The following is a 141,483-nucleotide window of genomic DNA, read 5'->3' as shown; positions in this document are numbered from 1 at the left end:
GTACCGTGAGAAGAAAATAAGATAACTTAAGTTTTCCTCTCCTTAAATAAAAGAAACCTTTGCCTTTCAAAAATATTTTAAAGATTACTTCCCTTCAATTTTAACGAGAAAGGAACAGTCGTGCTGACAAAAATATCCCCAAATTTTTCAAGACATATTGTATAGTTTAGCTTATTTCCCATTTTCAAACTTCTTTCTAATTTGTAATGAGGAGAGAAAACCTGCAATTTATCTTTATCAGACATCCCTTTAAAACATGAAATAAAAACCGACGTTAAATTCGCATACCAGTCTAATGAGTTTTAAGCAAAAAAAATTCATACTTTGTAAAGCTTCACATTCTTTGTTCCTGTGAACAAAAGAGACTTGAGCATTTTTAAATATTCTTGACAGATTTCAACAGCGAAAAAAATACGGGTTGATTTGCAATTCAAAGGAAGTACGTTCCACTGATATCTGAAATCAGAGGGATTTGAATATTCGCAAAAAGTACTTGACAAAATTGCAGAGCATTGTTTTAAACAAAGTATTGAGTCCTTTTAAGAATGTGAGATTTGAATGATCAAAAATTGCGATAAAACTATTGGACTGTCGGACAACACAATAATCGTGTTTTGACAACATAATAAGGGTATGGGGGTGTTCTAAAAGGAGTTGGTCCAATCTTGAATTAGTTTTATTGCTCAGAAGCTAAATCAGTGATATATCTTAGTGAAAATATCATTCAGGATCATTGAGTTTGTAGGATTCGATCAGAGCATTTCAGAAGAGATTTGAAGTTTTATATCATTCTTGTCTCGCATTCGTATGCTGCCGTCTATACTAATGTAAGTCACAATAAACCTATATAAGGAATCCCATAAGGAATCTAATCTTCATGTAACATTAAAGGAACTTGGTGATGAGTTAACTCTAGACATTATGGCTACACCTCTATGTTAGGAGTTCTTCAACAGTAACATCAAGAGTCAGTCAATGCATGATCATTTTCCTCCCATTACTAAACTAATAATATAAATCCCCCATTATAAGTTTATGTTGTACTTTATCGGCTTATACAGTCGACACAGAAGTCCTGGTAAGTTCTTGCACACATTGTGCATTCCTATCTTGTATGGAATGTACCACGTACATTATAACAGATGGTCTTATGTTTGGTGTCTCCATTTGATTGTTATGTGCGAAAGCTGTAAGCTTTTGCTTCTTTTCAACAGATTCCTTAAACATAAAGTATGTTTTAGTTTCCAAATAATTAATTCTTAAGAATTATAATATCAACAAGCATTATGCCCCCATTCCTAAAAAATTTACCCATTCTGTTTCAACAAACCCAAGCATAGTAAAAAACAAAAAGGTACTGATTTTTGAGCGTATGGTACGATAGTGATATATAACTCCTTTTGATTGCACTTTGTGGGGGAGATCTCACAGGCTACTGAGAATCAAAGGGATGCTTATTTAACTAATTATATTTATCACTTAAAAAACTCTACACTCCTCCTTCACAATTATTTTAATGCATCGTTTAATTAGTTCAAGCGCATTTAAATTAGTTCAAAACGTATTTAGCTGGATGCATAGCCAAAAATCATGTTCCGAAAATATTAAGTCAAACCCTCTTTTCACGCCCTATTGACATTAGATAAGTTGAAACGTGTTCAATAGTTCATTAACAGAACATGAGGAAAGCGTTTTTAGCTTAATTTCTAAAATATAAACAGCTTTCATATTGACAATGGCTGGTTTTAAATTCCACAACATTGAATCACTATAATTAGGGTAAACCTAGTTTTGGAGAAGAAGTTTATTTTAAATTTAATTTACAGACTATAATTTTAGGTCGATGGTTACTAAGTAGTAATCCAATCATAATATATCGTGTTGGTGTACATAGATAAAAGCTTAGAAAGATCGAAAATTTTATACAATTAATTATTATATAGAATTAATTTTATTTTCTCGCTAAATTATCATCAGGTATTTTTGTCGCTAAATTATCATGTTTCTGAGTGCTTTGTAAATTGTTCTGTTGGTGATTTCTTTATTTTTCATGAATTTTTGTGTGTGTATATGGCTCTTGGACTTTTGAAATAAACGATCTGTCAATCTAATTGAACGGAGAAATCTATAAATTAATTATGTACTAACTATTTAATTATTAAAGTAACTTACTTCGAAAAATTGTTCGTCACCATTCTGGTTGTTCATATTATTAATTATGTTGTCCGATCACTGTAGAATTAGAACTGATACAGATCTGACAGTTGTAACCTATATTTAAATTCTCGAATTGAAAGAAAATATATTAAGAATAGAATTTCTGTCTCATTGTACTTACCAGTGTAGTACAGATTATTTTTAGTGATTCCATATTTAGAGAGTCATCAGTAACATTGAGTAGATTTAGCGTCACAGGCTATTTTTAGTCTGTCATATTTCGGTGTGTAAGGTGGAACTGGACTCCCTCCACTACTGTCATACCTGGCAACTTGTCGAATTAAAACAGGAAATGAGAGAGCAAATGATGTTGCAGTTACTGCGGGGTGTCACAGGGCTCTATACTGGGACGGGTAGTTTCTTGTTCATATTAATGATCCTCAGCAAGTATTGACCGTTACAAATCATAGCCCGTATTGCTGCAAATTATGTAACCCACAAACAGCGCTGGAGTCTATAGGAGAAGCTGAGGACGAACTAACGGTATTTGCCGATGAATCCAGGGTGTCACAAACTTGTTCATTTTCTTCTATATCTTATCCAATAACTCTATCCCGGTTTAGTGGATTCTAAAAATGTTCTGCCCACCTCTCTTACATGTTTTCCTTATCACTAATTGTGGCCCGTTCCTATTTTTAAGTGAGACAAGTCCAGATTGACTTTTGCCTATCATTTCAGTGTAGATTATACCACCTAGCTGCATATTCCATATCCTCTCCAAATTCATCCATGGCCTCTACTTCACACCTCCTTAGTTCATAGTTTAATGCTTTCTCCAATTTCTTTACATTCCTCTTATTATGATCTATCACTCAGTTAATTCTTGTATAAGCCCCCTTTTCCTCTCTATTAAATATAAAGTATTTTCACTAGTATTCCTAGCTGCGTTCCTAAATTTCTTCCTTAAGACACCATCAGTAACTTCGCAAGTTATTTTAAATTATTCCACCCATCTTCTACATTGTCAAAATTTTAACTTTTCAGTTTATTATTCAACTGTTCCTGAAAATTTTCACTCAAATTTACATCCTGGAGTCTACCAACGTCATAGGAAACGAGGAAACCAACAACTAGGAAATTAAAAAGGGACTAATACCATTACTGAGTACCTTTTTAAAAAGAAATCCTATTTAAATACAAATCAGACACGGGTACAATTCAAAGGAAATTCTCTACACTTATGTAATCTTAGCGAGAATTCGTATATACACATATATATATATATATATATATATATATATATATATATATATATATATATATATATATATATATATATATATATATATATATATATATATATATACATATATATATATATATATATATATATATATATATATATATATATATATATATATATATATATATATATATATATATATATATATATATATATATATATATATATATATATATATATATATATATATATATATATATATATATATATATATATATATATATATATATATATATAATATCAAAAACATGTAATTTTTTTAATGATAAAATCATTCCTGAACCAAAGAGAAAGGTCAAGAAAAAATCATAATGTCTATTGAATTGTCTCCGAGTGGTAAGGCGTTTAATCTTCTTTTAAAAAAAAAACGACAACTTTAAAACCAGCGTAATGATATTATTTAGGGCACAAATTGCATTGTAGAGCCTTCCTAGGCAATACTTATCAAACCGCCCTCTTATTTTGGCAAGCATACCATAAATCTTTCAAAATGCTTGCTTAACAGCCTCAGTGAATGTGGCTCCTACTTATAAAACCACAGAACCAATACTTATCAAACCGCCCTCTAATTTTGACAAGCATACCAGACGTCTAAGGGGAATGACCCCCACCATTATCAAGATAAGTGGCGTATGAAAACAAAAGAAGAAAGGAAATTAATAAAAGAAAAATAAAATCAAAACGGTGAGAAAACGGGGATTTTATCAGCCAGTGGCAAAATATGAAGACGAAGAACAAACAGATATTTAACATTTCTGAATATGTTTCCCCTGGACGGAATGCTAAAAATGTCTGTATTTCCCCCCTGAACGGATATATTTTTTGTGATTTATTATATTTTTTTTTTTGTTTCTAGGAGTGATTGTGTTTATCTATTTTTCACTTTGAAAAAGATTTAATCTTTTACAGTTATGAAGTATAAAGGTGTCAAATATAATTGGCTTTTGGCATTCAAAATTAAAAATATTGAATTAAAAATTTTTGTTTGATTTTCTTAATCTTAGTTTTGATGTTTTACTTTGTTTTACTCAAAGTAGTTTTAACAAACTACTTTGATAATCCGTTACTTTTTATAAACACTGAGCCTAAAGACATTAAATATTTTGGTGTCTGATAACCAAGTTCAAAACTGTCGATATTGTTCAAAAATATCCGTCCAACGCTTCGGCATTGCTTAACAGAACTTAATGCTGGGAGTTTTTATCTTAGCTTTTGAAAGTAGGCTATTGCTTTCTGTATTTTTGTAACTACTTAATTTTTTTTCTGTTGAATAATTTTACTTTAATTGACTTCTTCCATTGCCTTTAGAAATTTTTTTGTCTCTAATCTTCATTAAATAAAGAAAGTAAAACAAGTTTTTTAAACTGAAAGTAAGGAGCAACATTAAAACTTCAAACGAAAAGAAATTATTACACATATGAGGGTAGTTTTCCTCCTGCTCAACACCTCGCTCTTCAAGGTTTTAAGTTTTAATGTTGCTCCTTACTTTCAGTTGAAAAACTTGTTTGTTTTTTTTTCTGATGGTTTTTTAAATAACTCCAGGATACCTGGCTCCACCTCCACGGAAAAATCACCCTCCCCATAGAAACATCTTCTGGACGATTCAATCCTAGCGTAGATTTCCCCCCGAAAATTACTCTTAACATCTCCACGCACAAAATTAAATCGGCAAAGAGAAAGCAACCCACATTAAGAAATTTAGTATATGAATTCTTTCAAATTCAACCAGCGTAAAATTTCTTCTTAAAATTTCAATCCCTGGAAACTATTGAAAATTCTACCAGCAGAATTTTCGTCCTCCCCTCCCCACCCAAAAAATGTATACAGACTTCCCAATAACAAATAAAACAAAGGGCGATTCTTATAACCTAAAACCCTTTCCTTAGGGGCTGTGGTGGGTCATTTTATCTCCAAAGACATAGATATCGGGACATTTAACTATGCCGAAGAAAAGAGCTATCTCAAAATTTTTGATCCGACGATTTTGGGAAAAACATCAAGTGGGAGGGGGCCAAGTTCTCCTCCAACTTTCTTGTTCACTTAAAAAGGGCACAAGAACTTTTCATTTCCATTAAAAAGAGCCCTATCCCGACGTTCTAGGCTTACTGGTCGATACGATCACCCCTGAAAAAAAAACAAATAAATACACATCCCTGATTTATCTTCTGGTAAAAATTACATAATTGTAAATTTTGCAGATATGAGCTTGAAACATCTACTTGGTATAAATTCCGTTTTTTTAGACCGTTAGTTACTATTGAGCCAGGTCACATAGTTTCATGAAATGTAATTTAAGAAATAGAAAAGGTTTTTCAACTAAAGTTAGGAGCAAGTTTAAAATAAAACTTAAAACAAATATAAATCACTCTGTATATAAGGGGGACTGCCCCCTTTTCGACACCTTGCTCGTTAAAAAAAAGTTTTTTTTAGTGCTTTGAAATATATTTTTTTTCCAGTTGCAAATTTTCTTTAAAAAATTGGAAAAAAGCCAAACTTCACAGTAAAGAGTAAGGAGCCAAAGAGGAGACAGCCCCTTTCATACAAAGAATAATCTGTTCAAATAGATGTCAAATCCTTACCTTGCTTTCAGTTGAAAAGCTCTTTTTTAAATTAATTTCTGATTGTTTTCTAAATCATACCCAGGCCTAACCAAGATATAATTTGAGGTACCGATCCCTTAAATCCCCGGTCAATTGCTTTTAATATGTGTAAATTAATAATTGTACGTTGATTAACACCGCTCTATATTTAAATTTGCAATTTCAATTTTGGATAAAATTTGAATACACTTAAAAAATTGGCGATCAATAGTAACTTCGGTGAAAAGTCCTTGTTAATATTGTTACTAAAGAATTTTGGTTGGATGAAAAGGAGGATTATTGTTTGGATGGATGGAAATTCTTTGAGACTTTTGACCTTTTACATAACTGAAGCCATCATATCCTCTACAACCTCTACAGTAGTAATTTTCTTATTGATAAATATATTGCATATATATTTTTTGTAAATACATTGAAGTACCTCATATAAATTAAAAAGAAAAACATTGCCATTGAAAATTTCTGAAAACTAAGTTCCTAGCAGTATTTGCCACCCCACAGAAAATTCACGGCGGGGCTGAGGATAACCTACCTTGCCTTTTTCACCTCTGTGCTGGTATATATGGGAATATAAAATAATAGCTGTATAGAGAAACATTTTAATTAACTTCTACTCCCCCTTCCTCTCTCAAAATTTATCTGAACCTTCATGAAGTGTAATCAGTTTGTCCATTAAAATGTACTTTTGTAAGAATCTACCCTACCCCCATCTAAACAATGACTCACACCCCTCATTATAGCTGATACGCAATTGCAGATCACCAACATAGCATAATTTAATTACAAATAAAGCGAATTGGCTTGGTTGAATTAAGTACTAACAGCGTGCGGCATTACTTCTTTTGCGACTGAAAAGCTTAAAATACAGTTATTGTCACTAGCTTCTCAGGATTTTAAATTGATCGCAAATTCGTCCTATTCGGGGTAAATTCGTATTTTGTTGCCATAAACCATCTAAACCGTCACCCAACCATCACTGCTGTTTCGGCGTCTGCCCCCCCCCCGGAAAATTTTCTGTCGGTGCTCTTGGATATGATGTATCCAATTTGGATACAAATATATCGTATCCAAATTTTAATGAAGGCATTTTCAATAATGTCGCTCACTTTTCTTGGGGTATTCCCAACTTTTTAAGAAATTAGGCGAATTTTCTCAAATTTTTAGTTTTGGGTTAGTAACAATAAACTGAAATAGTTTTATATATTTAGAATCAGCATAAAAAGCCAATACTGTCGGCCTAGCGATTGTCAAGAGAATTCCATTTTTAGTTTTGGCAAATATTGACCCAAGTCACTTTTTATTTTCAATTTTTATCACAAGCTATTTCATAAGATTCTCCTGTGAAGAAATATTTTATTAACCGGTTTATTTTGTTAAGTTGAATAGGCTAATAAAAAGAAAGAGGGTCAATTTAACAGCTGGATAGTAAGCTTAATATTTTGTTCTTCTTTCGCTGTTGTGTAATTTTTTTAATGTCTGAAGATATAAGGGATTTAAGTCTGAGGCGCAGAATTGTTCTGTTATGAAAGAGGTACATTTTATATGGCCGGTATATAATCAAGACGTGGTATCTATGCAGGCAGGATGATTGTTGAGTATCTCTACTCTTTCTGTAAACTATTCTAAGGAGTACGAAATTGCATAAAGACAAGTCTACATCTGTTATATCCTACGTAAGCAATAAATCATTCTGTAATTTTGGTTTGAACCTGATTTTCTTTTAAGATTAAAGGCATAAGAATAAAAATATATTATTGATAAAATAAAGTGATCCCTTTGCCAGGAATCTTTGTTGTTTAACATTTACTTTATTTTGTTTCACATTTTTAACATTTACTATGCAAATTAATTGTTCTTTTTATTTTAGAGCTTTTTTCCTAAAAGTATTTAAAATAAACTTGTTCCTAAAAAAAATCCTGAAATGTATTCCCTGACACCCAAACACCACTGCTATTTTGGCGTCTGCGCCCCCCCCCCCTCTATAAAATTATCTGCCGGTGCCCTTGTAATGAATTATAAAACTTTATCGTAAGAAGAGAGTGTTTGAAGAGGGCACAGCTCCCTCACGTAAGAAATGATGTCACTTTGATTTAAATTTTAATTTGGCTCTTTATTTTCATTTGGAAATTTTTTGGTTTGCATAGTCAAACTAAAGTTTAATACAATCACTAGCTTTCTTGGGCATCAATTAAAATAATCGTCATTACATTCATATATGTGTCACTTCTTAAATACATTCTAAGATCACGCTGGCTATACATGACGTATAAAAACAAGAGAGGGAAAGAAATAATAAAAGGAAAATGAAATAAAAAAGATGATAAAACGAGGATTTTGTCAACCAGTGGCGAAAAATGAAGACGAAGAATAATCAAATATTTCGACAAGGACCTCCACCAAGTCGTCTTCAGTGCTAAAAAAATTAAACAAAATCTAAGCTTCCGAAGTAAATCTAACGAGAGCAGAATATACACTGAATAAGAATAAACATCCAGAAATAAATTATAGAAACAATCACCATTGGATTGAATAGGTATTTGGTCTAAATCATTCACTGCTTTTGGCATCCGTCAATAAGTTTGAAGGCAAAAGAGGAATTTAGAACAGTTTTTGGAGGCTCCCACCTGCCCAGAGTCTCAGGCGAATGACCCAAAATTGAAGATTTTTTGAAAAGTTGAAATTTGCTCAGAATGCTGGACTGAGCTGGGGCATTGAATAGATACTATTTGCAAAGTGATTGGTGATGGTGGGCATCCGTTAACAAGTGTTAAATTTGAGACAAGAATTTGAAACAATATTTTCAAAAACACACAATATGAAACAATGTGTGTGGAAACACACAATATGGATATCAAACAAGTTTGCAAGGGGGTGCCTATATACTATGTTAAAAATAATTTCGGCATGAGTGCTTATAGAACCTGTGTGGAAAGTAGTTTGGTTCCAAGGGCGAACGTCATGGCGATTCGCTCTTTACAGTTTAAAAACTACATAGTTAGAGTAGACAAGAACGCCACGACAGCCATCGAACAAAGTCTATTTACGTGAGGGTGGTGTGAAGGTACTACCCCATGGACACTACCGTATTTCCGATCGTGTTGTATGTATGGATTAAAGAAAACAACTCGGTCTGGATAAATTCACCTAAAGTCAATAATAATACTACTACTAAGTGAGTGGTGGTTGGAAAATTATGTCTTTTCTTTTCTTCTTCATCAATATATTCCATCAATGTTGAACAGCAGCAGCAAAGTTCATGTGCACGTGTTTGCAAGACAGAGTTATTATTATTATTATTATTATATTTTCAACGTATTTTTTTCATAATTAAAAATTGCACCTTGGCACCCCTGCCCTCCACAGTGCTCCACGACTTCCGGCCTGACTTTCGGCCACCACAGCGGCCACCCCAGGGGGGATTTCATTTCTAAATTTATTTATATTTACAAAAATGTAGTCTTTATGTGTGTATATATTTATTATTGTGGTTGTTGTAAATAAAATAAAATGAAAAAATGTTGATTTTTTAAACCAGTCTGTGATATTACTATTATGTGTATTAAACTGTAATTTTTTTTATTCTGTTGACTAAAAATATTTATTTGTAAAGTCCTACTTTTAATACTACTAATTTTGAAATGCTAAGTAAAAATATTTATCATATATAAATAAAAGAATATATGATTCTAAATTGTTGTTGTTGTTGTTACTCTGGAACATCATGCTAGGACGGATAGAACTGCGATAAGAAAGTTATTTATTCATTAGACAACTATAGTTTACAGTTAGTTGTAGTGCAGTGGTTGAAGCCAAAACAATATTTACCAATTTAAAACACCATTGAGATCATTTCTTTATGGTCCCTCAATGTCGAGAAAGACAACACTTTTAACTAAAATAATTAAAAATTGTGATAAAACGTTTATGGAAAAGATGAAAAAAATACTATTGCTATAGTCTTTGACAAGAGTTATATAATAAAATAAAGGTTATTGCAGCAGCAACACCAGATACTGTGCAGGTTAAATTCATACGGGTAGTTGATGTTTCCAATATTATTGAACCAAACTCTTGGCGAACTATTGATAATTTAGCTGAATCCATTGAACAATGGTCTCAGGAAATGCTACAATTGTTTACTGTTTGCTCACATCATAAACAAATTCCATAACCCCAGTTTTACACAATATCTTTCATCAGAGCAAATGTATGAGAATACTTGCATTGAACTGTACCAGCTATATCATTTACAGAGTTGTTCGGGATTCAAGTTTTCTAATAGCTTTCAATAAATAAATATATCCCGGTGCTCCAAAACTTCTTCTTTCAGCGTAACGTAAGGCAACAAATAAACCCTATGATTACACTCTATTAGATCTTAACTAAAACACGCCTGAGGAGCTGCGTGTAGTCAGAGACATTCTTGACAATGAAATTACAGTATATCTTCTGGCGAACAGTAAAAAAGGTCATTAGTTGCCATCATAACACCGAAGAAACTACATGAAAATAGACATTTATTTTCCGTTCTAAGCAGTTCAAAACCACCACTTAGGAAAGCCATACTCAAACATGGTATTGATAAAGAATTCATTAATCTAATATCTGAACTTTGTTTATATTTAACCGAGGGTAAGGTTCACTTACCAGAAGGTGTTAGAGAACAGACGAAGCAACATCGTTCCATTGTACGTGCCTTGGCTTGCAAAACGAAAAGAAAAGATTTTAAAAGAAAACGTCTTCTCCAAGCGGGTGGTAGGTTTTTTACACTTTTACTGCCAATAATTGCAGGACTTGCAAACAGTTTTTTCTAGATGGCTAAACCCTACAAATCGACGCCAATAGAACTCACCCTTTTACCAATGGAACACTTCGAGGACATGCTAAGTAAATTCAATAATGATGAGAATATTACCGATGACGAAAAACTAGTTTTACTTCAAGATACATTTCGACGAGTGCACAAACATAAAACCTTTCGCGAGAGACCTGTCAATGTAAGTGTGTTTGATCCCAAAAAACATCTATTCAACATTCTCCTGGAACAATCGTACAATCAAAGAAGGAGGAACTGAATTCTATCCTTCTGTGAAGTGTTGGAGACCTACTACCCCACTCATATCGTGAACAAAGTAAAAGAATCTTAATATAACTCATGTTGGAAAGTTGCCAAGATCACATTAAATTTGCTACTTATGGGAACCGATTCATAACTCAAGGAAATAGTCATAATCTACTTTATTTAGTTTTTGATATGGTTAAAAACAGTAAATTACTAACATAATTTGAAAATAATCTATACAATTTTTAGATACATTAAACGTCCATATAAGTATTATTTACAATAAGTAAATCATAAATAGATTAAATGATCAGATTACTACTAGTCCTCTAACAACAAATCCACCATTTTAAAAAAAGAAGAGGAAGATTTTGAATCTATAAAAGAAAATAGTAGCACATCTAGTAGACTCAATGTTGGTTTGATGACATCAATGGCGATTGTGTCTGGGAGACAAAAGACAAGAATTATTGATATCTACTCATGGCCTCCATCAGCATCAGTCGCTAGTATGCAAAAGGGTAGTGGATATTGCACTACGTGATTGAGTTCAAAATGGTTGAAGTTTTGAAACACGTTCTTGAAATATCGGTGAAATGGGAACTCTATGTTCCCCCACAAAACTTTCCAAAGTCTTCACTGGTATTGACACCAAAAGTGCGAAAGAGTATTTACAAAATGAACCAAGTTACACTCTACATCGAAATGTTAGGGTTCATGGTAATCATTATCTAAAAACTAAAGCCTTTTTGTCACTGCATATAAAGCAAGCAGATCTTTTAACTGCAGATGAGATTCAAAGACGTCACAATATACCCTAGAAATATGTTCTACTTGCAATCAGTGTCTTTAGTCGTTATACATATGCTATTCCATTGCGGACAAGGAGAGATGTTGAAGTTGCTCAGGCTTTAGATAGTATTCTTGAACAAGATTGCTATAAAATAAATTCAAACGGATCGTGGTAGTGAATTTGTTAATCTACATGTGGAAAAGGTAGTATTGAAATACAATACAATGCTCCATCATAGTCATTGTCCAATAAATGCTGGATTGACCGAGCAATTGATAAAAACTATTCGACTTTTATTTTCGAGATATTGTAGATTGAAAAATACTGCTGCTTTTATTCAAGATATAGATAAAACCATGCAAATTTATAATCAATGACCCCATCAGTCTCTGTCCAACGTTAGCTCTCAGAAAGTTCATAAAGGTGATCATTATAGACTTGACACTCTTCTTAAACAATATTTCAGTTCCAGTTCCATTGAAAAGGTTGTGAATAAAAAAATTCAATACCTGTGATGCTGTTGAAACTAATAGAACAACTAACATTTTTTGAAAAGGGGAATTACTTATGGTCCACTGAACTTTTTAAAGTGTCAAAAATCCTAGACACTAAACCCATGATATATCCTCTACGAGACACCAAAGATGAAGAGATTCTCGGCAATTTTAATAATTATGAATTACAAAAAGTTAAAAATGATAACGAAATCTATCAAATTGAAAAGATATTAAAGAGTCGTGCACACATGGGCAAGAGACAGTTGCTTGTTCGTTGGCTAGGATACAACTCTTATCTTGATTTTTTGGTAGCAGTTGAAGACATTAACAACGCCCAATGATTTCTATGTGGCATTCTTGTCCTATGTATATGATCCACTCTACAATGATTTAAATAAAACAAGGGATTTTTGGTCAAGAGTCTCTCCCACCATTAAATTCGATGGCGAGTATGAAGTTGCTCTTGTCGATTGTATTCTCAAAAATACATATGTTATCCTCCGAAAAGATCATATATATGATATAAAAATTAGACAACATCATTGGCCACTCGTTAACGATCATCCGATAGAAGATATGAATTCAATTTGAATAACCCTTCGTCACATTATCATACGAGGAATTTGGTAGTATGAATGATTTGTGTCGTGCTATCATATAGAAGAATTTCCGCTCGTAAAAATGGAGCCATTCAATTCAGCTATTCAATGGAAGAGGGCATGTTCAGGACATTAGTTCACTCATTGACAATCAAAAGGTTAATCTCAATGATAATCTAAGAGATGTTATTGGTTTTAAACACAATATAATCAATGATAAAAGTACACGAAGCACTAATGGCATAGATCGTGTCATTTTCAATGACTATCCGCCTGCGTTCTCTTCGAAGAGTTGTATATTTATTTACGCTTCATCTGTTGAAACATCCAGATTTGGTAATATCTTTGCCCCCTCCTACGAGTTTTTAAACAAAAAACCAGTCAAGATCACATTCTTCAATAAAGTATAAAGCATCTTCATTATATACCTGTAAATACTTCCTATTTGGAACTCTGTCAATTAATATAAGAACTCAATTAGGTGATTATTTAGCAAGGTTAGAAAGGTTTGGCAGTGATTACATGTCATTTTTTACCCGTTGTCCTTCAATAACAAGATGTCTAATAGAAAAATAGCATTTGTTTGTTCTGATACTGATTTGCTGTGTTGCTATTCTTGGTCAACGATAAATGGTTCTTGGAATAAACTATTACAAAGGTCTTTCAATAATGTTGGGCTATGGTCTTGGCAGTTGGTTTTCTAAGCTGTTTCGCTCTGTACTACCCTTGGCTAAAAATATATTGTGCCGGCTGTGGCAGATATTATATCCTATACACTACACGATTGGGCTCTGGCAAGGATTAAAAAAAACGTATTTAGGAAAATCTCAGGTCCGGTGATCTAACTCTTGGCGAGCAACTGAAATCTCGTCAAAATGGAAAAGGTTTAAAAACGTCAAGAAACAGTGCATCATTCATCAGTCTCTACTCGCGTCGGAAACGAAAGGCATTCCTCTTGTCAAAGAAGAAGATGAAAAAGAAACCAAGGAAGAGAACTGTTAGATCAAAACAGGATTTCTTTTTCTAGACTGAACAATGGCATTTCTACCACATAATGATTCCCATCCGCCAATCACTTCACCTTTAAATCTATTCAAAGCAGAAAATGTTGATATGAGTGACTCCTCCCTATCATTTGCAACACATCTTTCCTACATCAGCGCCATAATCTTGCGATAGGTAGGTATGATTAATCGTGTAAATTATTTTCTTCCTCCCGATATCCTTGTCACGCTTTCTTACTCTTGTATCTACCCATATATCTCATGCTGCGGATCTGTTTGGGCCACACTTATCCTTCAGTTACCAGTAAATTATAATCTGCCCAAAACCGTGCCGTCAAAGCAGTTTTTCAGCTGCCCTGAATATATCCCACCCAGGACTTGTACTCCGATTTTGGCATTATCTCTTTCGAACAAATCCTCATAAAATTAAATCTATCCCATGCATACTCCTCTTACCATAAAAATCTTCCTCCCCAATTGTTATCTTATTTTAATAGTAATAATTCCACATACCTCTGTTTCCGTTCATCCAAACGTTCCATCATTGGCCCCAAGTGTGTCTCTAGTTCCGCCCATTGATCCCCCATTTATAAATATATACTTCAATGGAATATGATACCCTCCAGTGTCGAGCTATCCAAAAGCTTTCGCACGCTGTATAACAATGTTACTAAACTTTGATATTATAATTATCTAAATTTTTGATCAATTTACGTTAATGACCCGTGTTTTCTTTTTTTCTTTTTTCTCTCTTCTTCATTTTCAATTTTTTTGTTGTTATGGTCGTCAAAAAGTTCGCTTCCAGGATCTATATTATTATTGGCGTTATGTTTAATTTTTATTTGAATAAATTGACTTGAATTGAGTGCAAAACATGTTTACTATGAACAATTCTATCCACAACAACCGCTCTCTGATAATATCCACTTTCAAATTTATTCCAAGGAAGACTGCTTCATGGATATGTCTTCAACATTTATAGGTTTACATGTGATATTCAAGAAATCTGACAATACAATGCCAATTCTTACAGATGGAATATCCTATTGAAATAGTATATTACACAATTTATTTCTATAAATCAGTGTCTACATAAATGGAATGTTGGTGAGTACTAGCAAACAATCTCTCAAATTATACGAGCTATATACAGTTCATGTTGATGACACCAAAGTCATACAAGGAACTGAGGGGTTCATCCAATTAGTATGAATATGTTACAAATACTGATAGTACAAATGCGCTTAAAAATGCGACAACTGGTGAACTAAATTTAGTTGGGCAAATAAATCATGAGATATTTAATATACCAAACTGACTACCACCAAATATTAAAGATGATATACAATTTACGCTTGCTTCATCCACTTTCATTTTACAAAAAGAACTTCCTATCAATCCCGATGTAACACTCTCTCTCACCTCGTCAATACTTCATGTACGAAAGCAACAGGTTACGAGTTCTGTTGCTTTGGCAGTAAAGAAACTAAGAACAAGTGGAAATATTATTAAACTACATGTTCCCCACACAATCACCAATAAGCGTCATATTGCCATGGGCTCACGCGCTTTCATCGACTCTTCATTCATGAATGGTGAAATTCCATCAAAATTGGCATTGGGATTTGTAAAAAGTGCTAATGCAATAGGAGGATGGACAAGTTTCTCATATAAACTTGAAATGTTTGGACTTTCATCTCTTGTGTGTAAAGTAAATAGTATTCCACTCTACAATTTATACTTTGATCAACCCTATAGGACACTGTATGAGTAAACCATTGCAATCCCTAGATCGAAATTAACAACTATTTGAAAATGGAATAACTGATACAATGTTTGCTAAAACTCATAGTATCACTGTATTGGACTTGCCCGGGAGGCAAGATATGACTATTTTATGAACGGGGTGTGTTCGTTTAAAGTGCTAATTTGTCGACCCATTATCTGAGAGTATTGCATTAATTTCATTACATCAAAATTCAACTTATTGGAAAACTACTCCTGAAGGCAGTGTTTTACTAGACCTCGCACTATGATCCCAATTCAAATAATTAGCGTATTTATTATGGATCCATGTATGTCAAACTGCAAATCCTATTGTATACCATTGGACTTCCTTGAAAAAGTTCAAAGTGTTAACAATTCCATTATCGTTTTTAATCGCAGGTCATCGAGTGTAAAGATAGGTCATTGGTTATGCCTCTTTCAAACAGTGAAGAATATAGAATGTTTTTATCCTCTTGGCCTACCACATACATTCTACACTCCGCATATCAACAATTTTATTAAAAGCAGTGGGAAAACTATTATTCAAAACCAAAAGAGAGTGCAGGACATACCGACTTAAAGCTGTGGTTTTCATGCATTACTATTTTTCGCTTTCAGATGTCGCAGCTATACTTACAGCGATTTTCTCAACATTTAAGTAGGCAATCCTCTTCTGACTGACTTGATAGAGGAAAATATACTTTCATACCTGTATAATATTGATTTTAGTAACCTATGAATAAAATGTTCTAAAAATATATGTAAATATGTTTATTAATAAAAAAAATGTATGTATACATAAAAATGACTTTTTTCCCATCTTTAGATTTTTTTCTTCTTCTTCATATAGGCAACTGTCAAGAACAATTGATGGTGGTAGATCATTTGAATTCACTGTATATTGATCTTGAAGCGCTGCAAAGTCAGGGTCACATTTTCTACTGTACAATGTATTTTCACTCTTATTGTATCACTTTGTGTAGTCAATGATACTATTTTCATTCATGTTGTAAAATTCACGTGTTTCAATTTGCCTATTTGAATTAATATCACATACAGAGTTTTTAAATGGTGAATCACATTCTATAACACCCAAATAAAAATTAGTAGGTTTATAATCATAGTCCGGTCTTCACAATGATGACGTAGAAACCAAATTGTCTTGTTACTCTAACAGTTGAATCATAGACCTGATTCTTCCTTCCAAAACAATTTAAAACTAGGACGATACCAATCTCTTATAAATAAACTAAAATCTCGTTTAGGGTTCTTTCCAATCCTGCCAGGAAAGGTGTTATCTCACAGATCATATTTATCATATTGACAATTGGAGCACAGGTGTCCTCTAGGGTGAGACTCACAAATCTCTTCAAGAAAGGAATTACAATATTTAATTTGTAATGGATATCCTCTATGCAATTTACATGGATTACATAATTTTTACTTTTCATCATACGCGTCAATAACTGTACAGTTCTCACATGATGACTAGCTGTCCAGTATATACATGCATAGTGGACATGTATAGAACGTTTTTTTTCCAGTGTTAACTCTCTCACAGCCAAAATAACTGATCTATGATCGATAAATAGAACATTCAAGAGAAAGAGAGAGAGAGAGAGAGAGAGAGTGAGAGAGAGAGAGAGAGGGAGAGAGAGAGAGAGAGGGAGGGGGAGTAATCGCGTGATATCACAAGCCTCTTTGAACAGGATTTTCTAAATTCTCGATTTATTTATTGTTCTCATTTGGATAGAGTCTTAAATTTCTAAGGGAGTGTGTTCAAAAGCAAATCCACAATGTTTTTTTTCAATTAATATATCAATAAATTGAGTAAATGCGTTTGAATCACATCGTAAAAGTTGCATAAAATGGTCTAATGGTGGATCATCATTTCTTATTATATCGTCAAGTATTTTTTGAGAAAATATTTTCCTCTGAAGAGATAACTCTAGAAAATCCTCATCTTGAATCAAACATTTTTCCATAATCACAAGATTCAGCATAGTTTTCTCTTTCTCAAATCCATCAATTTTTCATTCGTAACACTCTCACAGCTAACTTCGGACTGACCAGGATTCTTTCTATTTCAAGAATGTTCGGTAACCTACTAAAAAATTTAACAAGAAAAAAAAATACATTTTCAATTTAGAAACATTTTTATTATGTATATAATTACAACATTCAATTACTGATGCAATTTACTCTCCTCATTATATTTTACTATTGCATTTAAAGCTGCTTGAAGTCTATGTATATGCATAACATCAACTTTCGCTGCAAAGTATACCTGCTCCTCAATTTAAATTTACTCAATGATATCACATATCTTGCATGCACATCATCCCATTCAAGGACTAGTCGTGATCCTCCTTTTCATTTCTACTGCTTTGTTTGGTACTTTCGTCTTTGTATTATTGCTTTTATTACCAACTACACTATCAACTTCTAATAGCGTAAAGATACCACTCATTGTTGATAATATACATCTTATCAAATAAACGAGTATAATCAAATTATTTTCTCTCTGAATTGTATTCTCTTACTAAAAAGAATTACACTAAAAATCCGTTCTTATATTGGTTCTGTTGCTATGAGTGGTTGTTAGGGCCTTATGGCTATGGTATATGCAGGTCATGACTCTAGTATGCAGGTTATGTCTCAGGCTATTTTTAGTGACTCCATATTTGTAGTGTCATCAGTAGCATTGAGTAGATTTAGCGTCACAGGCTATTTTTAGTCTGCCATATTTGGGTGTGTAAGGTGGAACCAGACTTCCTCCACTGCTTAATACTTAAACTAATCCAACATTTGGACACAAACCTCCATATACTCCCGCTTTCCTAGAAGTATTTTGTGGTACACGCTGTCAAATGCTGTCTTAATATCTAGAAACACAGCTGCAGGCAAAGCACCGAATCTAGGATTCTGTTTACGAATAAACTTAGTAAAGTAAGGGGGTCACGGTTGAATGGCCAACTCTAAACCCGAATTGACGGCTACTAAAAAAGCCTTTTGCCTTTAAATATTGTTAAAGCTGGTTTTTCATTTGCGTTTCAACAACTTTTGAGAAAACTGATAAGATTGATATTGGTCCATAATTTGCTGTGACTGTATGACACCCCCCTTTGTGAAGAGGTATTATCCTTCCTTTCTTTAACATTTCAGAAAAAAAACCTTTATTTATTGAAAGATTTGCAAGGTGAGTTAGGAGCTCAACAATGATCATCACTATTGCTTTTAGTGCCTATGTGTGGACCAGGTCAAAACCAGAAGCAGAAGAGCCCTTCAAAAGTTTTGAGATTAATTTGAGCTCACCCGATGTTACAGGATTCACCGCCATTGATTTCGGCACTTGGAGACAAGGTATTCTTTGGGTGATTTAACTGGTGTCCTGGCTAAATTTGCAGTGGTTTGGTCGATATTTGAAAAAAAAGAAGTACTAAACGATGTGACAACCTGTGTAGGTTCGGTTATTTCTCCATCATTCACGACCAGTTTTTCTGTTAATGTTAAAGACTTAGTTATTGACCGCAATACCGAATTAATAATTTGATAAACTTTTCGACCATCCTTTCCGTTTTCCATCAGTTTTAGTGTAGGTAGCCTCTTTCTGCTCTATGTAATACAGTCCGAAGGACATTCCTATATTTCTCGTAATTCTATAGCCTCACTAGGCTTGGGCGATGCCTAGAATTTCCCCAAAAGTGGTTTTTCTTGTTCACACAGGACAGATGACCATCCGTCATCCAGGGATCAATTGATTGTCTTTTTATCGTTCATTACCGTTCATCCGAGAATCAGAAGACGTCCCTTCTATTACATTAGAAATTACATATTTATTTCTAGGAAAATTATTATCATCAAACAAATGGAAATCATTTTCTAACATAATTTCGTGATCAAAAATAAGCCTATAATTTAACTAAGACTCTTCTAAATTGTTTAATCTATATATATCCAAATACCACTCGGGGACAAAGCTGAAGGAAAAGGAATTACTAAATTATTGCAATCGGCGGTGCGTCATGAAAATTCCAGAAGAGCAAGGAGCTAAAGCCTGTGGAAAAATCCGATTGAACTTCTAAATGGAACACTAAAAGGAAACAAAAACAAACTGAATTCATTGAAATTTGAAAATATGCAAAAAAGAAAAGAATATTGAAAAAAGATGAGACAAAAGACGAAGAAAACAAACATTCTTTTATATCGTTTTCTGCTTATATAAAAATTATTAATATAGACATTATTTTAAAGATCCATTTAACTACGCCGATTCACTTGATATTTGATAAAATTATACACATTGATGTATATCACACATCAACTATCATTGAGGAGGTCTGCTGAGTTATTGCATAGGCAGAGAACGGGAGCTGAACCTGATGCCTCAAAAGGCGCATTTGTATGCTCGACTTGAGAGCAGAATTACTTTGCAGCTTCAACAATAATTTAAAAAAATGGAAAAAACATCGCGCGATATCACATACAAAAAAAAAACAAATATGATTCAAAAAGTGACAAGACTACTGGTTGGAATCAACCTCCTCTGAGTCATTTTTCGCAACAATTTTAGCGGATCGTAACAGTCATCCTCGTATTTAAGCCATTGTTGCGAGCTTTTTGAATCTTTTGTCTCCCGCCAAGTTTCAAGTTAATCTGGACCACATGAGTATCGCTGACCTTTTCTGCTCTCTTTGCATTTTTTAGCTTGTAACCCCAGAGCCAATAATTTCTTTCTTTGTTTTCCTAGTTCGGCCGGTAATTCCGTTGACACGCTGTAGCCAGTTTTCTTTAATTTACCACATCCTTTAAGGAGCAATAAGCGACGATAATTTTTGAGTTGCACGGAAATAGGCTCAGCTATTTTTTTCCTGCCGCTCCGCAGACTAGGGCCATCACCATCATCAGACACAGTGGATTTTTGGACTCTATACTCGACATTAATACCTATCTGAACAGGATCCGCAATTCCAAATTTCATTCCGAAGAAACTTTTTACTGTGTCGCGAAGATTTTCTGATCCATTTGGCGTATCAATCTCGTGAGAGCAGAATATTATTTTTCCGTATATGTAAGAAAAAGATGATATATAAAAAAATTGTATCTTAGCTCGATGGGTATTATTCATGGGTATCAAACACATTGCCACCATATCTCCAGTTTGAACTTCCGGGTGGTAGGAAACTGAATTTTACATGTGATGAATGGATTGAGGAGCTGGCGAATGAGCCTCCTCTTTCCATAGCTTCTGGAGGTGCCAAAGAATGAAGGATTTGTTGAATATGAAGGGGATTTGTTTATTTATCATTTTAGAAAATGATGTAGGCAATTAGAAAATTGCCGGCATCAGGCAATTTTCTTCTTTTTTTGCTTGATTTAACCAAATACGAATTCTGAAGTTGATGAACTAACCAGAGAGTTAGCAAGCTGTCAAAATGATATTAGATTTACCCTCTCTCAAATGAAACTCTTCAAAAATTTGCAAAACAACACACAAAAGCAGTTTTTCTTCTAATATTTGACAATTCTCAGCTAAAATATAAAGACCTGCATAAGGCAAAATTTGTAAACCAAGAGACACAAAAATAAATCTTCCTTTTTTTAAAGATGTCAAAATAATGAAAGTTTAGTAATCTTTCATGATCTGAAATATTTCTAGAATAAAAAAAAATATTCATATTCACTTACACAGGCATTCAGATTTCAGTTTGGAATACCTCTAGCCGAAAAACCCTCTTATGAAAATATAGATGCTATTATCAAATGATAACTAAATAATAATTATTTAGTTTGGAACTATTTTTTCCAACAATAATGATAGTAATAAAAGATTTTAGAGTTCAAGAGTTAACTCAAACTTAGTTGTTGCCGAAATATTTGTCTCTCGGTCATCAAACTCGGGTTGTGTTCGACGGGACTGGAACACTAAACGGGTCCGCCTTATTTCAGCATTAAACTGGATCTTGGCTGCTCCTAACTCACGGTTTGTTATCACGAACAGCTTGATTTCGGCCCTTGGCAGACAACTTTTTCGACGAAATTTTTTCACTCTCGGCATGACAACTACTCTTCCATGCGTCCCTTGTTTATGCCATGAATTAGTCATCTGTTCCAAAATTGTCCTGTTCCAAAAGTATTGGGATTTTCGATTTAAATGTTTAATCAGCTGTACCGCCATCTGGCGCCATCTACTTTCTTTGAAAATATTAAATTACACAATCGTCAATCAAGTTATTATTATAAATTCTTGTGATACAGGTAAATTCAATCAGTCTTTGTTTACAACTTGACGAGAAAAGAAACTAACAAGGTTCTTTTTAAGTTGAACAAAAGACTATACGTCTGTTTCTATTGAATCGGTAAGTTTGCTCACTACTTGTTGATTAGGCCTTTGTTTTTTACTGTATTAGTATATTTACAAGCCTAGAATTAGGGATTTGAGAAGGAAACATGTTAAGAATACATTTTTAACTTTTAATATGTAAACAAATTGTAGTGGTCTCATTTTGAATGAGCTTCTACAATATTTTATTCGCAACCTCCTCCCCTAATGTGCAAATATATAGCCCAAATTATACATTAAAGAAAAACCTCAGTTTCGTGCCTCCTCAGAGGCAGCACTGGGGGACAGCCACCCCCTTGCCTCCTCCTCCCTGGCTACGCTACTGCCCCCTTGGACCCATCTTAGGTTTGTTCATACCGGAAAACCAAGATCTTTCAAGATTTTTCTTTTAGGTGTTCCAAATTCTGAAGTTTTTTTTAGCGGCGAAACGTTTTCGTCAGTGTTGCCTCTTTTAACTGTGAAAAAAAAAAATAAGAATAACTAACTACTAGAATTTGACGATGCTTTTTTGTCCGTAAAAATTCTACCATTGATAACCTGTGGGTTTCTAAAGACAACTATACTTTCAAAGGAAACCTTCACTGTCCTAAACTGTTTGTTTTCTCGTGTTTTTAGTTTTTTTTTGCTGACTTTTCAGCACCATTTCCTTTTCTTTGTCTTTTTTTATTTTGCACCCCCTTCCTGCCAAAACTGCATAACTGCATATGGAGATCTTCTTAATCAAAAACTGATTTCTAAATTTTTTGAAACATTGATGGTTGTGTGAGTTTCCACTTAAACCAATTCAAACAATTGAATATAATTTTTTTGATACTTTGAAAGCTGTGATCTCATAACCAAAATTTTGGTCTTACATCTTTGTCCAATTTTTATTTTATTTTTTTTAGGGGGGGGGGGGCAGAATGTATTAGTCTTTATCTTTTTCGTGTGCTCTTTAATTTGCCTCTTTTTTAAAGGTTTCACGTCCATTTTCCCCTTATTCAGAGGAATTGTTTGAAGAAGCACGATGAGCATCTCCAAAAATACTTTCCTTTATTTTGCCTATGGAAGTAATCTTCTAAAGGAAAGAATTCACATTAACAACCCCAGTGCAAAGATGAAAGCAGTAGCCAGACTATCAGTAAGTAGTTCTCAAATAGTCACTTTGGGCCTCTAAATAATGGGAAAAACTATAAGTACTGATTTCTTTTCCTTCACATAGTTGAGGTCTTTTGTCAATAATACGTTAGCCGCTAGATTATATTGCAGGGTCACATGTGGCTCTTCAGTGTGTACTAATGTCAGGGACGTACCCGGGGATGGGGGGATTGCCCCCCGAACTCCTAAATTGTCTTCAATTTCTGGACACTTCTAGTTCAAATTATCTAATAAAACTTGTTTTTTTGGAATTCCCCCCCCCCTCCACAATTCCCCATCATTCTCCCGTGAAAAAAATCCTATGTAAAAGAACGACTATGGTATCTTTGGATCATGTTCTATATGTTTGTATTTGTGTGCACTAGAACTGTTGAAGTGAGCTATTGAGGAGTAAAAGCATACAAAATAATTAGAATCTTAATTTAACTTTGTTTACAAAGTTTTTAATTTTATATTCTATCACCTGAACGAAAAACGGGTCTTCCCCGAATAGTTTGGGAGGATTTCTTAAGGAAAGATTTAAGGGAAAGGACAACTTCTTGGGAGGATGTATAGAGGGATGTTTGGAATAGATTATCATGGAGAAGGAACATGCATAACTGTGTTAACCTGAGGGGAATTGATGCTGCAGTGAGTTTTTAGTAGTAGTAGTAATAGAACTGTTTCTAGTTTGGTGTCATGTGCTTGATGCTACTGTAAAAGTCTAAGGCCAACTGCATCATTGGCTCTTTACTGAACACTATGTGTGTCTTGAACGTCTTCCTAAGAACTAATAAAATTAAACTGAATATTTGATATATAATTATATTAATTACTGAAAGCTCATCAGTTCAAGACGAGCTTAATTTTATTTAACTGTAATATTTTATTTTCAATGTTGTTATAAGTACAAAAGAAAATATTAGTAACATTATTTGTTTTCAGTAAAGCGCCAATGACGCAGTAGGCTTTAGTCTTTTACAATTAGTGAAGGGGGAAGTAGCCAAACTCTGGTTTCTAATGAACAGTCTAATGACAAGTTCTAATAAAAAATCTGTTACTATATGTTTCTTGAAAAGTCTTGGAAATTTAGGAAAGCGAGCAGTAGCCAAACGTTCTTTTGTAGCGATCTTTGTTCGTTTAAAGCTTGATTTTTGCATTCAGTTTAAGTTTTCCTCGTTTTAAGATTTATTTATTCATACTAGTACCTGTTGTATGTTTGTTTGCTATGATTGTTTATTTAATATCTGTTCGTTTTTGGTTTCATTTATCCTTTAATAGTAATTCCTGGTCGTTTTGAGTTCGAATTATTATAGGTTTAAATTTTTGCTGATCTTAAGTTTAATATGGCCTTTACTTTTCTTTGAAAAACTTTTTTGTCGGAAAGTTCTTTTTAATTAACAAATGAAAAATAGCACCATTAGATTCCTTGTTTCATGTTTTTTTCCAAATATCATGGTTGCTTTTCTGACAATACACCCTACCCCCCTGATAGTCTACCCCCATATAAAGCCCTAATAATATATCTCTCCGTTGTTTTGAATCTCGTGACATATCATCTTTGTTAAGACGGATTATCTACATTCTTGGCTTCATGAAATCTAGATTCGCCTGTTGTGGTTATTTCAATATTGAACACGAAAATCTGATTAATAGAAACGTGATGCATATTATAAAGTAAGAATTCCATTGTCTTAGTTTTTTCTTTTAGTCTTGTATACATCCTAGGGCAATATTTGGGACAATACAGAGATTAGTAGAATTGTTTTGTATTATGAGAAAAGCGACCATAATATTTCAAAAGAGCATAAAATAAAGAATCTAGTTGAACTACTTTTATTTCTAACATGTTACCTTTAGAAGTGGACAATCCCTAAATTAATACTAAAATATCTTCTCAATTCCGGCGGAGGATATTTAAAACCACGTAAAGGTATAAAAATATGAAGATTTGAGTTAAAATACCGGTTTTGAATGTTCAGAGCTCTCCTGAGCTTTTAAGCCTCCCACAGTGCTAAACACTCTTGACCTTTTCTGCTACTATGGTTATTTTTCTATAACCATTTTCCGAGAAGATTTAACAGACGATAACAGTGAGGAAAATAATATCTTTTGGAAACACGAATAAGTGTATTTGTATAAACACAAATAAGTGTTTAAGCCCATTGATTTTCTATAGGGTGCTAGAGAGCTTGGAAATTTGTGAATAATTTTTTTTTGGCTCGGATCAGTTTGAAACTTACTGTAGTAAGTATTTTCGAAGACCACGCTGCCTTTCCATGACGACAAATAACAGTTCAAATAGGGATGAATCCTTTTCTTAGACAGTGAAAAAAACAATAAAAAAAAAATACTGGATATTTCGATCGCATATACAATGACCGTTATTAGCAGATATTATCAATCTTTTTTAAGATAAAGCAACAATCCATTTTAGGATTTTCTTTTTTTTTTACGTTTAATTTGGTATCACTTCTGCACAATGGCTCAGTTCAATGACTGGCTCTCGTTTTGGTTCTTAAAAGGACATGTCATGATTAGGTTGTACACAAAGTTTCAACTTCGCTCTTTACTTCCCTCGGAAAAACTTTTTTTTTTTTAAATTAATTAACTTTAGAAGTGGACAATCCCTAAAGTAATACCAAAATATCTTCTCAATACCGGCGGAGGATATTTAAAACCACGTAAAGGTATAAAAATAAGAAGATTTGAGTCAAAATACGGTTTTTGAATGTTCAGAGCTCTCCTGAGCTTTTAAGCCTCCTGAGCTTTTAAGCTAAAGACTCTTGACCCTTCATGCTACTATGGTTATTATTATATGTTTAATATGTTTATTATTATTATGATATGTTTATATGCTTATTATATATTATATGTATTATATGTTTATTATTATATATTATTATTATATTTCTTATTACTACTCTTAATTGTATGTTCGTTTATGAAATACATATGGTGATGAGAGGGGGAGGGGTAATCATCGGAATGCTCAATTCCTTTGGTTTTTGAAATTTGCGGGACAAAATATGGCTAGTCCCGCAGATGCGTCTTTGTAAGCCACTTAATCATGGCATATACACATAAAACTCCCTTTGGGAGGGGGAAGTGGAATTAATTCGATAGAGGGGGGATTTAAATTAGAAAAAAGCCAAAACAGGGAAATTGAAAAGTATAAGAAAATTCGGGGAAATCGAATGTTGGTTTGGAGAGGGGTTAGGCTCAAGGGGTCTCCAACTGCATGCGTGTCTGATTCGGACAGTTTTCTTCAAATCTTAACTATGCCCCTGAGATAACAACATATTGACTATAAAAAAAATAGAAGTCAAGCATCCTTTGTCCCTTTTCTTTTATTCTGCAAAACAAATTTTCTAACCGTTCTATCAAACAGTAAAAATTGCTTTGTTTACTCTCAGCACAAGGTCTTTGTAAATAATGCACACAATACTTGCGAAATTTGTTTGCGCAATCTAATAATGAGGAAATCGGTTCAAGTTGAATTCATACGAATTTTAGGTTTAGAACGGTAGAATTAATTATTCTCCTTGTGTCTTCAGGACAGGAACCATCTTATTTATTCCGATTCAAATCGCAAGGTATGCGCTTCTTGGGGCTACTAAATTAAAAACAGAGCGATAATGAACACTAATTACATTTAGAATAGGGTCGTTTAAAAATCTGTTTATTTCTAAGACGTTGCCAATTGATGCGGCAGCGCAGGTAGACAGCCTCGTAAAATTTCATGATTTTTGTTCCATCTTTGTACTTTGAGTGTAACCACCAGCTTTTTGTCAGTTTTAACAACCAGCCCCTCTCGCTTTTGCACCTCCCAGGGGCTGATCTAAGTCAAGCCCATGAAAACTGATACGAAAAATCTACTTCAACCACGGATGCTATTATAGAGTAATGAGCATCATTTAAACATTTTCTTTTAGCCTTTTGAGGAAAAAAAAAACAAGTAGAAGATGTATAGTCTTTCGAAGCAGGTACTGCTCAATTTATTAATCCTGAATTAATTATAGCTAGGCCAAATTAATTGGTCTTACAATTTTAGTAGACTTTGCTGAAACGAGCTGATTTTCCAGGGCTACCAGCTAGATTTTAATTATTTCAGTAGTCGTTGGAATGGTGCTGTGGCTACAATTACAAAAACACCTACAGATGAAGTCTGGGGAATTGTTTGGGAGATGGATATGGAACATCGTCAGACTTTAGACAGGTAAACAGCCAAAATATATGAGATTTTGAGCGGGCATGGACACCTCTGAAATATGCCTATCCCCTGGGTATACATTTCTTTCGGTTCTGTTTAAGTGTTTGGTTAAAATAAACTGGCTTCGTTCAATATCTAGTAAATTTGTATAATTATGTTGAATCAATTAGATCGATTAGAATAAATCAGCGCTCTTCCAAAAAGAGGGCAAGGGGAAGACTCAAGTTTCAGGAGTCAGCAAAGAGAAAATTTTTAAATCTATGAGTAACCGGTAAAAGTGACAGGACTTCACGGGTCTAGTAAAAATCTCGGCGTAAAAATTCACGGGTCTAGTCGAAAATTTTTCTTACAATATTAGCTGTACGATAATATTCGAACTATATAGCATTAAGTGAAAACCATCTAAAGTATTTTATTGATTATTTTATATTTTCTTAGCTGTTATTTATCAAGAACATAACATTTCCTGTTTAAGACTTATGAATTTGTAACACGGGGAACGTGGACAGCAAGTCAATTCTGGGCCCAACGAACTATTTTAAAGCATTTATAAATTTCAGACTGAGAAGCATTTAAGTTATTTTTTCAGGTATTTAAGAAGCTTTAGCTTTCGCAAGGAAAATATAAGTGAAATGAAGCTTTGCATTTTAGAGTACGGGATTCTATTCTTACGCCGACGAAGCAGGTGTTGAAACATTCGAAGAAGTTGATAGGTTTCTTTTTTTATCTGTTTGATCTTACTCAAATTTCTATTTATTTGAACTTTATTCACTTAATGGTTTTTTTATTTGGCTTTCTTCGGCTCAGTAATGCATGGTATTCTTCTAGGAAAATTAGACATTCTTCTAGAAAACATTGGAGTCGTTTAGTCTTAGTCCCATTTGTGTCTTTTGTATAGGAACAATTTTATTAGCAAGAAACCTCTGAATTACTTTGAAATTATGTCTGGAATCGCAGAAGAATACATTCTGGGCCTTGCTTCTTTTTCGTTTTTGTTAATGATCTGTTTATGCGGTAAAAATGTGTATTCCAATGTTCTGGTACAGTTTGTATCGCCTAGTAAGCCCAGGTTCCAGCTAAACTCAGACGACGGCCTAGTTGCATTCGCTGATGACAGTATATTATCTCCAGTAGCACTTCAGAAAGCACCGAATTTTGTTTTCCTTGCGAGAATTCTTTCATATTTTAATGTGAACTATTTGGCTCCGATTCCTTGGAATTCTCCTTGATGAGAATTTGTCTTACAAATTCCACATTAGTCTATTAAAATTAAAATCTGAGCATCCTACGTAACCTGAAGCGCAAATTCCTCGGATCTATCCTATGGCTTCTTTTCTTCATCTTGAACCAATCATGTTTCTTATTATCCTACTATATGGATATCTACTCCATTCACATTTGCAGAGCATAGTGTCTCTTCATGCGAAAGCCAGACTAGATTTAAAGTTTACAAATCCATCTACTGTTGAACCCCCTCTAAAACCTCCGTCCTGTTTATGCCCTAGCTTGTGAATCCTTTATATTTGCAAAGCTGCATGTGACACTTCCAATTGTCTTCCAGCCTCCAATTTTTTCTTCCAGCAGTTCGTCTTATTACTTGCGTTGCTCTGACAACATAATATTGTTATTGCCAGGTCTGTGGAGTCCCGTATTGCCTGATTAGTAGATTTCATCACATTTAAATGAACCCTATCTGTTTCCTCCTGTCTATTTTCATTTTCTTCTTATTTTTATCAGTAAATGTTTTAAATAGTAAGTATTTAAATGTTTTGTTCTAATAGTTTAATGTATAAGTCTTTCGTTTCATGATCCCCCTCCTTCACAAGCCATAAACTCTGTGGGGATTTGTGATTGTATTAATCGAATGGTTTTTATTGTTCTTTGGTTGAAATATATCGTATCTTTTGGGAACGAGAAGGCTTAAGATGACAAAGTCTATAGCAACTTAAAGGTTCCTGTTTCTACCACATAGAAAAATCAACCACATACAAATTGCCCCCTCCCCCAATCAACGTCACTGCTCTGATCTATATACTATTGACGAGGAGAGATCCTGAATGCCAAATTAAAGCACCATGAGATAATCATCTCAGTTGATGACCTTCCTCCCCCTCCCTATTTTCAAACCAACTATTACCAAGGGCTGACCCCTGTCTACAAGGTATTTTGATTAGCTTGACCTACAGAAATACTTGCTATATTTACTACTGACTGGATTGCCTCTCATGGGCTAAAATAACCCCTGAAGCAGAATTTAGTTTCTTTCTTAAACGTTCAAATTCTTACTTAAAACCATCTTCGGCATTCCTGCCAAATGATTACGAAAATATTATATAACACGATTACGGTAATATTAATAATAAACTATTACCAAAGGTATTCATAATAAGCGGATTTTATGAGCATAACCCAACATTTTTACTGTACTTATTACGCCAAAAGGACTATTTTCCAACTCACTGAATTGCCTCTCATGGGATAAAGTATCTCCCGAAGTAGAATTTAGTTTCTTTCCTAAACATTAAGATCCCTACTTAAAACGATCTTCGACGCACCTGCCGAATCATTACGAAAATTTGAATATATAGTGTTGTGCAACAGGTATTTTTGGGATGATTCCATGACCATGAATAGAGAACACGAATTATCATGAAATTGCACAAAGAAAAAAAAAAACGATGCAAATAGTGATTTGGTTCACGAGAGCAAAGCAATCATTTTTCAAATCATCTGATTGTGTAAAGCAGAATTTTTCATAGAAATTTTTCAGCCAATAATAAAATTCTATTAAAAAATTGGATTCGCTCAAATTATCGCTAGTTTAATCTCAAAAATCTCGTTTTTCTTTTTTCTTTTTTTTTTTTAGCTAGTATGTCCGCATATCTACTAGTTCCTTGTCTTCCATAACTGATTACTTGCTCTCTTATTTTTTTATTTTTTTTTTGTAAATTAGTTTATTGATAATGATAGATATAGATAGTGTAAGTAACGTTGAAGAGGCAGTTTAGGGAAATATTAACGTTCAGTAAGACTTGTTTTTCAAAAAACGACTATCAAGGGCCAAGATAGGCCGAAGTTAAAGCCGTTTCCGAGTCAAATTTATAAATAAATACAGCAAAAAAGAAAAAAATATACAATGAGATTGGTTAAAAAAGAAAGTTACACATGTCAGAATGTCTACAACATTCAAAGGAATTAAATCTAGTAGAATTTACAAAGAAATTATATATATATATATATATATATATATATATATATATATATATATATATATATATATATATTACAAGGAAATTAATCAGTTAAATAAGAACACAAGGGGAGGGGGGGGGGGTAAACGAAGGAAACTGTGCAAATGACATGAAGGAGGCAAAATATTAAAATGGTTTACTAATTTTTAGAGGTAATGTAGGGCACAAAAGTTTCTAAGAAATTATAGTTGCCAGCCGATGAAGAGTCGTAGCCACTCTTTGTCGTTGATTTTGTTAGGAGTATCTGCTGACAAAGATGATACGTGGAAATTAAAAAACAATTCTCTTTCAGACAGGAAGGTGTTCATACCAGTATATATCGACCAATTACCGTTGAAGTTGAAACCGCAGAAGGTGAAACTTACACATGCCGTTGTTATGAGCTTATTCGACCATTGGAAGAAGATAAACGACCATCTCGAGTTTATAAAGAGGTTATAATAAAAGGTGCTATTCAGCACAGCCTTCCAGATCATTACATCCACAGATTGAAGAAAATTGTTGATAACGCCTATGATGGTGTGGTTGAAATAAGAGAACAGCTGATTGATCAGCATAAAGTTCGAAGTGCTGCGTGAACAGCTGCCTGTCAAGTGACAAGAAACTTTCAAATTAACTATTCAGCTTCTTTGTTTGGAAACAGATCCTGCCATTTCATTGGATTAATCGTGTAATTTTATTTTTGTATCTTATTTCACTTCCAATAAGGGATGAACGTGGTTTTTGGATTGAATCTAAGCTGTTTCGCATTTATTGGAACTTAATCACCTCTTTCGACACATTTTGGCACGAGATAACTAGAATATTGACACCCAAAAACGCATTGGTCGGTATTTAATGTATGACGGGAATTTAAGAAAAGAAACCTTAGTGTGAAACCCTGTTAAATGCTCATCTCATGGCTTAATACATCTTCAAAAATAGTATTAGGAAAGATCACAGCATAAATATTATACAGTATGGAAAATTCTTATAATCTCCATTAAAGATTTTTGAGACATCAGTCACACACATTTCGTCATGACTTCACCTTCCCGTATGCGCAATGACAAATTTTTAGCGCATTACGATGGGAATACAGGAGACCTGCTGAAACTATTGCTGTGACGCATTGGGAACATCCCAAACCGCACCCTGTGATGTGTCCCATTTCTGAACCAAATTTCCATACTGTATGATATTTATGGTATGAGAAAGATCTCAATATTAACTATAAAAAGTTTTTTTATATATCGAAAATCCCAGCCAATTCTACTATTTGAGGCAGTCTTTGCATTTAAGCTGTTCTCCCTTGGGCCATGAAACTCATTTGAATTTCGCCGTTAGTCCAGAGCGACATTATTCTAGAATCTAGATTCACGTTACTTTACAATAGAAAAATCAGCAACAACTTAAGAGGATCTGTTCTTTATTGGTTTTTCTGTAGTCATGACTATCTCAGAGGCCTACCCTCAATTTTGCTTTCTGTTGAGAAGCAATCCTGGCTGCATTGACAAGAGCAGCTTTGTCAGACGTCGTAGTTCTGCTTAAAATGATTTCATGAAATATACACAAACTTGTCTTCAAACTTTTCTATTAATTCCGTCATCTTGAATAGCGTCGAATTGCCTTGATGTAGCACCATCTGGACTTAGCGTCGATATAAAAATGACGTTAGTCAAGTCCTCTTACCGTTACATATATGTATTCAATTTTTTTACCCCTTAAGTCAATGTAAACGCGTAAGTTTCATGCTCGATCCACACCATTGACATGCCTGTTGACAAAAGAGCCAAAATTTATGAATACTTCCTTGATTTTAGCGGCACACTTATACTACAGGAGGGAAAATTGAAAGGGCAAGCAATTAGTTTGAAAACCCTATATTGTCACCATCTTGTTATTCCCTAGTATTGTAAGCTAATACTAGGCCTGTGTCTTTGCATCTCTTGCCAGATTCATATTTTTTTTTTCTTTGAAAAGAAAGTAAGGGTTTTATTAAAAAACAATCAGTATGCCAAAACCCGAAGCAAAGCTTTATCATCCCACTAGGGCCTAGTGGCCCAAATAATCATCCCACTAGAAGTGGGGTGAGTTAATATAAATCAATTTATTCAAGGTGACGACAATCAACCACAAAAACAAAATAAAACAACATCAAAAAACCCTTCGGGACCATTAATCCATCACACAGATGAAGAAAAATCCAACAATTCAATTTAATAAATAAAGAAACCAGAAAACTGGTCATCACACAGATAAGAAAGCTGCTGTGCCAAGGTTCCATCCTTTCTAATTTCAAAATTATTCTATTACTCTTCACTCTAATTGGTCAATCATAAACATTTACGTTTAGAAGATAAACATGGCTCAACTTACTAAATTACGGCAGAGATAAATTATTGGCGCTTTAGTCATAATTTTGATTAAAACCACAAGTTTTAAGATACTATGGCTCTGGCATCAGTTTCGCCCGGGATTGCCACCCCTAGTGATTTATCACTATTTCTAGTATAAACAAAATTACTAAATCAGCACTTAAATCACTAGATTATTGAAGAAAATCACTAAGTCACCCAAAAAATCACTAATATCTAGTGATTTTTTGTTTCACCTGGTTGCAACCCTGATGTCTCCCTTGTCTGCTGATTTTGAGAATGCAGAATTTAACCTGAGCAACCACAAGGCGCAAAGTTATAGGCGCGTCAAAGTTTCCTTTGCCCCAAGCGGGAAAAAACATTTACTGGATAATCTCTTGGATTCAAGTTTTTATCAAATCAAAAACGTAATGCGAAAAAGGGATGCGTTCTGTGGAAACAATCACACGACAGTTTTGCAGCGGTAAGTATGATAACTTATGTCAAGTCTTTTGTAATTCCGACATTACTAGACTTTAAACTCCATCAGCACATCTTTGACCAAATCTTATCCAGGGATAACCTAGGGTATGATCCTAATATAAATAGTTAAAAAATTAGATGGCCTCCAAATATTTTTAGATTCCACATTTTGGTAAAATTACTATGACTCTAATAATTTTATTCTCCAAATTATGGGGGGTAGACCAACTTCCCCCCTGCTCGTATCCCCCCACAACAGAAAACTCCCCGGCGGAAAATCCCCTCCTCGTACATTAAGAACGATCGTGTTTTTTTTAAATTTAAAAGTACTTACAAAATTCCCCCGTGGAACATTCTCCTTAAAGCCCCCCTCCTGCGGAAAACTCCTCCGTGGAAAATCCCCCCCCCCTCCCCGACAATTTCCCTGTATTGGAGGATCGAGTTCATAAATCGAAAAACACAATAATGCACTGAATCGATAAACCCGGACATAGATTTTTTTTTGTCATTTTTTTTACTATAAATTACCCAATAATTAATTTTGATTACATACGCAAAGAGTAAAAAAAGATATGCAAATCAAACTCATTTTAATATGGAAAATTACCTCCCCCCTCCCTGCGTAAAATTTTCTCCACGTGTAAAATAACCCTTGCATTTTTGGAATTAAAACTATTTGAAAATTTGGCTGGATACAAAATACGGATAATTTAGCGAAAGAGATATTTTTTAATTTCGGAAGTGTGTTAGATGACAGAATTAATGATTAACTAACATGTTAATCGAATATTCAACCAGAAGGGACTGTCAAGCATTTGTGTTGAGAGGTCTCAAATTTCAGTCAGCACGAAAAGTATTGAGAGGACCTTTGGGAGGAGGGAAAGCAAAAAAAAATTTATGCGTCTAAAACCTTCGGAAGAATGTACTCAACAACTTCTTTAAAATTTAGTAGCGACCTGATGAATAGTACAGTAATCCATAAAGGACAGACATTTATTCGAGTTTATATATAGAGATTTATGTAAAGGCGATATTTTAAAACGGGTGCTATAGCCCAGGAAATAAGTAATCTAAGGAAAGAAGACTTTAAGAAAAAACGCAAAATGATCGCTTAAAATATTATTACTTAGCATTCGTAATAAAAATCTTATTATATGACCCATTTACAGAGCTATCCTTACTTAACTATAAATTACCATAAGTTCAGGTTTCTTGATCCACGGCTTTCATAGTGAGAACAGAAGGACTCCTTTTGCAAGCTAGTAGTCTTTTAAGTTTTGTAAGTTTTGAAACAGGGCTTCCCTAAGTTTTGCAGAGCTTATTCTAGAATAATTGCGTTAATTTTTTCTTCTTATGAGCTTAAACAAATCAATCAACCTGGTTCTTAGACGTCAATCAACCTTGGTTTCCCTCATAGACAGGAAGGACTTCACAACCAACAAAAACTCAAGCAACGACCATTTTAAGTTCCTATAATAGTCTAAATCATAACAAAAATAAGAAAATCATATTTATTTTACGTATTTTCTGACTTATCTGTGTTTATCGCAAAAGTTATACCACCTGCGAAGGTTTCTGAAATTTCATATGAAACTATTTTGGAATTTTTCCAAAGCTTCGAGACTCTTTTGTCTTTGTCTGCTTTAGCAAATACAAAATCTGGAGTCAACGATGACGGGTCTACACAACCAATATGACAATGACCCTTTTTTACACCATCAATCTGAAAAAAAAAATTGTAAATGTTTTTTATCCGGAGAATTTTTTTGGGAATTTCATGTTTGCATAGTGATTCAAGAGCGTCGGACCGCAGAAAAACATAGAGTTTACTTGTAAAAATATTATGGCTCGAAAGCTTTTCCTTATTTTTACTGGCCCCAAATTTCATATGAAAGAACTAACCAGGTTTCGAATAGAATTTGTTCAGATGAACAAATTCCTTCGGTGTGATTTCCCAATTAATCAGGTTTTTAAAAGATGGTGTTATTTGTTAATCCATACATAAGGAATAATGCGATTGACTTACAAAAATGCATCACGAAAATAAAGGAATGGAATGAAAGCACACTTTTTAACATGAAAATATAGAATAGTACTCTCTCATTGTCTACTCGGTGGGAAACTCAGCATGGTCACTAGAACCCTTAAGTAAAAAACTAACAGATCAACAACAAAAATTTAAAAATATTTATATACGTATAGAGCTTTATCATGTAAAAGAAAAGTAAAACCAAATAATACTAGTAAATTAAAAAAGTGTCCTTAAAAGCATAATACAAAGGAGGAGAAAGCGAACATAAAACACATAACAAGCAGTAAATTACGTGGATGTTTTGTTAATTTTTCCGTAATATAGGGGCAGGGTCGTATCCAGGATTCTTTTCGGGGGGGGGGGGGGGGTTACAAAAGAATCTTTTCAGGGGGAGGGGTTTACAAAAAAAAACACATCAAAAATGTGTTTATATTTATTTTGATGCACTTTTTACGAGTCAGACAAATATTTCGGGGGATTATAACCCCCTAACCCCCCCCCCCCGATACTGCCTTGTATAGGGGACAGATGCTGTTTCATATCTTGAAGTCAAGCACCGAATGGTGGACAAAAAAGGAACAGGCTGATAGAAGGGATGGGCGCAGAGTGTCTTTTGGGGAAAACCTTTTCCGTGTGAGGGTTTTCTATTGCTTTTTTTGAAAAAAGAAGGAAAAATTAACTCTCACGCACCCAAGTGTTTCAATCCTTGCTTTATAAAACAAAAGAATATGGAGCTGCACCTTTTCGAATATGTATGTAATATATATATATATATATATATATATATATATATATATATATATATATATATATATATATATATATATATATATATATATATATATATATATTATTGACTGATTGGTACATATCTATTGGTTAAAAATATATATTTTCAGACAGTTTTTATCGATTTAAATCGCATCACTTTTTTTTAGCATTGAAGACGGCTTACGGCCAGTTCCCAAAGAGATTTTACGAATACCAAGATTCACCCAGCGCTAATTTGAGCCAATCAGAATTTGGTAAATTTTGTCAATGAAAAGTTTGAATGCCTGGAAGTAGCGCTAGCTAAATCCCAATATCAGTAAAATCCCGTTGTGAATAGATCAATACTTTAGTGTTACAGCCTAATACTTCATTTTTACATAAGTAAGTTTTACTTGTGTTACTGCCTCAATAACATAGAAAATATCATGTAGTTATAAAAACTTTACAGTTTTCGTAATAGATCTACAGTTTTGCTGTCTCAATGATTGCGAAAGCATCATTCTACTGATTCTACTGCTCTGTATTATCGAGTTTCGTTACTCATTACGCATAACGAGTAACGAAACCCGACAATATAGAGCACTGACTTGCGTAATGATTACGCAATTCAAGATTGATTAATAAATCAATTGATTTATAGTTAAGTGTTCCAACCTAAGTTAGGTGTTACTCTCTTAATTACTTAGGAAATGTCAATAGTGTTACAATCTTTTACAGTTTTAGCAATAGATCTGGGTTCCGGCTTATTCCCCCCCCCCTCCCAAAAAAAACCCTCTGAAAATTTCCTCTGGAAGCTTCTCCCCAAATGTATAATTGAGCAGCTAAAGGGAAAATAAGACAAATAAAAAAAAAAAGTTTCAAATTGTACATCAGCTTTTATGAAGAATCTCTATGAGCCTTCAGATAAATAAAGGGAGGGTATGGGAGGTGTGTAGGAATTAATATCTCCTCTCCCTTCGTTTAGGTTAAGCCTGAATAAGAGTCGTACAGAATGATACCTCTTTCTTATTGCATAAATATGTTTCTGACATTTATTTTAAAGCTTCATTTAACAAAACTAATTAACAAAACTAATTAACAAAGCTAACATTTAACAAAACTAATTTATTTTAAAGCTTCATAAGTTTGACGCAATGTGCAAGTGCACATCAGCTTTAATGAAGGAAGTATGTCGGATAATTTTGTAGGGGGGGGGGGGATATTTCAAAGGGTACGTTTTAATGCCAAAACATCCCAAATCTCATTGAGCCTTCAGGAAAATGTACAATTAGTTCTAGGAAAGGGAGGAGGGGGCATTGATATCTAGCTCCTCTTGATTTCTAGGAATATCTCTGGTCTACGCCTTTATCTTCTCAGCCCCACACCCTTGTGATTGTAGACACTTCGACGGATGATCGTAGATACTTCTTTTGATATCGAGTCCTTTTGCAACCCCTTATGACATCTGATTAATATTTCAATGCACCCAATTTGTTCAGAATAGTTGTAAATATTAATGAATTTGTATCCAAAGATAACATAACTCCCAGAGCCCCTGAGATAAGGGCAATGAATTATGAGAACTGTCAGTTCTTAACAGATACGTTTTATAGTAGATAAGGAGGCCATAGCCGTTCCTAGAGTGTGTTGCGTCCGAGGAAGATTAATTATAGCGCCCCTCCTGATTCATATATAAGCAAAAAAGCCGAACCAAAGTGAAAAATTTGGTCGAAGTGAGCACCCCTCCAACAACAGCACCTCCAGCCACGGTGACCTGGCAGCTTGTCCCACCTCCCCCCTAGAGCGGCTCTTGGCATATTTAATCTTGGTAGTCCAGTGGCATGAAATTTTCAGGAATTGTTTTCTTGATCAAAAAGATCATCAAAAATTATGCAGTGGGAAGGGTGAGGGGCTAGGGGCTCGGAAACCACAAAAACTTTTTTCCTGATCAATTTGAAACTTACAGCAGTGCGTCATTGGGTCAAGGGGAGTACTTAAAAAAAAATTATTCCCTTTGTCCCTTTGAAATTGGTCCCTTCTCTAACAAAGAAGGCTAAAAAAAACGCCAAATTTTTCCAATATGGCCGAAACTTACATGAAAGTTGGGCTAAGGGGACCCAAATCCAGAAGGAAAATAAAAAAAATATTGTTTCCCCTTGAAATACAGGCCAAAAAAGGACCAGAAAAGCGCCAAAACATTTTTTCCCATCCTCTTCAAATGGAACAGACTATTTTAGAAACTTGGGAGGGGGTTATTCGATTGAAAACTGAAAGCTCTTTTGTCCTTTTCAAAGCTATTGGAGCCGAAAGCTATTGGAGGGCAATCAGCCACCCCCTCAATTCCTTTTCTGCTATTCGACCCTCCTCTAATCCTTATGATATCAAAATCAATTTTGAGACATGTTTTGTTCAAAAACTTCGAAATGTCTCTTAAGTTCGTCTTTCGGGGTTGATATCTCAACCACAGCCCCAATGTTAAATTTTATCTTATCCTGCTATGAGAACTGAACCTCCAAAAACACAAAAACAGAATTAAATAAAATGGAAATTAAGATATAAATACTATCAGATATTCTACACTACATATCTGCTTATATTTAGGATTATTGGTAGAATATTCCAAAATTCCTTCTTTTCTTCATTAATTTATCTGTCATACTTTATCTGTGGGTGCTCAATCTTGTATTTGGAAGAATTTTCCACGAGGGGGATTTCCCAGGGAGGAATAAGTATAGCACAAATATATCTACAGTTTTTAAATCTCAGTGACGGCGCACGTATCATTCAATAGTTCTGTACTACCGGGTTTCATTACGCAATTCAAGATTGATTACTAAATATAGCATAATTAATGCAAAAATCAGTTTCAAAATCTGGTGAAAAAAATAAAAAAAAAACAGCAAGTTACCCATGGTCTAGCATTATTTTTTGAACTATAATTGAGTTGTGTCAGTCCCCCCCCCCCTTTCCGTATTAGGCAATGCTTACATTTTTTTTTTTTTTTTTTTTTTTTTTTTTTTTTGTTAATGCAAATGGATTTTTTTTTTTCATCTGTTGTTCCGATTTTCCTACGTTTTTATAGATGCGGTTTCAAACAAATAAGTGAAATAAATTAGAACTAAATAATATGTAGCCTAATATCAGTCACTTATGCTCATGAGAAGAGAAGATGGTAAAAAAAAAATTATCATTGTTTTTTTTCATACTTTGTACAATATAATCTATTATTTCTGTTCTATTTTTTAAGTACAACCCGCAGATTTTTTCCGAATTGGCTGGAAGCTGCCAATCATATGAAGTATAAGATTTAATTTTTTAAAGTGCATTTATCTTTTCGCTAATAAACCTTGAACCAACAAAACCGACAATTTTTTATAAGTATTTTTCGGATTAACATTTTAGACTTTTATCATTAGGACCTGAGGTACAGAGCCCCGTCGTTTTTTTATTTTTTGCCAATTACCCTTAACAGAATTAACTACAAAGAGTGGCTAAGGCACTTCCTTCACTTTGTGAATAACGTCTAGTGTAGAAAGTACACTTCTACTAGGGACGATATCCCGAGGGACATCACCTCTGTCGATTCCTTTGAAAAAAAATAGACATTTTGGACTACAGATTCTTAACTTTTTTTCTACTGTTTTGAATATTCATATTTTTGTTGCTTATATTTATGATAAAAGTGCTTGAATGAAAACTGATACAGCAGAAACGAGGGCCGGCGTCCCCCGGATAATCATCCCATGGAAAATACCCAAAATTGAGCACTCACAGAGAACGTACAAAAGTCATCTCAAAATGTCGATCAGATGTCCTAAGGACCAGATATCAAAAACAGTTCTAGGACAGAACCTGGTTGGTCTCCATATTGCGTAGACGGGTACCTTTCTCGACGCCAACAAAAATATCAAGAGTGGGTTTGTGGTTAAAACCAGAATGGTAAATTGGAGGGTCATCCGCTTTAGATGATGAATGATGCACAAGGCGAGCTTTAAGATGAGAATATATGTCTCGGAGGGCTCTGACGTATGAAGTGCTTACCCCATATTTTGCAGCATGTATTAAAATAGCGGCGTGAATGAGAGCATCAAACGCTTTGCGCGCATCGTGACCTGCAAGCACAAGACGTTCGCCTGATGCATTCGCATCAATCAATTCGTTCGCGACAACGGACAAATCATGGGCACAACCGAGACGGACTATATATGGCGGAACGTAACACTTACGTAGAACAAGAGCTGTTCAAAAGGCTTGCAGAATGTAGTAGCTACTGTTAGAGGGTGGAACGACGAGCACTGGGTGGCGAGTTTACCTTTCTTTGGTGCTGGAGTAAGATCCCCAATCGAAAAGAAGAAGGTACAACTCCTTGGATCACAATCATCTGCATCAAATGAGCAATATGAATAACCAGTAGCCCACTACAATAGAGATTGTGAAGAGCGCTCACTTTATCTATGCTGGAAGATTTCTTACGCTTTAAGCGCAGCATCGCTCGCACTAAAGAATCAACCAAGACAACAAAATTGTCTGAAGGGCAGCTAGAAAGAAATGGGTCAAGCTTTCCTTCATATTCAGTCTGAAGGGATCTGCTGGAGAGAATGCAGCAGAAAAGTACGCATTCCACTTGGAATCAGGAATATCATGGGCGGATAGGCGAGCACTGGGAGGATCTCTTGAGACGTTTCTCCAGAAGGAACTTTGGGATTGACAAGCTTGCTGGGAAGTCTCTTCAACTGTTCATTGAATGGATAGTTCTTTTGCAAACTTCCGTTTCGTAGGAAGACGAATATCTGAAACCCAACCAGGATGAGGGCGCTCACACTGTAGCCATAGATAGTACCAAAATTTTGATTTTCGCCAACCTTCAAAAAAGGCTCGGATTATTTGACCAATGCCTTTTAACATCCCGGCGAACACGTTTAAGAAGTACAGCGGCTTTTTCTTCACATCGCAGGGATCTGTGCAAGATAGATGTCAAGCAACATGCGTGTTTCATTTATCCATGCTCCTGGAACGGAGCATGGATCTTTTGTAAGACAGAATCCATAACAAATGCAAATAAATCACATCGGATATTTTTCCGATTTGGGTTGTGCCTGGGTTGTGATGAAAGAGCAGACTGAACGGAAGGACAAGAAAGAGACGCAGAAATTAGAAGGTGGTCTGACAGTTGGAGGTCAGTAACGACGTGGATAGGTGACGCTTGAAGATTTCTTGAAGAGACAACAGGGTCAAGGTTTGGCACATGGCTTGTTTGATACATGTAAGTGTGTTCAAGGTCTTTCGGCATAATCCTTAGCCGATCACCAAAATGCCAGACAAAATAGAGGCAAGCAATGACGATGCGTTAATTATAGTTAAAATCCTTGATGATAATACTGCACAAATCGAACTTTTGTTGAAAAGACCCTGGAAACAAGACCCTAGTTTCTCACACGCGGAGGTAAACAGAAATTCCGACCGGTCATCACAGTAATCTGTCTGGAGATAAACGTTGACAATAACACATTCTTCTACAGGAATAGCAAGAAAAAAATCACAAGAATCAAAGATAAAAAAAAAAACGAACCCTTAACAAGGGTTGCGATACCACCAAGCCGGCGACCTCTGGAGGCGGATCGTTTAGCTGGCGCCGAATAAGTCCCAAAATTAGTATTAACTTTTAGAACGACTAAACTATGACTCGTAAGAAAATGCTCTTGCAAGAAAAGAATATCACAGCTGGACAGCAAGTCTTTTAGTACAGAGGTTTAACTGAAAGTCCATCATTGATATTCTATGATAAAAGAGATACAGCTTGCGGGGGGCACAGTGTTCTTCCTTTAGACATCTTTTTCTCTGCAGACTACTTTCCTAAAACTCTTTCCTCGTATTTGGCATTGTCAAATTCTAAACGCTTAAGTTTTATATCCAACTGTTTTTTGAACGATCTTTTATCTATGGGCCATTTAAATTAATTGGCCATATTTATGGGCAAATTTATGTCCCTGCTTAGGGGCAATACACTACAAGGTTTATATTTTGGAAGAAGTTTCTAGTTCCAGTTGTCATATATGAACGGGAAAGAGTTATATTACTGGCTAGATTGTAACTGAGAAATTTCTGAAATTTCATCTCTCTCTATTGTTTTCTTGATAGTGTAAATCACTGATATAGATAATATGCAGTAAGATATTATCTATAATATATTTTATATATTACATAATATTTTTATATATTATATAACATGTGTTATATATAGTTTTTGGTAAAAAAAAGTACTTATGGAACAAAAAATTGATATTATATTAAAATGCACGCACGGACGGATACAATATTTGGTGCAAGTCAGGAGAAGAGAAATCTTTATATCCATAAATGAGGACTTACGAGGTTACAGGTTCGGTAAACCTACCCCTGTTTTGCCTCATCACTGGGGAGATTATGTTGAAAACTTCAGGGAAGCCTTGTTGGGGAGGGGGGGACGAAAACTTCTAATTTAGTGCGGTGGGGAAACGGCTTTTATCCGATCCTGATAAAAGAATATGCCCTAGCCGCCCGCTACCACGTCGGCCGAGTGGTTAGCACACTAGGCTTGAAATCCTTGGTCTGTGAGGACGGGGGTTTGAGTCCTTGTGTGGCTGGTTATTTGGTTTGGAACCGGGGTCGGCAGTGGGACTCTCTAAACTGAGCCAAGAGTCTGCCCAGCTCCAAATGGATACCTGGGGGAGGGGGAAACACAATGAAAAATCTGGGGGGGAGGAAGAAACACGGTAAGCGTAAGATGATTTGCTCCCAACCCCGCGTTGCACTCCCGGCCAAAGGCAAAGAATCAGGAGATCAGTGCCTGCGCTAAGCAGACCATTGATCAGCATGCAAAAAGTTCAAGTGATAAAAGAATATGCGCTGTCCTTTCGGCCGCTAGTTTATAAATAAGATAAAATGAAAATATAGAAATAACGAGTGATAGAAATAATAAATGAAGATATACAAATAACGAGTTAAGGTAATTAAGAGAGTGAAAATAATTACAATTGTCTTGAGGTTTTATTGAAATCATAGAGATTAAAAAATGTTTATAAAAACAATCGCACAAATAGAGATGGAAAAGGTTATAGGTTAAATCATACTTATAATAGTTTAATTAAAAACAATCCAGAGTTTCGTATGATTCTAACACTAAAGAAGAAAATAAAGTTACTGAAAATCAGTAATCAGTGGCAGGTTATTTGGTTTCGAACCAGGGTCAGCAGCGTGACCCTCCAAGCTCAGCCAAGAGTCAACCCAGCTCCAAATGGATACCTGAAGGGAGGGGGAAACACGGTAAGCGTCAGATGATTTGCTCCCAACCCCACGTCATTCTCCCGGCCGAAGGCAAAGAATCAGGAGATCAGTGCCTGCGCTAAGCAGACCATTGATTAGCATGCAAAAAGTTCACGTGATAAAAGAATATGCGCTGTGCTTTTGGCCGCTAGTTTATAAATAAGATAAAATGAAAATATAAAAATAACGAGTGAAATATAGAAATAATAAATGAAGATATACAAGTAACGAGTTAAGGTAATTAAGAGAGTGAAGGTAATTACAATTGTCTTGAGGTTTTAAAAGTTCCATTGAAATCATAGAGATTAAAAAATGTTCATAAAATCAATCGCACAAACAGAAATGGAAAAGGTTATAGGTTAAATCATATTTAATATAAAAAGTTAATCAAATGTTTTAATTAAATAGTTTAATTAAAAACAATCTAGAGTTTCGTATGATTCTAATATTAAAGAAAAAAATAAGGTTACTGAAGATCAACACAAGAAAGTTTGAATTTATTTAATAAAGGTCAATATGATCACATGAACCTTGGACTATTATTGTTAACTTGAGAAGTCAAAGCAATTCCAAAAAATTACCAAACGAAAAGCTTCATTCATATTTTGAAACACAATGTAAAAAAAAAAAGATTACCTGTTTTGTTTTCAGTAATTTAAATTCTATTGACCTAGATTATGCGCAAGACGTTCAAATAAACAAAACATTTCATTTTATTAACATCTGATATCAGAAGACAATATTCAACCTTTCGGACCTACAGGATTCCATACTTTCAATGGCTTTGTGAAACGTTTTGTCACCATACGATATTTTGTTTAGAACTTTTAACAAGTAACAACTAACGTTATTTAGATAAGAACTTATCTCGTTTTTTTCCTTATGTTCTAAAACATTTTTTCATATATTTATGCTATTTTTTTTAAATTTTCTTTTCGTTATTTAGCCTATATTTTTCTATTTTTCATTATTAAACGCTTTTGGGCATGAATCCGTAATAGCCGGACTTTCATTAGTAAATATATGTTTTTTTACAATGTTAGCCAAACCTTTAACCGACTCTTCCATATTTCATTTCACTTTATTCAGCAATAACCAATTTTTTTTCATCCATACTTAGACTTTTTCTCTTTATATGACACTCAATTAGTCCCTTATAAACATTAAAGTTAATATATGTTCCACCATGAACGCATGTTTTTATGCAGAACACAAGAGTATCTATTTTAAAATATAGTACTTTTAGGGTGAAAATGGCATATTTTACTTCCTGGCGTGGCGCCAAATATTACCTAGATATGGGCCAAACGAAAATTTACCAGAGCATAATATCCTAATTTAAGGATCCTTCACACGAGGCTGGAAGGGCGGGGATGGGGAGGGCCTCTGAAAACAAAACTACTTGAAGAAGCAAAATAACGAAATCACTAGTTAATAAGCAAAGAATGAGGGATAAAGTTTAAAAAATTCTATTTTCTTAGTTAACCCATTCCTCGAAAAGGTCTAACCCACCCCACCCACCTCCTGAAATAAGAATATAGTCAATTGACTGCTTCCATAACCACCATGACTTGCAAAACACAACTAGATTACTTGTTAACAAGCCATGTCAGGGGAAAGGCGTAAAAGATACCTCTTTCACAGTGGGGCCTTCTAAAAGTTGCCAGGCCCTGGTCTCCCCTCTCCCACCCATCAAAATAAAAACATGGAGCTTAGTCCGGGTTGCTAATATAGTCCATGATAAACTTTAAAACTTACTTGAATTCCGACATAACAACGATCGAAGGGTTTTTCCTGCGGCCATGGTTGCTCCCAAACATACTTCTCAAGATCAATTCCTTTACTGTTAGTGATTTTAGACTGTTCCTTAACTGCAGTTGCAAATCCGGACCAGAGTTCAGCAGAAAAATGTGGGGCAAAAGGATATAGCATTATTATTAGGGAGGCTAATGCATTTTCGTACTCTGGGGAACTTCTTTTGAGGCTATCTGGAACTTTCTAGAAAAGAACAAGCCAGTTAGAAAGTCACCAAAACTTGAAACAGGTTGAGGTTCAATTCCATTAAAGGAATTGATACTTTAAGACGTACATGGTACTGTGTCCAAATATCAAAATGTACTAGAACTAAAGCAATTATTTTACTTTACAAACCAAAGTCTTCGAAAATTGTGCTTCTTCTGCTGCAAATATAATCGCCACATGTTGCCGATTTTTAGATAAGCCTTTCAGATAAAAAAAAAAAATTACTATCATACAGATAAGCAAATATTAAAGTTTTTATACAGAATAAAACAACATAATAATGAGCAACATGAAAACAATTACTAACAAGGCAACATTAAGTAATTATCTCATATAAATGAATTCAAAAATTAGATAAACCTTTCAGAAGCCAATCTGACCAAGTCTGCTTTCTACGCTTTTTGAAGTTTCAGTCCCAAATCACTTCTCTTAAATGTGCATAAGTCGCAGTTAGACAATATACTTCGTAATTTGATTAAATGCCTAAGGTGTTGATTAAAACCCAGTGAATAACAAAATTACAAAATATGTTCAGCAGATTTTCATATCTTCCCTCTCGATTTTACGGTTAATCACTAGGTTAGGTCACTTGGCCATTAACTGGCTCTCACTCAAATTACTGGTTTTACTTTTTTGATGCCGCATTGTAGTCAGTGACGTAATTTCGTCAAAGTCCTGGGAGGAGGGGGGCAAATTTGGAGCCGATTTTTTCAATTCAAGCGAAAATTACAGTGCAATATGAGCCATATATTACCATAAAGGCAAAGGTATACTAAAGAAAACTGACCTGTTTATCTGGATACTTTTATGTAGGCCTATCTTAGAATTATGTAGGCCTATCTTAGTTTTGAAAAGATTTTTTGAAGATGCTAAATTTCAGCAGGGGGTGGGGGGGGGACAAACTGGGGCCTGGGGGCAGTTGCTTCCTAAGCTACTGAGTTTGCAAGCTATATAGGCAGTTTTTTTTTATCAAGTTTCAATTAAGACTTTTTTAGGGTTTTAGGTTTATTACGTGTTATAAGGTTATTTGTTAAGTTACTTAAGTATTTAACTTTATTGAGCTATTAGTTTTCACTATTAAGACTAGATGTATAACAAAATCCTGGTAAGTTGTTATTAACCTATTTGAAAGAAACTTCAAGGAATGGATCTACATACCAAATAGGGTCGAATATACTATGATCTGACGCACCGAACCCAACTATTTTTTCCAACCCAACAAAAGAATGTGATTTTTTCACTGATTTAAAATACTTAGAATTCATGAATCTCAAATGTACCAATTTGTCATTCACTATGTGCAATTTGTGCAATTTGTCAATTGTCCAAATGTGCAATTTATCATTCACTATGATCTAATAAGAAAAAAAATGTTTATGGTATTTGATTTTATTAATAAGAAAACGATTTTCTCAGGTAATGATCCCATGGGTTCCCATTGGATGTATCATAATCATATTTAGATTGCTTCAATGATTTTAGTGAGCCCCGAAATTAGCAATGGGTATACCCGATTAAATTTCTTGGGTACAGAAATTAGGGAATTGCTGCCCGACTTTAATTCCATTGAGACCCGTCCCAGGTACAGTACCACCAACTTCAGTTTTGCACGATATGATCTCAAGGATAGTGGTATTTTATGCGTTGAGTTAAACCGTCACTGTCCACCAATGAAAACCACTATTTGTCGAGTAGAATCAGAATTTTACGATCCTTCTCGTTCAGATTTAGCACTTCTGGTGTAGTTTCTGCTACCAGGATTTAATAAAAATCCTGGGTACTTGATGTATTTTTTCCATCTTACTGCAACACTTATTCAAAATTGTACGCATATTCTCAAAAATATCTGAATCATTACCATAAGAAAACAAGCACTAAGTTTCTTTTAGAAGTCAACTTGACAAAATTCTTGCTCAGATGCACTTAACACCGTTCATGGTTTTTGAAACACATGTAGTCCTGTCCAGGATGAAAGTACACTTTCACGTTTTCATCATTTAATTTTCCCTGCGCTCACTAGCCTTATTCCAATTACTTTTTGTAGCCCTTGGCGTTCAATAGGCAATTAAAATTGTTGAATTGCGTTCAAAACCACTTATTGGAACTTAGTGCAATTAATTATTTGCAATTTGTGCTTCAAAGCTTAATTCTCTGCAATTTGTCTTTCAACAGATAGAAAACTCTTGGTAAATTTATCTGTCAACATAAGCTAACAACATTTTTAGTTAGTTTTAAAGGTTCTATGGGTCTGCAAGGTATTTCTTTTTTTGCAAAAAAATCGTTTTGATGTTGAAACTGCGTTCAATAGAGCACAACAATTACGCTTATTTAGTGAATAAGTGTAATTAATTGCAATACGCTCTGATGAACGAAGGGCTTATCTGACACTCTCATAATTCGACAGTAGACAAAAATGAATTGTAGAGGCTTTTGGTAAAACAATTATTACTTCTAAGGTTTAAAAAAAATATGAATCATGATTGCCGGTTCTCCTAAAATTAATGTTCTTGCCCGTGATTAATTAAAAAAAACTTTTTCCACAAAATAGGTTTTTCAAAAAAAATTAAAAAACTCCATTAAACCAAAAATGAACAAAAATAGAATCAAATAAGCTAACAAGCGTACAACTACAACAAATCAGTATCAATAAATAGATGAAACCCAAAACAAACAGAAATTAAAATAAGTAACAGAATCAAACTAAAACAAGCAGTAATTAATACGTGTAGGGTTCTAAACCCCATGCTGTCTAAAAGCCAGAATATAATTTTTATTTTACTGAAAAAAAAAAATCAAATGAATTTACTGGAAAAAATGTGCATTGCAGTTTAACATACATATGCTGAAATTTATTCCTTAAAATCTTGATTAATTTTTGATTTCTTAAAATTATAAAAATGAAAACATTTAAAAGAATCTTGTCATAGGCAGTTCTATTGCGCTGCCTATGACAAGATTTCCAACAAGACTACCAAAAAAATTTCTGTAGGTTATATTCCTTTTTTAAATATGGCGCTTTCCGCAAAGGGTTCATATTCAAACTAAAGAAGAAATGAAATCTTAGAAAAACTATAAGATCATAATGTTTAAGAATATACAGTGATGCCACAAAATATAGCGAAATAATATCCAATACTCTGCAATAGTTTAATCCAGTCAAACATGATAAAAAAAAAGAGTACAGCACACAAATAGCTTAGCTATTTCCGAAGGCCTTTTAGAGCTTCTTCCAAAATTGGACTCGATAGCCAAAAATCAAAGAGCATAACACGGCAATGAATTTTCAGCCTGATGTAAGGAGTCGGTTGCACCAAAAACTACGAAAAACTAGATGGGTCTAATGAAAGACTAGGAAATGAAATTGCATATAGCTCAGTAGCTCTGACATTACAAGGCAGTTAATTCAGAAAATACAGGATGTCATTCAACACTACTTATAAATAATGTTAACCGTGAAACATATGATCGTAAACAAAAGGAAATCCAAAAATATTAGCACACTAAGTATAAAAGAGAAATATTTGACAGCAATTGAGCAATAATTAAACTGAAAATGCTAGGTGCTGTTTTTTTGTTCTCACTTAAACTCACAGACTTTTGTCACAACAAGAAACTACTAATAATCACTCAAGGCGGGAGCACTTTAAACATGTACCATTGGTACGAGGGGGAGGGGATACAAACTTATAATTTAGCAACAATACGCACTAGAACGGATAAAACAAAACGTTAAAAGTACGATATTTCAGTGGCTGATGCAAATTCTCAGGGAGAAGAGTAGCCATGGGCCCATGCAGTCACTCTTCTCTAACATATAGAATCCTTTTCTGTATCCTATAATTTCTTTCATTTTCAAAATTATCCACCAGCTTCGTTTTAGAATTTGTCCCCAACCCTTCTTTGAATACCAAATTTTAATTTATGTACAACCCTTACCCCTCGCCCTTTAAAATGCCCAGAGACGTACATGCACTTCCTTCTTCTAGGTAAATCATCAACCACAAGTCTGCTCGTTTGAGGAGTCTTGCGATTTAGATTGAGTTCACAACGTAGCAGGACGTACGAATTCACTCAGTATATGAGAAAGCATGATTCACAATTGTTTTTTTTTCCTTTAGTTTATGCGTAATTTTTTCATTCGTAGACCTAGCAGATTTATGAAATGTGTAGTCTAGCTATGAACCATTTTACGTTAGGGTCTTCTAATACGTGCCATTTAACTCAAATATCGATCTTAATTTGCCAATTTCAATTATGAACATTAAAATGAACTGTACAAAAAAATGACCTTATACAATCAAAAATGGTTTATTAGATATGTATTAACAGGCAATCACCGTATACTCATGAAATAGATGGCATCCCAAATATCGCCATTAGAAAATGCAGATTTCTTTCTTTTTTTTTGTTACATATACCTAGAATCTAGTCGAGCTGGCAAAGGGGTTCAGCAATATATGATACCCACTGATTTCCCTCCCCCGCAGGTGTCCATATAAAAAATTACGGTGTCTCTGTGGTTGACCCTCCATCATATGACTCCATATATACATAGCTTTATTCTTATCCAGCTAATCTAAATTTCATCAGTAAATCACCAGTTCTAAACTTCATGGACGCCTATAAAGCCTTGAATTAAGTCTATCTATTGGACTATCAATGCCAGGAAGAGAATCATAACAGACGTGTATGCTCTTGTTTTATGCACGGGAAGGTGAAAGTGGCGACAGAATCAAGGATTTTTTTTCTAGAAGAGGGGAAAGTGTTCTGAAGTAGAGAAAATATACATTATGATAAGAGAAGGCTAGGTAGGGGGTACACGATTACTTGTCCAACCCCTCCCCCCCTCCCTCCATATTGACGCCACTGGTAAAATGAAGACTGGTAAAAGTAGATATGGAGGTATATGGATAAGGTAGACACTTATCCTCCCTCCGAATCTGGTCAAAGCTTCTGCTCCAAACCATCCCCTAAGATATCCCGAAAAATTAGAATAGTAAAAGGAAGAGCAAAACTATTTACCAAAAGATCGTTAGTGAATCCTTGTAAAATAGAGATGACACTACTTAAAAAGTATGTAGAATTCATATGATAATTCACTCCTTTGACAGCGACATCGCAAAATTTCGTTATCACCTCGGATGACATATTATCTTCTTTGCTTATTGTTTGGACATCATTTTCGGATTTAGCCTATAATTAACAATAATTTATTACAACTATGACCAAAAATTGCTTAAACAGTAACGGTAATCAAGCCAAAATAAAGCAAATGGGGTAGCATAAAACATAGCGATGGGTTGGCTACTTTCCAGAACCTCGTGTACATCTCGTGGGCCCCTTCTTACACCCTGCATAACTAGAGCCACGTATAGCCCTACTTCCGCCATAACCATCACATACCAAATGATGTGCAGGATTTTTAAAATGAGCCACAAGAGGACTAAACCCAAAACAAAAACGAAAAGAATAAGAAAGAGAAAAGAACATATTAGGTAACATACAAACTAAGGCGTTTGGAGAGTGGTAGTAGGTATGGAATTCCATGAGGCTGGATGAATCTGCAGTTAAAATGCAGAACATGAAAAAAAAAATCTGTTTTTATTTCCATTTAAAAGATTGAGGAGGTCATTATTTGATCCCTTTATATATTAAGACCTTTTTTTAAGTTTATAAATGAAAGAAGGGGGTCATATGGACTAAAATTGGAGGATTCTCCCTTCTCCCCCCCCCCCATAAAAAGGTATTGGCATTTTTTAGATTACTAGATTTTCAATACACTGCTAGAACTACAGCAAATAAAGCATCTTTGCCCAATTATGTATCTTTACACAAATACCACGGGATGATTAGCCCCTTAATTCAAGGATCAGTATTTAATTTGCAGATCCCATTTCATCCGGGTTGCAACGGTTGCTAGCAATCTAGTAAAAGACGATCACGTCCAATACTAAGAAATATAATAACCCGTAACTTCTAAAAATAGAGGCAGATCAAAACAAGAAGTACACTATTAGAACCGCCTTGTCCGAAACCTCTATATAGGAAACTTATCGTCCCTTGGCTTGAACTACAAGGGAAATATATTGACTTGAAAATCAAGAAAATGGGATGAAACCACGATATTCTGCATATACGGCACCTTTTTTTTTCCTCCTCAGATAGCTTGGCACTGGAACATCGTAGAGTTGTTTAATGGCTCATTTGAAAGGAAATTGATCTTTTTAAACAAAAATTCAAAAAAAAAAAAAAAAAAAAAAATTTTTTTACAAAAAACTGCATTTTTCTATAACACGGTAGTAAGCTTATGTTATTAACATCAGGAATTTGTCACATCTTTGTGCTTTTATAATTGACAAAAAAATATTTAAAATAAAATCAATAATTTTCAAAGAACTTCATTTTCATATACTAGATAATAAGTGTCGTCTCAGTTTTATTAGAATCTCTTAGCACAAAGGCTTAATCTGTAGGCCAATGCATACATAATTTTTTTACATTGAAAAACAGATATGATGATAGTGATATACCAAAATATCGATTAACTTTTCTTCAAAGAAAGGGTAAAATTTTAGTGAATGAATAGGGTTCGCTAGGGGAAGAACCAAGGCGCAATGCCACTCCCCCCCCCCCTGGCAAAGAAGAAGACAATTTAAATTGTATCAAAAGAGGAAAATATATAATCCTAGCATTTACTCCTGGTAAAAACCTAGCCCCTGATACATTTTGCCACCCCTCCCTCCAGAAAATCTCCTGGCAACACTCCTGATTTTATAAGCCAGATATATAGTTTATTATACGTGAGATAATTTACAGGGTTCAAATGTGTGTACATTGATGTTTTGTATTTTCATTTTGTTGATTCTTAAAGGAAAATGGAACAATGAATACAGGCACCTACACCAGAGCCTGTATACCTGTCTTCTAAAATTGTAACAAGGGTTCAAGCACTCCGCCCCCCCCCCACTAGTACACCATTGGGCGGAAAGTAGTAAGTTTCCATATTCCTTTCTGAAATTTAGGTTATTGTTTGGGAGCAACAAAATTAAAGCAATTTCTTATAGAGATTACGAAACTTGTACTGTGTTGTTTGTTACGGTTTTTCAAGTAACTGAGTTTTAGATAAAAAAGTTCTTCGAATGAAAATAAAGAGCAACATTAAGAAACCAACATGAATTGTTTTTCGTGAAGCCCCTTTTCATCTTCTCAGATCAAAGTGTTACTGTTTCAGACTATTATCTTTCTGGTTTGTTTTTCATATTATTATTTTTTTATATTATTTTTCAAATTATTTTGTTTCCCATTACATTGTTTTTTCATGCAAGAATTAAATATCCATGACAACCATAAATGTACTAGAGAAAATCTTTTATAGATGTTCAATTCGCAAACAGTTCAGAGCACAAAAAAAGTGCGGGTGTAAAAAGGGAGGCTTTGAGGTGGAGGAGGAGCGTGCGTAGCTGTGTTGGCCTCAGGCGGCTTGGTGCTGCGGTGAGTTGTTAGTAGTAGTAGTAGTATATACTTTTTCTGGGTAATACTATTCTTTTTTTTCTCAAAAGATAAACTGAGTTTCCACTCCCTACCACTTTTGCATACTCTTAGTCAAAGCCCAGAAATCTCACAGAACAATGTTTAACCAGTTTTTGATTTTTATTTATTAGTTTTATCAATTATTAATTATTAAAACAATCTTTAAACAATCGAAGACTAGGCAGTGAGATAAACACAATTACATCACTGTTCTTATTTTATTATAATTTTTATTCCAGTCTGAGAAACTGGGCAGAACTGGCAGAGCTTTGCGCCGTGTTGGCCTTATGCGGCTATGTACTGCAATGAGTTCTTAGTAGTAGCAGTGTATTTACAATAACCATATCTAGTTATTGGCGAAAAATATTCAGGCACCGAGTCTGATTGTCTCAAGGGTCTCACTTAAGAAAGAATACTTTAGAAATAGCTTTAGTAACCACTGCTTATCCGTCAATCGATGCATGAAATATAGCTCAAAGAGTATAAGCAACTTATAGTAGTGGAAACTGACACTAATGATGACACAAACAACAACGAAATCTAACGTTTGGCGTTTCTTGGCTTTTTTCGGTGAAAAAAATGCCAAGAAACGCCAAATACTAGATGGCGATGGTGGTTTTTTTCCGACACTAGTGCCAAGTTTTGTTGTTATAAGTTGCCCCTACTCTTTAATATAACTTTTAAACTAGCACTTTCGATAGAACTGGCGCTAAAAAATATTTTATAAAAAAGACTTTTTACAAGGATTTAACTTTAGTCTTTCACTTAAACTTTAATATATTTATTTACTTAAATAATGGCAGTGTTAGAGTTATTTAATATAACTATTTGAAAAGAAAAGAAAAAACAATCATTCTAAAATTTCTAAATCATTTTATTCTGCCAGTTCATAACACCAGAAAAACATTTGACCAGCTTCAATGCCCAAACGATGGTACTTCACCAAAATAACAGTCTTGACGTGTCAACACCATATTTGTCAAAAACTCCTTCTGGCTCAATGCCATCAAACCTCGATTCCTTCATATTTATCCAGTTGTATTAACTTGGGGCTTTTTAATCGACTGAGTTTAAAGTTAGAAATTTAAGCAGGTGAGATGTGAATCTAGCCTGTACAAAAAAAAAAAAATGTCATGACACAATTTTAAATTACCATAACCTAGACTTAAAACTTAGCTAGACTTAAAACTAGACTTAAAATTTTTCTTCTCTCTTTCTTTATCGCTCCCCTTCGCACGGTGACATAAAATTTTCTATATTTGATGTATATTAAGTAGCGCAAGTGACAGTGTCTTTGCTCTTATTTTATCCAAAAGTGGCCAAAAATGGAAAACTATCATTCTAACCTTTCTAAAGCTTGTTAAAACCATCCATATTCTATTTTGCCAATTCGTAACCCCGGGAATAGTCTCGTCTGACCAGTTTCTATCCCCACGTGGAGGTACATTCGCCAAAATTAACAATCTTGACGTGTCAATACCATATTTGTTGAAAACTTCTTCCGGCTCAACACCATTAAACTTCGATTTACTCATCTTTTCCCAAGTTGCAATTACAGGCTCTCCAGTATCTTTTTCCACAACGTCCTCTCCATTAAAGATTACCTCATCTGGAGTTAAATATTTGCCAGTCTCTTGTACTCTATATGTTTTTCCTTTAACCATACCTTGAGTTAATAACCTCGTAAATGGCTCTCTTGTTGGCACTAAGCCAATACTATGTAAAAAATGACAAATAAACCGTGCGTAAAAGAGGTGTAGCGTTGCATGTTCTTTCCCACCAATATAAAGGTCTACGGGCAGTGAAAAGTCAGTAAGAGTTTTATCAGCCATTTCTCTACTATTTTTGGGGTCTAGGTAACGAACAAAATACCAGGAGGAATCAACAAACGTGTCCATTGTGTCTGTTTCCCGCATTGCTGGGCCGCCACAATTGTGGCACTTTGTATTTAGCCACTCGGTACAGTCTTTTAAAGCTGAGTGGCCTTTTTTAGAAAACCCAGACAAATCAGGTAACACTACTGGCAGGCTTTCAGCTGGAACAGGTAACACACCACATTGATTACAATGAATAGCGGGAATGGGCGTTCCCCAATACCTTTGGCGAGAAATTAGCCAATCCCTAAGTCGAGAAGAAGTTAAATAACCTCCCCGCCCTTCACTTAACACCTTCTCCACAATAACTTTTTTTTTAGCCGTTGCCTCTTCTTTAGAAAGCAACTCGTACGAGGTTGAGATGCCCATTTCCTGACAAAATTCATACACACTTAGTAAATGGCGACAGCTCTCGGGTTTCTTTATGTTTTGGTCAGAAGGTATACCAATAATCATATCACTACGAACAGGATACAATATTCTTTCAGTCACAAAAACAGGTAGCAACTGACCATTTGCTGGATTTTTTACTCTTAAATTTGCCGAATCACAGTCACTACTTAAAAATTCTGCTGACCTGATACCAACAAACTTAGCATCAGCCAATAGTTCAGCTCTATCTGTCCAAATCTGGAGTTTATCTATAATTGTTCCGTCTAAAATTAAATCAAAAGTAAAACTATGACCATTACATTTTCCAATCCAATTTTTCTGCATTTTTATAATATCTTTCCAGTCTTCTTTATTCACTTCAGATAGACCTTCAAATAATTGTGGAGCAAAAGCTGAAGTTCGGATAAACCACTGATTTAATCGACGTTTTTCCACTTTGGCACCAGAACGCCACGAGCATCCATTCTCATCAACCTGCTCATCTGCCAGCACTGTCTGATCCACAGGATCCCAGTTCACTGGTGCTTCCTTCCGGTACGCTAATCCACTCTCTAGCAGCTTAGTGAAAATGAATTGAGTCCACCTACAAGACAAAAAATAATAAGAAATTTTAGTTGTTTTTAGAAAGGCCTTTAAACTTTAGAGTGTTTTCCCCCCTTTTTTTGAAAATTAGGCATATTTTCTCAGACGCGTTGCTCTTGGTGGGAATCAGCATAAAAAATTAATTCTTTTGGAGTGTCTATTAATACAAATATTCAGTTTTTTAGAGTTTTGGTTACTATTGAGCCGATTCGCTCCTTACTTCCTTACTTACAGTTCGTTGCCAAGAACTGTTTTGTTGCTAACTCAAAATATTTGTCCGTTTGTTATGTTGGCATACAAAATAGTCAAAATTTGAACCTGTAAATAAACAAGGACGGATTCTGCTCTTACTAACACCATTAACCTAGCAAATATTTTCTCTTGTTTTTTGAAAGGCCTTTAAACTGAAGAGTGTTGAAGAAATTTTGGGCAAGTTTTAGATTGCTAGATTTTTGTTTTGTGGAAGGATTTTTAAATGCAGAGTAAGTCAATATACCACTTTTATTGATGGAACATCAAGCACTATCCTTTGGCCCTCTTCAGGACAAGAGTACATACGTTGATTAGAAAAAAATATTCCTAACTTTGGGCACTTCCTTAAGGTATATGTTGACTCTGAACCAAGTGATTTAGCGACAAGCCTGTAGCTGTAACTTCCACCAAAAGGCGAAGATACTTATATCATTGGATTCAATACTTTCTGATCAATCCATTCACCAAGTCAGAATTACTTAGATTATTTATTGGAGAAGGATCCAAATTTGCGTATAAAATAGGAAAATTGTCGTCTTTTCAACAATTGTCAACGAATATTTCACGTATTTTCCATCTAAAGAACAACGTTGAACTAATTTAAAAATATAATTCGGTTGATGGATAGAACTCAGTCTCAGCTATGAAGTGATAGAAAAACTGCCATCTTCCGTTGATATATCAAAATTGTAGGAGAGGACAAAAATAAGCCACCAAAATTACACAAGGAGCATAAACCTCAATTGGATTTTTTGTTTTAATAATGTCTATTCGATAGAAAATCAAGTGTTTTGCGTTTTAGAATATTTCGCGTAAAAAATACATGAAAACCGATTTAAACCACATCATCTTTTAAATTTTTAGACATTTAAACAAGTTTTGTTCTTAACCGTGAGAATGGTGCCATGTTTTATCCAAAAGAATCACTTGAAAAATAGAGTCAATTTGACGAAAAGCCACAGAGCTGAAGAGGCATAGTTGCCAAGTATTGCCTGAGGAGCTAGAGGATCCCAGGTCAGTGGTGCTTTCTTTTGAAAGGCTAGAATACTCTCTTCTAGCTTAACGAAAAGGAACTGAGTCGACTATAAAAACTAATTATACAAAACTAATAAGAATCTTCCACTAAGTATTGACAAACATAAAATGAGAATAACAAAGCCATCTAAGATCCCTGGAGACCACAGAGCCTTCGGGTAGGGCATACTAAATATAGGCATTATATCAACCATCCTAGCAATGGGCATTTCTAGTAGCATGAACACTAAACAATTCTCTCTAAAATTTCTGTTTAGCAATATTAAAGGACCAACCTATGATATCATAGGTATTTCTGACGAATATCCAGGATTGGCCTAAAAGCAGAAAGAATTATTTTCCTGCATATACCATTTAGAGATAGAATTTTTTTTTGAGATTCCGACTCAGAATCTAAATTGAAATCGGCTCTGACAACTTCAAAATGCCTTATTTATCATTTTATCCCCTAGTTCCCTTAACCATTTTGTTTTCCTAAATTGCCTTCCTACCATTCTAAATTGCCTTGTTAGTATCTGTCTTCCAAATGGTTTTCCTAGATTTCCGCTATTAGGCTCCCAAGAACAAGAGAGTCATTATTGATCACCAGAGATCATAGAATCTTCGGATTGATCAGCTTAAAATGCACGAAAATTATTCATCAATCAGAAGAATTAATTTCAGCCTACCAATTAAAAGGTTCTATTTATTAGGTTAGCCGGTGATCACAAACACCTCCAGTAAAGGATAAGTAAAAAGATCCTAGACGTTATCCTTCAAACACTCAAATTGCTTTTAGTTCAAATGATTCAAACATAGCTTGATAACAAAAGAATAAGTGCAGTCACTTTTAGTTATTTATCAGCTGCGGAGAGATCCAATTGGATTTCTATACAAGGTTCAGGCAAGTAAAAGGTAAGCAATCAGAAATCTTCAATTGATGAAGTCCTGCGTCACGACGCTGGCGGTGTTGCTTACTATTTGTAAAGTAATTTTTCTTCAACGTTTCCCATTTTTTTACATTTGTCCGACAGGCACGTTGTAAAACGCCAAAAAGTGTAGGAATAAAAAAAAAGACCGAAATCTATAAAATCTTGAGTCTTTTGTTCAAAATAGTCCAAAAGTCATTGTCTCCGGGCTTGACAATACCACAGCCTGGAGGCAAGGGTTTTAAGCTATGCAAGCTACCCATTGTTAACATATAAAGTTTTTATGGAAGGGGTGGTCGTATAGACTTTGGAGGAGGCTCATTCGAACCTTTTTACGAATATGAATTAGAGTCAAAGAGTAAGATACATGAAAGAGGAGATTTCGGTACTTTAACATTTTCTAAATAGCAATTATATGTATCACTCAGATATACAGTGGTCTATCAGTATAATTTGAAAAAAATTGAAAACAAGGTTAATTTTAGTTAATTAAAAATTCAGATTAATTAAAGATTAGATAATTTGGACCAAAAGAAAAATGTATTAAAGTAGGCAGATTCTTCTCTTTTGAAGTATTTTTACGGATTATAAAACATTCATGAATGGATTAGTAGGCAGAACAGGGCTAGTTTTTGCTTCATTTTTTAATATTAATCTAAATACACCTATTATGCCCTTTTGCAAAAGTGATCTATGTTGTCAAGCAAAAGAATAATCTTGGTGTGTGCATAAAGTAAAAAAGCTCATGTACATTAGTAAGTAAGCAGAAATAGTGGGTATTGAAGGAAAAATTCACGTGAACGAAATCAAAGTAAACTGTAAATTCGACGGAAATATTTTGCCGAAACACCGTCCTCCTCGAAACTGGAATGTCAAAACTAATTAGTCTCAGTCAACTACGTATATGTTTTTTCTATTGACCTCTTGCCGTATTCAAACGGTTCTAAAAAAATCGATAATCAAATAAATAATTACATAAAAAAAATTACTAGCTGAAATAAAATTATTAGGCAAGAAAAAATATACACAAAGAATTCTTTTATTTAGTTTTGATAATTAAATCTTTGATTTCACATCGAGACATTAGATGGCGTTGGTATTTTTTAAACGGAGTGTATGGAAGGCTAAATGCAAAACGTAAATTTTATGTTTTTTATATATTTAAATACTAATAATCTCTCTGTCTAGGCAGTATTCATTTCAATGACGACGAGCTTTTCAGTGAAAGAAAAATCATATCTCTGACTTAACCAATGACAACATTATGCTTTATGTCATCATTATTATTAATTATAATTGAAAGCATGCTATATTTAGTATCCTGATTTTTATCTTGACGAAACTCCTATGTATTACACTGTATCATAGAGAAGCATATTCTCGAACTAATTAAAACTCATTTAATAAATCCACTGAAAATGTATTATCACTAAGCAAAAGATTCGAATTCTTCGACCATAAGGCTCCTCAATGTTTTTCAAGAAATGAAACATTTCGAAGGAAAATCTTACTTGTAATAGCTTGGATCACAAGTAGCAATTTCTCTATCCCAGTCAAAAGTGCAAGCCATTTTCTTTAACTGGGCACGCATATACTCAATATTGGCAATGGTCCATTCTTTAGGGGGGATTCCTTTCTCAATGGCAGCATTTTCTGCGGGCAGGCCAAAAGCATCCCAACCCATTGGATGGATAACCTAGCAGAAAGATGGTTTAAATAAAATAAACATTAAAAGAGAAGGATTTAACGACACTACGGCCCCCAGATAAATGTAGAGACGTCAGAGTTTAACACCAACGACCGAAACTTGAAAAATCATGTATGCATTTGTCAAGACACAAGACAGAAATAACACCTACTAGTGTGTTTATAACCCCTGGCGAGTATAGCACCAACCATGTGAAGTAAATTTAGTACCAACTACTTGAAAGCCATAGCGGTGTAAGAGGTGAAAGGACTCATTCCATTGGTTCAAGTACCTGGCGATTTTGAGAAGAAGAGGAAAAGTATATATTGAAGAGAAAAATAGAAAATTAGAAATTTAGAGATTTAGAAATTTAGAGAAATATAAAGAGAAATTTAGATTTGAGAGTAATAGAAATCACATGGTGCTGTCACCAAACAATCAAGATTATGGGCTTGTTTAATTTTTCATATTGCATCGATTTCCTGATCATAAATGCAAGCTTGGCAAAGTTTGGCAGTTAGGTCACTTTAAGAGCAGAACTTTACTTTTATTAGCAGGACTCTTTAGTCATGCGAGGTACGTAAAATTCGTACCACACAGTTAGATTTATAATTGGACTGAACCCTCGTAATGTTCCCCTAACCTTTTTCTATTAATAGGATTTATACCCAAACTAGACCTTCAGCAAGCTTATTTGAGCCAATACACTTTAATTTTACAATTCATCCTACGCAAAAGTAGAAACATATCCAATCAGCAGGGTTCAAACCCAATGCATTTGAAAAATTAACCTTTGTCTTGACAAGTGCATTATAATGACATGTCGAAGAACTCTACTGTGTTTGGTCAAGATCCCCTGGACTGATGTTAGTCCTTGAATTAAAATCTTGGTCCAGCGGACACGACATCGGGATGCTCCAGAGGATGTGGGTTCGAATCCATCTTAAGTAGATTTTTCAAACATTTCCAATTATGAATTTGTTTTTAGTTATGACAGATTCAAGCCAGAAAGAAAAAGGAACAGCAATAAGACATTACCACAGGTAGCAATGTACTGAAATGGCTAAGGTTAAAAATTTGACCAATTTCAAAGATATTGTTTTACACTAAACTTTTTTTTAGGAAAAAAAGTGCAAGAACTAAGTCAAAGGGCCATTTTTAAGCCCTTGGTCAAACATGAAAGAGAGAATAGTGGAGTCATGGTGATTTTGTCATGATGTGTGTGTATCCTATAGACATCCTAAACTACAACGACATATTGGCTTGCAAACTCAAAAAACATTCGTCGCAAAAAAAATACAGTTTTGCAACCTTTTGAACTTTATACTGAAAATTCAAGGAAAGAGGAAAACCTTCTGTTATTAATAGTTACTAAATTGTAGGATACCTTAATTTTTTCGGTTGGTGAGGCAGTTAATGCTACATCAATCCAGCCCTGCTTAGTAGTTACCCAATTTAATGTAGGTTTGTTCATTGTTTAATAGCATTAACTAGTTTATTGATTGACCAGCCGACAGAAAAATAAAAGAAAAACGTATACTTTTCCCCTTTCCTCAAGCACAAATTTATAAGTCCTCTTTCCCTTCCCTCTTCAAAGAAAATTCTTACAGAAGTGTCAACCCAACCCCCCAGTCTCGAGATAAAACAGGGTTACTCTCTTGTGAACATCAGAAACAAACTTCGATTGTAAAAATGCTCTAGAAAAATATTGGTATCAGCTATCCTTTGTTAATTTTTGACTAATTGCTAATTTTATGACTAAAAAGTTCAGGGTATCAGTTATAGTAGTATATGCCCCTGTAGAACCGACTGACGGTTCTTCAGATGAATTTTACTTACAGTTACAGGAGCAAATAGACAGGGTCCCAGGTAGAAATATGATGTTTTTACTAGGAGATTTTAACGCCCAGGTCGGTAGAAATAGGGATAGATGGTTCCCTAGCCTAGGTAAACTTGGTGTAGGAAAAGAAAACAGTAACTGATAAACACTTTTGAAATTTTGTAGGTATAACAATCTAGTTATAACCAATACGGTGTTTGGTCATAAAATGGCTCACAAGTAAACATGGTATTCACGTGATGGCAAGACAGCAAACCTTATTGATTATGTTATAGTAAACCGAAGACTGGCAGGATCAATACACGATACTAGGTTGGTAATTCTGTCCGTCCAGTTGATTCCAAGAATCCGTCAAAGACGATTTATTTCAAAGCTTTGCATCCTTTTCTCCAGCTGTTTTGTCAGTGCCCAGCTTTCAGAACCCCACATTTCAGCTTCAACGAGAAAGTGGTACTTCTCCAAACGTTTACTATTACCAAACGTAATTACTAGGTTGGTAATTCTGTCCGTCCAGTTGATTCCAAGAATCCGTCAAAGACGAATTTTTCAAAACTTTGCATCTTTTTCTCCAGGTGTTTTGTCAGCGCCCAGCTTTCAGAAACACACATTTCAACTTACAAGAGAAAGTGGCACTTCTCCAAATGTTTCTTAACTTATCAAAGGCGCTCCCTGCGCACGCGATACGTGTGGCAATTTCATGCTCGGGCTTCCATCGATGCTCACTAGACTCCCTAGATATCTAAAGATCTCTACTTCTTAAATTTCCTTTGCTTAGTTTATTCCCATTATTGCGCATGATTTTCGTCTTTTGCGTGCTTACAGCCAAACCTATTCGCTCAACTACTTTCGAGAGCTTATTTACGTTGTATTGAAGCTCCTCTCTTAAGTGAGAAAGAAGCGTTAAATCGTCTGCGAAATCTGCCTCAAATAAAGTGTAATTTTTATTCAACTGGATGCAACCTATGAAGTTGCACGTCCGTAGGATGAAATCAATCAGTATTGTAAACACACTGTGGAAAGAACACACCCCTGTCGAATCCCTGAGTTGACTTTGAACCACTCACTCAAGTCTCCATCATCTGTTTGAACACACATTTGTTCATCATATAACGCCATTATAATTCTGACAAATTTATCAGGGAAGCCATAGTAGCGCAGTACTTTCCACAGAGAATCTCTATGTACTGAGTCAAAAGCCATTAAGAAATCGAGGAAAGTCATAATGAATTCAGTCTACCATTCGTTTGATTCTTCAATAAGTATTCTAAGACTAAATATCAAGTCAGCACATGACCTACTTGGTCGGAAGCCATGATGTTCTTCTCTGAGGATGCCGTCAACTTTTGTCTGAATGCAATTCAAAAGTATATGGCAGAGGACTTTGCTTCCTGCAGACTGTAGGGTGATACCTCGCCAATTGTTGCAATCAGCAGTTCTACCCTTCTTAAATAATTTCACTATAACCCCTTCCTTCCAATCAGTGGGAATGTCCTCAGTGCCCCATATCTGCACTAACACTGCCTGTAGCAGTTCAGCTAGCACTCTAGCACCGTACTTCAATAGTTCAGGATGTATATCATAGATGCCAGTTGCTTTTCCATTCTTTAGCTTACGTAGTACTGTCTCTACTCATGTAAACTAATTGGCTCTGTACATATGTCTAATTGGAAAAGGGGTCGACCATCTGGGGGTATGCAGGAGAAGCAAAGTTTAATATTTTGTGGAAATACTCTTTCCATCTATTATCAATTTCTTCTTTGAGCGTTAGCAGTCGTCCCGATTTACTCTCAATCGCAAAAGCAGGCTTTTTGAAATGTTCCGTGATCTCTTTTTATGCGATAAACTGCCCTGCTATCACCTTTATTAGCAGCAACTTCGGGTTCGGCAGCTTTTGCCTTGAGGAAGCAACGTCTATCTGCTCTAGTTGATCTTTTTACAGCCTTGCGGGCTTCTTTTTACTTTTCCTTTGATAGTCCTTATATTCAGAGGTGGCACTGAGGTCGCAATAGTCTAATTGAATTTTCAACTCTTTTTCACCGACATGAGTTTCTAAGAAGAATTACTTATCAGCTGCTCCCTTTTCTTTTTAGCAAAACCAAGAGTCTCTTCAGGTACACTTTGCATATTTTCCACGATCTGGGTCCATATTTCACCAACAGATGCTGCCCTTCCCTCACAAACAAGGTTAGAAAACTTATTTGAAAGGAATAGACAATAATTTTGTCGAATGCCTTTGTCCCTTAGCTTCTGCACATCAAATGTTCTAAGAGTTATTTTGTACTTCACAATAGTCTTTAGCTTCAGCTTGGGACGGGCAATCACTAGCTGGTGACCTGAGAACGAATCAGTACCACGAAAGGGACACACATCCACCAAAAAATCGTCTGTGTCACTTCCTGATCAAGAGGTGGTCAATTTGGCTTCTTTTCACTCCATCAGGGGAAGTCCAAGTATACTTGTTGATTTTCCGGTGGGGAAACCACGAACCACCAACAATTAGGCCACGGCTAGCACACATATCTATCAATCACACACCATTGTCATTTATGACGCCCAAACCATGTTGTCCAATCACATCAGGTGCATAACTATAGCTATTACCAACATTAGCGTTAAAGTCACCACATATAACTAAAATATCGTGCTAAGGTACTGAGTTGACTAGATCGTTAAGTTCATAAAAGAAACAATCATTCATGGAATTGTGGGCTTCATTTGTCGGAGCATATGCAAAAATGATTGTCAGCTTTGACTGCGAGCTTCCGAAACAAACTTTCATTATTCTTTCGTGTTTGGCGACGAACTCTGGCATCGACTTCTTTGCATTCTTGCTAACTGCTAGGGTAACGCCAGCTTCACGCTTCTTTTCCGTGCCTGAATAGAAAACTTCTTGGTCGTCAACTAGAATAGATCCAAAACCTTTCAATCTAGCTTCAGATAAAGCTGCTATGTCAACATTATATGTTTGAAGGGTTCTTATAACACCTTCCATGCGACCAGGTTGTGTATCAAGGTTCACAGTGGGGACATTCCAAAACACAAGACGGAAAGGTTGGTTCGTTGTCAAAAATCGTGTTTAAGGACGGTCGGAAGTCGTTTTGGATGAGATTACATTGGGCCCAAGGCTTATCATTGTCGTTTCATGAATCATGTTTTATGGGGGTAGGGGATTGACCTATTGCCCAACCCTTCTGCTTTCCTGGCTTGGGACAGGCTCCTCACCAAAGCCCCGAAAGCCCCACCAAAGCCTCTTATTGAGATGCAATATGTTTTTTTTCTGAATTGTCTTGAACGGAATAATGTATGTAACTATTGGAGACAAACTCCTTTCCAAAGCTGCAATTTCAAATTTTTCCTCAAAAATTGAGCTTCACAAGCTTAGAAGTTGTGGAAAAAAAATTCCGAAAAACTATACACGGGATTTTTATGTGTGGAATCTGCCAACCCAAGTCAAGGCTCGGGCCACAAAGAATCATTGCCTCCAATGCAGGAAATACAAGGCACAAATAGGGGACTATCAAAAGGTCACCTTGAAAATATGCGATGTGCTCAAATTTGCCTAATAATGACACAAATAGCAACAAGAACTTATTATTGCATAGGACTACTCAGCCATTAGCTGGGACAACCACCACAATGGGTTTCATTTCATCATCATTCACAATTGTTCAACACATAAAGGTCCCTGGTAGCCATTATTCGCCATGACTTTTATCACAATGACTATTTCTGATGGTTGTAATTGTAAGCATGAAATTCCGGGGATGAGGTGCACAGGGTTTTGAGGAGCCCAAAACTGCTACTCAGTTAGAATGAGCTCATAAAAAATCTTGGATTTGTTCTACAAAGCCCACGAATTTATATTTTTAATACATTTTGTATTTAGACCCCCCCCTCTTACTCAATTTGGAAAATGAAAGCTTTCACACTTGATCAAGATTGCCAAACTGGATGTAGTAAAATAAAATAAAAAATCATTTTCTTTCCATAATGGGCAAAAGACATTTTTCTTTTTCTGGCAGGCTTTAACTTTATTGCTGTTTCCCTCTGTCTGTTTTTTATTAGCACTCGACACAAACTAAGGATATTACCCCTTATCTAAATATTTTTTTTTCTATTTTTCTTTTGTTATCTTGCTAGTTGTTTCCTATTTTAACATGATTCGTATACTACTTCTAAGGTATCACAACAAGAAGGAGGACATGGAAATCACAAGCAGGACATGGAAACAATGACCATATTTAGAAAAGTTTTGACAATTTTCATTGATATTTTGACATTTCTTTAATTCGGAATTGAAATTTAGTGACGTTTGTTAATTGACATTCTTCATTTGCTTTAATTGAAAATTGCAATATTTAGTGCCTACCACTTGCCTGTTTACCTTGCATCCTATAGAATCTTGCCATCACATCACTGATTGTGTAAACACGTACGTGTCCTAGGTGAAGTTTACCAGAAGGATATGGAAACATTGACAATACATACATCTTCTTCTCTTTACTATTAATTCTCCCTGAAGTTTGATGGCATTTATCCTTCCAAGCTTCCTCTATTTGTAGTTTTAGTTCAGCTGTTAGTTTGTCTTCCTGGAAAAAAAAATGATATTTTTGTTTCAATTGAAAATTTTAATTTGTAAATTTTTCTGGAAGCTTTACCTTCCCATATTTATTTGTAGTTTCACTTTGGCTGTTGGTTTATCTTCTAGCAAGAGCAGACAAAATTTTAGAAGAAAACCAAAAAATTTGCTGATAAGCTTCCATGGAATTTAATGGCTGTTCTGCTTCCAGGTTTCCTCTATTCAAATTTTTAGTTCAGCAGTTCGTCTTCCTGGAAAAAAGGTTAATACTCTTTTTAACGGGAAAGGTAAATTTTGGTAAATTTTCACTGAAGCTAGATGGCATTTACTCTTCCATCGTTGCTTTATTTGTAGTCTTAGTTTCGCTATTGGTTTGGCTTCCTGGAAGAGGAGATTCTATTTTAGAAATTCTCCCTATTTTAGATGTCATTTGTCTTTTTATGCTCTCCCTATATATAGTTTTAATTAAGCTGTTATTTTGACTTCCAGGAAGATATGTTATTTTGTTATTTTTATCTTCCATATGTTATTTTTTCTACCATGCTTGCTTTATTTTTAGTTTTAGCTTTGCTGGTTGATTGTCATGCTAGAAGAGGAGGAGACAACATTTTAGACAAAAAGGAAAGACTAGGTGATAATTTCCCCTGAAATTTGACAGTATTTCTCCTTTTGTGCTCTCTCTATACTCAGTTCCTGACTTCCTGCAAGAGATCGTAATATTTTAGAATCAGAAAAAAAAAACATTGTTTAGAACATTTTTCAAACATTAATTAATGATTCATCCTGTAGTCAGGTGGCATTTTGTCTTCCGTGCTAGGTTTATTTGTTGCAGTTTGAGTTTGGCTGTATGCTTGCATTGGCACCCAAAACCTGATTTGTAGGGGGGGGGGGGCTTAGCTGGTTTAATCGGCACTTTCAATGCTGTATAATAGAAATCTCAAAACAAAAATATGAAATATAAGGCAGCAACACTCAGCGAGAGAGGAGGGGGATAGGCCCCCCTCTGCCTCTCCCCCCATAAGGACGCCCATGTATGCTTGTTTTTCCGGAAGGAGAGACTATTTCACGAAAAAAGAAAAAGATTAGCTTGTAACTTGCCCCTAAAACTTCCTGCCATATTTACTGCTGTGTTCACCCCATATCTGGATTTTTTAAGCTGTAACTTAGTCTTCCTGGAAGAGGGGATAATAATCGAAGAAAAAGAGGAAAAGAATGGTTGGTAATTTTTACGTATATTAATTGGTAATTTACCTGAAGTTTGATGGCATTTCTCCTGCACACATGCTATTTAATTAGTTTTAGTTCAGGTTTAAGTGTGTCTTTTAAAAGATGGAATAATATTTAGAAAAAGAAGGTTAGCTGATAATTCTTAAGACGATTCAAAAATCTGAGATAAAGAGCAACCATGTTCTTATGTCCTGAATTGGAGGTCCTGGTACCAACAAACATATATACCATTATGCACAGCTTTCTATATTCCTCCTACCTAATTGACTCTGTATAAAGCTAAGACTTAAATATGTTTACCCTGGGTTATTTTTTATTTAATTGTTATTTTTCTTTGTTGTAAATTTAATCCTAGGAATAGCACCAAGGAGTAGAAGCCTAAAGTTCTTAAATTACAAGAAATAAGTACAGTGACAAGAACATAATTACAAGAAATAATTATGTGCCTATCAGGCACAGTTCAATTGGCGGAAACAAGTCACATCTAGATAAAAATAAACATGTCCCATTGCATCATTCAAAAGTAACATTACTTACTTACTTACTTACTTTACTTACGGCGGGAACCAGACGATGAACTGTCCTGCCCGGCACCAAAGGATCTTGGGATGACTTCCGACGACCACTTGGACCTGTCGGCTGCAGCTTCTCCGGCAATCTTCAGCCAGTCTTTGTCCCATCGCCGACCGTGTCTCCTGAATCCTCCCCATGCTTCCAGGTCCTCCTTGAATTTTTGCCACAGGTTCTTCTTTTGTCATCCTGGTTTACATCCAGAAGGGGGCTGGTTCGTAGAAAAGGACGTCTCGACATATCGGGACGGCGCAATGTGTGGCCGAGGAGCTTCAGGCGACGTCTTTTAATGATAAGCGATAGCTCTTCTGATTGGCCACAGCGACTCCTTACTTCACTATTGGAAATCCTGTCCCATCTCTTAATGCGGAGGATGTAACGAAGGCAGCGGTGGTCGAACACGTCCAAAGTTCTCGCATCTTCAGTCTTGATCGGCCATGTCTTGCAAGCATACAGAAGTACTGCTCGAACAGTTGCACCATAGATTCTGACTTTTGTTTTGGTTGAGATCTCCCGTCTGGTCCATAATGTTTTTTTCAGACTAGTAAACACTCCCCAAGCTTTTGCTATGCGGGCAGAGATATCCCTTTCAGCTCCGCCATCTGGTGTTATGATAGAGCCAAGATACTTGAATTCCTCAACGCTTTCTATTGGCTCACCGTCGAGGGTAACTTGGCAAGGAGCAGGTTGGTTGAGAGCCAATACTTTAGTCTTTGCGCTGCTGATGGCCAGTCCGATGCGCTTTGAGACCTCATAGGTATCGTCGATCATGCCTTGTAAGCTATCGGCGGTAGTTTCCAGCTCGGCAACGTCGTCTGCGAAGTCCAGATCTGTCAGGGTCTGGAGGAAACCAGATATTTGTCCGAAGACTATTCCGCTGTGGTTTCTCATTGCATTATACTTGATCCAGTCTATTGCGTAGTTGAATAATATAGGCAAAAGAGGGAATCCCTGCTTTACCCCAAACTCCACTGGAAACTTAGGGGTGTCATTGCCGGAAACACGGACGCAAGTCTCAGTGTCTTTATACGCACTTCGGAGTATCTCAATGATATCCTGTGGCGCACCGTCTTTAGCCATAATTGTCCATAGCTCCTCTCTGATGAGAGAGTCGAAGGCAGCTGCAAAGTCAATAAAGGCGATGAGAAGGGGTAGATGAAACCTGCTGTACTGCTGAAGGATGAGGCGAATCGTCAATATCTGTTCTGGACAGCCTCTGCCTGGTCTGAAGCCTGCTTGTTCAGGACGGGTTAACTTGTCACGTGCGTCTTTGAATCGATTAAAAAGAATGACGCAGAAGATCTTCATGGCATGGTCGATCAGGGAGATACCTCTATAGTTTCCGCAAATGACCTTATCTCCTTTTTTGTATAGCGGAACGAGGACTGATACTTTCCAGTCTTTTGGGAAGGTCTTCGTCGTCCACATCTGGACAAACAGGTCGGTTAGGCAGCATAGTAGAGTTGGTGAGGCCTTAAAAATTTCAGAAGGGATCCCATCCTCTCCAGGAGTTTTATTGTTTTTAATGCACTTCAGCGCTTTTTGTACGTCCGCAATACTTGGCGGATCGAGGTTTACTGCGTAGGGCTCTCTAGCAGCACTCGAGATGGCAGGTAGATCGCACGGGGGTTTGACAGGGTTCAGTAGCTCAGAAAAATGCTCTCGCCAGCGTTTCATGCGTCCTTCTTCTGTTCGGATGAGTTCTCCGGACTTATCTTTCAGTGTGTCAACCGTTACAGGACCTTTTCCTGTCACTTCTTTCAGGAGTTTGAACATTTTCCTGCTGTTGTGGTTCTTGGACGCTTGTTCTAATTCATTCGCCAAATCTGACCAGTACTTTTCTATCTCCCGTTTCAGTGACTGTTTAACTGCTTAGCGGGCTACTTTTAAGGGTTCTTTTGCACCTCCCACGAGGGGTCACTTCTTCTCAACTAGTTCTATAGTGTGGTCGGAGATCCAGGCTTGCCGTTTTCGTGTTGTTTGGCCAAGCACCTCCTCTGCCACATCCTGTGTCGCAATTTTTATCTGTACCTATTCTTCATCGACGAGTAAGAGACCATTCAAGGCATCGAACCGGTTGCTTAGCTTTAACTCGAAGTCGGCTTTGATTTCCGGGCATCTTAGTTTCGAAACATCGAAGCGCTTCCCTGCCTTCTGTCGCTTCTGTCTACTAAGGCGGTGACGGACTTTGCAAGTGAGGAGATAGTGGTCGGATCCATTTAAAGATCCTGTGTCTGCTCCTCTGTATACCCGGGTATCTGTGCAGGAGCTCCTCCATCTTCTGCTGACTAAGATGTGGTCGATCTGGGCTCTTGTTACGCTGTCGTTCGAACGCCATGTAACGAGGTTGAGTCTCTTGTGCTCAAAGAGAGTGTTTCTGACGCACAGGTTGTTGTTTCTGGCAAGCTTTAAGAGCCTTTCTCCATTGATGCATCTGTCACCCAAGGTGTGGTGGCCAATAACTGCCGCTGTGTTGGGGTCTGCTCTGCCAAGCCGGGTATTCCAGTCTCTAGCTACAAAGAGTATGTCACGCCTTGGTGTCTTGTCGATGATTCTTTGTAGGTCATAATAAAAGGCATCTTTGACCGCGTGACAACTGTCCCTTATCGGAGCGTACACGGCGATTATGGTTATGTGGCTAATGTGGCCTCTCAGTCTGATCTCAGTGGCTAATGTGGCCTCTCAGTCTGAAAAGTAACATTGGCCAACAGTAGGACACATTTTGTAAACAGTTTGATGAAAGGAAGAAAAAAAGCAGCCATAATCTGCGCAAACCTATAAGAGAAACTGAAAATATAGCTCACTAAAAATCTCAGTCCACTCCACTGTGAAAGAGAAAAATGTCTAAGAGGTCATCATGCCTATTGAGTCATTAAAGAAATGTAAAAAACGATCACATTAGTTGGTTTTTATTCAACACGTATTCCAGAAGCACTTAATGCTTGACACATAAGCATATTTTTTTATTATTATTATTTATTTATTTTAGAAATAATTACAAAATAAACTATATATACACACACCCACCCAGGGAAGGCTCGGAAAGCCTGATAATAGACGGCTGCAATCCTCTAATTCTCAACCAATAACAAAAATCCTTTACAAAAAAAAAAAAAAAAAAAAAATAATACCAAAATCTAACAAAAGAAAAAAAAATAACTACCCTCTCCCAATAAATGTTTCTTAAACTTTACTTTAAATGAACCAATCTGTTCAGCTTCCCAAATACCAGCTGGGGTATCATTTCAAATATCCGTATTTAAATACCTAATTCCGAAATCTGTACGTGTGGTGTCTCGGGACTCAACAAAAAAATTATCCGCCTCCCTAATCGCGTACCTGTGGAGCGAACGATTTACGCGAAAAAAAAATCAGTAAAAACTGTAGGACATAGATCATTCAAATATCAATAAGAAAAAATAAGAACTTAATGCTTGATACATAAGCATAACAAGCAGAATTGAAGTCTAAAGTAAAATTTAGGAGTTTGAGATCATAAGATGACAGGTTTGAAACGTCAAGAAATTGTATTTGTAAGCCACAATACCAAAAGAAAGACCAATTGGTACTTATCGGTTATTGGAAACACAATAAAAAATTTAAGTAAGATTAATCTTAATGAAAAATAACAAAACATGATGATAAAATAATAGGCTGCTTTAGAAACAAAATTATGGACACCTAACCCAACCTAACATAACCTAACCCCATCCCCCTAATGTGCAAATGTATAGCCAAAATTATACAAGTCCAATGCATTCTGTCTAAGTCCAATGCATTGTAATATCTGTCACTTGATTTTGTAGCTATGAAACCGGTTTTCCGACATGTAACATAAGCGTAATTCTTGAATGTGTTTCCAATAGCCGACAAGTACCGACCAATCTATAGGAGTTTCCCTATCCTGCCTTCAAGATTTACTGTGTACATTAGCTATATAATTGAAGCTGTCACATACTAGAAAACATACGCATACTTACTCAAGTAAATTTTGCTTAGGTCAAGCTTCATTTTATTTCAAGTTAGAAAACAAAACAGAAAACACGATTCCTTAAAGCAAAACTTAAAGGAGAAATGTTGTAGCACCAAGTTATTCTAAGGATATAATGTATGACAAAGTATCCAAATGAGTACTAGAAACAGTGTTCACTGTCTGAAGTCTACAACAAAAATGTGGTACATTCTGTGGTGGAACTCGAATAGACCAGACAATTTCGAAGACCACACTGCCTTTCCATGATGATAAATAAAAGTTCAAATAGGGATGAATCCCTTTAATAGACAGTGACAAATTTCACAAAAAATACTAGATATTTCGGTCACATATGCAGCGACCGTCATCAGTAGTAATACTCTGATGACATTCAGTACATATTATTACTGATGACGTTCACTGCATTACGACCGAAATATCTAGTGTTTTTTGTTAAATTTATCACTGTCTATTAAAAGGATTTATCCCTATTTGAACTTTTATATATCGGCTAAATAGACCAACAATTATTAAATTACCTGGGGTAAACCAGATTAATTATCTGGGTTTTGTAGGAAATCTAGAGACCTTCTGTATTCAAAAACGTTATGGCCTTTTAACTTCCTCCGCAAAGTCTTGTCACTTTTCTTTTGTTATTTTTACATACACCCTCCCCACCTAAAGCGTAAAATTGTTCAAAAATTACATTCTAAAATAGTATTCCAATGACTTAAAGGCTAATTCCTACCCCTCTTGCAGTTTCCAAGCAAACTAGCACTTAGCTGAGTGTCATAAAGCAAGAAGAGAATAAGAATTAGCAGACAATTTTGTCTTTCAGAAACTACAGCTTTTAAAGATGTTTTACAGCTATCAATATTTTAATAGTTGTTTAAGAAAAGAAAAAAAAGAGTTTTGGAACATATTTCTTTTTACTAAGGACAGCTACATAGCAATTGAATCTTTATGTTTACCATTAGGTCTATGTGAGACTAAACATTCTAAATTTATTGCTATTTTGATGTTCTAATTCAATTACAAATTTTGATACAAGTTAAAAACTGATTATTGGACTGTGCTTAATCAAACCCCATAAAAATTTGAAGCATTTGGTCAATTAGAGTAAGAAACAGAACTTTCTTCACATGGAGGAAATTGAGGGAATATTCTAAAAGATAGAGAAAAATTATTACATGAAATATCTTGATATGGAAGTCCTTTATTACTTCCTAAATGCTTTATGCATCCTTTTGATCCTCACTGTCTGCCTAAGATCATCACTTTCTCTGAACCCTTCTCTGCATTGCAGTTACTGAAACCATAACTGAAGAAGACGATTATGATTTAAATACCATACATTCTCTATTACAGCGGTTCTCAAACTATGGGTCGCAAGCGAATATTGAGTGCATTGCGGTCATGAACATTAACATTGGTAATGCTCAGATTCCCTAATGGCAAGAAGTGGAACTTCTTTAATTTATCCTAATTGAAATGAAGAAAAAAAATTGTATAAGTGTTACCAATATAAATGAAATACTGTTAAAATAAGAAACACAACTTAATAAGTTTTATTTATTACTTATACAGCTAAACCTGCAAGTTTTTTTTTTTTTACAAAGTTCTTTCAATGGGAAGGATGTATTTATTTCCGGTTTTTGTTCATTACAGTTTCAGCATCAACTTCAACTTTAGTTGCTTTTAATCGCGGTGAGTTTGATATATCCAATTTATTTCTATACTTAGTTTTAATCTAAACTATAGCCAAAAATCCGGCCTCACATAGATATGAGCTAGCAAAGAGGAGGATGGATTTGATATCCTTGCCATCAAACAGGCAAGGATAGATATCAGCAACTGAGAGCCAGAATTTCAATAACTGTTTATCATTAAAACTATTATTCAGTGATGTATCTTCCAATAAATCAATGAGTTCTTCACTTGCATTTGTTGACATACTAGTTGGTAAGATGTCTAGACATAGGCTACAAATTCAACTCAACAAATAAAACCTTTCATCTCTTCCCCAAAATAGTCATCAAAACTATTTTTCAACAGTGATAAATGACTGGAAGTTTCAGACAGTGTATTCATCTCAGGCTGCACTTTGTTTTCAATAATAAAAGTTTCAAGTGTTTCAAAGCAATCATACTTGTCATTATCAATGTAACTTTTTAACAGCAAAAGCTTTTGCATGAATGCTCAAATTCTATCATCAAGTGCGAAAATTTCTGATCTGTTTGAACGGTGCAAATACAAATTGAGTTTGGTTAATTAGGAGAGATATCTGCAAAATAAATGAGCCTGACAAAGAATTCGTCATCCCGTAGATGTCTAATATATTCAGTTTTTCCTTCCAAGGGAATTATAACCTCATTATGCAATTCCAGTAATTGTGTCAGTACCTTTCCCCTAGATAACCAGGAAACTTTTGTATACAGAAGAAGACATGTATTACCTATTTCTTCACACAGTTTTTGAAACAGGCTTACTGGTAAGGTTTCTGTTTTAATATAATTTACAAGTTTCAGAGCTGTATCAAATACTGTTTTGAAATTATTGATCAATACTTTGGAAACCACTGCTTCTCTATGAAGGCTACAGTGCGTCCACAAAGCACAGAGACTTTCTTCAAGAACTCTTGTAAACACACTGTTATTTTTCCCATACATAGCCCATGCACTGTCAGTACATAAACCAACACAGTTCTTCCACTGTAAAAATGTTTCTTACATATAGAAATCAATTGTATTGAAAATTACCTCAGCAGTTCTGCTCATCTAGTTGTAGAGTACAATATTTACTAATTGTTTTCTCTAAGACATCTAAAAAGGTGCATCCCAAGATTGGAAATTTTTGTTAGATGGGTTGGAGCCCAGTCAACTGTTGGAACCACTAAACTCTATTAAGATCAATAGAATGTATTAAACAACCATGAATAGAATTTTTTGAGAGTAAACCTAATTATCTTAAATTGCACTGCTGCAAGATAAGTGGTGATGACCAGTAGATTTCTCACTGGTGTTGTTGTGTCAACTTTAGCTGATGGTTGAGTCCCAATTCAGCTTCCAGTCAATGTTGGCCCAATTTTTCTTGACTTCAGCTTTGAATGATTCTTGAGTGGCTGCCTGGATTATTTCCTTTATCAAGTCATTACACAGAGGCACAATTCTAACAGATAAAACAGATTTGCAACTCCCTTCTTTGGGCCTGGGGCAGCTGTTTTTTTTTTTTTTTTTTTTTTTTTTTTTTTTTTTTTTTTTTTTTTTTTTTTTTGGTCTCTAGTGCAGCTAGAGAGAGAAGGAATAATAAATCCTTCACTGTCCATGAGCTAAGCAAATTTGAATTGTAATCGCATTGCCCCTATTTTTTCAATATGTAGGTGCTGTTCAAACAGAGTATGATGCAGGCTGGAGGCAAGTCTTGTTGCCCTTCTCTGGACATTCTCTAGGACCCTAGCATATATTTTGTGCTGTGGAGATACCACAACCATTCCAAACTTGAAGTAAGGGTATATGATGGCTAAATAAGTTTCTTTTACCCCACATAGGTATAGATTCACCATATTTTTTTTATATTGCAATTCATCCCAAGCTATCTTGGAATCAGAGAAAATACCAGTGTTGACAAAAAAAAAAGGATTTTTTGTATTGCTAGAAAGTGTGACTTCAGGTTTAAACAGTATCCAAGGATACATCTCTGCTTTCCTACATCAGCACAAATTTTATCCTTCAGTGACACTCATCAACAGAAAAACAAAACAGGTACCACACAACACAGTTCAATATTCCCCTTTAAGAGGTTAGAAATCGTTGTGCATCACAGAATAAGAAGTGCTATAATTGGCCTTAGCCCCTATGCTATCATCAGCAAAATACTCCTAACTATCTAGAATTCACTCAGAACCCCCCTCTAAAGATTCTGCCAAAATGATGCGGATATTTTGTTGATGTCCTCTGCACCATCAATAGTTCTGGAGGAACTAAAGTCTAAGGTAAGGCCTGAAAATACACAAAAATAGTGGCTGTCTATTGCTACTAACACTAAAAGATTGGAATAAGCCTAAAGCAACACTAGACCTAATCAACTGCTCTTGATGATTCGGCGTTTTTTTTTACCTCTTCTAATCTTTTTTAGCTAATACTACCAACAATAACAAAAGAAGCATGCCCCTAATAAAAAATACAACAGTGATAGAGTCAACTCTTTCTTGAAATTAAATAAAAAAAAACAAGTTTTTTAAACTGAAAGTAAGGAGCGACATTGAAACTTAAAACGAACAGAAATTAGTCCGTATATGAAAGGGGCTTTCCCCTCCTCAAGGCTTCGCTCTTTACGCTAAAGTTTTTATTGTTTTAAAAAATAAACTTAGAGACAAAGTCAAACTTTAGCGTAAAGAGCGAAGCGTTGAGGAGGGGACAGCCGCTTTCATATACGGAATAATTTCTGTTCGTTTTAAGTTTTAATGTCGCTCCTTACTTTCAGTTTAAAAAACTTGTTTTTTTTATTTGATTTCTGATCGTTTTTTAGTTAATGCAGCTTTTATTTTGACTCACTGTTATTGAATAAGTAAACAAAATTTGCATAAATATTTTACTTTTCTTTTGCTAAATGGCTGTCTCTAAATTTGGTTCTGACGTAATTTACAAATTAACTTACCTAACGAACTTCTATATTCGTATATTTTTCTTCTGGCAAAAAATACAAAGTTGCAGATTTTTGCAGATATGAGCTTGAAACCTATGTTATAGGGTTTTCTGATATGCTGAATCTGACGGTGTGATTTTCACTAAAATTTGTTCACTTTTAGGGGATGTTTCCCCCCTCTTTAAAAAATCAGGTAAGTTTTCTCAGGCTCGTAGCCTTTGATGAGTAATACTAAACTTAATAAAATTCATATATTTAGAATCAGCATTATAAGCCCATTCTTTTGATACATTTTTTGACATCAAAGCTCCGTTTTTAAAAGTTTGGCTTACTATTGAGCTGTATTGCTTGTTTTTTTTTTTTTTTTTTTTTTTATTACTTAAATGTTATAACGTAAATGATGGGGTTCTCCCCTTAGTCAATACCACGCTCTTTACGTTAAAACTTAAAAAAATTTTAATTCACAAATCCCTGAATCACAAAGGCCGTTTAATTAGAATAGATAGCTCCTTTTAAAGCACTAAAAAAAACTGTAGCGTAAAGAGCGAGGTATTGACTTGGGGGAGAACCCCTCATATACGTAATAATTTCTGTTCATTTTAAGTTCTAATGTTGCTTCTTACTTTCAGTTGAAAAAACTAGTTTTTTTTAATTTAATTTCTGATCGTTTTTTAAATAATGCTCGGAAATCCCGCACCCCCTTCATAGAAATTTCCCTTACCCCAAAGAAACATCCTCCACGGAAGGATTCTCCCGATTACCCGCCTACGCCAGCCCCCCTCCCCCCCAACCGGAAAAAAATCTTCCGGAAAATGTCTGGATTCTTCCCAATCACCAATACAATATGTAAGCAATGGGCAAAGTTCATAACTTGCAGCCCTTCCTCTGGGAACTGTGGGGGATTAAGTCATCGTAAAAGACATATTTATTAAATTTTCGACTATGCTGAACAAAATGGTTATCTCAAAATTTTGATCGGGTGACTTTGGGAAAAAAATCAGCATGAGAGGGGGCCTAGTTGCACTCAAATTTTTTGTCAATTAAAAAGGGCACTAGAACTTTTAATTTCCGTTCCAATGAGACCTTTCGCAACATTCTAGGACCTCTGGGTCAATACGATCACCCCTGGGGAAAAAAAAGAACAAATAAACACGCATCCATGATCTTTATTCTGGCAAAAACTGCAAAATTCCACATTTTTGTAGATAGGAGCTGAAAACCTCTAAAGTCGGGTTCTCTGAAATGTTGAATATGATGGTGTAATTTTCGTTTAGATTCTTTAAATGTTAGGGGGTCTTTCCCCTTTTTTCCAAAAATTAGCCAAATTTTCTCAGGCACGTAACTTTTGATAGGTAAGATTAAACTTGATGAAAGTTATATAGCCTATTTGAAATCAAAATTAAAATCTGATTCTTTTGATGTATCTATTGGTATCAAAATTCCGTTTTTTAGAGTTTCGGTTACCATTGAGCTGGGTCGCTCCTTACTTACAGTTCGTTACCACGAACTGTTTGATTCTGTGGAAGCACAAATGAGCTATATAGATAACTACCCAAACACTTCAACCAAAAAAGAAGAAATAAAAGAGAAAATTCAAGAACAGGAACTCAAAAATGTAAAAAAATTTTAAAACAGCCCTTTAAGCTTTAAATAATGATGGTAATTCAATACAATGTAGAACAATGCAACTTATCTATAAATATTTCTTAAATGAAGATATTTTTATTTTCCATTTTTATTCCTCCAATTTATTAATAATTTTCTCCAGCAATATTTTAAGTTAATAGGGAATTTTATACATAATTGTTGGTTAGCTTATAGAAAAACTATCCATCAATGGGCTATTTTTTAGTTTTTTATCACACTCATATAGCCGGCCAAAGAAAAGGAATGGGAAACAAATTATATGCCCCAAAATACCATGACCTATAAGCCTATATTGCCAAAAATTGCACCTCTAATATTTTTGACAATTTGAACAGAACTTGGCAATTAGAACCCTTTATGATTTAACAGAACTTGGCAATTAATTTAGCAACTAGTTTAAAATTAATGGTTTGATACAGTGATGCCCAATAATCAATACAACATTTTAAGCATTTCAAACTTAAGGAACAGTGTGATTAGGCAAATACAACTTTGAAGATACTCTCAAGTCAAAAAGTCAGTTGAGTTATGTAGATTGACTTAGATCCATCTATTAAATTTGTCTCACTTTTATTACTTATGCACTAGGAGCTAAATTGGTATGTATTTATGTCCTGTCTGTTGCTTGTGACTGTTTATTTGCTTGTGAGAAAGAAGTCCATACCGTAAATGTTTATCATATGCATAAAACATCTCTGAAGTTTTTGTTTAGCAAGTTTTCAATTATTTCAGAAATGGTGCAGCAGTCAAGGTTTAAAACTTGCCTTCAAACAACATATCTTTCAGACTAGCTAGCTTTTTTTTTCAGAATAGGCAGCTATTAAGGCTTTTTACTAGTATTACCCTTAGAAAAAATGAAACTGCTTAAAAATCCAAAGAGTAACAGAGAAGCAGAACTCAGATTTAAATTCAACTTGTGTTATCATACTTTTTATAGAAGAGTCTTGATCTAGTTGGTAAATGTACTGAGGCCTTCTTCTTCTTGGCTTCTTGAATTTGATGTGCAAAGCACCATGTCATTCATTTTGGCCCAAAAAATTCTTATCACTCTTTTTTTTGTTATCTAACTTCCTCTGTAAATGATGAACAAGATCTTGGTATCATTATAGGCAATAAATTCAAAATTAGTAGGCTAAATGAACTAATAAGTCTGCTGTTGGTGCTAGTACCCCTAAAATGGTACCTGGTGAGTAGAAACTCTCTTTGTTGGTGCTAGTGCCCCTAAAATGGTACCTGGTGAGTAGAAACTCTCTTATACTGCACAATTAGCAAAAATGAAAGTCTCAACACTTGTATACAGGAGGACAAAAAGCTGATGCTATTACAAAGTGCAAACTAATGAAAGCCAACACTCTCCCAGCATTGTTTCTTTTTTTTTGTTCTAATTTAAGAACCAGAGGTATCAGCTGACATTTGTAAAGCAGTAGCCAGAGGAGCTAATTCATGAAAATGTAGCAATGGAGAATGGACAATTTTTTTTTATCAAATAAAAATGCAAAAAAAGCAGGCTATTTTCAAAGTAAAGGCTAAAAAAGGGTATTTGTTAAATCTAGGGGGACACAGAAGAAAGTGGGAAGGGTGCTTATGCTCCCTTTCCCTCTAATGAGAGGAGACATGATAATCTGATTAACAGAAACAACTTACATATTATACAGTAACAACTCCAGGGTTTTAGTGTTTTCTTTTAGTTTTCATATATGTTCCTTTATTTTTCTCTATTTTGTTTTAAGGCTTTTTTTCCCTTTTGTCTCTTTTTTGCTTTTCCTTGCATTCCTGGCCAGAAAACCATGCAGGGGGTGGGATGTTTGATGTTTTTGTTGTACTAATAAATCTTAATAGTAATAAATAAAAAAAACAAGTTTTTGAACTGAAAGTAAGGAGCAACTTTAAAATTTAAAACGAATAGAAATTATTCTGTATATGAAAGGGGCTGTCCCCTCCTCAATGCCTTGCTCTTTATACTAAAGTTTGACTGGTCAAAGTTCATAACTTGCAGCCCTTCCCCCAGGACTGTGGGGGCTTAAGTCATCCTCAAAGACATAGTTACTATATTGTTTGACCATGCTGAAAAAAATGGCTATCTCAAAATTTTGATTGGTGACTGTGGGAAAAAATGAGTGTGGGAGGGGGCCTAGGTGCCCTCCATTTTTTTGGTCTCTTAAAAAGGGAACTAGAACTTTTAATTTCCATTTTAATGAGCCCTCCCACAATATTCTAGGACCACTGGGTTGATACAATCACCCCTGGGGAAAAAAATAACAAACAACCAAATAAACATGCATCTGTGATCTTTCTTTTTTTTTTTTTTTAATTCCCACCTCCTCTCTTCTGGGTGACTTTCAAATTTTCTTTAAAAATATCTCATAATTTATTTAATGTCACCTACTCTTTTCTTACAAAAAACTTCTTCAAAAAAAATCCATATATTAAATTTATATAAAATTGAGCATTCCAAAATATATCAGGTTATAAAAATAGAGGTATACTACATTTCAAATTTCATATACCTTTTAGGTTCATCCGATATCTCAGGCTGCCCTTCCCCCTTAGGGCATCCTTTCCATAGTGACCTTAAATTACACCTTTCAAATCCTTTTTCATCAACCTCTATTTCCCCAAATATATAATTTACTTTTACCCCCATCCCCCAAAATAAAATAAAAAAAATATAAAAAAAAAAAGAAAAAAAAAAAAAAAGAGAAAGAAATGAAAAACTCTACCTTTACAAAAAAAATAATATAGGTAGAATGTCTCATTATCCCTTCACTTCATTTCCTTTACCTTTATTACTCATCTTACCTTTCCCCTTTGGCTGCTCAGTTCTCTTTAAACTTTATCTTTATCCTTCTTTTAATAATTCTCAATTTTCTTTAAAACTTTACCTTAATCCCACTTTCAACACTTGTTTATTTGTCATTGTTTTATTCTTTTTTAAATAACAACAATTGAATTTATCATCAAAAATTCTTAAAAAAACTTTTTTTCTCTCTTTCTTTTCCTTTTCTTTTTTTTGTTCTTTTTTTTTAGTTCCCTCTCTTTTTCCTCTTTTTTCTTTCTTTCTCCTCCCCTTTTCTTTTTTTTTCCTTTTCTGTGATCTTTCTTTGGGCAAAAAATACAAAATTCGACGCAGATTGGAGCTTGAAACCTCCACAGTAGGGTTCTCTGATATGCTGAATCTGATGGTGTGATTTTCATTAAAGTTCTATGACTTTTAGGGGGTGTTTCCTTAAATTTTTTTTTAAATAAGTCAAATATTCTCAGGTGTGTAACTTTTGATAGGTAATACTAAACTTGATGACACTTGTATATTTGAAATCAGCATAAAAATCTGATTCTTTTGATGCATCTATTGGCATAAAAATTCATTTTTTTAGACTTTTGATTAGTATTGAGCTGGGTTGCTCCTTACTTATAGTTTGTTACCACAAACTGTTTGATGGTAAAATTCAAGTTTATTGGCCTTTTCTTATCTACAAAGTAGTTGATCTAGGTGACTGAAACTCTCAGGAATGTATCCAAAGCCTTAATGATCTCACAGGACAATGTCTTAAAGTATCTAGTATCTACCTCCACCCTCTCTCCCTCTTGAGGGCAATAATCTTTAATGACCTTTAAACCTTGCAAAATACATTTTCTGACCAAACAAGTCACAAGAAAAGTGTTTTGAGCCTCAAACCTTTACTCAATCCTGGTTTACAAGGTTTTAGAGATCTGTAAATCTATTTTTTAGATTTAGAGAAACACTCTTAATATGGCTTAAAATTTGACTGATATAATACTAATTGTATTAAAAAAAACTAATGTCAATAAAAAAGAGATTGAAAGCTGAAAATGAAGGTAAACTGATATTTGCCAGAGCTCAGATATGATAGATGGGCTATAGACATGTCATACATGCAGTCTTCTGAGACCTAGTTCCATAAGCATAATACTGCTCAAAAATGACATCACAGCAAAATTGGCATCCTTTTTGAGGGTTTTCTAACTCTTATTTAAAAATTCCTGCTAAATTGTTTACAAAATAACAATTTACTATTAAGACTAAGGGAAATATTAATTACCATTCCTAAATCAGCTACAAAAAGCAATTTTTTTCACGAACCACTTTTCTTAGAAACAAGTTTTTAAACCTTTAAGCCCTTTAAGGGCTCACAATACAATGATACACCAGAAAAAATTATTGAATTATGACAGAGCCTAAAGAACGCATCAAGTGATATATTCACTTTCCTCCTAGCTAAAGTATGCAATAAACAGCAAATTTACCTTCAACATAGCAAGAAACCCCTAAATTAATTTAAAATTTTACCATAATAATTATCTTAAGCAAAATTGCAATACCCTTTTGTTAAAAATGTACAAGATTCTATAAATGACATAGGGACAAAATGAACACAATACTCTGGTCTAGGCTATTCCTTTTTAAGCTATTTCCATGTAGGCTATAAAAGACTAATCAATTAACTTCCAAATACATCTACCTCCCTAGTGGTCCTATATATATCCCAAAAAATATTTGACCATTAAGAGAGAGTTAAAGTTTTTTGGTGTGTCTTAAGGAATGGGTAAAATTTTTGTTGTTGATATTATTGACTTATGAATAAAGTAAACATGTTACTTGAAGCCTCTCTCCAAATATAATAATCATTTTTGTTGGAAATGAATTTTGGTAAATTTTTCATTATTTATATTATTGACTTACAAATAAAGTAAACAAACCACTTGATGCCTTTTTTATGCTCTTTCCAAATATAATAATCATTTTTGTGTGAAATGAATTTTACCCCTTATATATACCAATTCAGTGTATATATTTGCACACTAGGGGGGTAAACATGGGTATAGGGAGGGTGGCAGCTGCCCCCCCCCCTCTAGACCTTCAAATTTACATTAGATATGGCTGAAAAAGCAGATGGTTTGGAAAAAGCAGTCGATAAAACTCCATCATACTATCAACTGCCCCCCCCCCCGAGACAATATGCTGCCAAATGCTGCCTAGCCATGGGGGTAAATTTTATTTCTGATGTAAATGAAAGGTAAGATTAAACTTCCCCTCACCCCCCCCCCCAATGTGCAAATATATACCCTGAATTGGTATATATAGGGGTGGGGGGGGGACAAAATTCATTTCGAACAAAAATGATTTTACTTAATTTTTAAGTCAATAATATGAATAACAAAAAAATTACCTGAATTTTACCCCCACCCTTATATATACCAATTCAGGGTATATATTTGTATATTTGGGGGGGGAGTTTAAACTTACCTCTCATTTACATCAGAAATAAAAATTTTCCACCCCCCCCCCAAATGTCCAAAAATATACCCTGAATTGTTATATATAGGCCGTGGGGTGGGGTAAAATTCATTTCTGACAAAAATGATTATTATATTGGAAAGAGCATAAAAGGCATTGAGTGGCATGTTGACTTTATTCGTAAGTCAATAAAATGAACAACGAAAAATATACCAAGGAGTGATACAAATAAGTATTTCAGAATGTTTTAAAGTAGTTTTCAGTAGGCTATTTTATAGTGTTTCCTTCTCAAAAGCAGAAATAAAGCAATAATAGCCATGGATTCTACCAAAATATAGTGTTTTTACCCATTGTCCTTGCTGTGCATATACATAGCGAAGCTGCTTGATATAGAAAGACTTTTTTCTTAATATTCTCAAAAAAGTCAACATTTCGCACTTAATTTGAATAATTTGCTAAACTCACAACATTAGATAGCGCTATTAAGAAAATAAATAGAGCTCCTTGCATAAAATTCTTGATTGACCAGATCAGCCTCGTGATTTAAAACAAAATTTTTTAAACTAGAAAAAATAGAAGCTTGGAGCAGTAATTTTCCTAACTGTAGTAAAAATATGAGAAAAACAAGAAGTGGGAATATTAGTAAATAACAGCTGGAAATAAATTAGAGTTGTTGCAAATTTTGATGGACTTTGTCTTAAGGAGCACAGGAAAGGCAATGGGAGACCACGGAATCGAATGGGGAGGGAAAGGCCTCCTGGACTTAGATTATACTGATGACTTAAACATCCTAGATGAAAGTGTGAGCAAAATGAAGGAAATTTTAGAGGTTTTGCGAGTTTAGGGTGCTAGAATAGGTTTGAAAATTAATGTTAAGAAGACTGATTCACTAAGGCAAGAAATGAGTGAAGATGAAAAGGTGACGTTGGGTAACGAAAAGATTGATCTGGTGGGCAGCTTCACTTACCTTGGTAGTATTATTAGTAAAGATAGTGGAAGTAGTGAAGACAAGGCCATACCAAGAGGGGGGTAGGGGGGTTTGAACCCCTCCCGAAATGTTTTTTGACTCGTAAAAACGTAACAAAAATGAATAAGTCTGGAAACCAAGATTAGAACATTAGAAGCTACAGTGATGCCAGTGGTCAAATATAGATCTGAAACATGAGCGCACCGAAAAGCTGATGTAGATTCGCTAGATGTTTTCCAGAGAAATTGCTTACGGATCGTTTCGGGTATCCGCCTGACTCACCGTATTTCAAACAGTAGGCTGCACGAAAAATGTGGTTCAATACCGCTTTCTAGGGCTATAATGAAAGAAAGGTTGAAGTGGCTAGGTCACGTTGTGCGGATGAAGGAGGACAGATTGCCGAAAATTGTCCTTTTTGGCCAACCGTCTAGGATTAAACAGAAAGCATGTCGTCCTTATTTGGGGTGGGAGGACCTCATAAAGAAAGATTTAAAGAGAATAGGAACTTCCTGGGAGGGTGTAAAAAGGGAGGCTCTGAATAGACTGGGATGGAGGAGGAGCGTGCCTAGCTGTGGTGACCTAAGGTGGCTTAGTGCTATAGTAAGTTGTTAGCAGTAGTAGTAGTAGTTGCTATGCCCGCCTATGCTCTTTCTCTCTTTCTATATCAAATTTACAAATAGTAGTTGTATACTCAAAAAAATATGCTGTATTTTAGTGCACGAGGTGAGTCAGGCAGTAAACATATCACACAAACATGAAAAAAAACTCAACCCTGCGGTGAGTTGTTAGTAGTAATAGTAATAGTAGTTGCTATGCCCTCCTAAGCTCTCTCCCTCTTTCTATATTAAATTTTAAAATAGTAGTTATATACTCAAAAAAGAATATGCTGTGTTGAAGTGCACGAGGTGAGTCAGGCAGTAAACATATCACAAAAACATGGAAAAAAACTCAGGCCTGCGGTGAGTTGTTAGTAGTAGTAGTAATAGTAGTTGGTATGCCCTCCTAAGCTCTCTCCCCCTTTCTATATCAAATTTGAAAATAGTAGTTATATACTAAAAAAAAAATATGTTGTGTTTTAGTGCACGAGGTGGGTGAGGCAGTAAACATATCACACAAACATGGAAGAAAACTCAACGCTGTGGAAAATCCCACCCACATAAAAAATTGAGCAGCCACATAAAAAGTATGATCACATGAAAGTAAACAGCAGAATTAAACCATAATACAAGCAAAACTCAATTCGTATAGGATGGAGCTGCCGCCTCATCAACTTCCTTTTTGTGATTCAAGAAACTTCAGAGTATGCTCATTCAATGGAAATTTGAGAGGTCTAGTGCCCGTTTTTAAAACGTCAAAAGTGACTGGAGAGAAGCCAGTCCATGGAAAGGAAGTCACTGCTTCTTGTCACCTATGTCATCCTGAATTTTAAATGCTCTAAAAAATCAATTGACTTCACTGGATGAGGACACTTTTGTTGCCTTTGTTGATGACAGTATTCATGGTATCGCAGTAAGAACAGAGTCTGAGATGCATCCAACACTAGTTGACCTTTTGGAGAAAGTCATATTTTGGTTCTATGCTAATGCCTTTCCCCAAGTGTTTCTAAGCCGAGTTTTTAATTTTCTCCTGTATTTCTCAGGCTTGCTCTCAGGAATCTAATATACATATGTCAAAGGACTTTCATATGCCCTATTTCTTGATGAGTATCTTTCGTTCAAGCATCATATTGGACTAATTAAAATGAAGGTCTCAAGGAGTCTTGGGATTTGAGGAAGCTAAAACATATTTTTACTGGATCGACTTAAAAAATTCTGCTTCATTGCTTAGTTCAGTCTTACATCTTTTATTGCCCTACTATATGAATTTCTACTTTTTCTTCTTTTCTGAAACCACTGTCAAAGGTATATGATAAAGCAAGCACCCTTACACAGGAAGCAAATAGATCTACAACTAACCCATTGCTTGATTTTAAGTCACTCTGCATTCTTTTGAGTGTGTCTTTCCCTTTTCTTAATCTACATGGGGATGTTCCCACGGCCTTAAAAACAATTCTTTCTTTCGTCACTGATTTATCAGCGAATCATCTTTTCAATTAAAAGAGTGTTAAAATTCTAGCTTCTAAAACACTAAAATAGTTAAAGCACTAAAACACAAAATACCAAGAATACAGTGATATCTAATTTGTCTAGGTCTAGCAACAATCTTTACAGTAGCTTTCTCGAGAAAGAAATACTACATTCTGAAAAAGGTAAAAATAGCTTCAAATCTATTTTAGGAAAAACAAAAGTAAAAAAAAAAAATTTGAATCAGCGCAGTTCATGAATATTTCTGATCATGTTTGACGTTTCCATTATAATCCTCCTCAAAAAAAGGGAGCAATGGATCGATTATTTGGAAATGAAAAAGAATGGTTTCCGAATAGTTTAACAGGGAGAAAATGAATAATAAAAAGCAAGCAGCTTATTGGAGGAAAAAAAGGAATTAAACCGGACATGGAAAAGAAAAATCAATAAAAAGGAGGGGAGAGAAATATAAAGATTGTTGCTAGGCAGAGACAAATTAAATATCAGTGTATTTTTGGTATTTAGTGTTTCAGAACTTTAAGGTGTTTTTGTTTGTTTCTGCCTTTCGTTTTTTCCCAGGAAGATGCTGACCATCTGAAACCTGCTTGCCAATGAGGGGCTACATTGGGTGGTCTTGGAACCAGTACAATAACTATACTTGCGAATTGGAAGAAAAGAGATGGCAAAAGACGCAACTCATGGACAGATCAGCTTTCCACTGTCCCTCTCCAAGTGGTTTTGAGTTTTAATGATCTTAGAAATTCTTCGCGGTATTAAAGTGAAAATTTTAAAAATCGATCTAGAGTGCATATTGGGCAGAAAGACAAAGTTTTGAGTCTCATACCTTTTCTAAATCCGGATTTTTGCGGTTTTAATGACTTGTAACTTCTATTTCTTAAAAAGGGAAAAGAGTTCTGGTGCGGCTTAAGATTCTGCTGAGATCATAGGGATTATTGTATCAAAGCCTTAAGCCAAAGGAAAAGTGTCTAAAACCACAGCATAAGCTAATACCTTTAATAATTTTCTGTGTGATTTAGGACAATAGGTCAGGTTTAAAACTAGTAAGGCCATATAGGCTATAGGCCTGCATAAAAGTTTTTTTTTTATTGGGTTTATTGGGCATTATGATGACACTTTTGGTGATTAATAAGCACAAAAACTGGTGTTATCAGGAATGGAAGGGAGTTGGAACCCAATTTCGAAATTTTGTAACAATTTAACGCAATTTGGAAATTTTGTTAAACCGTAGGCCTACTAGGCCCAGGCCTAGTCGGCGCAAACTGCCTGGAGGCGCGATAAATTATAACTGAGTGACTTTTTCTTAATAAAACTGGACTGACGTGATTTATCGTTAAAGTGCCAGGTGTACTTCGACGTCGCGGTACCTATTAACAGAAAATTGATTTTAAAACAATGCAGAAATTCCGTGGCCACTTATAAGTTATCAGATATCTCCCAAAATTCTCTCCCAGAAAATCTCACATAAACGGAGTGGAAAAGACGCTTGGGCCAAGTAGCGTCAAAACTTCAAATCCGTCCCTGAAAACAGACTGTATGTTTCTTTTGTTTTTTTTTCTAACTGTTTTCTGTCCTGTGCGTCTGCGTAGGCCACCCTATTAAGTTTTTCATATAAAGACGCTTCATATTGTTCTAATTAAACGAACATAGTGTTTCAGGAGTCATTCTTAAAGAATAAGGACATAATTCAAACTTTAATGTAAACAGCGAGGTGTTGAGGAAGATCAACCCCCCTCAAATTTCGTAAAAATTTCTGTTCGTTTTAAGTTTTAATGTTGCTCCTTACTTTCAGTTAAAAAACTTGTTTTTATTTATTTATGTTCGGATCGTTTTTTAAATAATGCCAAAAAACGTGGCTACACCTCCACTGAAAAAACCTTCCTCCCCACGGATTTATTCTCTAGACAATTGAATCATGGTGGAAATTAGTAGAGGTCGACATTAAGATACAAAACTAACAAGACTACATGCCCATTTCTAGGCCAATCAGAGATGTTTCTAAGCCTAATAGATACTAACGGAAGTGACGTCAGACCCATAATTGATTTATACAATAGGCTATGATGAAAATCTGACGGGGAATTAAGAAACTAAAAGGCTTCCCCACTTTACGATGAGATATAAACTCTGGAATTATTATTTAGAAGCCTTTATAGTGTAACTAGGACATGAAAGATAATTTTAAATTTGTCAGTACAAAGTTGCCAAAACAAAAGAACCGTCAAAAATTAATCGGCATTTTAGGAGATTATTTGGGTGAAACAGATTGAGACATTTTAGGGGATTATTAGGGCGAAACAGATTGAGAGGAATTGAGATGGATTGAGAGAGGTTAAGAGAGATTGAGAGAGATGAAGAGAATGTTGAACAAATTTAGTAACTGGATTTAGCAGTTTGATGAGTTTGGGCTTATATATAACGACTAAAAGGCCTTATTTTTCTCCTCATGTAAATTTTGGGTAACGAAATGATTTATTTTTTTGAATATTCCTCTTTTATTTGATTGAAACTCTTTAATAAAAAATTTAAATAAGGGTACTATTTTCCACCACTAGGTATAATTTTAGAGAGTTTTTAAGGAAGTTTGGCATAGGTGAATCCTATATTATTGAGATATCTTTAGCGAGAAAATATATATTTTAGAGAATACAGACCAGAGATCTGAGGCAGTATATTGGGCATAAGGTTACCATTTATTCCACTAGGTATAATTCCAGAGAGTTCTTAAGGAAGTTTGGCATAGGTGCTATATTTTTCTTTGAATATTCTCATTTATTTTTTTGAAATTGTTTAATAATAATAAAAGTAGGGGTACTATTTTCCTCCACAAGATATAATTTCAGAGAGTTGTTAAGGAAGTTTGGCATAGGTGAATCCTATATTATTGAGATATCTTTAGTGAGGAAATATATATTTTAGAGAATACAGTTTAAAGGTCTGAGGCAGCAGGTTTGACATAAGCATTCTATTTTCCTCCACTAAGTATAGTTTCATTGAGTTGTTAAGGAAGTTTGGCATAGGTGAATCCTATGTTATTGAGATATCTTTAGCGAGGAAATACATATTTTAGAGAATACAGCCCAGAGATATGAGGCAGTATTTTGGGCAAAGGTTGTCCTTTTTCTCCATTAGGTTTAATTTCAGAGAGTTGTTAAGGAAGTTTGGCATAGGTGAATCCTATATTATTGAGATATCTTTAGCACTGAGGCAGCATGTTGGGCATAAGCATACTATTTTTCTCAACTAAGTATAGTTTCAGTGAGTTGTTAAGGAAGTTTGGCATAGGTGTATTCTATTTTATTGAGATATCTTTAGCGAGGAAAAATGTATTTTAGAGAATACAGCCCAGAGATTTGAGGCAGTAAGTTGGGCATTAGGTTACCGTTTTTCACCACTAGGTATTCTTTCAGAGAGTTGTTAAGGAAGTTTGACATAGGTGAATCCTATATTATTGAGATATCTTTAACGAGGAAATACATATTTTAGAGAATACAGCTGAGAGGTCTGAAGCAGTATGTTTTCTCAACTAGGTTTAGTTTCAGTGAGTTGTTAAGGAAGTTTGGCATAGGTGAATCCTATATTGTTGAGATATCTTAACGAGGAAATATGTATTTTAGAGATTACAGCCCCATTTTATTATGGTATCTGAATAGTCTTTAGAATAGATACATGTAAGTGATATTTAATATAATTCTTCGCATATAATTTAGTTTTATTTATTTTTGTTACAAGTAGAGCCGCTTGTGGCAGAAACTTTTTCTTTTCCACAAAGCTGTAAGTAATATTTAAGATTGTATTTATTTTTGTTACAACTAGAGCCTTTTTTAATTTATTTTATTATGGTATCTGAAGTATCTTTAGAATAGATACATGTAAGTAATATTTAATATAATTCTTTGCATATATTTTAATTTATTTATTTTTGTTACAAGTAAAGCCGCTTGTGGCAGAAACTTTTTCTTTTCCACAAAGGTGTAAGTAATATTTAAGATTGTATTTGTTTTTGTTATAAGTAGAGCTGTTTTAAATTTATTTTGTTATGGTATCTGAAGCATCTTTAGAATAGATACATGTAAGTAATATTTAATATAATTCTTCGCATATATTTAATTTTTTTTTTTTACAAGTAAAGCCGCTTGTGGCAGAAATTTTTTCTTTTCCACAAAGGATATTTTTCAACTAAAAGTAAAGAGCTGCTACATTAAATCAAAGATGATTAAAAATAAATATTATTAACAATTCACTGCAACATAAAGCATCCTGAGGTCAATGAAAGTACGTTTTATCAAGAAAAAATTAGAAAATGTTTAATATATGGTATGAATGGATTGCTAAAAATATGAAAATACTACTACTACTAACAACTCACTGCACTACCAAGACACCTGAGGTGGATACAGGTATGTTTTATCATGAAAATATCTGAAAAAGATAAGGGTGTAATATGAATGGCTTAAAAAAACGCGAAAAATACTGGTTTTACTTGTAACAAAAATAAATAAATTAAAATAAAATATATGCGAAGAATTATATTAAATATTACTTACATGTATCTATTCTAAAGATGCTTTAGATACCATAACAAAATGGGGCTGTATTGTAAAAAATATATATTTCCTCGCTAAAGATATCTCAATAATATAGGATTCACCTATACCAACTGGAGGAAAATAGCATGCTTATGTCCAACATGCTGCCTCAGAGCTAAAGATATCTCAATAATATAGGATTTGTTTTTGTTTTTATTATAAGTAGAGCTGTTTTAAATTTATTTTGTTATGGTATCTGAAGCATCTTTAGAATAGATACATGTAAGTAATATTTAATATAATTCTTCGCATATATTTAATTTTTTTTTTTTTTACAAGTAAAGCCGCTTGTGGAAGAAATTTTTTCTTTTCCACAAAGGATATTTTTCAACTAAAAGTAAAGAGCTGCCACATTAAATCAAAGATGATTAAAAATAAATACTATTAACAACTCACTGCAACATAAAGCATCCTGAGGAAAATGAAAGTACGTTTTATCAAGAAAAAATTAGAAAATGTTTAATATATGGTATGAATGGATTGCTAAAAATATGAAAATACTACTACTACTAACAACTCACTGCACTACCAAGACACCTGAGGTGGATACAGGTATGTTTTATCATGAAAATATCTGAAAAAGTTTAGTGTGTAATATGAATGGCTTAAAAAAACGCGAAAAATACTGGTTTTACTTGTAACAAAAATAAATAAATTAAAATAAAATATATATGAAGAATTATATTAAATATTACTTACATGTATCTATTCTAAAGATGCTTTAGATAACATAACAAAATGGGGCTGTATTGTAAAAAATATATATTTCCTCGCTAAAGATATCTCAATAATATAGGATTCACCTATACCAACTGGAGGAAAATAGCATGCTTATGTCCATTATGCTGCCTCAGAGCTAAAGATATCTCAATAATATAGGATTCACTTATGCCATACTTTCTTTACAACTCTCTGAAATTATACCTAGTGGAGGAAAATGGTAACTCTATGCCCAACATACTGCCTCAGATCTCTGGGCTGTATTCTCTAAAATATATGTTTCTTCGCTAAAGATATCTCAATAATATAGGATTCACCTATTCCAAACTTCCTTAACAACTCACTGAAACTATAATTAGTGGAGGAAAATAGAATCCTTATGCCCAACATGCTGCGTCAACCTTTGAGCAGTATTTTCTAAAATATATATTTCCTCGGTAAAGAGATCTCAATAATACTGGATTCACCTATGTCAAACTTCCTTAACAACTCTCTGGAATTACTCTTAGTGGAGGAAAATAGGACCCTTATTTGTATTTTTATTAAACAGTTTCAATCAAATAAACGAGAATATTCAAAGAAAAATCTAATACCTATGCAAAACTTCCTTAACAACTCTCTGAAATTATACCTAGTGGAAAAAATGGCAACCTTAGGCCCAGTATACTGCCTCAGATCTCTGGGCTTTATTCTCTAAAATAAATTTCCTCGCTAAGGATATCTCAATAATATAGGATTCACCTATGCCAAACTTCCTTAACAACTCACTGAAACTATACTTAGTTGAGAAAAATAGCAAGCTTATGCCCAACATACTGCTTGAGACCTCTGAGCTGTATTTTCTGAAATATATATTTCCTCACTAAATAAATATCAATAATATAGGATTCACCTATGTCAAAGTTTCTTAACAACTCTCTGAAATTATACCTAGTGGAGGAAAATAGTACTCTTATTTTTATTATTATTAAACAGTTTCAATCAAATAAACGAGAACATTCAAAAACAGAAGTAATTCCGTTGCCCAAAATTTACACGAGGAAAAAAATATGGCCTTTTAGTCGTTATTTATGAGCCCAAAATCATGAAATCACTAAATCCAGTTACTAAATTTGTCCAACATTCTCTTCATCTCTCTCAATCACTCTTAATTTCTCTCAATCTCTCTCTCAATGCGTCTCAATTGTAAACAGCTTTACAAGGCTGTGTGACGATATACGAGCTACTTAGACTTCCCTTTTGTAGTATTGCGAAAGGCTGGATATCTCGTGACAAAATGATTCTGAGGATACATGAGCTGATAGCGGAAATTACATAGAAATATTCATTACATTGTCGTCATCTCCCTGATTTAATGTTGTGGAACTAGAAATATTTTCTATAATTTCTTCGTCAGACATTTCATAAAAAAGAATTTTTCGTTTTATCCTTCCCATGGCATCAGATTTCCAAATCTTCCTGACTTATCTGTCTTTCAGCAAAAACTTGCTCTATTACTTACAAGTAATAGATAATTATTCCAGGACGATGTGATAGTTGATGGCGGTAATAAATTCCACGATTGACAAAGATCAAAACCAAATCTCTCATACTAAGTTCTTGTAACGTTTTTTTTTCTGTAGGGTGACTTTTGATACCTTCTTCTGAAGTAGGCAGCACAAGCTAGACCACTTCGCTATCACTTGTGGTCAAATTCAAACTAAGTAATCAAAACTAAAACATGTCGGGTACAACAGCAGTTGCGTGTACAAGTTGTAAACTGTTCAGTCATGCATTATCTACATTACATTGATACGTTGAAGACGTTGATACGTGCTTTTGATCTAGGAACGGCGAAGATCATCAGAAAATATTCAGTAATAATAGACATGTCGGATTACAGGGGGTGCCTGATACGACAGGGGCCGGACAACCGGGGCTCCATTCGGTACTTGTTTAGAATCGAATAGTCACGTGAGAAAGACTGCATCGAGAAAGACCGAGATGCTACATGAAAAGTTTAAATCTTTGTCACTCTGTTACAAAGATTTAAACTTTAGATTTTGGGGTTGAAGGGGGAAAAAAGGTACCGAGGTTATGTTAGGTTATGTATTTAATATATGCTCTGGTTTAACACCCCCCCCTCTATTGTGAAAATATGTAGCCCAAATTTGCTTCTGAACTATTATATTTTTACCCTTTTTTTATGTTATTAGCATTAACAAAACTTGACTTCTGACATCACTACTGGATTCTAAACAAGGACCCTCCACTGTATTAGTTTTCTTTGTTTGTATTCTTGCTGCTTTCCTTTGTAGAATTTGTACACGCTTGTTATCAACATAAAACCTAGAAATCGCAGTAGCTTAAAATCTAATTTAGCAGAATTTTTTTATTTCATAATTTCGTAGTACCGGATTGACGCTTCTTGACCACGGAGGGCCTTGTGTTGGCCTTGCAATGTGTTGCTATAGCTGGTTTTGAATTCTCGGTTCCGCATTACCGAGCTGAGACCAACTCTTCTGTGCTACCACCGGACTGTATTTCAAAATTATAATTATAAGAAAATTGTTTTTTATATATTTGGTTCCAGTAATGCACAAATGACGCAGTAGCCTTTTGAAGGATTAAATAAAAAAAACAAGTTTTTTAAACTGAAAGTAAGGAACGACATTAAAACTTAAAACGAACAGAAATTATTCCGTATATGAAAGGGGCTGTCCCCTCCTCAACGCCTCGCTCTTTACGCTGAAGTTTTTTATTGTTTTAAAAAATAAAGTTGTGAGACAGAGTCAAACTTTAGCGTAAAGAGCGAGTCGTTGAGGAGAGGACAGTCCCTTTCATATACGGAATAATTTCTGTTCGTTTTAAGCTTTAATGTCGCTCCTTACTTTCAGTTTAAAAAACTTGTTTTTTTTATTTAATTTTTGAACGTTTTTGAATAAATGCAGGTTTTGATCTTGGCTCACCGTACATGAATAATAAAAAAAAATTCATATTAATTTACTTTTATTTAGTTAAATGGCTTTCTCGAAACTTGTTTGATTTTATTTACGAACGTTTTTATTAGTAATAAATATACGTATATGAAAGGGACTGTCCCCTCCTCAACGCCTCGCTCTTTACGCTAAAGTTTTTTATTGTTTAAAAAAATAAAGTTGTGAGACAGAGTCAAACTTTAGCGTAAAGAGCGCGGCGTTGAGGAGGGGACAGTCCCTGTCATATAAGGAATAATTTCTGGTCGTTTTAAGTTTTAATGTCGCTCCATACTTTAAGTTTAAAAAAATTTTTTTTTTTATTAAATTTTTTAAAGTTTTTTAATAAATGCAGGTTTTTATCTTTGCTCACCGTACATGAATAATTAAAACAAAATTTTCATATTAATTTACTTTTATTTATTTAAATGGCTTTCTCGAAACTTGTTTAATTTTATTTACGAACGTTTTTATTAGTAATAAATATACGTAACTTACGAATTAACTTACGTAGCGAACTTCTATATTCATATATTTTTAATTTGTTTATTAGGGGGTTCGCCCCCTAGTCAATACCTTGCTCTTTAAGCGAAAGTTCGAATTTTGTTCCAATTCTTTAAAAATGACCGCTTAATCACAGAGGCCGTTAATTAGAATAAATAGCTCTTATGAAAGTACTAAAAAATCTTTGGCTTAAAGAGCGAGGTATTGACTACGGGGTGAACCCAATAATATATTTAGTATTTTCTGTTCGTTTGAAGTTTCGATGTTGCTGCTATTGCAGTTGAAATACTTGTTTTTTTATATTAAATTTCTGATCTTTTTTTAAATAATGCTGGGAAGTCCGGCGTCCCCTTTATAGCAATGTCCCTTCCCCCATGAAAACTTCCTCCGTGGAAAGATCCTCCCACATAACCCCCGACCCACCCCACGCCCCCACAACCAGGAAAAATCTCCCCTGAAAACGTCTGTATACTTCCAAATAACCAATACTATATGTTAACATTGGGTAAAATTCATAAGTTTCAGCCCTCCCCCCGGGAATTTAGGGGGATTAAGTCATCCTAAAAGACATACTTAGTATATTTTCGAACATGCTGAACAAAATGGCTATCTCAAAATTTCGATCAGGTGACTTTGGGAAAAAAATGAGCGTGGGATGGGGCCTAATTGCCCACCATTTTTTTGGTCACTTAAAAAGGGCACTAGAACTTTTAATTTCCATTCCAATGAGCCCTCCCACGATATTCTAGGACAACTGGGTCGATACGATCACCCCTGGGGAAAAAAAACAAACAAACAAACAAACAAACACGCACCCGTGATCTTTCTTCTGGCAAAAAATGCAAATTCCACATTTTTGTAGACAGGAGCTTGAAACCTGTATAGTAGGGTTCTCTGATACGCTCAATCTGATGGTGTAATTTTCATTAAGGTTCTATAACTCTTAGGGGGTCTTTCCTCCTTTTTTCGAAAATCAGCCAAATTTTCTCAGGCGCCTAACTTTTGATGGGTAGAATTAAACTTGATAAAACTTATATATTTGAAATCAACATTAAAATCTGATTCTTTTGATGTATCTATTTGTATCAAAATACCGTTTTCTAGAGTTTCGGTTACCATTGAGCCGGGTGCTCCTTGCTTACAGTTCGTTACCACGAACTGTTTGATTATGTGTGTTTTTAGTTTTCACATTTATTTTATAAGATGTAATTTGTTTGATTCTAATTTCAATTCATAGGTTGCAAAAGGTAATTTGAGCGTTAACTGTATTAAAATAAACTTATATAATTTTTGCTCAATTTGAAATCGATGTTCATGACGGTTTGTGAACGATGCTTTTGATTAAAAAACAAATTTTTAGATAAAGATTTTCATCTAAGAATCTTTGGCAGATTCTACCTCCTGGGAGAGTCTTTCCAAAATTATGCATGAATGAAAATATTATAAGAGAATAAATACCCTTATCACTCACCTTTCTTTATTTGTAACTTGTTAAAATGTTATATTTATGACTTTGACGCGAGCATATTCATGGTGTCATAAGGAAAAGATGTCTTTTCCGCAAACTGGAAATCCCCTAGTTGAATATCCTCCCTCATTATTCTCTGACAGTTTCAACTTAATACCCTTAGCAATTTGTGAAATTAATTTAAAAAAAATTCCACAAAATAAGTTTTTCAAAAAGTAAAGTAAAGAACTCCATTAAACCAAAAATGAACAAAAATAGAATCAAATAATCTAAAAAGTATACAATACCATAAGTCAGCATTAATAAATAAATGAAACCCAAAACGAACAGAAATTAAAATAAATAACCGAATCTAACTCAAAACGAGCAGAAATTAATTTGAGTAGGGCTCTAAACCCCTATGCTTTTTAAAAGGCAGAATATAATTTGTACTTTACTGAAAAAAATCAAATGAATTTACTGAAAAAATGTGCATTGTCAGTTTAATTATCATATGCAGATATTTATTCCTTAAAATCTTAATTAATTTTGATTTGTTAAAGTTATAAAAATGAAAATATTTAAAAGAATTTTTCAGTAAAAGACAAATTATACACAACTACCATATACAACTTCCACAAATTAGTATCAATACAACTACTAGTATACAACTACCACAAATCAATATCAATGCATAAATGACACCCAAAACAAACAAAAATTAAAATAAATAACAGAGTCAAACTCAAAACGAGCAGAAATTAATATGAGTAGGGTTCTAAACCCCTATGCTTTTTAAAAGCCAGAATATAATTTGTTCTTTACTGAAAAAAATTAAAATAAATTTACTGAAAAAAATGTGCGTCGTCAGTTTAATATACATATGTAGATACATATTCCTTAAAATCTTAATTAATTTTGATTTCTTAAAGTTATAAAACTGAAAACATTTAAAATAATTTTTCTCAAAAATTGACTGGATGTGTTTGGGGAAATGGTGAGCGTGAGAGGGGAGTTAGTTACCCTCCAATCACTTTCTACTACGAAAAAGGGTGCTAGTCCTTTCAATTTCCAAACTAATGAGCTCTTTTTTATATTTCTGCGACAAGCCTTTCTATAAGAAACCTTATGTGCCCCCAGGGCACAACGTAAATCCTTCTCTTCCTCAGCGCGAAACGAAAAAATATAATGAATGCGAGTACCAAAGAACAAACCAACAAACTATCTTATCTATTTAAAAATATATACTCTTTCGAATCAGACACTTCTTTCACTTACAGCCCTTTGCAACAGAACTTCTTTTTACTTCCTTTATAGAGGCAATTTTTATAGACAGAAATATGGGCTTTCCAAGGGTGCCCCCTTTCACCAATACAGGCTGATATCTTCATGGAAGACCTTGAAAAAAGGGCTATTTTGCAAAGCTGTTGTAAACCCTGATTTTGGGTTCGTTTTAAAGATGATATTTTTATTTGTGGGAGCATGGTGACGAGTCTCTGGGTTCTTTTCTTTACTTGCTCAACTCCTTGGATCCAAAACTTAAATTTACTCAGGAATATGAGGTAGAGAGGCGTCTTCCTTTCTTAGATGTTCTGGTGCACTGAAATGATACATGTTTGGTGTCTATAGAAAACCCACACATAGTGTCCGTTACTTAAATTATTCCTCTAATCATTCTCCTGCTGTGAAAACAGGAGTTGTCACTTCTCTAGTTGATAGAGCATTGAACTCCTTGGATCCAAAACTTCAATTTACATAGGAATAAGAGGTAGAGAGGCGTGTTCCTTTCTTAGATGTTCTGGTGCACCGAAATGATACATGATTGGTGTCTATAGAAAACCCAAACATAGTGACCGCTGCGTAAATTATTCCTCTAATCATCCTCCTGCTGTGAAAAGAGGAGTTGTCACTTCTCTAGTTGATAGAGCATTGAAAGTTTGTTCATCACGCTTCTTGCATTCAGAGCTTGACCACCTTAGAGATATTTTATTTGGGAATGGTTGCCCAATTAGTTTAATAAATTCTGTAATTGCAAAACACATTAAAATATTATCAGACATTTACAAAGAAAACGCAAATCAAAGGCAAAATTCAGTTTATCTTGGTCTCCCGTACGTTAAAGGAGTTTCAGACCACATTTAAAAAAACATCTAAGAAAAAATAACATTTACACTTACTACAGACCCAGAAAAACTATCAGTTCCCAACTTTATCAAGGTAAAGACCCTATCCCGATAGGTGAAACAGAATTCCTTGTTCGTGTGGTCTTTGGTATATTGGAAAAACTGATAAGCGACTTACGGATAGATTAACTCAGCACTCTACCTCAATTAATAATACACTTAAACAGAAGAAAAAAACAGAAAATTTTGACTTTGCCGTTGCAGAGCACATTTTTGAAAACCCAGACCATACTATTTTGTTTCATCAGGCTTGCCTAATTTTGCATGACAAAGGTATTGTCCAGCACTACAGAGAAGCTGTTGAAATTTCTAAATACCAACATTTCGGTCTAGCTTTGAACAGGGATTCAGGTGATTTAAAAATAAATGAGTCGTATTTAGGTTTTCTCAAAAGAGAAGCCGATACTTTTATAGTCCCAGATATAAACCTTGTGACACTTTCCCAATCCCTTAATTAAACACGTCAACATCCCCTTAACTCTCACAGAGCGTCAGAGTTTCCCCTTAAATCTCAAATTCATTCAATGCTGTTTCGTTTTGATTTCAGGGAATGAATGTTTTTCTTTTATTTCTCAGTTATTCGCTAGTATCCGTCGATGGCGGTTCAATCTTGAATTTCTTTGCAAATCACGGATATTGGTGAATGACTCACTTTTATTATTGTTTGGTATTTGGTTTTAATTCTTACAATTTTTTGGCTTTTGTTGATTTTTATTCATCTTTTGATTTTTTTTTCATTTTTTTCTCACATTTACATTGACTTTCCACGTTTTATTTGTTGGTTTATTCATCAGCTCTCGCATTGATTATGTTTCTTCGTTTCGCGCTGAAGAAGAGAGGCGTTTGTCCCCTCAAAATATTCGCTTGTTGTTTTGTTTTTTCAGTATTTTCATTTGGCCCTTAAAAGCCCCATTTTTGTTCGTTTTTATTTCATTATGTGATGTCAGGCCAATTTGGTTTAAGAAATTATCTTACAACCCTCACCCTGACGGCTGGGAGGGGGGGGGTGTCATCCTCAAAGACCTTTTTTCAAGAACTTTTAACTACGTTGATGGCTAAAATTCAACTTTTAAAAAGGGTACTATCCCTTTCAATTTTCAATTGAACGAGCCCTTTTTGAAGTTTCTATGACAACGCTATCTATAAAAATTTTATATGCCCCTAGGGCATAAATTAAAACCCTTGCCCTGAGGGGTGTGGGAGGTTTTTAATCTTCAAAGACATAATTTCTAGAACTTTGAACTACATTGAACAAAATACCTATATCAAAATTTTGATTGGATGTGCTAGGAGAAATGGTAGGTGTTAGAGGGGGTTAGTTTCCCTTCAATCACTTTCGACTATTCAAACGGGCACTAGCCCTTTCAATTTCTAATGGAATGATCCCTTTATGAAGTTTCTACGACAACGTTTTCTATAAAACCTTATATACCCCCAGGGTACAACTTACAACCCTTGCCCTGAGGGCTGTGGGGGACAGTCCTCCTCAAAGACATAATTTCCAGATCTTTCAATCACGTTGAACAAAATGGCTATCTCAAAGTTTTGTTTGAATGTGTTTGGGGAGATTGTGGGACGAAGAGGGAGTTAGTTGCCCTCCAATCACTTTCTACTATTAAAAAGGGCACTAGTCCTTTCACTTTCCAAACGAATGAGCCCTTTTTTATATTTCTACGACAGCTGTTTCTATAAAAAAAACCTTATGTGCCCCCGGGGCAGATCATACAGCCCTTACCCTGAGGGCTCTGTGTGTGTGAGGGTGGGGTGTCACCTTCAAAGACCTAATTTCCAGAACTTTCAACTACGTTGAACAAAATGGCTATCTCAAAATTTTGATTGGATTTGTTTTGGGAAATGGTGGGCGTGAGAGAGAGAGAGGGGGGGGGGGGGTTAGCTGCCCTCTATTCACTTTTGACTTTTAAATAGATCACTTTCCCTTTCAATTCCCAATTGAATGAGTCCTTTTTGAAGTTTCACTATCAACAACACTATCTATAAAAACCTTATATGCCCCCAGGGCATAACTTAAAACCCTTCCCCTGAGGGGTTGGGGGTCTGTCACATTCAAAGACATAATTTCCAGAACTTTCAACTACATTGAACAAAATGGCTATATCAAAATTTTGATTGGATGTGTTTGGGGAACTGGTGGGCTTGAGAGGGAGGTCAGTTGCCCTCTAATCACTTTCTACTATTCAAAAGGGCACTAGCCCTTTCGATTTCGAATGAAATGAGCCCTTTTTGTAGTTTCTACGACAACGCTGTCTATAAAACCTTATATGCCCCCAGGGTATAACTTACAACCCTTGCCCTGAAGGCTGTGCAAGGACTGTCCTCCTCAAAGCCATAACTTCAAGATCTTTAAACTAGGTTGAACAAAATGGCTATCTCAAAATTTTGTTTGGATGTGTTTTGGGAAATGGTGGGCGTGAGAGAGAGAGAGAGAGCGCGGGGGGGGTAGCTGCCCTCTAATCACTTTTGACTTTTAAATAGATCACTTTCCCTTTCAATTCCCAATTGAATGAGTCCTTTTTGAAGTTTCACTATCAACAACACTATCTATAAAAACCTTATATGCCCTCCCCTGAGGGGTTGGGGGTCTGTCAAATTCAAAGACATAATTTCTAGAACTTTCAACTACGTTGAACAAAATGGCTATATCAAAATTTTGATTGAATGTCTTTGGGGAAATGGTGGGCGTGAGAGGGGGGTTAGTTGCCCTCTAATCACTTTCGACTATTCATAAGGGTGCTAGCCCTTTCGATTTCGAATGAAATGAGCCCTTTTTGAAGTTTCTACGACAACGCTGTCTATAAAACCTTATTTGCCCCCATGGTATAACTTACAACCCTTGCCCTGAAGGCTTTGGAAGGGCTGTCTTCCTCAGAGCCCTAACTTCCAGATCTTTAAACTACGTTGAACAAAATGGCTATCTCAAAATTTTGATTGGATGTGTTTCGGGAAACATTGGGCGGGAGAGGGGGGTCACAAAAGTTGCCCTCTTATCATTTTTGAATTTTAAGCAGGGCACTATCCCTTTCAGTTTCCGATTCAATGAGCCCTTTTTGAAGTTTCTACGACAACGCTGTCTATTAAAGCCTTACATGCCCCCAGGGCATTACTTCCAACCCTTGCCCTGAGGGCCGTGGGGGGTTTGTTATCTTCAAAGACATAATTTCTAGAACTTTCAACTACGTTGAACAAAGTAGCTATATAAATATTTTGATTGGATATTTTTGGGGAAATGTTGGGTGTGAGAGGGGGTAAATTGCCCTCCAATCACTTTCGACTATTAAAAAGGGAACCAGCCCTTTCAATTTCTAATCGAATGGGTCCTTTTTAAAGTTTCAACAACATCGCTTTCTATAAAAACCTCAAATGCCCCCAGGGCATAAGAGGGTTCTGGGGGGGGGGGGGGGGTAGTAATCTTCAAAAGATAATTTCCCGAACTTTCAACTACGTTGAAAAAATGGCTATCTCAAAATTTTGAATGGATGTCTTTGGGGAAATTGTGGGCGTGAGAGGGGGGTTAGTTGCCCTCCAATCACTTTCTACTATTAAAAGGGACACTAGCCGTTTCAACTTCCAATCGAAGGAGCCCTATTTGAAGTTTCTACGACAACCCTTTTTTTTATACAAAAACCTTATATGCCCCCAGGGTATATTTTACAACTCTTACCCTGAGGGCTGCGGGGGGGGGATGCATCTTAAAAAACCTAATTTTCAAAACTTTCATCTACGTTGAACAAAATTGCTATCTTAAAATTTTTATTCGATGTGTTTGGGGAAACAGTGGTCGTCAGAGAGGGGTTAGTTGCCGTCCAATCACTTTCGAGCATTAAAAAGGGCACTAGCCCTTTCAATTTCCGATTGAATGAGCCCTTTTTGAAGTTTCTACGACGAGGTTATCTATAAAAACCTTATATACCCCTAGGGCATAGCTTACAATCCTTGCCCTAAGGGGGGTGGAGATTGGTCTCCAAAGATTTAATTTCCAGACTACGTCCTTCAACTACGTCTAACAAAACGGCTATCTCAAAATTTTGACTGGCTGTAATGGGGGAAATGGTGGGCGTGAGAGGGGGAATCGTTGCTTTCCAGTCACTTTCGACTATTAAAAAGGACACTAGCCCTTTTTAATTTCCAATTGAATGAGCCCTTTTTGAAATTTCTATGACAGCGCTATCTATAAAAAAAACCTTGTATGCCCTCAGGGCATAACTTAAAACCCTTATACTGAGGGATGCGGGGGGTTTTTATCTTCAAAGACATAATTTCTAGAACTTTCAACTACATTAAACAAAATAGATATCTCAAAATTTTGATTGCTTGTGTTTGGGGAAATGGTGGGCGTGAGACAGGCGGTTGTTGCACTCCAATCACTTTCAACTATTAAAAAGGGCACTAGCCCTTTCAATTTCCAATCAAGCGAGCCCTTTTTGAAGTTTTTCTACGACAACGCTTTCTATAAAACCTTATATGTCCCCTGGGCATAGCTTACAACCCTTGCCCTGTGGGCTAAGGGGGGGGGGGGGTGTCACACTCGAAGAGCTAATTTCGAGAACTTTCAATTACGTTGAGCAAAATGTCTATCTATCTCAAATTTTTGATTGGATGTGTTTTGGGAAATGGTGGGCGTGAGAGGGGGGATTAGTTGCCCTCCATGCACTTTCGACTATTAAAAAGGGCATTAGCCCTTTCAATTTCTAATTGAAAGAGCCCTTTTTGAAGTTTTTACGACAACGCTGTCTTATAAACCTTATATGCCCCCAGGGTACAACTTACAATCCTTTTCCTGAGGGCTCTGGGGGGGGGGCTGTCCTCCTCAATGACATAACTTCCAGATCTTTTAACTACGTTGAACAAAATGGAAAAATTTTGATTGGATGTGTTTGGGAAAAGGGTGGGCGCAAAAGGGGTTTTAGTTGCCTTCCAATCACGTTTGGCTAATAAAAAGGGGACAAGCCCTTCCACTTTCCAATCGAATGAGCCCTTTTCATAGTTTCTACGACAACTCCTTCGATACGAAGTTCCCTGGTCTAAAACAAAGAAATAAATAATACATTGTGCCACCGTCGTTCTTTACTTAGGCAGTGCTATTGCGCTGCCCATGATATTTCACATACACAGAGGCGGTTTTAAGGGAGACAAAAGGAGCACTTGCTTCGGGCGTAAAATTTTGAAGAAACAGTCTAACGGTTACAATGATTTCGTAATTTTAAAATTATATTTTTTTTTAATGGAGCAGAGGGCACAGTTAATAAGTGAAAATAACTAATAAATTGTTAATTAATTAATTTTTTTCAATAAATTGATCCCTGGGCGCAATAGACCCCAGAACTGCCACTGCACATACAAACTTTGGACAACCTAATGCACAATGTATTTTTTTTACCTAGTTCAACATCCCTCCTCAACATTTTTTGAAATTTTCAACTTAGAACCCTTAGCTGTTCCTGGGAAGTTTGATTTTAAGACCCTTAACTATCCCTGAGATGTTGCAGAAACACAATTTTTACAAAATAAATGCATATAGTGCATTTTGATGCAGTTCATTATCCCCCTAAAACCTCAACGCAAGTTTCAAGTTGACAAACGTAGTAATTCAAGAAACTTTGCTGTTCGAAGCACTTAGCCATTCAAAGCAAAACAATTAAATATATTATAGATTATACGGAATAATCCCTTTTGCCAGGAATTCACGCCATATAAAATTTTCCAAGTTTAGTTCCATTTTGCTAAAGTCAGTTACTCTTTTAATTTGAAAATTTATTTTGAGGTGCATTTAAAAAGAAACTTATTTCTAGGAAAATTTATCCTAAAATGTATTCTAGTGCCCCCCCCCCCTTTCAACCCACTACTGCTATTCTGGTATCTGTCCGTTTGTACCATGAGTAAGATGTGATGTATTTGAAATACCAAAATAAAGTTCCTTTCTAAAGATAATTCCGAATTCTTATAATTAAGCTAAATCTAGTCGCAAAAATGAAAAGTCCTTAATCAGCAAAAAGAGAAATTGCATTTCTAGCTTCAGTCAGACAACGGCGCTAGTCGTTCGAATTTCGCTAAGATAATTGTAGCAAAAAAAAATGCAATGCATAACATTTATAAGGAAGTTTAAAAGGCGAAAAACTGTGTGAACTCCTGAATCATCTGAAAAATCTTTAAGATATCATTGGACGAGGAGTCCCGTCCTTGGGGCACGTGAGCCAATGGCAGCCAACCCTCAGAGCGCAGGACGAAAGAACTGCGTTTGGGAGTGGGGTCAATGCATTTGTTAATTTTAATATGAATTCAGACCTGAAATGATTAGTACCGCAAATAATCTCGGTCACCATTATTGTCATTGAAGTGACCCGTTGCTGTACAACTAAGCATGTAAGTTCAATAAATCTATTGTCTTTTTACATGTGTTTATTTCTCTTATATGTCTGAGTCTAGTCCGATAATAGGTAATTAGTTCGCCAGTCTCCAAGGTAAATGCTCCCAAAGGAATCTGATCTCCAGATAGCTCAAGAAAGAAGAAGCCATATTTGTATGTCTACATATTCAATTTTCTCTCATTAATTGAGAGCGGCGCTAGCCTAGTTGACACAATCTCCAGCGCTATAAGTGGCGCTATAGGAGAAATTTCTATCACCACAGTAGCGAATCTTCCCATTACCACAATATAAATTCTTTTATCGCTACACGTTCCCCCGGGATTTTTTTTTTTTTTAGCCCGGCTTCCATGTAACCTTGATTATATTATGTATAAATGAGTACAAACTCAATAAAAGAAAGTTTTCTCAAATGAAAGTAAATCCCAAATTAAAAGTTAAAACAAACAGAAATTATTCCGAATATGAGAGGGGCTTCCCCTTCTCATCCCTTGCTCTTTGCGATGAAGCTTAAATATGCTTCTTGTTCTAAATCTACGACCCTTGTGCTTGAGCAGTCGTTCCTAAAGAATTAGGACAAAAAATTAAACTTTAGCTTAAAGAAAAGAGGAGAGGCATACGGAGGGGAATACCCCCGCCCCCTCATAAGGAATCATTAAATTTGGGACTGTTTATATCATTGACCCAAAAATAGGGTGAACACACCACTCGATGCCTCTTCTCATGCTCTTTCTGAGTATTATAATCGGTTCACTCGGAAATTCAATTTGGGCCTTTTAAGGACCCTCGAAATGCTTGAGAAGTTTTTAGTAATACTTTTAGCATAGGTAATAGCGCTAGTCAAAGTAGCAGAAGTAATAGTAGGAGCATTAAGAGAAGTATTCGTAATGGCAGAAGTTGTAGCAGTAATGGTATTCACGTTATGCCTTTTTGGTCTAATTCAAAATTCCCTCCTCACGCCCTCATAGTTTTAATTTAATGCTTTAAGCCGTTTCTGAGATATGGCTGATACGTCTTTTTGATAACCTACATACAGATAGTGTGTTTTGATCTAGCTCAACATCCCCCTCAATAGTCTCTGAATGTTCGATATTAATACCGTTAGTCTTAGTTATGCTAATGGCAGTTGCAATCGTAGTAATATTACCTATAGTAGAAGGAAGTAGTAGTATGGACTTAGTGCATTTTTATTAGTTCAATAATACCCCTCAAGAAGCCCTGAAAGTTTCAGCCTAATACTCTATGCTATTCATGAGATACTACTTTGACAGCTTGCATACACAGCACTTTTCAGTTTAGTTCAACATTCTCCCTTAATATTTCGTGTAACTTTCTCCTTAATACCCTTAGCAGAAGTAGTAGTAGTAGTAGTAGTAGTAGTAGTAGTAGTAGTAATAGTATTAGTAGTAGTAGTAGTAGTAGTAGTAGTAGTAGTAGTAGTAGTAGTAGTAGTAGTAGTAGTAGCAGTAATAGTATATATTTATTACCTTTTGGTTGGTTCACTATCCAGCCAGCCAAAATACTCCTCGCTGTTTTTGGGATATAGCTGTTATGCCCTTTTTATAAAGTAAATCGACGTATTGTGTTTCAATTGAGTTCAAGATCCTCCTCATTTTTCCCTGGAAGTTCCACTTTAATACCCTTAGCTTCAGCAATGCTAGTAGTTGTTGTAGTAGTAGTAATGACAGTTGTAGTAATGGTAGTGGTAGTAGTGTGCAAATAGTGCCTTTTGGTTGGTTCAATATCCACCTTAACGGTCTTTGAAAGTTTTAACTTAATACTCTAGACCACCCCTGGGATATGATTTAGTTAAACATTCCCCCAAACATTCCTTTAAAGTTTTACCTTCGTGCCCTTAGCGTCGGTAGCAGCAGTCGTAGTAGGTTACTAATACTACAGCTAAGAGCATTAAGGAGAAATTTTCACGAAATATTAAGAAGAAATGTTGAATTAAACTGAAAAGCGCTGTGTATACAAGCTGTCACAGTAGAATCTCAAGAATGACATGGAGCATTAGACTGAAACTTTCAGAGCTTGTTGAGGGGTATTAGTGAAATAATAAAAATGCACTATGTCCATACTACTACTACAACTATTGGTAATATTACTACGATTGCAACTGCTATTAGTATAACTAAGACTAATGCTATTAATCATGCAACTTTCAGAGACTATAGAGGGGGAGGATGGGCTAGATCCAAAAACACTATCTGCATGTAGGTTATCAAAACGACGTTGATACGTTGAAGACGTTGATACGTGCTTTTGATATAGGAACGGCTAAAAGTATTAAATTGAAACTATGAGGGCATGAGGAGGTGATTTTTAACTAGACTAAAAAGGCATAACCTGAATACCCTTACTGCTACAACTACTGCTATCACTAATACTACTCCCAATGCTCCTACTATTACTTCTACTACTTTGAATAGCACTATTACCTATGGTAAGCAAATTATTAAAACTTCCAGGGAATAGTAAGGATGGTGTTGACTGAGTCATTCCACAATGCACATATTGGTTATCTAAGCATTACCAATATTTCAGCAACGTCTAAGGGTATTAAGCTGAAACTTCCTGGGATACCAATATTACTACCACTATGTCTATTACTTCTTATATTATTACTGCTACTACTAATGATACTACTGAACTAAATCAAAATAGGTTGAGTGCATCCAGGTCTTCAAAATAGGCCAGGTTGTCAAGGTATCCAGGCGGGATATCTTAGGATTGGAATAAGATTTAAAGCAGAAAATTTCAGGGGATGTTTATGTTGCTTGAGAGCTAAATCAAAAGGCACTATGTGCATGTTGGTTGTCATTGAGACGTCGAATGACAAAATGGTTCAGGTATAATTTGCTTTACATAGATACAATGTACAGAATAGGATATTCAGTTTTATTTTTCAGGGAAAACTGAGGAGGTATAAAACTAGATCAATGCATCTAGATTCTCAAAAGAGCTTATAATATTAAGATTGTAGTAAAAATGTGCCCAACATACAAATAGTAAGCCGAAACCTGGATTCCAACAGAGAAAACCAAAAATATTAAAAAAATTCCTTAACCAATGAAAAAGACTAAGTCAATTAAAAACCAAGAGAAAATAATTTTAAAAAATGTATCCACAAAAAGAGTTTTTTTGAAGAAAAGTATAGAGCTACATTAAACCAAATATAAGCTCAAATAAAGTCAACTAATTTTTGAAGCTTAAAACAACCTTAAAATCAGCATCGATAAATAAATGAAAGCCAAAACGAATAGAAACTACAGTAAATAACCGATTCAAACTCAAAACGAGCAGAAACTAAAAATAAATTGGGTTGACAGCCCCCGTGACTTCTAAAAACTAGAACATATGTTTCATTTTACTGAAAACAAAATACATTTTAAAAGTTTTCTCGTTGTTAATTTTAATAAATCCAAACTATTAAGACTTTCAGAAATGAAAAAGAGCATATATATTAAACTGTCGATCCACATAATTTTTTTTTCAGTAATCTTAGTTATTATGGCGATTTTTCTTTTTATTGATACTATCAGAAATAAAATACATAGCTCGAAATGAGGACTGTTTTCAATTTTGTAAACTACTGACGGGCAAATAGCACCACATAGGGCTTACGACCAGGTATGCACAAAGTTCCAAAGCTGCTAGCAGAAGAATTTGACAGAATTCCAAAAGACGCCGACACTATATCAGCACAAACCGAACTACCGAACTGTAAGAAGCGGAAGCGGAAGTAAGAAGCGGAGCGGCTCAATCGTAACCAAAACTCCAAAAACTGGAATTTTGCTACAAATGGATATTTCACAAGAATTGCCCTATTGTTCAGATTCAAAATATATAAGTTTCATTAAGTTTAGTATTACGCATCAAAGGCTACAAGCCTGACAAAATTTGTCTTGTTTTAGAAAAAGGGGAGAAACACCCTGTAAAAGTCGAAAAATCTTAATGAAAGTCACACCATCAGATTCAGCGTATCTAATAACCTATTTGTACAGGTTTCAATTTCTTATCTGGAAAAATATGAAATTTTCTATCGTTTTGCCAGAAGAAAGATCACGGATGTGTGTTTTTTTTTGTTTTTTGTTTCTCAGGGGTGATCGTATCGACCCATTCGTTCTAGAATATTGGAGAGAGATCTCGTTTGAACAGAGATTATGAATTCTAGTGCCATTTTTAAATGACCAAAAGGATTTGAGGGCAGCTAGGACCCCTCCCCTACCCCTTTTCCGCAAAATCATCCGATCAAAATTTTGAGATAGCCATTTTGTTCATCATAGTTGAAAGTTTTTAATAACTATGCCTTTGGATATGATACAACCCCTCCACAGCCCTAGGGAAAAAGTCCTTAAGTTATTAAATTCGCCCATTGTTTACGTGTAGTATTTGTTATTGGAAAGTGCACATACATTTATGGGTGGAGGGGGACGAATTTTCCAACTGTTTATTTTTAACGAGGGAATTTCCCATGGGGATAGAAGTTTCCAGAGGATGAACTACTGAGGGAAAATTTAACAGTTAGGGAATTTGCCATAGTTCCTATACAAAATTGTTTTTACATTTTTCTTTCTCTTTTCCGTCTCAATCTTACGCGTGGAGATGTTAAGGGTAGTTGTCTGGGGTAAATTTTCACCGAGATTGAATTGTCTAGAGGATAGTTCCGTGAGGAGGAATGTTTCTCCGTGGAAGCGCATCCAGATATCCTGGCATTACTTAAAGAACGAACAGAAATTAAAGAAAAAACAAGTTTTTCAACTGAAATTAAGGAGCAGCATTAAAACTTATAACAAACAGAAATTATATATATAGTGAAGGGGGTAACCCCTCTTCAACACCTCTCTCTTTACGCTAAAGTTTGAGTTTTGTCCCAATTGCTTAAAAGCGACACTTGAAACACAAGGGTCATTTAATTAGAACAATGAGAAGCTCATTAAAAAGGACTTAAAATTTTAGCGTAAAGAGCGAGGTGTTAAAGAGGAGACAACCCCCTTCATATACGTAATAATTTCTGCTCGTCTTAAGTTTTAATGTTGTTCCTTACTTTCAGTTAGAAAAACGTTCATGAGAAAGTTTACAGTTTCTATGAGAGCCCTATACCACCATTCCTATGAGAGCCCTATTCCAATTCCTATAAGCGCTCTATCCTAACATTCCAATGGCACCCCTATACAATACAAGTGCTGCCATATTGGAACTACCAACCTTTCAAATCCTCTCTCTGCTTATAACGACACACATACTCTAAGAGATCTATTATTTCCTTGGAAACAGTTTTTCTCAACAAAAGATTGCTATTACTTTAAGCAATCACATATCCCACCATACAAGTGGCCCTACATTCCGAGCGGCCCTACATTCCGTACAGTTCGTGTGAAACCCATATCCTATCATTCCTAGGATAAACTTATCCTATCATTCCTATGACACACACATCATATTAACAGTTCCTACGACAGCCCATATACTATCATTCCGAGCGGTCCCCTGTTACAAATGGTTCCATAGGCTCCGTCCAAATTATTTTATGCAGTTTAAGCGGGCCAAAAGGGTCTTATCATACTTCAGTGACGATAAGGATTTGCCAAGAAGTTTCAGTAAACTTTGTATTTGGATACAAGCAATCAAGCGCAGAGCACCCATCACGTGATCATTGATAGAAGAATTCTTGTTTTGGTTTGACAAGTATGTTGTTCTATATTTAAAGTGAATTTGAAGTGACAAGATATCTAATAAACGTAGTTTTGATATGGATTCTAATAAAAAACTAGATTAGATCTTTTTTTACTCTAGTGGTATTGACCCGATTATAGATTATTGATAATTGATCATAACTACAACAGGTCAGGTATCATTCTTCTTAAATGTATTAATCATGAGCACATCCTTAGTGGATCCAGACCAAGAAGAAGGTTTAATGGTGATTTCTCCAATGCAGCTGACTACATAGTCAAAGTCATAGATGGTATTATTGTTTCCTATAGTTATAGATTGTGACATTTTTCTTTTCCAATGATACTTTTTTTATCTTCTAAGCAGTTTCCCATTGATTTTATGAAATTTATATCCGAGGTATGAATCGAACGTGAGACCCATGATCTCCTATGGTAAAATAACGAACACGTTACTCGACTGAGCAAACAAGTCGATAAAGAAATTAGCTTCTTAGAACTACATTCTATGGTGATCAATGTATTTATTCCGCGACGACGGTAAACCAAAGCAAAAAAATTCACTTAGGTTACATTATGCTAACTGATTTTGAGTTAGGTTCGATTGGGCTCAGTAAGCGTGCGCACTTAATTGGAGATTGAGTATCAAAAATTAATAAATAAGCACTCTTAAATACAAAAAACTCAACTACTTTATAAATTCCAAGTCTTTTAATTGATGGCTCAGAATATAAAATGAATAAAAAAAAAGTTTTGCCTAGAACAAATTGAGCTACATGGGAAATTACAAGTATTTTAATTGGTGACTGAATACCAAAAATTAATAAGAAAAAGCCATTTTGTATAGAATAAACTCAACTACTTGGTAAATTCCAAGTCCTTTATTTGGTGTCTGAGTATAAAAAATTAATAAAAAAGTACTTTTGTATAGAACAAACTAAGCTACTTGTTAAATTCCAAGTATTTTAATAGACTTTTAATATTTCTGAGTATTGGACGTGATCGTCTTTTACTTGGTTGCTAGCTACAACTGCAACCTGGATTTATGTAAAAAATTAACTTACTATGGGCTAAAGTTTGTTCTTTATTATAAAATCAGATTACAAACACGAAAAAAGCAATAGGCTCTTTCTTTTTTGGAATAGTAAGAGACGAGCCTTAAAGAATCAGGCAGGTGAATAAGTCTAATTTATGCAATTGTTGGGTCTTCTAATGATCGTCTTTTAGTATAATTTTAGTTACTATGAGCTTGCCTTTGTCCTTTATTATAATTCTTCATTTAATTTAATAAATTGCAGCTACAGCTGTATCCATGATGCCATTACTATGGGCTCGAGTTCGATCTTTACTGTAAACGGATTATTATATAGTATAACATAAACTATTTTAATATTGGTAGTTCAAAGCCTGCATAGCGCAGTGGATAGTGTGTTGGAATTTTACTCTGAAGGTCCCAGGCTCAATTCTTACCGTAGGCAATTTTTACACATTTGTCAGTTTAAAGTCTAAACCAAACTTCTATTAATGACTACTACACGATATCCGCTTAACTAACATCATTTATTATGAACTTTACGATCCTTTATGTAACAAGCCAAGGGACAGAGAGTTTCTTATAAAGGGTTTCAGACAAGGTGGTTCAAATGGTGTACTTTTTGTTTTGATCTGACTCTATTTATAGGAGTTATTTTATATTGGTCCATAATGCCATGAAAAATTACGTCATCATGATTATACAAAGTGATATTGATCAGTGAGTCGTCTGACCAGTCAAAACTGACCAATGAACCGTGGAAATCCCCCATCTCCAATAATTATTTTAATATAATCAAAAGCATGTAGATATAGTTTTTATAAAATGTAGTAATTCCTTTAGAGTTTTAACAAAATATATGATTGGTGAATGAAACTAGGGTAATTCCTGAAAATTTTAAATGGATCGCTAGAGTTATTATGTAAACTGCAAAAATATTTATGGGGTCTAGGCAATAATTTTGATTTTTTAATTAAAACTAGAAACATAACTGAAAACATTAAAATTAGTTTTAATTTCTTTTTACATAAAGGACCGATATAGTTCATCATAAATGGTGTTTGTCAATACGGTTCTTTTTATATAATTATCCATTATTATACAGAATGTAATAATTTTTGGGGGTTTCAACAAAAAATTTATTTGTTAACTGAAACTAGAATAATTCCTGAAAATTTTAAATAAATTTAACTAAAAACTGCAATAATATTTATGATATCTGATTATATTAAAAGACTATCATTAGAAGAACAAACCATTGAAGAACAAAAATTGGATTTAATTAGCTTCCTAATTCTTTGATGCTTCTTTGATTAAAAGACGAGTCGCTCTTACTATACAGTTCGTTACAACGAAATGTTTGATTACAAACAGGAAAAAACCTATGGTTATTTTCTTAAGTCTAATAGTAAGAGCCTACCTGGCTACAATCTACAATGATGACATCATTTACCAATCTTTAACATAATTTTTTATTAAAAAAGGCACTAGAACTTTTAATTTCTGTTCAAATAAGCCCTCCCGCAAAAATGTAAGACCTCTGGGTCGATACGATCACCCCTGTTAGAAAAAGGGCAAACAAATAAACACGCATCCGTGATCTTTCTCCTGGCAAAAAATACAAAATTCCACATTTTTGCAGATAGGCGGTTGAAACCTCTACAGTAAGGTTCTCGGATACGCTGAATCTGATGGTGTAGTTGTCATTAAGATTCTTTGAATTTTAGGGTGTGTTTTTCCCATTTTTTGAAAATAAAGCAAACTTTCTCAGGCTCGTAACTTTTGAATCAAATGAGTAAACTTGATGCAACTTATATATTTATAATCGGCATAAAACTCCAATTCTTTTGATATATCTACTGATATTAAAATTTCGTTTTTTAGAGTTTCGGTTACTAATGAGACGATTCGCTCTTACTATATATACAGCTCGTTACCACGAACAGTTTGATGATTACAAACAGTAACAGTCTTTGAAATAGTAAGAGACAAACCTCAAACAGTCAAGTAGCTAGCTAAGTCCAATGTATGTAATGGTTTCTTATTCCAAAAACCTGATTACAAGCAGGAAAAAGCCAATGGCTTTTTCTTTTTTTTAGTAAGAGACTAGTCTCAAAGAATCAGGCAGATTCAGTCTAATATATGCAACGGTTTGTTCTTCTAATGATCGTCATTTAATATAATACCACAAACTGTTTGATAGTGAGATTTTGTGATGTTTAAAGCACTTTAACAGTTTACACTGCAGGGTATACTGTGCAGACGTCAGCATATTATATTCAATTAGGCAATGGTCAATTGTTTCATTTCTTATATTACAATATATGCATAGAGAGGAAGAGGTATAGAGAGGAATATATATATATATATATATATATATATATATATATATATATATATATATATATATATATATATATATATATATATATATATATATATATATATATATATAAGCACCACCAGGGTAGTGCTTTGTCATATGTGAATCGTGTGTTCTAAATATTGTTTTAAATATCAGACGCCGCGTTTAAATTGAACCTCTCCCGCATTGGCACCTTTTACCAAATACATAGCACATACATAGCAAATACATAGCATACATAGCAAAGCAGTGGTTACACAAAGGTGAATGAGGTGAACAAATCATGAAGACCTTTCAATTCTCCCAAGGTAGCAAGCTTTAACAATAGCGTAAACGCAAGAACTTGGTTAAACAAAAAAAAACAGAACTAAAAAAAACTTTTTTATTAAACAAAATTTGGCTTTTAATACGAGAGTGAAAACAGTAATCAGATCAAAGTGGAAGTGTACATAATGTCAGTTTAAACTATAATTTAATAAAAACGGATAAGATCCTTTTCTAAGAAAGTTAAAAATGACTTCATAAGAAATTAAGCATAAAAGTTGGAATACTTTGGTTTGGTCCACTTGAATTAGGAAACTGATACAAAAACGCTGAAAGTTTGGCCCATTTGAGCCACACCAAATTCTATGATAAATTTTAGAAAGATGCTTATTGGGGAAGGGAGATTAAATAGGATTATTCTTATTTAAGAATACCTCTGATAATCTCCAGCAATACATGTCTCTAATAGGGATTTGTCTCCCACTTGGCTGGTCATTATTTAGAGCATTTTTCGCAATTTCATCCACTTGATGGTTACCAGTTATACCTGAGTGGCTTGGAATATACTGAAGGTAAGTTCTTATGCCTCTTGAAGCAAGAGTTTCACTAATGCTAAGACATTATCAAGTTTCTACATTCATCTTAGACTGAGAAGCTGAATACAGCAGCTCTAGGCTTGACAGAGAGTCAGAATAAACTATAATATTTTGTAAATTAGGAATCAAAGGTTGATTATTCATAAGGTGCTCTAATGCCATAATTATGGCATTTAACTCTACCAGCTTTATAGACACATTATAGCACATTCTCTCACCCGTTGCAACATTAAGGGGTGACAGAAAAGCTCCATTTGCCACCTTCTCATTCACTTGGACCCATCAACAAAAATTGGGAAATGGTTTTTATATGTAATTGTGTTAAATTAAGCAATTTTTTTCTAGATGAAAGTAATGGGGGTAAGTTGTTTGGTCCACTTTGAGAAATTAGTTTTTATTATGGGGATTGACCAACTCCATGGGGGGTTTGGGGGAATGTAGGTGTAATCGACTTTGCTGGCACTGGGAATTGACATCTTAATTTACAACACCTCTATACGTGGGTGGGTGTCTTAACCAGTTATGCAGGGTATGTGAGCTATTGGCTTCAATATTTTTCAGATAATTTATTAAAAGAAATCTTTTTCTTTGTTATTGAACTACCAGAAAATTTTGTCCTGCTTCTTACAAAACTAATTATAACGGAAATTTATGTTACTAATATAGAACGCTTTCAAGCATTGAAGGATATTGCAGAACAAATTGAATAGAATAACTTGTATTTGTTAAATAGCTTTTAAATATATTTTTTTAAATCAGCAGCTTAATGATCAGAATACAAATATTTAAATTAAAGGACTCTATCCATTGTGATTTTCTGAAATTCAGAGCATGACCAATGCTGAGCATTGGTCCAGTTTTGGGTAATTATGCCTAATATTTAACAAAGAATAATTTACACTTAATTTATAATAGTTCCTAATTCTATCATACTATTAATAATCTATACACGTTTTTTATGGACAGAAGTTCTTTCTGTCATTTTTCTGGTTAGACAAATTTGTGGAAGATTACCCCTGACACCTAAAAGAAGCCACCCAAATATAGTTTCTCTTTTGCAGAAAGAAACAGAGGAAGAAGCTTATGGCAGAACCTAGAACCCAATTGAAACATAGAATAAAATTTTCCCTGGGTCTTGGTAAAAATTTATTCTATGGTGAGGAAAATACCAAGTTTGCCCCCTTTCTAAAGAGTTAAAATAAGGTTAAAAAATCGACATGTAATTTAAGGGTTTTGTAAGATTGTTACATAATTAAGGCAAGGTTGCAATGTCACAAATAGTTTGTTGTCTAGCAGAGAGTTAAAAAATTTTCAATGTACAGTGATCCAGCAAGTAATTAGCAAATACCGATTATAGAAACAGCAGGTGAATGCATTAGCAAAGTTGCAGTTGTGAGACTGCATTAATATGACTGCATAACATATGACATAAACTGCAGGTGACTGTGGTAAAGTAAGTTTGCCTCATCATTAAACAAAGTATGTCTTGCTTCAGTAAATAAAAAAGTAATTTTCAAAGTATGAGAATTCTCGAATAATTATAAGCAAAATATTTAGTCCCCTTTTGACAAAAATAAATTTTTTCTAATGAAATTCTAATATATGTTATATCAGGCATACAACCAGAAGTAATTGAATTTGAATTCTTAAACTCCCACAAAGAAAATATTAGACACATAGGCAGGGGCGTCCCGAGACTCATTTCATTGGGTGGGCGATCTTCGTAAATTTTACCGAATCACTACCTGATTTATGCCGAATTTTCTGCGGAAATAAAGAATTTTGCTAAAATTCGGGCAATATTGCAAAATTTCTGCCGAAATTTTCGCCGTCGGCGAAAACTTTACCGAATACCAAAAAATTTGTAGGGGAGGCACGCACCTCCCTGCCCCCCTCCCCTCGGGACACCCCTGCACACAGGTAGGAGTAAAGACCTGAAAAAAGGTCAATAACGACCAAAGGAATTATTTTGAGAATAATATATCTAAACAACAAGCCCAATTAGAGTTAGTCATGTATCATTACCAGCTTGTAACAGTCTTGTAGAGGCAGTCAGAAGTTAGTTTTGAGTGAACTAGGTTTGGTCTTTGAACTTGAAAAATCGGGCAATTTTTTTTAGGCCTGTAACTTTTGGTGGGTAACCTTAAATCTAATGAATGTTACATGCATAGAAAAACCATTAAAAGACGATTTTCTTACGTGTGTATTGTTATCAAAACTCCTTTTTTCAGAGTTTCAGTTACTAATAGCACGAGTCGGTCTTTACTCAGAGCTCGTTTCTACGAATTGCTAGGTCAGGTATCCATTTTTCAGATGAAGTTACATGTGTTCATTGTTGTTATTATTTTATTTTTTTATTTTTTCTGGCAACTTGTCTTCATTCGTGCTTTTTAAGGCTCTAAAAAGGCAAATCAAGTGAATTTGAAGTTGTCTTTTTTTCAGGGAAAGTCAAATCCGGTGAATGAAATGTTGTTTTCATTTGACCAGTTTCGCCTAAAATAGGCATAATGAAATATTTTGCTATATTCATAAAATAAGAAATTTTTCCCTTTTTTCGTTCGGTTTTGCTTGTTACCTTTTCATCTTATTTTCAATTAAAAAAAATGCAAGGCAACTTTCAAATCTGTAATTTGATCGATGGATTTCAAAAGATCTCGGGTTAACGTTGAGACAATGAAACATGGGACTACAGAAAAATAACATACTTAAAACTTGGACTGTTAACACACACCTTAAAAACGAGTTTAGAATCCACCATAAAGCTATAACATGTTTTGCCCCAAGGCATTTGAATACATGGAATAACCACAGACTAGTAAGCATGCAGATAAGGCATTTTAAGAGGAATTTGTTTCAGGAGGGGGGGGGGGGCTGACACAGTGGTAGGAGGGTTTGAATTCGGGGAATTTAAAAATAATTAGTTCCTATGGAAAAATTAAAAATGTATTTTGAGATTTCTGGAACGGCAAGGGCCCGAATACAATCTCCACTATTTCTGTGTTTGCACCTGAGATAGACGCGATAGTTGATATGTTTCTGCGTAAAAGAACCTATCCTTGGAAATGATTGGCTGAACGCCTTGTCTGATATAATCAAATTTATATCGAAGCACATTCAGGAGACCCCTCCCCCTCGGAATGACTTACTACTGATTTTAGGTTTGCCAAAATCATCGCCTTTCCCTTTCCACATTTAAATGAAAAAAATAAGTTTTTTTAACTGAAAGTAAGGAGCGACATTCAAACTTAAAACGAACAGAAATTATTCCGTATATGAAAGAGGCTATCCCCTCCTCAATGCCTCGCTCTTTACGCTAAAGTTTTTTATTCTTTTCAAAAATAAAGTTGTGAGACAGAGTCAAACTTTAGCGTAAAGAGCGAGGCTTTGAGGAGGGGACAGCCCCTTCCATATATGGAATAATTTCTGTTGGTTTTAAGTTTGAAAAACAAACACCCTATAGGCACTAATATAGAAGAATGAATAAATATTAAAACGAGTAAAACTTAAAAAAAGAAAAATTCTAGACTTCTAAAAAGAAAAATCCTACGGCTTTTTCTTCTTTGAAATAGTAAGAGACGAACCTCAAACAATCAAGTAGCTAACTAAGTTCAATGTATGCAATGGTTTTTTATTCCAATGATCGTCTTATAATGTAATGTGTTACAAACAGGAAAAAGCCTATGGCTTTTCTTAATTGGGATAGTACGTCACGACCTGGCTACAACCTACGATTATGACATCATTGATCAATCTTTAACATGAAATAACAATCTTATTTTAGTTACTATGGCTGGAAGTTTGTTCTTTACTGTAATTAAAATTTTAATTCGGTAGATGGATAGAGCTGAATCTCAACAATGGAGTGATAGTGAAATTGTGGTTTTTCGTTGATACATTCAAAATGTAGGAGGGCAGGAAAGAAACACACACAAAATTGCAAAGTGAACGTAAACCTTAAATGAAAAAAAAAATATTCTTAAGACTGAAATATCTTACCATGACGAAAAACAAGCCAGAACGAAATCCCAGATATACAAAACTTTTCTAATAACAAAAAGACCAAAATCCTTAATTTTTTCAGCCAATGTTTTCAGTCCATCTTTAGTGTCGGTAGAATTACTAAAAAAGACAAAAATCTTGGATATGAAAGAAAAAAGACAAACCCAAGTATCGCGTCAGTTTCTTTTAGTTATAGCCCTAGGAAGCTAACAAATTTGTTATGCCTCATGGAAAATTTAACAGCCCAATATATGGAAATTAGCCCAATAAGAATCCCTGACATCAGTAAGAGCAGCTGAATGGCTATCATTACTTTCATATCAAAACTAACGCCAATTAAGTTTCAGCTTGCGAAGTCATGCTACTCATATAATAAACGTCACAAGTGTAACTCGTTGAATTGATAGCCCTGAGAATCCAATAACATAAGTATCTGGTCCTTTTGGTTCTAGTTAGAGCTGCTGGCTTGTCGAAAAATCGTTTTTTTTTCAGAGATAAAATATACCTTCAATAAACCACGAAACTTAGCTTTATGTATCGAATTCAATTTAGTAATTCTTTCTACAAAATGTGCCAAATATAGTAAGCAATCACGTGATATCATCCCTTTCTCAGACATTTTTTCTACAATGTTTTTGCGAGATTTAGTATATTACTTTCTTTTTACCAATCCTCCCAACATTTCTTAATAATGTCTCGTTTCGTCGCCAGAGGTGAAGTCATATTTATTTAGTCCTTTGACAGGTTGCCAGAATTTGTCAAATTCAAGTAACAACTCTCTTATATTGAAGTACCTCTTTTTCTATCTGTCCGTAACTCTAGAATTTTTTTTTTCAGGAAACACTGTTATGTAAATACAATAAAGCTTTAAACCAACCAAGAAGCCCAGTGGGCTCAGTAGATATAACATCGAACTTCTGTTCTCGATGTTTTAACGGGTTAGGGCTTGATGCTAGGCGTTTTATCGATAATACAAACAATTTACTTTGCTTCATGACGCAAATTTACTGTTGGGATTGCATCCACAAATGAACTACACTAGCTGATTTTATGTAAAGGCTAACGCGAATTTGGATATTAGCTAAATATAAATTTTTTACCATTGCCATCTTGTTTCGTAAGTTTGCGTTAAATTGAATTAAGTCAGCCTTTTACTTTACGAATAGAGGTATTTATTATTAGAGAAGAATCTAAAAATATATGGTTTTTATTTCAAGAAATCTCTGAACTTGTTGGGTGTAATCTTTTATTTTTTTAGTTTATTCTAGAATCTTATGAACTAACTGGCATTTTCAAAATCCTTAATTCAAATTAATGAAATATTTGACCAAAGTGCTTAAAATTTTATTTTTAGAAATATATACAAAATGAACATGCTGAAATAAAAAAAATTTATCAACTTTCTATAATAGATTTTCCTTCCTTCCAACAGCCGGGATCGAACCTAAGTCCTGAAACTTTCTAAACACGGCTGTATCCACTGTACTGTCACAAGGTATTCTTTTTGCATATTCAAAGTATATATGATAGAATATGTGAGAGAAAATGACATCATAGCCCAGATAAGTAATTGTCATTCAAATGTTATGTTGCTCTACTTTAACATTTAAAATAGTGAAATTCCTAGAAACTTTGGAAACGGTTCTTAATTCTAGATGCTGTAAGCGAAGCGCCCAGAGACCTGACCTAATTTATGAACTAACTGGCACTTTTGAAATCCTCAGTTCAAATTAACGAAATATTTGACCAAAGTTCTAAAAACTTATCACTGAACATGCTGAAATTAAAAAAAAATTATCAATTAACGTAACTAATCTCCCTTCCTTGCAACAGCCGGGTTCAAACCTAAGTCCTGAAAAATTTCTAAGCACGGCTGTATCCACTGTGCTGTCACAAGGTATTTTATTTGCATATTCAAAGTATATATGATAGAAAATGTGAAAGAAAATGACATCATAGCCCAGATAAGTAAATGTCACTCAAATGCTATGTTACTCTACTTTCACATTTAAAATGACGAAATTCCTTGAAACTTAGGAAATGGTTCTTAATTCTATGTGCTGTAAACGAAGGGCCCAGATACCTGACCTAATTTATGAACTAACTGTACAAACTGAGTTCAGCCTCGGCTCACGTGTTTCGCATTTGATAATGTGTTTAGAATGCGTTTTCTTCTTCAGCCAAATGATTCTGCCGCGTTTTATCGCTATTAATATTTTGTTTAAAATTGCTTTATTTTTGTTTCACTCTTCTTCGTCAGTTTCAACATTATTAGTGCTATAATAATTTCTGACATGCATATGCTAGTAAAAAAAAATTAGTGCGTAATTATATTTATTCAATGATTTGGTTGTTTCAAACAAAATATGTTTGTCTAACCATTTTGGGAAGATTCTGTCTCCAAATTTATTCATATGCAGTTCACTCGTGGTCAGGGTTGCCATCTGTTGCACGACATGCAATAACGAGCATCAATACCATTAAAACTGAACACCATTCTTGTTTCCTACCATTAAAACTGAAATACCTTTTTTGGAATTCTAATCTCAAAATGCCTTTTTGTGGTTGTTTTCACTGAAAAAACAACAGAAAACAATAAAATACTTTCCCCTCCCCTCTAGATTTGGAAATATTCTGGTCCTCCCTCCAAAGTTTTCATGAATTGGTACCACTGCTTCTTTACAAGATAAAATACTAAACAGCCTATGAAGCTGCCAGGGAAGTCAGGTGTATTTTGTGGAATTGATTAATTTTCCAATTAAAAGATGAATATAATTTACAATTCAATTTATGATTCCAATTTTATTTTCAGGTACTATGATTGCTACCGTCGCACTTGTGTATATAATTTGATCGTCTAGTTTTTTTGCAACTAAAGTGAACAACGATATTGATTGATATTTATAAAAAAAAACTCTTTCCACAAAATAAGTTTTTCAAAAAAAAGTAAAGAACTCCATTAAACAAAAATGAGCAAAAATAAAATCAAATAACCTACCAAGCGTGAAACTACCACAAATCAGCATCGATAAATAAATGAAACCCAAAACGAACAGAAATTACAATAAATAACCGAGTCAAACTCAAAACGAGCAGAAATTAACATACGTTGGGCTCAAAATGCCTATGCTTTCCCAAGGCCAGAACATAATTTGCACTTTACTGAAAAAAATACAAATGAATGTGCATTGTCAGTTTAATATACATATACTGATACTTAGTAATCAAAATGTAATATTATTTGATTTATTAAAGTTATGAAAATAAAAACATTTATGAAGAAAGGGTTTATTAGGAACTTGCAATGCCTTAAAATGAATTTGTATTTTTCTTCTATTACTTCATCAAGTTGGTGATTTTAGAAGCTTTGATTGGCATAGTTTTATTTTATTTATGTCGCATTATTTTTTTTTGTGTGAAAGATTGACATAAAAAAAATTCTTCTCAATGTTATTTTACACAGTTTTTCATAATGCAAACCATTTAAATACTAATGCATTTTAGGGAATCTCATTAAAATGTTGTCTGGAAAGGGGTAAGAACCACCTCCCCATCCCTTTGTCGAGTTGGATCCGACGGAATTGTTTGAAACAATCCATAAGTCATGGATATAAAATGTACGATTTTTGACTCGTATTTCCTCCAAGAGTTGAACTTGTATGCGCCTACGCAAATGCTCTGTATAAGAAATTTTCAACAAAATTTCCCTATTGTTCTACTTTTTGTTTATGTCTTAATGTAAAGATGTTGTAGGATTAAAAAATTATCTCTTTAAACTGCATTTGCTCCCATCCTATGTAAGTAAATAATTTCTTACTATTTTAAATCTTACTATTCTAAATACTAAAATAATCTAGATACTGTACTATTTCAAATCTCACTAATCTAAATTTCTTTCTATTCCAAATATTTTCTAAATTAAGCCGGTTTTTCCCTCTTAATTTATCCAATATAAATTCTACCAAAAGGGTACGGGGTTTTGTAGAATCGAATAGAACTTATTGTATATCAATCAGATCTTGCAAGTATTTCGTTTTTAGACTCGTTATCTATAGTCTATCAAATCTATTGTCTACACTGAGTGTTGTCACTTTTTTTGGGAGGATGTTGATAAATAAGCAGTTTTTTACTATTTGTCTATGAATATAATAGCACTATTGTCTGATGAGTCTAAAGTGGAGTTCCTCCCCTATCCCGGAATTTCACGAGGCTTCCCCAAATTTTCCTGAAAAAATAGGTCAGGCCCAACCGAAATTTTGACAAAACTTTATATTCATAAAAACACAGTGTTAACACGAAATATTAATCGTTGTAAGTACAATTTTACAAAATACAATTTTAATTAACGTTAATTTTAAGATAATCCAATTTTCTTTGGGGAAATTTGGAGAAACTGAAAAATAACTGCACATCGCAAGTGCAGTTATAGGTTCTTTCATATATACAATTCAAGCCACTCGTTTGTTGAATTGCTTTGATTTGCTTTCTTTCTGGGTTTACTTATGACGTAATATGACTTATTAGTAGTCTATCGTGCTAATATAAGATCTGTGGGATTGCCTACGGATTCAATATAAGATCTTTGACACTTTGATTGACCTGGGATTCATAGTTGTTTTTTTTTTAATTATTTGGTAGCATAGTAGGTACATTTAACAAAAATATTGTTAATAACTTCTAATGCTTTCTAAGGTTTATTAGTTGTCTATCGTGATAATATAAGATATATGGGATTGCCTATAGATTTAATATAATAAAAAACGGAAAGAAAAAAAGATGCCGTATGTGGAGAATATCGTGGTTACTGCCAATTTTCTTGAATTTCTAGCCAATATATTTTCCTTGTTATTCAAGCCAAGGAACGGTAAGTTTGCTATATAGAGGGTTTGAACAAGGTGGTTGGAATAGTGTACTTCTTGTTTTGATCTGAATATGTTTCCAGGAGTTATGGGCTACTATAGTTTTTACTATGGGGCGTGATCGGCTCTTACTAGGTTGCTAGCTACCGCTGAAACCCGGTGCGACATGATTCTTGAAATGACGGCTATTTCTCCTAAATATGACGTCATTATCTCTCAGAGACAAGCAACGTCCACTTCATATATATTATTACAAAAACTGATAACAAACAGAAAAAAGCCTACGGCTTTTTCTTCTTTGAAATAGTAAGAGACAAACCTCAAACAATCAAGTAACTAACTAAGTCCAATGTATACAATTGGTTTGTTATTCCAATGATCGTCTTTTAATGTTAGGTTCAAATCTTACCGCTGGCAGTATTTTATACCATAGCAAACATCTAAATTTAGTTACTATGGGCTGGAAGTTTGTTCTTTACTGTAACTTATGTATCAAACAATCAAGTAGCTAACGAAGTCCAATGTATGCAGTGGTTTGTTATTCCAATGATTGTATTTTAATGTAATTTGAATAAAAACCTTATATGCCTCCAGGGCCTAAATTATTACCCTTACCCTGAAGACGATGGGGGGAGTGTCCTGCTCAAAGATATAATTTTCAGAACTTTCAAAAGCGTTGAACAAACAGGCTGTCTCAAAATTTTGATTGAATGTGTTTGGATAAATGGTGGGCTTGAAAGGGATGTTAGTTGCCTTCCAATCACTTTCGACTATTAAAAAAAGCACTAGCCATTTCAATTTCCAATCGAAGGAGCCCTTTTTGAAGTTTCTACGACAATATTTTCGATAAAAAAATTTATATGACCCTAGGGCATGACTTACAACCCTTGCCCTAAGGGTTGTGGAGGGATTGTCATCCTCGAAGACCTAATATCCAGAACTTTCAACTATGTTGAACAAAATGGCTACCTCAAAATTTTAATTGGATGTGTTTGGGGAAAAGATGGGCATGAGAGGGGGGTTAGTTGCCCTCCAATCACTTTCAACTACAAAAAAATTGCACTAGCCATTCCGATTTCCAATCGGATGAGCCCTTTTTGAAGTTTCTACGACAACTCCTTCGGTACGAAGTGCCCTGGTCTAAGCAAAAAACAAAAAAACATTGTGCCAACATTGTTCTTTACTTAGACATGCAGTAAAGAACAAGCTTAGGCATGCGCTACCTATGATAATAATCGTCTTTTAATATAAATTTTTTATTGTTTTTTTTTATTACGTATATGTTATTACTTATATGAAGGGGCTCTCCCCTTAGTCAATACCACGCTCTTTACGTTAAAAGCTAAAAAAAATGTTTATTCACTAACCCCAGAATCACAAAGGCCGGTTAAATAGAATAGAAAGCTCTTTTGAAAGCACTAAAAAAAACTCTAGCGTAAAGAGGGAGGTATTGAAATGGGGGAGAACCCCCTCACATACGTTATAATTTCTGTTCGTTTTAAGTTCTAATATTCCTTCTTACATTTCAGTTGAAAAAACTTTTTCTTTTTTTTTATTTAAGTTCTGATCGTTTCTTAAATAATGCTTGGAAATCCGGCGCCCCCTTCATAGAAATGTCCCTTACCCCAAAGAAACATCCTCCACGGAAATATTCCCCAGAGTAATCCCCTCCTATAGCCCCCCCCCTCCAGAAAAAATCCTTCCTGAAAATGGTTGTATACTTCCCAATAACCAATAAATAATGCTGGCAAGTCCGGTGCCCCCTTCATGGCAATGTCCCTTCCCCCCTGACAACTTCCTTCATGGAAAGATCCTTCCATATAGCCCCTGACCCTCTCCTTCCCCCACCTACCAGAAAAAATATCCTCTGAAAAAGTCTGTATACTTCCCAATAACCAATACTATATGTTAACATTGAGTCAAGTTCATAATTTTCAGCCCTCCCCTTGGGGACTGTAGGGGATCAAGTCATCCTAAAACGACATTTTTATCATATTTTTGACCATGCTGAACAAAATGGCTCTCTCCAAATTTTGATCGGGTGACTTTGGGAAAAAAATGAGCGTGGGAGGGGGCCTTGTTTCCCTCCATTTTTTTTTGTACCTTAAAAATGGCACTAGAAATTTTAATTTCCGTTTCAATGAGCCCTCCTACTATATTCTAGGACCACTGGGTCAATACGATAACCCCTGGGAAAAAAAAACAAACAAACAAATAAACACGCATCCGTGATCTTTCTTCTGGCAAAAAATGCAAAATTCCACATTTTTGTAGATAGGAGCTTGAAACCTCTACAGTAGGGTTCTATGATACACTGAATATAATGGTGTGATTTACATTAAGGTTCTATAACTTTTAGGGGGTCTTTCCCCCTTTCTTCTAAAATCATCTACATATTCTCAGGAACTTAACTTTTGATAGGTTGGACTAAACTTGATGAAAGTTATATATTTGAAATCAGCATTGAAATCTGATTCCTTTGATATATCTATTGGTATCAAAAACCCGTTTTCTAGAGTTTCGGTTACCGTTGAGCCGGGTCGCTCCTTACTTACAGTTCGTTACCACGAACTGTATGAAAATTAAAAATTATATTCAGAAGTCCAAAAACATGGCAACAATGCTGGCTGATCTTAGTAAATTTAGAAAAATTTTACGAATGTTTTACCGGGCTAACGAAAAATATTCAAAATTAAAGATTAAAATTATCTCTGAAAGAATGGATTTTGTTGAAAAGTCAGCTAGAGATGCTTTCGCAAAACCTCATAGTAATATCCAAAAGAAATGTTGCATGTTTAGTGAAAAGCTTCCAAGGTATGAACCGGCAACTGTGGAACAGTTTACAGATGTAATGGAAAATTTTATACATCACTGTGAATATATGGAGGCATACTTGTTCTTTACTTAGTTTCAGCTTTAATTCGATGATCCAGACTTTATGTACTAACTACATCCAAAGACTATGACGTCATTGATTAATAGTGTATATAAAAAATTAAGTTTTTCGTAAAAAAAATGAATTTAAAAAAAAATTAAGTACAAATAGCGCTAGATCTAGAGATTTCCTTTAAAATGAGTCATTGAACAACTCTCTACGATGTTCCAGTGCCAAGCTATCTGTGGAAAAGAAAGAAAAAAATATCCCGTTTGTGGAGAATAACGTGGTTAAAGTCAATTTTCTTGATTATCAAGCCAATATATTTTCTTTGTTATTCAAGCCGCAGGGCGGTAAGTTTCCTTTATAGAGGTTTCGGACAAGGCGGTTCTAATGGTGTACTTTTTGTTTTGATCTGACTCTGTTTTTAGGAGTTAAGGGTTTTTATATTTCTTAACATTGGACGTGATCGTCTCTTACTAGGTTGCTAGCTACCGCTGCAACCCGGATAATAAATTCATCATTAATGTAATCTTTTAATGTATTATTACAAACAGGAAAAAGCCTACGGCTTTTTCTTCATTGGAATAGTAAGAGACGAACCTCAAAGAATCGGGCAGCTAACTAAGTCCAATATAAGCAATGGTTTGTTATTCTAATGATCATCTTTTAATTGTGCGTTTCTTACTAGGTTGCTAGCTACCACTGCAACCCGGATTATGTAATTAATAGGTTGCTAACTACCGCTGCAACCTAGATATTCTTATTTCTGCTACTATGGGCAAAGATTCGTTCTTTACTGCAAAACTAGCAAAACAGTTTTTAAGTCTGATGAAGATTTAACTGATGTGTCAAAAGTAAGGTTGCAATTCGACGATTTTGTTTTGGCCTTATTATAATTGGTATGGTGAAATAATAATATGCATATTGTTCTTAAATCATTCTTCTTTATGGATCCATTTGGTCTAGTGGCTAGGATAGTTAACTTTCACTTAGGAGGACGGGGTTCGATTCCCGGTGTGGGAAAATTTTTAACTCTATAATCTTCGAACATTCGAACCTTTTATAATTTATAATGATGTATAATATAAATACTGTAATCTTCACTATAGTGAAGTTGCCTATGCAAGTTAGTATAGGGAAGAGTTCGATCTTTATTATAAAATACATCAAAAATGCAATTTTTTTGACAAAATTGATTCTACTTTAAAAAGTATTTTATTTTATATTACAACAGTGACTAGATGTTGCAATTTCCTTTAAAATGAGCTATTATACAGCTCTCTATGATTTTCCAGTGCCCAGCTAGTTGAGGAGGAAAATCAAGATGAAAGAAAAAAATATCCCGTTTGTGGAGAATAACGTGGTTAAAGTCAATTTTCTTGATTTTCAAGCCAATATATTTTCTTTGTTATTCAAGCCAAAGAGTGATAAGTTTCTTTAATAGGGGTTTTGAACAAGGTGGTTCTAATGGTGTAATTTTTGTTTTGATCTGATTCTTTTCTCAGGAGTTAGGGGTTTTTATGTTTCTTAACATTGGACGTGATCGTCTCTTACTAGGTTGCTAGCTACCGCTGCAACCCGGATATTTGATTGCTTCAAAATTTAAATATTTTTGAAAAGACTGCAGCATGAAAATACATCAAAAATGCAATTTTTTTGACAAAATTGATTCTACTTTAAAAAGTATTTTATTTTATATTACAACAGTGACTAGATGTTGCAATTTCCTTTAAAATGAGCTATTATACAGCTCTCTATGATTTTCCAGTGCCCAGCTAGTTGAGGAGGAAAATCAAGATGAAAGAAAAAAATATCCCGTTTGTGGAGAATAACGTGGTTAAAGTCAATTTTCTTGATTTTCAAGCCAATATATTTTCTTTGTTATTCAAGCCAAAGAGTGATAAGTTTCTTTAATAGGGGTTTTGAACAAGGTGGTTCTAATGGTGTAATTTTTGTTTTGATCTGACTCTTTTCTCAGGAGTTAGGGGTTTTTATGTTTCTTAACATTGGACGTGATCGTCTCTTACTAGGTTGCTAGCTACCGCTGCAACCCGGATTTACTAACCTATACTATAGTTAAGTGGCTTATATAATTTAGTATAGGCAAGAGGTCGTTCTTTATTATAGTCTCATACTAGGTTGCTAGCTACCGCTGCAACCCGGATACCGCTGCAACCTGGATTATCTTTTAATGTATTATTACAAACAGGAAAAAGCCTACGGCTTTTTCTTCTTTGGAATAGTAAGAGACGAACCTCAAAGAATCAGGCAGCTAACTAAGTCCAATAGAAGCAATTGTTTGTTCTTCTAATGATCATCTTTTAAATTGGTGTTTCTTACTAGGTTGCTAGCTACCACTTAAACCCGGATTATGTAATAGGTTGCTAGCTACCGCTGCAACCTAGATAATCTTATTTCTGCTACTATGGGCTAAGGTTCGTTCTTTCATGTAAATTAAATAATAAGTTTAGTGATTCTGGACTGAAAACTAAAATAATTGCAATTATGAGACAATAATATGGAGATATGTACTTTACGGGTTACAGGATACAATAATAAATTTGAACTGAGATGAAAAAAAAATTTCTTCCAGGAGACAAAAAGCAAAACTAATTTTAGAATTTTCATGTATTTTTGTTGTTTAAATTAAAAAATTACTATTACTGATTAGGCATCATAAATATTTTTGCAGTTTACATAATAATTTTAGCGATTAAGCCAAAAAAGAAAATTTTGGTTCCAGGAGTTTCGGTTACTATTGAGACAAGTAGCTATTATTACTATAGAGTTCATTACATGGACTGTTTTATTGCTTCAAAATTCAAATATCTTTGAAAAGACTGCAGTATGAAAATACATCAAAAATGCAATTTTTTTGACAAAATTGATTCTACTTTAAAAAGTATTTTATTTTTAAATACAAAAGTGACTAGATGTTGCAATTTCCTTTAAAATGAGCTATTATACAGCTCTCTATGATTTTCCAGTGCCCAGCTAGCTGAGCAGAAAGAAAAAGCGGAAAGAAAAAAATATCCCGTTTGTGGAGAATAACGTGGTAAAAGTCAATTTTCTTGATTTTCAAGCCAATATATTTTCTTTGTTATTCAAGCCAAAGGGAGGTAAGTTTCCTTTATAGAGGATTCGGACAAGGCGGTTCTAATGGTGTACTTTTTGTTTTGATCTGACTCTGTTTTTAGGAGTTGGGGGGTTTTATATTTCTTGACATTGGAGGTGATCGTCTCTTACTAGGTTGCTAGCTACCGCTGCAACCCGGACTAGCAAAACATTTTTTAAGCCTGATGAAGATTTAACTAATGTGTCAAAAGTAAGGTTGCAAGTCCATGATTTTGTTTTGGCCTTATTATAATTGGTATGGTGAAATAATAATATACATATGGCTCTTAAATCATGCTTCATTATTGTTCCATATGGTCTAGTGGCTAGGATAGTTAACTTCCACTTAACAGGCTCGGGTTCGATTCCCGGTGGTGGAAAATTTTTAACTCTATAATCTTCGAACATTTGAACCTTTTTTAATTTATAATATGTATAATATAAATACTGTAATCTTAACTATAGTGAAGTTGCGTATGCAAGTTAGTATAAGGAAGAGTTCGATCTTTATTATAACTATAATTAAGTGGCGTATAAAATTTAGTATAGGCAAGAGGTCGTTCTTTATTATAAATCCAGTGCCCAGCTAGTTGAGGAGGAAAATCAAGATGAAAGAAAAAAATATCCCGTTTGTGGAGAATAACGTGGTTAAAGTCAATTTTCTTGATTTTCAAGCCAATATATTTTCTTTGTTATTCAAGCCAAAGAGTGATAAGTTTCTTTAATAGGGGTTTTGAACAAGGTGGTTCTAATGGTGTAATTTTTGTTTTGATCTGACTCTTTTCTCAGGAGTTAGGGGTTTTTATGTTTCTTAACATTGGACGTGATCGTCTCTTACTAGGTTGCTAGCTACCGCTGCAACCCGGATATTTGATTGCTTCAAAATTTAAATATTTTTGAAAAGACTGCAGCATGAAAATACATCAAAAATGCAATTTTTTTGACAAAATTGATTCTACTTTAAAAAGTATTTTATTTTATATTACAACAGTGACTAGATGTTGCAATTTCCTTTAAAATGAGCTATTATACAGCTCTCTATGATTTTCCAGTGCCCAGCTAGTTGAGGAGGAAAATCAAGATGAAAGAAAAAAATATCCCGTTTGTGGAGAATAACGTGGTTAAAGTCAATTTTCTTGATTTTCAAGCCAATATATTTTCTTTGTTATTCAAGCCAAAGAGTGATAAGTTTCTTTAATAGGGGTTTTGAACAAGGTGGTTCTAATGGTGTAATTTTTGTTTTGATCTGACTCTTTTCTCAGGAGTTAGGGGTTTTTATGTTTCTTAACATTGGACGTGATCGTCTCTTACTAGGTTGCTAGCTACCGCTGCAACCCGGATTTACTAACCTATACTATAGTTAAGTGGCTTATATAATTTAGTATAGGCAAGAGGTCGTTCTTTATTATAGTCTCATACTAGGTTGCTAGCTACCGCTGCAACCCGGATACCGCTGCAACCTGGATTATCTTTTAATGTATTATTACAAACAGGAAAAAGCCTACGGCTTTTTCTTCTTTGGAATAGTAAGAGACGAACCTCAAAGAATCAGGCAGCTAACTAAGTCCAATATAAGCAATTGTTTGTTCTTCTAATGATCATCTTTTAAATTGGTGTTTCTTACTAGGTTGCTAGCTACCACTTAAACCCGGATTATGTAATAGGTTGCTAGCTACCGCTGCAACCTAGATAATCTTATTTCTGCTACTATGGGCTAAGGTTCGTTCTTTCATGTAAATTAAATAATAAGTTTAGTGATTCTGGACTGAAAACTAAAATAATTGCAATTATGAGACAATAATATGGAGATATGTACTTTACGGGTTACAGGATACAATAATAAATTTGAACTGAGATGAAAAAAAAATTTCTTCCAGGAGACAAAAAGCAAAACTAATTTTAGAATTTTCATGTATTTTTGTTGTTTAAATTAAAAAATTACTATTACTGATTAGGCATCATAAATATTTTTGCAGTTTACATAATAATTTTAGCGATTAAGCCAAAAAAGAAAATTTTGGTTCCAGGAGTTTCGGTTACTATTGAGACAAGTAGCTATTATTACTATAGAGTTCATTACATGGACTGTTTTATTGCTTCAAAATTCAAATATCTTTGAAAAGACTGCAGTATGAAAATACATCAAAAATGCAATTTTTTTGACAAAATTGATTCTACTTTAAAAAGTATTTTATTTTTAAATACAAAAGTGACTAGATGTTGCAATTTCCTTTAAAATGAGCTATTATACAGCTCTCTATGATTTTCCAGTGCCCAGCTAGCTGAGCAGAAAGAAAAAGCGGAAAGAAAAAAATATCCCGTTTGTGGAGAATAACGTGGTAAAAGTCAATTTTCTTGATTTTCAAGCCAATATATTTTCTTTGTTATTCAAGCCAAAGGGAGGTAAGTTTCCTTTATAGAGGATTCGGACAAGGCGGTTCTAATGGTGTACTTTTTGTTTTGATCTGACTCTGTTTTTAGGAGTTGGGGGGTTTTATATTTCTTGACATTGGAGGTGATCGTCTCTTACTAGGTTGCTAGCTACCGCTGCAACCCGGAAAACATTTTTTAAGCCTGATGAAGATTTAACTAATGTGTCAAAAGTAAGGTTGCAAGTCCATGATTTTGTTTTGGCCTTATTATAATTGGTATGGTGAAATAATAATATGCATATGGCTCTTAAATCATGCTTCATTATTGTTCCATATGGTCTAGTGGCTAGGATAGTTAACTTCCACTAAACAGACTCGGGTTCGATTCCCGGTGGTGGAAAATTTTTAACTCTATAATCTTCGAACATTTGAACCTTTTTTAATTTATAATATGTATAATATAAATACTGTAATCTTAACTATAGTGAAGTTGCGTATGCAAGTTAGTATAAGGAAGAGTTCGATCTTTATTATAACTATAATTAAGTGGCGTATAAAATTTAGTATAGGCAAGAGGTCGTTCTTTATTATAAATCCAGTGCCCAGCTAGTTGAGGAGGAAAATCAAGATGAAAGAAAAAAATATCCCGTTTGTGGAGAATAACGTGGTTAAAGTCAATTTTCTTGATTTTCAAGCCAATATATTTTCTTTGTTATTCAAGCCAAAGAGTGATAAGTTTCTTTAATAAGGGTTTTGAACAAGGTGGTTCTAATGGTGTAATTTTTGTTTTGATCTGACTCTTTTCTCAGGAGTTAGGGGTTTTTATGTTTCTTAACATTGGACGTGATCGTCTCTTACTAGGTTGCTAGCTACCGCTGCAACCCGGATATTTGATTGCTTCAAAATTTAAATATTTTTGAAAAGACTGCAGCATGAAAATACATCAAAAATGCAATTTTTTTGACAAAATTGATTCTACTTTAAAAAGTATTTTATTTTATATTACAACAGTGACTAGATGTTGCAATTTCCTTTAAAATGAGCTATTATACAGCTCTCTATGATTTTCCAGTGCCCAGCTAGTTGAGGAGGAAAATCAAGATGAAAGAAAAAAATATCCCGTTTGTGGAGAATAACGTGGTTAAAGTCAATTTTCTTGATTTTCAAGCCAATATATTTTCTTTGTTATTCAAGCCAAAGAGTGATAAGTTTCTTTAATAGGGGTTTTGAACAAGGTGGTTCTAATGGTGTAATTTTTGTTTTGATCTGACTCTTTTCTCAGGAGTTAGGGGTTTTTATGTTTCTTAACATTGGACGTGATCGTCTCTTACTAGGTTGCTAGCTACCGCTGCAACCCGGATTTACTAACCTATACTATAGTTAAGTGGCTTATATAATTTAGTATAGGCAAGAGGTCGTTCTTTATTATAGTCTCATACTAGGTTGCTAGCTACCGCTGCAACCCGGATACCGCTGCAACCTGGATTATCTTTTAATGTATTATTACAAACAGGAAAAAGCCTACGGCTTTTTCTTCTTTGGAATAGTAAGAGACGAACCTCAAAGAATCAGGCAGCTAACTAAGTCCAATATAAGCAATTGTTTGTTCTTCTAATGATCATCTTTTAAATTGGTGTTTCTTACTAGGTTGCTAGCTACCACTTAAACCCGGATTATGTAATAGGTTGCTAGCTACCGCTGCAACCTAGATAATCTTATTTCTGCTACTATGGGCTAAGGTTCGTTCTTTCATGTAAATTAAATAATAAGTTTAGTGATTCTGGACTGAAAACTAAAATAATTGCAATTATGAGACAATAATATGGAGATATGTACTTTACGGGTTACAGGATACAATAATAAATTTGAACTGAGATGAAAAAAAAATTTCTTCCAGGAGACAAAAAGCAAAACTAATTTTAGAATTTTCATGTATTTTTGTTGTTTAAATTAAAAAATTACTATTACTGATTAGGCATCATAAATATTTTTGCAGTTTACATAATAATTTTAGCGATTAAGCCAAAAAAGAAAATTTTGGTTCCAGGAGTTTCGGTTACTATTGAGACAAGTAGCTATTATTACTATAGAGTTCATTACATGGACTGTTTTATTGCTTCAAAATTCAAATATCTTTGAAAAGACTGCAGTATGAAAATACATCAAAAATGCAATTTTTTTGACAAAATTGATTCTACTTTAAAAAGTATTTTATTTTTAAATACAAAAGTGACTAGATGTTGCAATTTCCTTTAAAATGAGCTATTATACAGCTCTCTATGATTTTCCAGTGCCCAGCTAGCTGAGCAGAAAGAAAAAGCGGAAAGAAAAAAATATCCCGTTTGTGGAGAATAACGTGGTAAAAGTCAATTTTCTTGATTTTCAAGCCAATATATTTTCTTTGTTATTCAAGCCAAAGGGAGGTAAGTTTCCTTTATAGAGGATTCGGACAAGGCGGTTCTAATGGTGTACTTTTTGTTTTGATCTGACTCTTTTTTTAGGAGTTGGGGGGTTTTATATTTCTTGACATTGGAGGTGATCGTCTCTTACTAGGTTGCTAGCTACCGCTGCAACCCGGATTTTTTTCCACTCGCGTGAGACCATATTTTTTCAAGATTTAAAATTATTAAGCACACAAAATCCCGTGTCGAGTATCTAAAACCTAGCATAAAACAAAACTAATTTTAAAATTTTCAGGTATTTATCTTGTTTGAATTACAAAATTAGTATTATTGGTTAGACACCATAAATATTTTTGCAGTTTAAATAATAAGTTTAGTGATTCTGGACTGAAAACTAAAATAATTGCAATTATGAGACAATAATATGGAGATATGTACTTTACGGGTTACAGGATACAATAATAAATTTGAACTGAGATGAAAAAAAAATTTCTTCCAGGAGACAAAAAGCAAAACTAATTTTAGAATTTTCATGTATTTTTGTTGTTTAAATTAAAAAATTACTATTACTGATTAGGCATCATAAATATTTTTGCAGTTTACATAATAATTTTAGCGATTAAGCCAAAAAAGAAAATTTTGGTTCCAGGAGTTTCGGTTACTATTGAGACAAGTAGCTATTATTACTATAGAGTTCATTACATGGACTGTTTTATTGCTTCAAAATTCAAATATCTTTGAAAAGACTGCAGTATGAAAATACATCAAAAATGCAATTTTTTTGACAAAATTGATTCTACTTTAAAAAGTATTTTATTTTTAAATACAAAAGTGACTAGATGTTGCAATTTCCTTTAAAATGAGCTATTATACAGCTCTCTATGATTTTCCAGTGCCCAGCTAGCTGAGCAGAAAGAAAAAGCGGAAAGAAAAAAATATCCCGTTTGTGGAGAATAACGTGGTAAAAGTCAATTTTCTTGATTTTCAAGCCAATATATTTTCTTTGTTATTCAAGCCAAAGGGAGGTAAGTTTCCTTTATAGAGGATTCGGACAAGGCGGTTCTAATGGTGTACTTTTTGTTTTGATCTGACTCTTTTTTTAGGAGTTGGGGGGTTTTATATTTCTTGACATTGGAGGTGATCGTCTCTTACTAGGTTGCTAGCTACCGCTGCAACCCGGATCATGAAGAATTTTAAAATCTTGTCCTTGAAAGCGTGCGTGATGCAGTGGATAGTGTGTTGGAATTATACTTCGAAGGTCGCATTCTCAATTCCTGCTGCTGGCCATTTTTATGCATTTGTCCATTTAAAGTCTAATCAAAACGCCAATTAATAACTACTACATGAGATTCTCTTCACTGTCACCATTTATGATGACTTAAATTGATCCTCTATGTAATCCTGTGCTTTTGCTAACCCTTCCTACTTACTTTCCCCATATTTTTCCAGGCACTCATTTCAAGCTGGGTCGGTTCTAGCTGAGCTTACAAAGTCACGCCTTCAACCCCATTCCAAACTAAATAATCAGCGACACCAGGCCTGGAACCCCCGTCCTCACAGACAGATGATTTCAAGACTAGCGTGCAATCTACTCGGCTAGAATGGCTGTGGGATGGAATATAAAATTTGTGACCATGATACTCCATGAGAGTACTGAAACTTATCGGAATCGTTATGACGTCATTCATCAAGATTGGCCAAAAAATGCAGTTTTTAGTGGGAAAATTAATTTGATTTACAATAATAAAAAAAATTAAATTACAAATAGCACTAGATCTAGTAATTTACTTTGAAATTAGCTATTGAACAACTCTACGATGTTCCGGTACCAAGCTATTTGTGGAAAAGAAGAAAAGAGAAAAAAAGATGCCGTTTCGCCACAATGCTGTAGTAGCTGCCACTTTTCTTGATTTTCAAGCCAATATATTTCCCTTGCTGTTAAAGTCAAATGACAGAAAGAAGTACACTATTAGAGCCGCCTTGTCCAAAACCTCTGTATAGCAAACTTACCGTCCTTTGGCTTGAATAACAAGGAAAATATATTGGCTTGAAAACCAAGAAAATTGTCGTTAACCACGATATTCTCGACATACGGCATCTTTTATTCTTTCCGTTATTTTTGTCTCCTCAGCTAACTGGGCACTGGAAAATCATAGAGAGCTGTATAATGGCTCATTTTAAAGGAAATTGCTACATCTAGTTCATTTTTTAATTAAAGATAAAATATTTTTTAAATAGAATTAATTTTAGCGTAAAAACTTCATTTTCATATACAAGTTTGATGAATGGCATTATAATCGTATATAGGTTATAACCTTATATGACGTAATAAGTGAATGCAATATTTATACACGTTTAATTCTCGACAATCCGGATTCCGGCGGAAGCTAGCAACCTAGTAAGAGACGATTACACCCCATAGTAAAAACTAAAGTAACCCATAACTTCTGAAAAAAGATTCAGATCAAAAAAAGAAGTATACTATTAGAAACTCCTTGTCCAAAACGCCTTGACCTCAAACAGTCAAGAAGCTAACTATATCAAACGTATGTAATGGGTTTTTATTCCAATGATCGTCTTTTAATGGAAAACTTTAATATATTGATCTTAAATATAACTGTTCTAACCTATACTATAGTTAAGTAGCCTATAAAATTTAGTATAGGCAAGAGGTCGCTCTTTATTATAAAACTTCATTTTATACAATAAAAAATCAGCAACATCTTTGACCTCATCCGGGTTGCAGCGGTAGCTAGCAACCTAGTAAGAGACGATCACGTCCAATGTTAAGAAATATAAAAACCCATAGTTCCTAACAAAGGAGTCAGATAAAAACAAAAAGTACACCATTAGAACCGCCTTGTCCGAAACCCCTGTATAGGAAACTTTCTGTCCCTTGGCTTGAACAGCAAGGGAAATATATTGGCTTGAAAATCAAGAAAATTTACTTTAACCACGTTATTCTCCCCAAACGGGATATTTTTTTCTCTTTTCTTTTTTCTTTTCCACAGATAGCTTGGCACTGGAACATTGTAGAGGGTTGTTCCTCTACGAGGAATTTAATTGGAAAAGGAAAAGGAAATTAATTGGGTTAAAAACCTTTTGTAACTAAAATAAATTATTTCTAAAAGAGAATAAATTTTTCCACCAAAAACTGCATTTTCGATGTCTTTTCACACTGCAGTCTTTCAAACATAATCGTATACCAGCGGTAAGATTTGAACCCACGCCTCCGAAGAGACTGGTGGCTAACACCAGTGCCTTGGACCACTCGGCCAGGCTGCCTCTCATAAATAAATATATATGTGAATTTGGGTTGCAGCAGTAGCTAGCAACCTAGTAAGAGACGATCAGTCCAATGCTAAGAAATATAACAAAACTCCTAAAATTAGAGTCAGATCAAAACAAAAGTACATCATTAGAATTACCTTGTCTGAAACCCTACTAGATAAATAATGAATGTCATCATAGTTTTATATTAGAGCTATGACGTGAATAGAAAAACACGAAATTATATTGTTGTTTCTGAAGACGTCATGAAATAATATCATTGCGCTATGACGTCATCATAAAATAAAATCATTACGCCGTGACGTCATAATAATTATATAAGAAACGTCAGAACTGTAAATGTTCTCATTCATAATTACATAATGGTTTCAATCAAGCAAGCTGCACGCAAGTTAAAAAAACAGTACTACACAAACAACAGAGATAGTATCTTGAAAAGAGAAAAGCAAAGGTATTCAACCGACCAGGCGTATCTAGAAGTAAAAATTGAGCAGGCTAGACAAAAGATCAAGGAGCGTTATCACAATGATAAAGATTACAGAGAAGCAAGAATTGAGCAGGCTAGACAAAAGAGCAAGATTTGTTATCACAATGATGAAGATTATAGACATGCAAAAATTGAGACAGCCAAACAAAATTTCAATGAGAGTTATCACAATGATGAAGATTACCGCATCAAATATAAGAAAAACCAAAAGCAAAGGTATTCAACCGTCCAGGTGTATCGAGAAGTAAAAATTGAGACAGCCAAACAAAAGATCAAGGAGCGTTACTGGGGTGACAAAATCTATAATGAAAAAATTAAATTCTCTGCGAGGTTGTACCGAAGAACGCATAAGGACAAAGGGAAAAATTACATTCAGAAATACCAGAAGATGGCAAACATGCAGGCTGATCTTTGTAAATTGAGAAACATTTTACGCATGTTTTATCGGGATCACGAAAAGTATTCAAAATTACAGATTAAAATTCTCTTTGAAAGAGCGGATGCTGTTGAAAAGTCGGCTAGAAATTCTTTGGCAAAGCTTCATAGTAATATCCAAAAGTAATGTTGTCAGTTTAACGAAAAGCTTCCAAGGTATGGATTGGCAACTGCGGAACAGTTTATAGATGCAATGGAAAATGTTCGACAACACAGTGAATATACGGAGGCGTACTTCTTAGAAAATTCTTATATTAATTTTGGAAGGAGCAATTGCAGTTTATGTAGCAGCAATAAAAATATATATACAAGCATACCTATCAACAGCGAAGGAAAAGCAATGTTTTTCAATTATGGCGAAAACGAGCCTGTTAGTGTTATTAGTAAATGTGTTTGTAAGACTAATGATTTAGAACAAATTCCTGGAACACCGACTTAAGAAAAAAGCATTTCTAACTGTGTTTTAAACAGTTCTTTTAGTTCTACTGAATATTTGGCAAAAAATTCTCTGTGTAGTAGAACAAACTGTCCTGAAAAGTACGAGACAACTATTGAAAAATGCTCTAAAACTAGATATGACAAGGAAATTATGATGGCTGAAGTCACCTATAACAATCTGAATAAACATTCAAAACCAAAAATTGGGCAGCAGGTTACTTGGCAATGTCACCCTGATATCTGCAAGCTCTATCCGACGGATATTGAATTATGTCAAATTCTTTTTGATATCCTTGAAAATAATATAGCATTAAAATTTTCAACTGACGAAGTGGTTAATTTCTACCTTGGCGGCTTGGATTATTGTGAAATCAATTACAGGGACACAAGAAAGCATGGGCATTCGTTATACTGTAGCCCAAATGAGGGATGTCAGAGCTATTTGCGTTCTCTAAGGGCACTAGCTCCACATTTTCCTGTCTTGAACTGTTTTATTAATAGCGTATATAAGGCAGTATCAAAATGTAAGATTATACAACATATTAATCTACTAAAAGTCGAGGGCTCGTACAAGGAACTAAGTCATTACATAGAAGAAGTGTCAAGTAGACTCTGTCGTTATAATAGTCAAGACTTCATTTACGGTGATAGCAATATTAGAGTTTCTGTGGATGAAAATACAATAATAAAATTATTTGGTGAGAGCCTTGATAAGGTAGCTAACATCAGGGATGTATACCCCACAATGCATTGTGACAGTTGTGAGCAGATAAAGACAAAATACCAATTGAAGAGTCTAAGTTCCCTTTCAAATAAGAAAGGTTTTGATGTAATGATGGCCACGATTTTAGAACACCTACAACAGGACATACCCAAAGATGACAGAGAACAACTAATTCAATGTACAGGTTGGAAAGAGGATGTCATAGATTCATTCTTTGTCTGTGATTACTGTGCTGGGAAAATGTTGAAAAGTCAGGAGAATGTCCGATCTGTATTAAATAACCTTCATATAGACTGTACACCGGAATGTATAAAGTGTTTAAACAATTTTGAAATGGCAATGATTCGATTTGTAATCATAATTAAGAGGGGGTTCTTCAACAGCAGAACTTTTTTGATCCCCTAGACTCTCCCATTTTACTCTCATTCCCATTATAGTCTTCTTGAAATATACAGCCAGACGTAGATGATTCTAACTATTGGTTATCAAGTTTATTGTCAATCAATATAATATATCAGGGTTATTGGTTTCAGCTGAGAAGAAAAGCTCATAAAACATTTCATTAGCTCATTTGCATTGTATGAATATGTATTCATTGTTTCAAGCAACATTACTATTGCTTTATATTGAAACCACGTATCAAGTATGAAAAAGCTACTACAGCATTCTGCCGAATTCGGGTTGCAGCAGTAGCTAGCAACCTAGTAAGAGACGATCACTTCCAATGTTAAGGAATATAAAAACCCATAACTCCTAAAAAAAAGGGTCAGATCAAAACAAAAATTACACCATTAGAACCGCCTTGTTGGAAACCCTTATATAGAAAACTTTCTGTCCCTTGGCTTGAACAGCAAGGGAAATATATTGGCTTGAAAATCAATAAAAGTGGCAGCTACTACACAATTCTGCCTAAACGGCATATTTTTTTTCTTTTTTTTTCTTTTCCACAAATAGCTTGGCACTGCAACATCGTAGAGAGTTGTTCGATGACTCATTTTAAAGGAAATTAATTGGGTTAAAAATCTTTTGTAACTAAAGTAAATTATTTCTAAAAGAGAATAAATTTTTCCACTAAAAACTGCATTTTTGATGTCT

At 34.6% G+C, this 141,483-nt stretch overlaps 2 protein-coding genes across 3 annotated transcripts; one reads left to right on the top strand and one right to left on the bottom strand.

Moving 5' to 3' along the window:
• The first annotated feature begins 22,001 nt into the window (after positions 1 to 22,001).
• LOC148945868 (gamma-glutamylcyclotransferase-like) lies at positions 22,002 to 31,438 on the top strand. The gene is made up of 4 exons (XM_089097741.1): positions 22,002 to 22,141; positions 23,082 to 23,245; positions 27,327 to 27,460; positions 30,998 to 31,438. Exons 2-4 carry the CDS (start codon positions 23,132 to 23,134, stop codon positions 31,281 to 31,283), a joined length of 534 nt encoding a protein of 177 aa, XP_088953867.1. The 5' UTR covers positions 22,002 to 22,141; positions 23,082 to 23,131; the 3' UTR covers positions 31,284 to 31,438.
• Positions 31,439 to 34,015: 2,577 nt separating this feature from the next.
• Positions 34,016 to 84,070, bottom strand: LOC148945867 (leucine--tRNA ligase, mitochondrial-like). Of its 2 annotated transcripts, XM_089097738.1 has the most exons (7): positions 83,976 to 84,070; positions 66,108 to 66,320; positions 59,716 to 59,900; positions 54,507 to 56,010; positions 50,653 to 50,823; positions 45,367 to 45,606; positions 34,016 to 35,247 (listed from the first exon to the last, which is right to left on the bottom strand). In XM_089097738.1, exons 1-7 carry the CDS (start codon positions 84,057 to 84,059, stop codon positions 35,041 to 35,043), a joined length of 2,604 nt encoding a protein of 867 aa, XP_088953864.1. In that variant the 5' UTR covers positions 84,060 to 84,070; the 3' UTR covers positions 34,016 to 35,040. The 2 variants fall into 2 exon arrangements, with proteins under 2 accessions (XP_088953864.1, XP_088953866.1); XM_089097740.1 differs by lacking the exon at positions 83,976 to 84,070 and having other exon boundaries at positions 66,116 to 66,251.
• Between the last annotated feature and the right edge of the window lie 57,413 nt (positions 84,071 to 141,483).

Source organism: Artemia sp. Qi Xiang Cuo, chromosome 12 (genome assembly GCF_049724085.1).
Source record: "Artemia sp. Qi Xiang Cuo chromosome 12, ASM4972408v1, whole genome shotgun sequence".
NCBI lineage: Eukaryota > Metazoa > Arthropoda > Branchiopoda > Anostraca > Artemiidae > Artemia > Artemia sp. Qi Xiang Cuo.
Note: the sequence above shows the minus strand (reverse complement) of the source record. Positions and strands in the feature narration are given on the sequence as shown.

Excerpts from the sequence above, each read along its gene's own strand:
- LOC148945867 (XM_089097738.1), bottom strand. The coding sequence starts at position 84,059 with ATGTTGACTTTTTTGAGAATATTAAGAAAAAAGTCTTTCTATATCAAG. Across the intron at positions 56,011-59,715 it reads TGTGATCCAAGCTATTACAA|GTGGACTCAATTCATTTTCA; the intron begins GTAAGATTTTCC and ends TTTGTCTTGTAG. Across the intron at positions 50,824-54,506 it reads TTTTAACAAGCTTTAGAAAG|GCTAAATCCGAAAATGATGT; the intron begins GTTAGAATGATA and ends TGTTAATTATAG.
- LOC148945868 (XM_089097741.1), top strand. The coding sequence starts at position 23,132 with ATGAGCATCTCCAAAAATACTTTCCTTTATTTTGCCTATGGAAGTAAT. Across the intron at positions 23,246-27,326 it reads AAGCAGTAGCCAGACTATCA|GGCTACCAGCTAGATTTTAA; the intron begins GTAAGTAGTTCT and ends CTGATTTTCCAG. Across the intron at positions 27,461-30,997 it reads CATCGTCAGACTTTAGACAG|ACAGGAAGGTGTTCATACCA; the intron begins GTAAACAGCCAA and ends ATTCTCTTTCAG.